The 144,179-nt window shown below is 44.3% G+C and overlaps 4 protein-coding genes and 1 pseudogene across 6 annotated transcripts in view; 4 read left to right on the forward strand and 1 right to left on the reverse strand.

The window, feature by feature from the left end:
- The first annotated feature begins 29,735 nt into the window (after positions 1-29,735).
- Positions 29,736-64,485, forward strand: LOC109900668 (laminin subunit alpha-4). Its single transcript, XM_020496397.2, has 40 exons — positions 29,736-30,057; positions 36,481-36,582; positions 36,988-37,115; positions 37,235-37,315; positions 37,563-37,777; positions 41,259-41,359; positions 41,565-41,745; positions 42,215-42,298; positions 42,429-42,580; positions 45,678-45,788; positions 46,244-46,355; positions 46,622-46,786; positions 46,920-47,113; positions 48,836-48,952; positions 49,546-49,694; positions 50,047-50,188; positions 50,288-50,381; positions 50,482-50,598; positions 50,736-50,921; positions 51,130-51,269; positions 51,441-51,605; positions 52,388-52,533; positions 53,843-54,005; positions 54,223-54,356; positions 54,508-54,679; positions 54,851-54,982; positions 55,095-55,237; positions 55,412-55,541; positions 55,646-55,783; positions 55,894-56,027; positions 56,198-56,353; positions 56,908-57,061; positions 57,260-57,453; positions 57,597-57,786; positions 60,197-60,352; positions 60,849-61,008; positions 61,611-61,741; positions 61,840-61,933; positions 62,343-62,462; positions 62,742-64,485. Exons 1-40 carry the CDS (start codon positions 29,941-29,943, stop codon positions 62,885-62,887), a joined length of 5,646 nt encoding a protein of 1,881 aa, XP_020351986.1. The 5' UTR covers positions 29,736-29,940; the 3' UTR covers positions 62,888-64,485.
- An 8,556-nt stretch (positions 64,486-73,041) lies between these two features.
- On the forward strand, positions 73,042-82,888 carry LOC109901352 (tubulin epsilon chain-like; annotated as a pseudogene).
- LOC109901353 (cellular communication network factor 6-like) lies at positions 82,836-86,598 on the reverse strand. The gene is made up of 3 exons (XM_031837063.1): positions 85,798-86,598; positions 85,131-85,376; positions 82,836-83,967 (listed from the first exon to the last, which is right to left on the reverse strand). The coding sequence occupies exons 1-3, from the start codon at positions 86,018-86,020 to the stop codon at positions 83,945-83,947; spliced, it is 492 nt and encodes a 163-aa protein (XP_031692923.1). The 5' UTR covers positions 86,021-86,598; the 3' UTR covers positions 82,836-83,944.
- A 20,825-nt stretch (positions 86,599-107,423) lies between these two features.
- On the forward strand, positions 107,424-119,410 carry LOC109900239 (solute carrier family 22 member 6-A). Its single transcript, XM_020495929.2, has 10 exons — positions 107,424-108,093; positions 109,698-109,801; positions 110,511-110,665; positions 110,835-111,003; positions 111,437-111,560; positions 112,062-112,168; positions 112,901-113,112; positions 114,108-114,216; positions 115,540-115,752; positions 115,972-119,410. Exons 1-10 carry the CDS (start codon positions 107,692-107,694, stop codon positions 116,048-116,050), a joined length of 1,674 nt encoding a protein of 557 aa, XP_020351518.1. The 5' UTR covers positions 107,424-107,691; the 3' UTR covers positions 116,051-119,410.
- Positions 119,411-119,830: 420 nt separating this feature from the next.
- Positions 119,831-144,179, forward strand: part of LOC109900669 (tyrosine-protein kinase Fyn) — a 68,594-nt gene continuing 44,245 nt past the window's right edge. For 2 of the 3 annotated variants that reach the window (XM_031837064.1, XM_020496399.2), the window contains exons 1-2: positions 119,831-120,022; positions 134,454-134,521. The gene's annotated coding sequence lies outside the window, so the exon portion shown is untranslated. The remainder of the gene's footprint in view (positions 120,023-134,453; positions 134,522-144,179) is intronic. The other variant, XM_020496398.2, reaches the window with a different exon arrangement.

Consider the following 144,179-nt stretch of genomic DNA (forward strand, 5'->3'; position numbering starts at 1 on the left):
ACTACTGCTGCACGCTTCTCCCTCTCTGTCCTGTACATTAGCAGTGACGACCCTGAAGCTATTCTGTGACTACCGCTGCACACTTCTCCCTCTCTGTCCAGTACATTAGCAGTGACGACCCTGAAGCTATTCTGTGACTACTGCTGCACACTTCTCCCTCTCTGTCCTGTACATTAGTAGTGACGACCCTGAAGCTAGTCTGTGATTACCGCTGCACACTTCTCCCTCTCTGTCCTGTACATTAGCAGTGACGACCCTGAAGCTATTCTGTGACTACTGCTGCACACTTCTCCCTCTCTGTCCTGTACATTAGCAGTGACGACCCTGAAGCTATTCTGTGACTACTGCTGCACACTTCTCCCTCTCTGTCCTGTACATTAGCAGTGACGACCCTGAAGCTAGTCTGTGATTACTGCTGCACACTTCTCCCTCTCTGTCCTGTACATTAGCAGTGACGACCCTGAAGCTATCCTGTGACTACTGCTGCACGCTTCTCCCTCTCTGTCCTGTACATTAGCAGTGACGACCCTGAAGCTATCCTGTGACTACTGCTGCACGCTTCTCCCTCTCTGTCCTGTACATTAGCAGTGACGACCCTGAAGCTATCCTGTGACTACTGCTGCACGCTTCTCCCTCTCTGTCCTGTACATTAGCAGTGACGACCCTGAAGCTATCCTGTGACTACTGCTGCACGCTTCTCCCTCTCTGTCCTGTACATTAGCAGTGACGACCCTGAAGCTATCCTGTGACTACTGCTGCACGCTTCTCCCTCTCTGTCCTGTACATTAGCAATGACGACCCTGAAGCTATCCTGTGACTACTGCTGCACGCTTCTCCCTCTCTGTCCTGTACATTAGCAGTGACGACCCTGAAGCTATTCTGTGACTACTGCTGCACGCTTCTCCCTCTCTGTCCTGTACATTAGCAGTGACGACCCTGAAGCTAGTCTGTGATTACTGCTGCACACTTCTCCCTCTCTGTCCTGTACATTAGCAGTGACGACCCTGAAGCTATCCTGTGACTACTGCTGCACGCTTCTCCCTCTCTGTCCTGTACATTAGCAGTGACGACCCTGAAGCTATTCTGTGACTACCGCTGCACGCTTCTCCCTCTCTGTCCTGTACATTAGCAGTGACGACCCTGAAGCTATTCTGTGACTACCGCTGCACGCTTCTCCCTCTCTGTCCTGTACATTAGCAGTGACGGCCCTGAAGCTATCCTGTGATTACTGCTGCACACTTCTCCCTCTCTGTCCTGTACATTAGCAGTGACGACCCTGAAGCTATCCTGTGACTACTGCTGCACGCTTCTCCCTCTCTGTCCTGTACATTAGCAGTGACGACCCTGAAGCTATCCTGTGACTACTGCTGCACACTTCTCCCTCTCTGTCCTGTACATTAGCAGTGACGACCCTGAAGCTATTCTGTGACTACCGCTGCACGCTTCTCCCTCTCTGTCCTGTACATTAGCAGTGACGACCCTGAAGCTATCCTGTGATTACTGCTGCACACTTCTCCCTCTCTGTCCTGTACATTAGCAGTGACGACCCTGAAGCTATTCTGTGACTACCGCTGCACACTTCTCCCTCTCTGTCCTGTACATTAGCAGTGACGACCCTGAAGCTATTCTGTGACTACCGCTGCACACTTCTCCCTCTCTGTCCTGTACATTAGCAGTGACGACCCTGAAGCTATTCTGTGATTACCGCTGCACACTTCTCCCTCTCTGGCCTGTACATTAGCAGTGACGACCCTGAAGCTATTCTGTGACTACCGCTGCACACTTCTCCCTCTCTGTCCTGTACATTAGCAGTGACGACCCTGAAGCTATTCTGTGACTACCGCTGCACACTTCTCCCTCTCTGTCCTGTACATTAGCAGTGACGACCCTGAAGCTAGTCTGTGATTACCGCTGCACACTTCTCCCTCTCTGTCCTGTACATTAGCAGTGACGACCCTGAAGCTATTCTGTGACTACCGCTGCACACTTCTCCCTCTCTGTCCTGTACATTAGCAGTGACGACCCTGAAGCTATCCTGTGACTACTGCTGCACACTTCTCCCTCTCTGTCCTGTACATTAGCAGTGACGACCCTGAAGCTATTCTGTGACTACTGCTGCACACTTCTCCCTCTCTGTCCTGTACATTAGCAGTGACGACCCTGAAGCTATTCTGTGATTACTGCTGCACACTTCTCCCTCTCGATATCCTGTTGGAGCCCCTGAACACTCTTTTGTAGAAAGCAAGCTTCTAGGAAAGGAAATCTGTCTCACTCCTCAAAAATAAGCTTGGAAGAGAGATTAACGTGGAAATGTTACAGGTGGTTCAAATAAAAAACTAAGTGGCTTTGCACTCGTCTACTTATTTGAGGAACTCTGACCATTATTAGAGGGGGTTTCTGAGGATAACAAAGTGCCACCCTGGCAATTATTAGAGCAAATATTGACAAGTATGGCAGGCAGCAGATGTCTGCCCATCCATTCACTCTCTATTCTACAGCCCTCCCTCCAACTCCTAACTCTGAGGTTGACTGCTACACACACTGCTACACACTTTGTGGTCATACTCTTCAGATTTCAATGTTTGTTTGTTTTTACAGATAAGAACGTGGTTACTCTGACTGTTATCAAGCAAGCAGGTTGGAGGTTCTTGTATGTACTGTATCTCATACATACTGTACATTTTTTATTTATTTTTTATTTTACCTTTATTTAACCAGGTAGGCAAGTTGAGAACAAGTTCTCATTTACAATTGCGACCTGGCCAAGATAAAGCAAAGCAGTTCGACAGATAAAACGACACAGAGTTACACATGGAGTAAAAACAAACATACAGTCAATAATGCAGTATAAACAAGTCTATATACAATGTGAGCAAATGAGGTGAGAAGGGAGGTAAAGGCAAAAAATGCCATGATGGCAAAGTAAATACAATATAGCAAGTAAAATACTGGAATGGTAGTTTTGCAATGGAAGAATGTGCAAAGTAGAAATAAAAATAATGGGGTGCAAAGGAGCAAAATAAATAAATAAATAAAAATTAAATACAGTTGGGAAAGAGGTAGTTGTTTGTTTGGGCTAAATTATAGGTGGGCTATGTACAGGTGCAGTAATCTGTGAGCTGCTCTGACAGTTGGTGCTTAAAGCTAGTGAGGGAGATAAGTGTTTCCAGTTTCAGAGATTTTTGTAGTTCGTTCCAGTCATTGGCAGCAGAGAACTGGAAGGAGAGGCGGCCAAAGAAAGAATTGGTTTTGGGGGTGACTAGAGAGATATACCTGCTGGAGCGTGTGCTACAGGTGGGAGATGCTATGGTGACCAGCGAGCTGAGATAAGGGGGGACTTTACCTAGCAGGGTCTTGTAGATGACATGGAGCCAGTGGGTTTGGCGACGAGTATGAAGCGAGGGCCAGCCAACGAGAGCGTACAGGTCGCAATGGTGGGTAGTATATGGGGCTTTGGTGATAAAACGGATTGCACTGTGATAGACTGCATCCAATTTGTTGAGTAGGGTATTGGAGGCTATTTTGTAAATGACATCGCCAAAGTCGAGGATTGGTAGGATGGTCAGTTTTACAAGGGTATGTTTGGCAGCATGAGTGAAGGATGCTTTGTTGCGAAATAGGAAGCCAATTCTAGATTTAACTTTGGATTGGAGATGTTTGATATGGGTCTGGAAGGAGAGTTTACAGTCTAACCAGACACCTAAGTATTTGTAGTTGTCCACATATTCTAAGTCAGAGCCGTCCAGAGTAGTGATGTTGGACAGGAGGGTAGGTGCAGGTAGCGATCGGTTACCGAGCCGACAACGTCAAATGTATGTTGATGTGCCCTTGAGCAAGGCACTTAACCCTAATTTGATCCAGCGGCATCGGGCTACTATGGCTGACCCTGTAAAACAAAACATTTCACTGCACCTGTCCGGTGTATGTGACAATTAAAACATAACATCTTAAACTATTATGTTTGTGTGTATATTCACACATGCAGTATATGTGAGTGTATCGTCATAGAGCATGTCTATAATCATCATATCAGTGCATATAACCAGTATGGTCACAGAAATCACCTGGAAAATCCCCAATCCAGGGAAAGGACTCATCTGATTTAATCCGCTCCTGCATGTTTAATGCCGAAAATAGAAACGTATACAACAATGCTATGGGTGTGAGTGCCCGGCCGTTTCATTTACAATTCCCCGTTTCATTTACAATTCCCCACATTTTGTTTGTTATTTTTTGCACCCTCGAAAGATCTTTTATATTCAAACAGGACATATCTGACCAAACATGATTGATGATTCAGAATGAGAAATTCTGATCATTATTTCAAAGACGTCTCTGTGCCTGGTTGCTTTCACCTCAACCTTGACCTTTCTCCTCGTCTCCCCTGAGATATTCGAATAAGGATTAGACAGGAGTGACTTTGAAATATGTTTTTGTCATTATGTGTCAGAAATGGGTCTGGGAGCTGCAGGATGTGTTTGATTTACAGCTAAGCGCCTGTGGAGACTGACAGGACTGACGTTCTGTGTGGGTTAGAGAGGAAATGTCACCCCAATCACAGGAGGATAACACAGCTCTCCCACAACCACCCCTCCTGCCTGCGTCTCCACTGACATTGACTACACCCCCACAATGCTTTGGAGACCAGAGAGAAGAATGTTGTCTGTATTTACATTTCCTTTGGTAACCTTTGATAGCTGCCTGACGTCCTGCTTGACGTCTTTGACAAAAGCATTCCAGTTGTAAAGAGACATCTCATGTTATGGTCTTTCCTTCATCTTGGAATATTTTGTTCTTTCAAAAGATTACAATATGAATGCTCTTGGTGGATTTATTGAAAGCAGTGCTTTATGGCTTTCTATAGCTTGGCTCTCATCTGAATTACATCAGTATTTTTTTAATAAACCAGACAAATTGGCTGCAACTCTTTGCAATTCTGTCAAATTATAGTGGCTATGTTATCTACTGAAGTAGAAAAAACATCCCTCAAAATCCACTCCCCAAGACCATAACATTAAATGGCCCATGCCAAGTCTGAATGTTTATGGCCTGTATTTTCTGCTCCATAGAGTTTTCACTTATTCTTCTCCGGGTGTGTAATATTTAGGAGGAGGCTGGCAGGGGTCCCATCCTGCAGCAACTGGGAAACAATGGAGGACGTTTTTCTCTTTTCTCTGGGAGACCTTGGGGAGATGTTGCGGTAGTTCCAGGCCTGAATCTGTGAGCAGTATTGCCCTCTAGAGTGTCTGGCAGGGTACTGCAGGCTGGGGAAAAATGTGGTCCAGACATCCAGTCATCTAACCAACCTAACTCTTAGAGATGGGAAAGGAAAAGGAAAGTGGGATACCTAGTTAGTTGTAAAACTGAATGTATTCAACTGAAATGTGTCTTTGGCATTTAACCCAACGCCTCTGAACCAGGGCTAACAGTGCTGTACTGTGTTGTGTTTGCTGATGGTGACGTATCCGATTGTTTATCCTAGGGACTGATTTAGTGTGTTGTTTATCCATGCAGATTTTGATATAGTAGTGCCTGTTTCTATGTGTGGGGATTTGATGCAAGGCTTAATTGATAGTGAATATAAATAGTGTGCTTTAGTATGGACACCAGCCATCTCTTTTCATACAATTATAAGCAAATGTTTCACATATTTATCATTTGTGCATTTCAGATTGAAACAGGGTTCCATTATTAGCATATGAAGAAGTATCATTCTACAGAAATCAATTTTGAATTAACAGGCATACAGAGATAACCTCTGAGGAAAATGTTGCTATGGTACTCAGGTTTATTTTCTAATATACTGAGTGAGAAAATACAGTTTACTTTGTGCTCATCTAAAGAACAAGAGGACAGCTCAATACCATAAGCCTGTAATAGCCAGTCATCGCATTGAAACTCCTCGGAGAGAACAAAGGTTTTCATTTAATGAATTAAAGAAACATAATGAAGTTATTAAAAAGACAATGACTCCCCTCCGGGTATTTTCCATTAGTCTGACAGCATCACAACACGCTTATTGTCTGCCTGGCCTCATGAAGAAAAAGTAATTTACTTTCTCCCTCCTCCAGAATGCAGGCTGAGCTGAGCTGCCTACGGTAGGCTGGGCACTGACAGTTCCAGAGAGTGGGCTGCTTTGATCAAGCCAGCTCACCAATTAGACACAATTAGACACACACACCGCTGCACTGGTCCACCCAAAACCACAATAATCACTTTGAAGAGAGGCGCAATGAACCTCAGCGCGGCGGTAGCTCTGTTCCAAAAGTAAATCAATGTAATTTGTCGTCTTTCTGTGGTGTGTGTAGGTGAAGGTCGTGGGGGTGATGGATAGGGTTGGGTCTGTGGGAACGAGCTCTGTCAGGTATAGTGGGTTTACACCTCCTCCACAGACCTGCTCAGCAGCACCAGTACCTCACTAGAGGAAGGGAAGGGATCCATATCAACTGGAGACTTTGACCGTCCCTCTGAAGATCGCTCCATCATTTTTCATGATAATTGGGGCCTACAGATGCAGCAGGATTTTCAGTAGATTTTGAAACGACCACGTGTGGGAGTGTTTCATTTTTCTGCTTTGGAAAATATGGTTGGGAGTATATTCAATATTTATACATTCGATTTTAGAAACCCTCAACCATGGATCACACAGTATTCAGCATTTGAAGCATTTTATATCCAGTGTGAAGATCCTCGATGCCTTTTGTCAAAAACATGCTTCTCTCTGAGCAAGAATGAGGGTGGTGATTCCCAAGAGGGGACTGCTGCTTCTACTGGGGAGAAATGAACTGTAGTTTAGTTTGTGAACACTGGGGGGCACTCATGTAGCTAAAATACTAGTCCAGCTCAGTTGAGTACAGTACAAAAAGGTGATGTCTATTTTCAATTAACTTCATGACATTTAACATTACGAGTGAAACACTTTTGAATACACTCAAGCATGTGTCATTAAAAGTTTATCAAGCTTGACACAAGATACAGTAGAAATTAGACAGCCTTCTACCCAGAAGTTGTACTGAATTTACATCATGCAACAGCTTACTCCTGCTAAGGATTTTGGGATGGACTAACAGAACTCCGTGGACCTTGCTGTGGAACTGGGAGTGTGAGTGCATGGTAAGGTGACAGGACGGGATATGAAACATGTCCTTGTCAGCCATTGTCTCTGATAACAGTACGATACAGCAGTGTGAACACAGAGTAGGACAGGAGGGAGTCCTAAGTCCTGTGTCACTGCTAGTATCCAGACGGGTTGCTATCTGCCATGTCCCTCTTCACACTGAGATAGTGGAGGAATGCACATCCAGACTAACACTTCCTGTTGATGTGCTTCTCCTGCTTATTGTTGGGGAAGCATTGTACCCTGATCCGGGCCATGACAGTAACAACAATTAGTGTGCTTGTCAACCATTAGGAATATGATACATAGCATATATACTGTACCATGTAACTAAGTGACATTTTGCCTACCTAGTAACTGACTAACGTTGGAGTGGAGTAATGTTTCTGAGGTCTGTAGGCCCAAAGGCTGTACCCACGGCAAGCAAGCAGGCAGGCACTATGAAAGGATACATTCACCACTGCTCCACCAGCTGAGGCATACAGTACATAGCTCTCAGTGGAGGCTGCTGAGGGGAGGAGGGCTCATAATAATGGCTGGAACGGAGTAAATGGAATGATATTAACACATGGCAACCATGTGTTTTGATACCTATCCACATATTCCGCACCAGCCATTAACATGAGCCTTTCCTCCCCAATTAAAGGTGCTACCAACCTCCTGTGAAAGTGATGTCCAGTTAAAGACAGGGCCTAGGATATGGGGTTTCATCTGACCACATACAAGATGCCTTCTGTTTTCCCTTGGTATGAGTGGAATTGTGACAGCTGCAGTTCTTAATTTTGTGTATTTCATAATTAAATATAAGTTTCACATTCCAAAGTCACAGGCTGGATAGGAGACATGCCAGAATGAATGCACTGCAGAACACATTCACTCACTTTGTCGGATTGTATCTCTTCGCCGTAGACAGGAGCAATTTATGTGAAACCAGTCTTTAATGTGTGACTAATTTCCCCACCAACTCAGAACTCTCCTCTCTATCCCTCCTCTCACACACTCCCATCTGCTTCTAATCGATGCTGACCACCAGCGGCCCAGGGATACATAAGACTATAAACTGAAGATGCACACTTTAAAACAAGGTGCACTAGTGGGAATAAAACACTGAGAAAAGTGGTGAGTGGTAGGTTATATTAATGTGTGTGGTGTTTAAAGTATCAAAATATCTGCCATTATTTCTAATCTAATTCAGGTATGGAGGTTCTTGTATCAATCTGACCCAATTCTGATGTGTGTTTTATGTAATTAGGTGTGAGATGAGGAAACAAATGTTCAGTAAAAATATTTTAAACAGACAGCTCAGTAAATTCAGCTTGTCAACACCTCTTACAAAAACAAGTAATGATGAAGTCAATCTCTCTTCCAACCATTCAGTAGGAATTTAGTCAAGCAATACAATAGGGAGAATTTACTGTGAAGTTATTGAAAGTATCACAGGATTTTGCAACCTTAGTCACAGCCATTTCCTGCTAATCAAGTCCCTAGTCCAAGAAAGGTCAGCGCTCATATATGAATGTGTCGCCTCATTGCTTTGAACTCTCCCGAAGCTGTGTTATCAACTTCAAACAATGTGTGTGTGTGAGTGAGATTGTTCCAAACTAATCTGCTTGGACTGGCTTACAATATGAGTCAAGACATACCAGTCAAAAGTGTGTACACACTTTTTAATTCAATGGTTTTTCTTAATTTGTTTCTACATTGTAGAATAATAGTGAAGACATCAACTATGAACTAACACATATGGAATCATGTAGTAACCAAAAGTGTTAAAATATATTTTGATTTGTTTATGTTTGAGATTCTTCAAAATAGCCAACCTTTGCCTCGACAGCTTTGCACACTCTTGGCATTCTCTCAACTAGCTTCATGGAGGTAGTCACCTGGAATGCATTTCAATTAACAGGCGTGCCTTATGTTAATTTGTGGAATTGATATCCTAATTATTGCATTTGATCCAATTAGTTGTGTTGTGACAAGGTAGGGTTGGTATACAGAAGATAGCCATATTTGGTAAAAGACCAAGTCCATATTATGGCAAGAACAGCTCAAATAAGCAAAGAGAAACGACAGTTCATCATTACTTTAAGACATGGAGGTCAGTCAATCCGGAACATTCAGAACTTCGAAAGTTTCTTCAAGTGCAGTTGCAATAACCATCAAGTGCTATGATGAAACTGGCTCTCATGAGGACCACAGGAAAGGAATACACAGAGTTACTTCTGCTGCAGAGGATAAGTTCATTAGAGTTTCCAGCCTCAGAAATTGAAACACAAATAAATGCTTCAGAGTTCAAGTAACAGACACATCTCAACATCAACTGTTCAGAGGAGACTCTGTGAATCAGGCCTTCGTGGTTGGATTTCTGCAAAGAAACCACTACTAAAGGACACCAATAAGAAGAAGATACTTGCTTGGGCCAAGAAACACAAGAATTAGACCGGTGGAAATCTGTCATTGGGTCAGATGACTCCAAATTTCTGATTTCTGGTTCCAACCACCATGTCTTTGTGAGACGCAGTGTGGGTGAACGGATTATCTCTGCATGTGTATTTCCCACCGTAAGGAATGGAGTAGGAGGTGTGATATGCAACTGTTCAGGGAAGTCTGCAACTGTTCAGGGAAGTCTGCAACTGTTCAGGGAAGTCAGGAACCAATACACGCAGTCAGTCAGGAAAGCTAAGGCCAGCTTCTTCAGGCAGAAGTTTGCATCCTGTAGCTCCAACTCCAAAAAGTTCTGGGACACTGTGAAGTCCATGGAGAACAAGAGCACCTCCTCCCAGCTGCCCACTGCACTGAGGCTAGGTAACACGGTCACCACCGATAAACCCATGATTATCGGAAACTTCAACAAGCATTTCTCAACGGCTGGCCATGCCTTCCGCCTGGCTACTCCAACCATGGCCAACAGCTCCGCCCCCCCCCCCCCCGCAGCTACTCGCCCAAGCCTCTCCAGGTTCTCCTTTACCCAAATTCAGATAGCAGATGTTCTGAAAGAGCTGCAAAACCTGGACCTGTACAAATCAGCTGGGCTTGACAATCTGGACCCTCTATTTCTGAAACTATCCGCCGCCATTGTCGCAACCCCTATTACCAGCCTATTCAACCTCTCTTTCATATCGTCTGAGATCCCCAAGGATTGGAAAGCTGCCGCAGTCATCCCCCTCTTCAAAGGGGGAGACACCCTGGACCCAAACTGTTACAAACCTACTGTATATCCATCCTGCCCTGCCTATCTAAGGTCTTCGAAAGCCAAGTCAACAAACAGGTCACTGACCATCTCGAATCCCACCGTACCTTCTCCGCTGTGCAATCTGGTTTCCGAACCGGTCACGGGTGCACCTCAGCCACGCTCAAGGTACTAAACGATATAACCGCCATCGATAAAAGACAGTACTGTGCAGCCGTCTTCATCGACCTTGCCAAGGCTTTCGACTCTGTCAATCACCATATGCTTATCGGCAGACTCAGTAGCCTCGGTTTTTCGGATGACTGCCTTGCCTGGTTCACCAATTACTTTGCAGACAGAGTTCAGTGTGTCAAATCGGAGGGCATGCTGTCCGGTCCTCTGGCAGTCTCTATGGGGGTGCCACAGGGTTCAATCCTCGGGCCGACTCTTTTCTCTGTATATATCAATGATGTTGCTCTTGCTGCGGGCGATTCCCTGATCCACCTCTACGCAGACGACACCATTCTATATACTTCCGGCCCGTCCTTGGACACTGTGATATCTAACCTCCAAACAAGCTTCAATGCCATACAACACTCCTTCCGTGGCCTCCAACTGCTCTTAAACGCTAGTAAAACCAAATGCATGCTTTTCAACCGGTCGCTGCCTGCACCCGCATGCCCGACTAGCATCACCACCCTGGATGGTTCCGACCTAGAATATGTGGACGTCTATAAGTACCTAGGTGTCTGGCTAGACTGCAAACTCTCCTTCCAGACTCATATCAAACATCTCCAATCGAAAATCAAATCAAGAGTCGGCTTTCTATTCCGCAACAAAGCCTCCTTCAGTCACGCCGCCAAACTCACCCTAGTAAAACTGACTATCCTACCGATCCTCGACTTTGGCGATGTCATCTACAAAATTGCTTCCAACACTCTACTCAGCAAACTGGCTGCAGTTTATCACAGTGCCATCCGTTTTGTCACTAAAGCACCTTAAACCACCCACCACTGCGACTTGTATGCTCTAGTCGGCTGGCCCTCGCTACATATTCGTCGCCAGACCCACTGGCTCCAGGTCATCTACAAGTCCATGCTAGGTAAAGCTCCGCCTTATCTCAGTTCACTGGTCACGATGGCAACACCCATCCGTAGCACGCGCTCCAGCAGGTGTATCTCACTGATCATCCCTAAAGCCAACACCTCATTTGGCCGCCTTTCATTACAGTTCTCTGCTGCCTGTGACTGGAACGAATTGCAAAAATCGCTGAAGTTGGAGACTTTTATCTCCCTCACCAACTTCAAACATCTGCTATCTGAGCAGCTAACCGATCGCTGCAGCTGTACATAGTCTATCGGTAAATAGCCCACCCATTTTTACCTACCTCATCCCCATACTGTTTTTATTTATTTACTTTTCTGCTCTTTTGCACACCAATATCTCTACCTGTACATGACCATCTGATCATTTATCACTCCAGTGTTAATCTGCAAAATTGTATTTATTCGCCTACACCTCCTGCCTTTTGCACACAATGTATATAGACTCCCCTTTTTTTCTACTGTGTTATTGACTTGTTAATTGTTTACTCCATGTGTAACTCTGTGTTGTCTGTTCACACTGCTATGCTTTATCTTGGCCAGGTCGCAGTTGCAAATGAGAACTTGTTCTCAACTAGCCTACCTGGTTAAATAAAGGTGAAATATATATATATATATTTTAAATGGTGCTTTGCTGGTCACACGGTCTGTGATTTATGTAGAATTCAAGGCACACTTAACCAGCATGGCTACCACTGCATTCTGCAGCGATACGCCTTCCCATCTGGTTTGCGCATAGTCTCACTATCTTTTGTTTTTCAACAGGGCAATGACCTATCACACCTCCAGGCTGTGTAAGGGCTATTTGACCAAGTAGGAGTGATGGAGTGCTGCATCAGATGACCTGGCTTCCACAATCCCCCGACCTCAACCAAATTGAGATGGTTTGGGATGAGTCAGACCACAAAGTGAAGGAAAAGCAGCCAACAAGTGCTCAGCATGTGGCAACTCCTTCAAGACTGTTGGAAAATAATTCCAGGTGGAACTGGTTGAGAGAATGCCAAGTGTGTGCAAAGCTGTCATCAAGGCAAAGGGTGGCTATTTGAATTTATTTATTTATTTATTGAACAATTTTTTTTTGGTTACTTCCATATGTGTTTTTCATAGTTTTGATGCCTTCACAATTATTCTACAAAGTCTAAAATAGTTAAAAAAATTAAGAAAAACCCTTGAATGAGTAGGTGTTCTAAACCTTTTGACCGGTAGTGTACATACCTACTTTAATCTTAACTTTCAGGCCAACGGGGAAGGGGTGGTATGGAGAGGTTGTTGTTTTTTTGATCGCCTGAAGAGGAACGATGGCGGTAACTGATGAGCAACCCTAGTTGCAAGGTGAAACATGGTTTCCAGGAGTTGGGGGTGGATGGAGACATGTTGCCTTGGTGGGGTTGAGGGAATGGGAGGTTGAGGGAGGAGGCCCAATTTGTGTTTTTTCTTTTCCTATTTATCACTTAAATTCTGTATTTCTTACCATTTTCTTTGTTTTTAGTAACAGCCTACGAGTACATATTCAATAAACGTATTATTTGAAACGGATAATGTACCTGTAACCACACCAACAAGAAACAAAATAAACATTGTCAAAAATAATTGTAAAAAATCAGAGCAGTTTCTTCATAAAATGTGGTGAATTAATCAAACACTGTCCATTGTGCTGATCTCTTATTGCTCATGAGTCGCATAACATCGGATACTGACAGTCACCGAAAAGAGTGTTATTATCATGAAGTAAAATCAGACATTCTAAATTCCTTTGATAGCCAGCTGCAAGGGGAGAGGAACGTTCAGTGCATTCAGAAAGTATTCAGATCCCTGACCTGTTCCACATTTTGTCACATTACAGCCTGATCTACATGCAATAACCCAAAATGACAAAACAAAAACAGGACCCGAACCCACTCCTGTGTTGTCTTGTCTGTGTGCTTCAGGTCCTTGTCCCTGTTGGAAGGTGAAACTTTGCCCCAGTCTGAGGTCCTGAGAGCTTCTCTCTGTACATTGCACTTTTCATCCTTCCCTCAATCCTGACTTCTCTCCCAGTCCCTGCCACTGAAAAAAGTCCCCACAGCATGCTGCCACCACCATGCTTTACTGTAGGGATGGTGCCAGGTTTCCTCCAGACGTGACCCTTGACATTCAGGCCAAAGAGTTCAATCTTGATTTCATCAAACCAGAGAATCTTGTTTCTCATAGTCTTAGAATCCTTTAGGTGCCTTTTGACAACCTCCAAGCAGACTGTCACGTGTATTTTACTGAGGAGCAGCTTCCGTCTGGCCACTCTACCATAAAGGCCTGATTGGTAGAGTGCTGCAGAGATGGTTGTCCTTCTGGAAGGTTCGCCAACCTCCACAGAGGAACTCTGGAGCTCTGTCAGTGACTATCATGTTCTTGGTCACCTCCCTGAGGAAGGCCCTTCTCCCCCGCTTGCTCAATTTGGCCAGGCAGCCAGCTCTAGGAAGAGTCTTGGTGGTTCCAAACTTCTTCCATTTAACCAAACTTCTTCCATTTAAGAATGGAGGCCACTGTGTTCTTGGAGATCTTCTATGCTGCAGAAATGTTTTGGTGTCCTTCCCCAGATCTGTGCTGCGACACAATCCTGCCTCTTAGCTCTACGGACAATTCTTTCGACCTCATGGCTTGGTTGTTGCTCTGACATGCACTGTCAACTGTGGGACCTTAAATTGACAGGTGTGTACCTTTCCAAATCATGTCCAATCAATTGACTTTATCACAGGTGGACTCCAATCAAGTTGTAGAAACAGCTCAAGGATTGTCATTTGAAACAAGATGCACCTGAGTTCAATTTTGTGTCTCATAGCAAAGGGTCTGAATACTTATGTAAATAGGATATCACTTTGTTTACATTTTTTATACATTTGCCAAAATGTAACCAGTTTTTGCTTTGTCATTATGGAGTAATGCGTGTATATAAAAAAAAGAATTTTCCCGAATGCATACCTGGTATACCTGGTCTAAGGATATGTTTAGTGTAGACAATTAAAATCATATACTAAATTAAATATTAAACAAATTGGTTTATTGGGGTTAAAATACAGCAGTTATGCCATTTGGACCGCCATGCTGTTGTCATGCAAGTTTGATGTTGGACAACAGAATGTTCATGTCACTGCGACAACTGTCTACAAACCAACTATTTACCAGTTGGCCAACAGTGCTTCATTGGCCTGGGCTACAATAAAACTAGGCTACAGCAACTTTAGTTTGGTGACTTCACATTAGTGTTTCAATAGAATCAATGCAGAGTAACTGCATGGAAGCAGTAATTTAAAAACTAGTGAATTAGTGATAGAACTGCCAATATCAGACCCTCCAGTAGAGGGCAGTATACAGTGCAAAACTAATTGGGGATAAGAAACATTTGTAGAATAAAATTGGACTACTGATTGCAGCTGAAACCGGGGCCTTCCCAGATTAGGAGTGCTGGTCTACACAGAGCAGGTCATATGTAAAACTAGAGGCGAAAATACCTGTATTCGCATAAAATAATCTGTAGACCTGCTATTTCTTCTTCGCAGTAGCAGTACGGGGCTTCATGGCCGGCCAGTGACAGCCGCAGGGGCTATAGGATTGTGTGGACGACCAGCGGTAGTTGGTGAGGTGGCTTTGTACCGTTCTCCTGGTAGGATCGGTGGAGGAATATTAGAGGCTCTCTGCTGATGCTGAGGGAAATAAGAGAGCACCTGATTCTAATAATTAGGCTGGTTGATAAAATAAATCAGATTAATTAAACTGGGGTTGGAGAGAACCTACAGGAGGGTAGCTCTCCAGGAATCCAATGTGATCCAATTTGTAAGCATTAGTAAACAGAGTGAATGTGAAAATGGTCACCCTCCGCTGGTGATTTGCAGGGTGTGCAATGATACATGTAAAAGGAGAAGTGATTGGTTACATTGCCAATTTCGCTGTATTAAAATAGCCAAACATATATATATTTAATAAAAAATACCACACAATTAGGGTCCGGAGTTAACTTGGTCTCCAGATCAGGGGGGGGGGTCCTGATCGGGGGGGGGGGGGGGGGGGGGGGGCATCACTCTTGGACCTGTGGTGCCACCTCTGCCCTTATGGGACTGGCATCAGTATAGAAATGCAATTCAAAAGTCCAACCACGAACATCAAGTTCTCATAGAGAAATAAAATCCCAATCCAATAGGCCTACAACTTTGTGTCACCTCAAGACAATTACTACTAGGTTAGTATTAAGCTCACTAGGTTGTGTTTCTAGTACTAAATGTATATGGAATACTACGTAAAGCACGTACCCATATATGAATAGAAATGATTCCTAACAGACTGGAACACCTCCAACCAGGTATGGAAGTGTTTGGGGGTTCCGTTGAGTCTGCTCACCTGTCTTGGAACACTGGGGTTTCGCAGTATAGGTGGGATGGTATTTAATACTCCGAGAATGGCAATGTCTCTCAACCTCTGTGTTAAGGATGCCATATTACGCCTGTATTTGTAGATACGGTCTGGGTACAACTTTTTTGTGCACAATCCTTCGTTGGAGTCTTCCTTTCGCCCCTCTCCACATTTGCACTCAAATTGACGGATTTTGTCCATCTCCTTGTCATAACCCGGTTCCATCGCGTTGCGCACTCTAATCATAATCATCTCAACTTCATCTATGATAACTGGGTGATCCATGTCATAATCGTCATCACCATCTTCAGATTCAGAGAGGACATATGTGTGATCTCCAGCCACTAAATAATCTTTCACAAGTTCTATCCACTGATTTACATCGGTGATGCCAAGCAGATTCAATGAAGTGATGTCACTGAGATCTGCAGCCATAGCCTCGGCCTGTGCCTTGCTCCGTTTGCGGTCCATCCTCGGTATAATACAAAGTAGGTTGAGTCAAACATCTACGAAACCTAAAACAGGACGAGTAGTGCTGTTCGTGCTCCTTCAGTGTGCATTCATCTGTCCCGCAAGTTCCGAGTGGGCAGAGTTTGTGAAAGTAAAACCTTTCCATTGGTCCTTATGAGCAAATCAAATCAAATCAAATTTGATTTGTCACATACACATGGTTAGCAGATGTTAATGCGAGTGTAGCGAAATGCTTGTGCTTCTAGTTCCGACAATGCAGTAATAACCAACAAGTAATCTAACTAACAATTCCAAAACTATTGTCTTATACACACAAGTGTAAGGGGAAAAAGAATATGTACATAAAGATATATGAATGAGTGATGGTACAGAGCGGCATAGGCAAGATGCAGTAGATGGTATCGAGTACAGTATATACATATGAGATGAGTATGTAAACAAAGTGGCATAGTTAAAGTGGCTAGTGATACATGTATTACATAAAGATGCAGTAGATGATATAGAGTACAGTATATACGTATACATATGAGATGGATAATGTAGGGTATGTAAACATTATATTAGGTAGCATTGTTTAAAGTGGCTAGTGATATATTTTACATCATTTCCCATCAATTCCCATTATTAAAGTGGCTGGAGTTGAGTCAGTGTGTTGGCAGCAGCCACTCAATGTTAGTGGTGGCTGTTTAACAGTCTGATGGCCTTGAGATAGAAGCTGTTTTTAAGTCTCTCGGCCCCAGCTTTGATGCACCTGTACTGACCTCGCCTTCTGGATGATAGCGGGGTGAACAGGCAGTGGCTCGGGTGGTTGTTGTCCTTGATGATCTTTATGGCCTTCCTGTAACATCGGGTGGTGTAGGTGTCCTGGAGGGCAGGTAGTTTGCCCCCGGTGATGCGTTGTGCAGACCTCACTACCCTCTGGAGAGCCTTACTGTTGTGGGCGGAGCAGTTGCCGTACCAGGCGGTGATACAGCCCGCCAGGATGCTCTCGATTGTGCATCTGTAGAAGTTTGTGAGTGCTTTTGGTGACAAGCCAAATTTCTTCAGCCTCCTGAGGTTGAAGAGGCGCTGCTGCGCCTTCTTCACGATGCTGTCTGTGTGGGTGGACCAATTCAGTTTGTCTGTGATGTGTATGCCGAGGAACTTAAAACTTGCTACCCTCTCCACTACTGTTCCATCGATGTGGATAGGGGGGTGTTCCCTCTGCTGTTTCCTGAAGTCCACAATCATCTCCTTAGTTTTGTTGACGTTGAGTGTGAGGTTATTTTCCTGACACCACACTCCGAGGGCCCTCACCTCCTCCCTGTAGGCCGTCTCGTCGTTGTTGGTAATCAAGCCTACCACTGTTGTGTCGTCCGCAAACTTGATGATTGAATTGGAGGCGTGCGTGGCCACGCAGTCGTGGGTGAACAGGGAGTACAGGAGAGGGCTCAGAACACACCCTTGTGGGGCCCCAGTGTTGAAGATCAGCGGGGTGGAGATGTTGTTGCCTACCCTCACCACCTGGGGGCGGCCCGTCAGGAAGTCCATTACCCAGTTGCACAGGGCGGGGTCGAGACCCAGGGTCTCGAGCTTGATGACGAGCTTGGAGGGCACTATGGTGTTAAATGCCGAGCTGTAGTCGATGAACAGCATTCTCACATAGGTATTCCTCTTATCCAGATGGGTTAGGGCAGTGTGCAGTGTGGTTGAGATTGCATCGTCTGTGGACCTATTTGGGCGGTAAGCAAATTGGAGTGGGTCTAGGGTGTCAGGTAGGGTGGAGGTGATATGGTCCTTGACTAGTCTCTCAAAGCACTTCATGATGACGGAAGTGAGTGCTACGGGGCGGTAGTCGTTTAGCTCAGTTACCTTAGCTTTCTTGGGAACAGGAACAATGGTGGCCCTCTTGAAGCATGTGGGAACAGCAGACTGGGATAGGGATTGATTGAATATGTCCGTAAACACACCAGCCAGCTGGTCTGCGCATGCTCTGAGGGCGCGGCTGGGGATGCCGTCTGGGCCTGCAGCCTTGCGAGGGTTAACACGTTTAAATGTTTTACTCACCTCCGCTGCAGTGAAGGAGAGGCCGCATGTTTTCGTTGCAGGCCGTGTCAGTGGCACTGTATTGTCCTCAAAGCGGGCAAAAAAGTTATTTAGTCTGCCTGGGAGCAAGACATCCTGGTCCGTGACGGGGCTGGTTTTAATTTTGTAATCCGTGATTGACTGTAGACCCTGCCATATACCTCTTGTGTCTGAGCCGTTGAATTGAGATTCTACTTTGTCTCTATACTGATGCTTAGCTTGTTTGATTGCCTTGCGGAGGGAATAGCTACACTGTTTGTATTCCGTCATATTTCCGGTCGCCTTGCCCTGATTAAAAGCAGTGGTTCATGCTTTCAGTTTCACGCGAATCCACAGTTTCTGGTTTGGGAATGTTTTAATCGTTGCTATGGGAACGACATCTTCAAAGCACGTTCAAATGAACTCGCACACCGAATCAGCGTATTCGTCAATGTTGTTGTCTGACGCAATACGAAACATATCCCAGTCCACGTGATGGAAGCAGTCTTGGAGTGTGGAATCAGATTGGTCGGACCAGCGTTGAACAGACCTCAGCGTGGCAGCTTCTTGTTTTAGTTTCTGTCTGTAGGCAGGGATCAACAAAATGGAGTCGTGGTCAGCTTTTCCGAAAGGAGGGCAGGGCAGGGCCTTATATGCGTCGTGGAAGTTAGAATAGCAGTGATCCAAGGTTTTGCCAGCCCTGGTTGCGCAATCGATATGCTGATACAATTTAGGGAGTCTTGTTTTCAGATTAGCCTTGTTAAAATTCCCAGCTACAATGAATGCAGCCTCAGGATGTATGGATTCCAGTTTGCAAAGAGTCAAATAAAGTTCGTTCAGAGCCATCGATGAGTCTGCTTGGGGGGGAATATATACGGCTGTGATTATAATCGAAGAGAATTCCCTTGGTAGATAATGCGGTCGACATTTGATTGTGAGGAATTTGTTCTATCACGTGACTCGGGCGCGCTAGAGAAACACACCTAATTGGTCTGCTTAGAGACGGGGTGGTGTTGACCAGGAAAATAGCCCTCGACTAGGGGGGGTTCGGTTAAGGGAAAACTTTTGGGGGAAAAAATATCTTGTATCACCAGAAATGATATATATAATTATATATCAATGTAGAAATAAAAAAGTGGATAAAATAAGATCCTGTGTTGCAATATAACATATTAAAAGTAAGTTACAGCTATAGGCATATATTCAGTGCTTGACTTGGACTGAAATAAGTACAGGTACTAATTTTGAGTGCTGGTACTGTTAATATTTAGGTGCAGGACCTCCGACACTTGAGTTAATATTCTTTAACAGGTGCAGGAACTCAAGCAGTAGACAAATGTTGGTGCTGGTACTTAGCTCCGGTGAGCTCCTGCCCAAGTCAAGGACTGTAAATACTAGGCTTCTATCTCTTTTGTCCTTTTCATTTAACCACACTCTCTTAGGAGGGATGGACACACACACACACACACACCCCTTACAAAAGGTAGCCGATATTAGCATATCATTCCACTCTAGCTGCAGCAGCTTGACAAGGGACCTGTTGAAATGTAAATGAACACCACTAGCTATCATACCTCCCTGTTTTCAGCACTGATGGCTGTGAAAACGTATAATTAGTCCCAACAATGACATTTTAAAGGTGCTAAGTGTGTTAAAACAACTGATCCAGAGACTGGGAGAGGTGGTGTTGTAAACGTGCTAAACAATGGAAGATAATCAGAACTAATGGACCAAACTCCTGCCCCAGGACACTCAGGCAGTGTTATGATAATCCACCAACTGTCCTTATTATTGTAATGGTTTTACACAATTAATATTTTATTAATGTTTTTTAACCCTTATTTTAATGGGGAAGATGACTGAGAACACATTCTCATTTACAGCAAGAACCTGGGGAATAGTTACAGGGGAGAGGGGATGAATGAGCTAATTGGAACCTAGGGATGATTAGGTGGCCATAATAGCATGAGAGTCAGATTGGGAATTTAGCCAGGACGACAGGGTTAACACCCCTACTCTTACTATAAGTGCCATGGGAAGTTTAACTTCCCATCTGAAAGACAGCACCCTACACAGGGCAATGTCCCCTGGGGCAATGGCCTTCTAGGCAGAGATGCAAAGAAAAAGCCATATCTAAGACTGGCCAATAAAAGGAAAAGATTAAGATGGGCAAAAGAACACAGAATCCGCACAGAGGAACTCTGCCAAGAAGGCCAGCATCCCGGAGTCACATCTTCACTGTTGACATTGAGAATGGTGTTTTGCAGGTACTATTTAATGAAGCTCCCACTTGAGGACTTGTAAGGAATCTGTTTCTCAAACTAGACACTAATGTACTTGTCCTCTTGCTCAGTTTTGCCCCGGGGCCTCCCACTCCTCTTTCTATTCTGGTTAGAGCCAGTTTGCGCTGATCTGTGAAGGGAGTAGTACACAGCGCTGTACGAGATCTTCAAGTTTCTTGGCAATTTATAGTATAGAATAGCCTTCATTTCTCAGAACAAGAATAGACTGACGAGTTTCACATGAAAGTTCTTTGTTTCTGGCCATTATGTAATCGAACCCACAAATTCTGATGTTCCAGACTCAACCAGTCTAAAGAAGGCCAGTTTAATCAGGACAACAGTTTTCAGCTGTGATAACATAATTGCAAAAGGCTAGTGATCAGTTAGCCTTTTAAAATGACAAAGTTGGATTAGCTAACACAAAGTGCCATTGGAACACAGGAGTGATGGTTGCTGATAATGGGCCTCTGTATGCATATGTAGATTCCATTTAAAAAATCCAGCTACAGTAGTCATTTAGAACATTAACAGTGTCTACACTGTATTTCTGATCAATTTGATGTCATTTTAATGGACAAAACATGTGCTTTTCTTTAAAAAACAAGGACATTTCTAAGTGACTCCAAACTTTTGAACGCTAGTGTACATGCAGGTAGAGTCAAAGTGACTATGCATAGATTATAAACAGAGAGTATCAGCAGCGTAAAAGATGGGTCTGGGTAGCCCTTTGATTAGCTGTTCAGGAGTTTTATGTCTTAGGAGTAGAAGGTGTTTAGAAGCCTTTTGAACTTGGAGCTCCGGTACCACTTGCAATGCGGTAGCAGAGAGAACAGTCTATGACTAGGGTGGTCACTTTTAGGGCCTTCCTCTGACACCGCCTGAAATAGAGGTTCTGGATGGCAGGAAGCTTGGCCCCCAGTGATGCACTGGGCCGTACGCACTACCTTCTGTAGTGCCTTGAGGTCAGAGGCCGAGCAGTTATCATACCAGGCAGTGATGCAACCACTCAGGATGCTCTCGATGGTGCAGCCGCAGAACCTTTTGAGGATCTGAGGACCCATGCCAAATCTTTTCAGTCTCCTAAGGGGGAATAGGCTTTGTCGTGCCCGCTTCACGACTGTCTTAGTGTGTTTGGACCATGATAGTTTGTTGGGGACGAGGACACCAAGGACCTTGAAGCTCTCAACCTGTTCCACTACAGCCAGGTCGATGAGAATTGGGGCGTGCTCGGTCCTCCTTTTCTTGTAGTCCACAATCATCTCCTTTGTCTTGATCACGTTGAGGGAGAGTTTGTTTGTCCTGGTACCATACGACCAGGTCTCTGACCTCCTCCCTATAGGCTGTCCTACTTTGTCGGTGATCGGGCCTACCACTGTTTTGTCATCGGCAAACTTGATGATGGTGTTAGAGTCATGCCTGGCCATGCAGTCATGCGTGAACAAGGAGTACAGGAGGGGACTGAGCACGCACCCCTGAGGGGCCCCCGTGTTCAGAATCAGCATGGTGGATGTGTTGTTCCCTGCACTTATCACCTAGGGGCAGCCCTTAAGGAAGTCCAGGATCCAGTTTCAGAGGGAGGTGTTTAGCCCCATGGTTCTTAGCTAATGGATGAGCTTTGAGGGCACTATGGTGTTGAACGCTGAGCTGTAGTCAAGGAATAGCATTCTCACATAGGTGTTCCTTTTGTCCAGGTGGGAAAGGGGAGTGTTGAGTGCAATAGAGATTGCATCATCTGTGTATCTGTTGGGGCGGTATGCAAATTGGAGTGGGTCTAAGGTTTCTGCGATAATTGTGTTGATGTGAGCCATGAGCAGCCTTTCAAAACACTTAATGACTACAGACGTGAGTGCTATGGGTCGATAGTCCTTAAAGGCAGGTTACCTTAGTGTTCTTGGGCACAGGGATTATGGTGTTCTGCTTGAAACATGTTTGTATTACAGACTCAGTCAGGGAGAGGTTGAAAATGTCAGTGAAGACACTTGCCAGTTAGTCAGCGCATGCTCAGAGTACATGTCCTGGTAATCCATCTGGCCCTGCGGCCTTGTGAATGTGGACCTGTTTAAAGGTCTTACTCACATAGGCTATGGAGAGCGTGATCGCACAGTCGTCCGGAACAGCTGGTGCTCTTATACATGTTTCAGTGTTTTTTGCCTCGAAGTGAGCATAGAAGTAATTTAGATCGTCTTGTAGGTTCGGGTCACTGGACAGCTCTCGGCTGTGCTTCCCGTTGTAGTCTGTAATAGTTTGCAAGCCCTGCCACATCCGACGAACGTCAGAGCCGGTGACTTACGATTCAATCTTAGTCCTGTTTGGACGCTTTGCCTGTTTGATGGTTCATCAGAGGGCAGAGCGGGATTGAAAGCAGCAGCTCTACCCTTTAGCTCAGTGCGGATGTTGCCTGTAATCCATGTCTTCTGTTTGGGGTATGGTTGGGGTATGTATGGTCACTGTGGGGATGAAGTCATCGATGCACATATTGATGAAGCCAGTGACTGATTTGTTGTACTCCTCAATGCCATTGGAAGAATCTCTGAACATATTCCAGTCTGTGCTAGCAAAACAGTCCTGCAGCTTACTGTAGCATCAGCTTCATCTAACCTCTTTCTTATTGACCGAGTCACTGGTGCTTTCTAAATGGCATATCTCGAGTTCAAGTTTGAGGACCAAATAACTAAATACATTCTGGAACAAGAATTGTCAACTTCACTAAAATTCATAACATTGAGAAATGACAAACGTTTGGGGAAAGGGTGAAATGTCTTTTCTTTTTGAGATAACTAGTAACTAACTTTTGCTACTCTCATCTAAAATGAGCAAGCCAGCTAGCATAAGGGATTCCATTCCAAGCCCAGAAGATGTATTCTATTTGATAGAGCAACATTGTTAGATTCCCTACAAGCTTTCATTCTAATAGTAATTTATCATATTTTTGACCTTCAACAGATGCACAGCCTTTGGCAGGATAAAATGTAGTTTGGGGAATAAAGGTCTCCCATTCAATGGTGTTCTGGGCACAAAGATATGAGGTTATGGGCACAAAGATGTATGAACGCCTCTAGGTGAATGACAGGGACGAAGCCCAAAACAAACACGTTTACAAAAACACAGTGAGGTAACCCAAACAAAAGTGCACAACAATACACAGGACCAGACCCGTAATAACGAGTACACAATACACACAGCGCAAAAGCCGAAACAACAAAGTACAGGTACTCACAAAACCAACAGACATGGAAACAATAACCGACGAAACAAAGGTGGACAGAGGGCACATATATATGTACAATTATTAATCAGGGGAAATTGGAACCAGGTGTACGTAATGAAACACTTCGGTGATGTCTAGAGGCCGGTGACGTAGCTATTGCAGTGAAAGAATACCATGCTATTGTTTGAGGAGAGTGCACCGTTTTGAACATGAAAAGTTATTAATAAACAAATTAGGCACATTTGGGCAGTCTTGAGACAACATTTTGAACAGAAATACAACGGTTCATTGGATCAGTCTAAAACTTTGCACACACACTGCTGCCATCTAGTGGCTAAAATCTAAATCGCACCTGGGCTGGTATAATACATGATGGCCTTTCTCTTGCATTTCAAAGATGATGGTACAAAAAAGAATGGTTGTTTTTTTCTTTATATTATCTTTTACCAGATCTAATGTGTTATATTCTCCTATATTCCTTTCACATTTCCACAAACTTCAAAGTGTTTCCTTTCAAATGGTACCAAGAATATGCATATCCTTGCTTCAGGTCCTGAGCTACAGACGGTTAGATTTGGGTATGTCATTTTAGGCTACAATTGAAAAAAAGGGTCCGAACCTTAAGAGGTTTTTAAAGAAGTGCGGTTTGGCATGTCATGTCATGACTCGACCTTCACCTCTCCCGAGTCCAGTGGGGAGTTACATTGATGAGACCGTAATTGGATATCATGAAATTGGGGAGAATAAGGAGCAAAAAAATAAAAAATACCATGTACGTAAAGTGTATAAATAATTTACAGTGCCTTCAGAAAGTATTCACACCCCATGACCTATTCAAATGTTTGTTGTGTTACAGCCTGAATTCAAAATTGATTACATTTATTTCTGAAAAACACTAACCCATAATGATGAAGTGAAAAATGTTTGCTGTAACGACATTCTTCCTCCTCTTTTGAGGAGGAGTAGCGAGAAGGATCGGAGGACCAATGTGCAGCGTGGTAAGTGTCCATAACGTTTATTTTAAGATATTCCCCTGGCTGTGCCCAGGGTCCTTTGCCGTCCAGAATCTCCTCCCATGTCCAGGAGTCCTGTGTTCCTTGCCGCTGCTGCTGCTGCCTATTACCACGCTGCTTGGTCCTTTGTTGGTCGGTGTATCTGTATTGGCAGATACGTCAATAACGTTTATTTTAAGACATAAACTGAACACTATGAAATACAAAACAATAAACGTGAACATGAACGAAACCGAAACTGTACCGTGTGGCAACAAACACACACACGGAAAACAAACACCCACAACTCTAAAGTGAAACCCAGGCTACCTAAGAATGATTCTCAATCAGAGACAACTAACGACACCAACATAGAAAAACACACAGGTCAGAACGTGACAGTACCCCTCCCCCAAAGTACCCCCCCAAAGGTGCGGACCCCGGAAGAATAACCCAAACCTATAGGGGAGGGTCTGGGTGGGCGTCTGTCCGCGGTGGCGGCTCTGGCGCGGGACGTGGACCCCACTTCACCACATTTCTTCTCCTCCTCATTCGCCGCCGACCTCTGGCGGCGGTCTGGCAGCTCCTGACTGGCTGGCGGCTCTGGCGGCTCCTGACTGGCTGGCGGCTCTGGCGGCTCCTGGCTGGCTGGCGGCTCTGGCGGCTCCTGGCGGCTCTGGCGGCTCTGGCGGCTCCTGGCTGACTGGCGGCTCAGGTGGCTCAGGACAGACGGGAGACTCTGGCGGCTCAGGACCGACGAGAGACTCTGGCGGCTCCTGGCTGGCTGGCGGCTCTGGCGGCTCCTGGCTGACTGGCGGCTCTGGCGGCTCCGGACAGACTGGCGGCTCAGGCGGCTCCGGACAGACTGGCGGCTCAGGCGGCTCCGGACAGACTGGCGGCTCTGGCGGCTCCTGGCTGACTGGCGGCTCTGGTGGCTCAGGACAGACGGGAGACTCTGGCGGCTCAGGACAGACGGGAGACTCTGGCGGCTCAGGACCGACGGGAGACTCTGGCGGCTCAGGACAGACATGAGACTCTGGCGGCTCAGGACAGACGGGAGACTCTGGCAGTGCTGGAGAGGAAGAAGGCTCTAGCAGCGCTGGACAGGCGGGAACACCTGTAGGCAGAAGATGGAGAGACAGCCTGGTGTGGGGGGCTGCCACCGGAGGGCTGGTGCGTGGAGGTGGCACTGGGTAGACCGGACCATGCAGGCGCACTGGAGCTCTTGAGCACTGAGTCTGCCCAACCTTACCTGGTTGAATGCTCCCTGTAGCCAGGCCAGTGCGGCGAACCGGGGACACCATGCGTAAGGCTGGTGCCATGTACACCGGCCCGAAGGAGACGCACTGGAGACCAGATGTGTAGAGCCGGCTTCATGGCACCTGGCTCGATGCCCACTCTAGTCCGGCCGATGCGAGGAGCTGGAATGTACCGCACCGGGCTATGCACACGCACTGTGGAAACTGTGTGCTCCACCGCATAACACGGTGAATGCCCGGTCCCTCTCTCTCTCCGGTAAGCACGGGAAGTTGGCGCAGGTCTCCTACCTGGCTTCGCCACAATCCCCGTGTGCCCTCCCAAGATATTTTTGGGGCTGCCTCTTGGGCTCCCAGCCGCGCTGCCGTGCTGCCTCCTCATACCAGCGCCTCTCTGCCTTCGCTGCCTCCAGCTCCAGCTCTCCAGCTCTCAGAGACAACTAACGACACCTGCCTCTGATTGAGAACCATACTAGGCTGAACTCAAAACCCCAACATAGAAAAACACACATAGACTGCCCACCCCAACTCACGCCCTGACCATACAAATAAAGACAAAACAAAGGAAATAAAGGTCAGAACGTGACATTTGCAAATGTATTGAAAATGAGATACAGAAATATCTAATTTACATAAGTATTCACACCCCTGAGTCAATACCTTGTAGAGCACTTTCGAAGCTATCACAGTTCAGTCTTTCTGGGTAAGTCTCTGTAAGCTTTCCACACCTGGATTGTGCAACATTTGCCCATTGTTCTTTTAAAAATTCTTCAAGATCTGTCAAATTGGTTTTTGTAATTTCTAGACATCTATTGACTTAAATAAAGGTAAAAAATTAAATAAATAAACAGCAGGCTGATCCCGACCTACATATGGTGATGAAGGACGTTGGCCCCTGGGATGAGGTGGTGGAGCAGTCACCCACTGTGAGGGGACTGTGGTCACAGTGGCCTGGGGTAGAAATAAGAGATGGAGCACTGAAAATACGCTGGTTGGAATCAGCCTCAGGAGAGGCTCATTGGCAGTTTGTCGTCCCTTACGTCCTGAGAGAAGAAGTGCTGGAGCTACACCATGGACGCCCTGGTGTAGGACATTTCGGCATTACCAAGACTATGAAGAAAATCTGCCTCCTGATCAGAGAGAGATCAGGAGACCTGGTGTGGATGTACGGCCCCAAGAGAGTGAAAAGCAAGAGCCCCAAACTGGACAGCAACTGGGTGGGTCCCTGCTACGTAGTTGGCCAGGTTGGAGTGGTGATATACCGGGAGAGGCTAGCACCCCGTGGCCGCACAGTTGTCCCAGTCCAGTGGGAGGTATGGCTAGCTAGTTCAGGCTAGGTTTGTTGGTTTTGTGCAGCTCCCCGTTACCCCGTGCAGTGTAACAGTAAAACACCTGTGGGCATTAACCGTATTTCCCTCTCCGTCCGTTTGTTATTTAACCTAGTAAAGTTATAAGATTGGGAAACCGTAAACACCACAGGATGTTTCTTATGGTTCTGAGGCCAGGCTTTACATAAGCAATGTGTGTGCTGTTTGTTAGTGTGTGAGAGAGATAATTCCTATCATATTATAAAGGCTGACGTTTGATCTCCTCTGATGCGTGGTAACGGACATGTTGTTGTCTTGTTTTGCTCTTGCATGGAAGAAAGGCAGGATTAAAAGAAACATCCCTAACATGCATCAGTGGAATGTGACAGCCTGTTTATTGATCATTCGAGACATACACTATCTATACAAAAGTATGTGGATACCCAGTCAAATTAGTGGATTTAGCTATTTCAGCCACACCGGTTGCTGACAGGTGTATAAAATTGAGCACACAGCCATGTGTACTCCATAGACTAACATTGGCAGTAGAATGGCCTTACTGAAGAGCTCAGTGACTTGCCACCTTTCCAGCAAGTCAGTTCATCACATTTCTGCCCTGCTAGAGCTGCCCCGGTCAACTGTAAATGCTGTTTTTGTGAAGTGGAAACGTCTAGAAGCAACCATGGCTCAGCTGTGAAATTGTAGGCCACACAAGCTCGCAGAACGTGACTGCCGAGTGCTGTAGCGCGTAGCGTGTAAAAATCATCTGTCCTCAATTGCAACAATCACTACCGAGTTCCAAACGGCCTCTGGAAGCAACATCAGCACAAGAACTGTTTGTCGGGAGCTTCATGAAATGGGTTTCCATGGCCGAGCAGCCGCACACAAGCATAAGATCACTGTGCGCAATGCCAAGCGTCGGCTGGAGTAGTGTAAAGCTCTGGAGCAGAGGAAACGCGTTCTCTGGAGTGATCAATCACAGTTCACCATCTGGCAGTCCGACGGACAAATCTGGGTTGGCGGATGCCAGGAAAATGCTACCTGCCCCAATGCATAGTGCCAACTGTAAAGTTTGGTGGAGGAGGAAATATGGTCTGGGGCTGTTTTTCATGGTTCAGGCTAGGCCCCTTAGTTCCGGTGAAGGGAAATCTTAATTCTACAGTCATACAATGACATTCTAGATTATTCTGTGCTTCCAACTTTGTGGCAACAGTTTGGGGAAGGCCCTTTCCTCTTTCAGCATGACAATGCCCCTGTGCACAAAGCAAAATATTTTTTTGAGATCGGTGTGGAAGAATTTGACTGGCCTGCACAGAGCTATGACCTCAACCCCATTGAACACCTTATGGGATGAATTGGAACGCCGGCTGTGATCCAGGCCTAATCGCCCAACATCAGTGCCCTACCTCACTAATGCTCTTGTGGCTGAATGCAAGCACGTCCCCGAAGCCATGTTTTTTAACATCTAGTGGAAAGCTTACCCAGAAGAGTAGAGACTGATTTTGGAATGGGATGTTCGACGAGCAGTGTAGAACTTCCGCATGGTCCAGTCAGGACCAATGGCACATAACTCAGACGCCACATTTGAAACGACTTACAACACACTCTTTATAGGCAGAGAGATGGAGAGAGAACAACATCACCCTGTCACAATCTAATGGCTGGCATGAGACGTCTCTTTATTGTCATGTGTTTCTGCATTGAACATTTCCGACACGAATAAAGCACATGCACCGACACGGACACCATACTTTGATCCTAGAGTACACAGCGTTGAACTTTGACAATACTTCCTTTGACTGACTGAGTGCTACTTTCAGCCATAGTCACTGGCCTCCTTCCTGGTGGGGGAAGCATCCTGACTAACATAGTTTTCATAAATGTATCACCTTCTTTGACAGTCTGACCTGTGTTTAGAAAAACAGAGGGGCAGCGCCAGCCAGGAAGGGGGATGGGGGAGAAGAGTGTTGAGGTGGGGTGGGGGGGCAGCTTTTTTATTTTTTCAGAACTGCAGACGTAGTGCTGAGGTTTATCCCGGCCCCTCTCTCTACCTGGACGACCAGAGGGGGGAGAGAGGGGTTGGAGGTTGTGTCTGCTGCTCAGTCCCCCCCAAGGGTACCCCAAGGGTACCATGGAGGGACCCTGCAGACGGAGACAGCTGCTGACCAACAACACTCAATGTGACTCTGCCAGTCAGAGGGAGATATGCCACCTGGATGACTGCACTGTCTGCCTGTCTGAAATACACACTAGTCTAGTGCACCCCGTTGCTCTCTAATTTTCTCTCCCTTTTTTATTGCTCCCCCCTCTCTCTCCTTTTCTCTCTCCCTCTCCAGACTTCTCATCTGAATGTGATTTATGATCAGGCTCTGGGGAGGCAGGTCCACTGGGGGAGGCATAGGCGGGAGTTGAAAGGAAAGGAGAGGAGGACTTGCGGCTGGACTGAGCTGGCGCTTGCACCGCAAGGTCGGACCAGTGGAAAAGTTAACCAACGGGTGCTGCAGAAAGAGGGAGAGAGAGAGCTGCCTGTGTCGCAGAAAGACTTCACTACAGGCAGGACAGTGAGACAGAGAGCGAGAGGGAGCAGCGCTCCACTGGACATACACATAGACATGTCTGCTACTAAAGCTCTGCCCTGCCTCTGCCTTCTACTCTCCATCGTCCTCTCAGGGATCGTCTGCCCAGCGACTTCCATTGGTTTACATTGGGAACAGCAGTCTGTGATGAAAGTAAGACCAGACATTTAGTTTTTTCTCTGCTTGGCTGGTACAGGATGCACAGCAGGCGTCCAGTTCCTTATCACAGCTAAATACAGAGGACCTGTTGTTATTGCAAACTTTTCGACATCACTTTTTCCACATGACTGAATCAGACTGTTACATTGGATATTATGCCCATGAACTGTGCTGAATGCTTCTATAGCTAAACTCTAATGGGGTTTGATAGTCACTGCAAGAGAGGCAGGTTTGTAAGTCAGTCAGTATTTTTTTGTGAAATGCTGGGGTGGTTTGGGTGTGAGAGGATCTTGCTGTGTGGATCCATATCTCTGTGGCAGCACTCTGGCCACTCAGTGCTGCGTCTCAACCCTCTCTGTGTTCTGCCTGGCGTCGGGATGTTTGTGGAGGAGCTCCAGCCGAGACCCTGATGAGGGACATATCACTCTCCATTGGCCCGCGCTAGCCACCGGTGGAGCCCTAATGGAAACCAGCTGCCAAGTGTTGAGCAACACACATAGAGGGAACATAGCATGCAGAAATGGCATGAGAAACAATACAGGACGTGCTGCTCATACATTTATCGTGGGTAGACTGGGTGCAGGCAGATATTTCCTGTTTGGGGGCCAACGGGGGCCCAAAGAATGGGCATCTATCTTAGAGAGAGACCTTATATCTCAGGGACACACAGGCAAAACAATGTGCCCAGAGCAAGACTAATGTAAATGTTAGTAATGTAACTAATGTAAATGTTACACAAACCTACTTTGCATTGTGTAAGAGATCACAGAGAGTCACAGAACAATGAATTTAATAACTATATTTATTTTTTGTTTGCTAAATTTAAGGCAGTAGAGATAATTTTGATGGGGTGGGGGGAAGGGGAGGGGGCAGGGAGCAGATCCCCCAGTGTCTAAATTTAGAATTGACGATCTTCCGCCTCTTGTGAAATTGTTTACTTCTTCTGTGTACATGAGCATTCTAATAGCAGAGACCCATATATAGAGGCCTCTCCACTGCAGACATATCGTCTCTGCTCTGTTATTGGATTATGATGAGATTCACATTACCAAGCCATACCCCTTTCCCATCCTCAGTATCTTCCGAGGAGTTTACCACTAAGTCAGAGAGTGAAGCCTTCACTAGGCCCAAAGTCAATAAACTATCTGCCTCTTATTGTGAGGAGTGGGTGCAGGCAGGGAGGGAGAGGGGGGCACCGGGTTTGTTTTTCCTATTTCAGAGAGAGAGAGAGTCTGCCACAGCCTCAGACCTGAGAAGATGTTGACTTTGGACTGAACTCTTGTTTGGAGCCAATTCTTGTTTTTCTGCCTGGGCTGAGACTCACCGTATTTATTTATCCCTGTATCAGAGGCAGAGATAGAGCCAGACTCATGCTTAGTCTCATGTAGGCTAAATAACTTATAGCACTTCCGAACACATGATATGAACAGCTGATGATAAATGCATACTGGCAATTCCCCGATAACAGAGTGATGTTGAGATTCAGATTTTTCATTTTAAATTGTATGCCAACAAAAAATAACAATGATTGCAAAGTTAAACAAACGATTAAACTCTGTGCACAAGGAGTGTGAAAAATCGGAGTCTCTGCATCACTCTGTTAATGTGGAATTGCCCTTAACATTTATTTGAGGTTCCACCTTTTAGAAGTGGAGCACAGTGACATAGTCTTTGGGACATGCTGCTGCACATGAAACAGAGAAAGGCTACACTACATGGTGAATGTCATCTTTGTTCTCTACGGCAGTGGGAGCACAGAGAAATAGTTCAGAAATAGCTCACTTTACAGAGGACATTCAGAGTGGACCAGAAGGCTACAGATGTGAATTGTTTCAATGTTCATGCCATTTAGGAGCGGATTAGAGCATTTACCATGCTGTAAAATATTCTTGAGGGGTTTGTTTTCTGTATCACAGGATTACTCCCTATACCCAGGGGAAACAATACCAGGAAGTTGGGATTTGGTGTTTTAATTAAATGGTATTCTGAACTAAAGGATATTTGAATGAGACTCATTCTGGTCCAAACGAACAGGAACTAATGTAGTTAGATATTACATGGTGAAACGTCTGCTGTGTTATATACTTTACACTTCTAAAGTCTACATCCCAAATGGCACCCTATTCCCTGTTATACAGTATATAGTGCACTACTTTTGACCAGAGCCCTACTGTATTGACCCTGGTGGTCAAAAGTAGTTCACCATAGGGTAATTAAATCAAATCACATTTTATTGGTCAAGTACACATATTTTGCAGATGTTATCGCAGGTGCAGCGAAATGCTAATGTTTTTCCTAGCTCCAACAGTGCAATAATTCAAAACAATACACACAAATCCAACAAATAAAATAAAATAATTAAGAAATATCAGAAAGAGCAATATACATATGTATATGATGTTGTGTATAGACATTATGGACAGTATATGAATAGAAAAGGTGTGTACAGCAGTAGTTTAATAGGATGAGGCTTGACTAGAATACAGTATATACATATGAAGAGGGTAAAACAGTATGTAAACATTATTAAAGTGAGCAGTGTTCAATGACTATGTGCAGGGTAGAGTACCGGGTGGTAGCCGGCCAGTAACAGTGACTAAGTTGTCTCCGCCTTCTAGGTGGTAGCGGGGTGAACAGGCCATGGCTCGGATGGCTGAGGTCATTGATGATCTTCTTGGGCTGTCTGTGACAACAGGTGCTGTAGATATCCTGGAGCGCAGGCAGTGTGGCCCCGATGATGCTTGGGCTGACCGCACCACCCTCTGGAGAGCAATGCGGTTGCGGATAGTGCAAATGCCATACCAGGCAGTGATACAGCCTGACAGGATGCTCTCAATGGTGCATCTGTAGAGGTTTGTGAGGGTCAGAGGGGCCAAGCTTAATTTCTTCAGCCTCTTGAGGTTAATGAGACGCTGTTCCGCCTTCTTCACTACACCGTTTGCATGGACCATTTCAGGTTGTCAGTGATGTGCACACCGAGGCTTTTCACCCTCTCCACTGCAGCCCTGTCGAGGTGGATGGGGGCGTGCTCGCTTTGCTGTCTCCTAGAGTCCATGATCAGTTCCTTTGTTTTGTTGACGTTGAGGTTATTTTCCTGGCACCACTCCGCCAGGGCCCTCACCTCCTCCCTGTAGGCGGTCTTGTCGTTGTTGGTAATCAGGCCTACAACTGTTGTGTTGTCTGCAAACTTGATGATTTAGTTGGTCTCTGAGAGGACTAGCATTCTGTAGTGCAATAGCCTCAATTGTGATATGGATCTCTAGACTGCTTACTGTTCAGGACCCATTCAGATAATTGTACCTATACACTGGCATAGATAACACCTACTCTATAGTATGTGATCAGTTGTAATGCAAACATATGTGTGGGAGCAGAAGGTGAGTAGAATCGATTGAAATGACCTGTAGTCAATAACCAGGACATCATATAACATCATAACCATATGATGTATAGGCCTGGCCTCATTTATGGTGTGTACTACAGGTCAGAAAAGCCACAGGAAGGACGGAAAAATCTGCTCCGTGACAAGCCCCTAACCAACAATGCAGTTAAAAAAATACGATTAAGAATGAGAGATAAAAGTAACAAGTAGTTAAAGAGCATCAATAACATAATAATAAGAGCAAGACTATATACAGAGAGTAACCAGTACAGAGTCAATCTGCGGGGGCACCGGTTAGTCGAGGTAATTGAGGTACATGTAGGTAGAGTTATTGAAGTGACTATGCATAGATAATAATAATAATAATAAGAGTAGCAGCGGCGTAAAGGGGGGAGGGGTTGTAGCCATTTGATTAGATGTTCAGGAGTCTTATGGCTTGGGCGTAGAAGCTGTTCAGAGCCTCTTGGACTTAGACATGGCACTCCAGTACCGCTTGCCGTGCGGTAGCAGAGAGAACAGTCTATGCCTAGAGTGGCTGGAGTCTTTGACAATTTTTAGGGCCTTCCTCTGACACCACCTGGTATAGAGGTCCTGGATGTCAGTGAACCCCTCAAGAATATTTTACAGCATGGTAAATGCTCTAATCCGCTCCTAAATGGATGTCAGTGGCCCCAGTGATGTACTGGGCCGTACGCACCACCCTCTGTAGTGCATTGCGGTCGGAGGCAGAGCAGTTGCCATACCAGGCAGTGATGCAACCAGACTCTTGATGGTGCAGTTGTAGAACCTTTTGAGGATCTGAGTCAAATCTTTTCAGTCTCCTGAGGGAGAATAGGATTTGTTGTGCCTTCTCAACGACTGTCTTGGTGTGCTTGGACCATGTTAGTTTGTTGGTGATGTGGACACCAAGGAACTTTAAGCTCTCAACCTGCTCCACTACAGCCCCGTCGATGAGAATGGGGTCATGTTCGGTCCTCCTTTTCCTGTAGTCCACAATCATCTCCTCTGTCTTGTGTCTTGATCACTTTGAGGGAGAGGTTGTTATCCAGGCACCACATGGCCAGGTCTCTGACCTCCTACCTATAGGCTGTCTCGTTGTTGTCGGTGATCAGGCCTAACACTGTTGTGTCATCGGCAAACTTAATGATGGTGTTGGAGTCGTGCCTGGCCATGCAGTCATGAGTGAACAGCGAGTACAGGAGGGGACTGAGCACACACCCCTGAGGGGCCACCGTGTTGCGGATCAGCGTGGTGGATGTGTTGTTCCCTGCCCTTACCAACTGGGGGGCGGCCCGTCAGGAAGTCCAGGATCCAGTTGCAGAGGGAGGTGTTTAGTCCCATGGTCCCAAGCTTATGGATGAGCTTTGAGGGCACTATGGTGTAGAACATTGAGCTGTAGTCAATGAATAGCATTCTCGCCAGTTGGTGAACGCATGCTCACAGTACACGTCCTGGTAATCCATCCGGCCCTGCGGCCTTGTGAATGTTGACCTGTTTAAACGTCTTACTCGTGTAAGAGAGCGTGATCACACAGTCGTCCGGAACAGTTGGTGCTCTCATACATGTTTCAGTGTTATTTGCCTCGAATCGAGGATAGATGTAGTTTAGCTCGTCTGGTAGGCTCGTGTCACTGGGCAGCTCTTGGCTGTGCTTCCCTTTGTAGTCTGTAATGGATGAGACCAAGGTGCAGCGTTCCTTGAGTTCCACATAATATTTATTGTTGATGTGAAACCTTTAGACAAAAAACAATAAAGAAAACAACAACCGACCAGCTTCGTAGTGCAAACTACCTGGTCACAAACGAAGAACAAGATCCCACACAGAAGGAGGGAAAAAGCTACCTAAGTATGATTCCCAATCAGAGACAATGATAGACAGCTGTGCCTGATTGAGAACCATACCTGGCCAAACATAAAGAAATAGAAAACATAGAAACATGAACATAGAATGCCCACCCAAATCACACCCTGACCAAACCAAAAATAGAGATATAAAAAGCTCTCTACGGTCAGGGCGTGACAGTCCTTTTGGTAGTTTAATCTTCCTCGTAGGTCGTTTATTTTATTTTCCAATGATTGCCAGAAGAACGGAAGCTACTCATTTTCAGAAGGCAGCCTGACCTCCGGCCTGCTAGCCGGACCTCACGGCCTGCTAGCTGGACCTCACGGCCTGCTAGCCGGACCTCACGGCCTGCTACCGAATAAATCAAGGGGAATTATGCATCACAACTGGGAGTTGTGTGAGATGTATTGGTGCCTGCCACTCTGGACACAACATACGTGTTCCATTGACTGGATGAAACAAGGGGGGGAAACACGGCACTCTTGCAACAGGCCAATATGAACAATAGTGTTGTAGGATCATAACCATCTTTGAATGGGGTGACTGAAGATCAAAGGGATCTGTGGAGGGGGAGTGAGGAGAGGTGTTGCTAAACTCTGATTTCACACTACATTAGGAAACTGCCAGAGTGAATTGGCCATGAGAGTTTTGTAAGTAACATTCTGTGAATGAGAGAACCATTATTAGCAGTATGCAAGTATCCAATAATGTCTGAATTTTTTCTTAGTCACGTACTATGCTTTATTGTCACATATTAGAGTAGCTAAATAAGAGAGCACCTTTTTTTCATGACGGAACGTGAGTGTGTTTGATAAGAGATATTGTGAAAAGTAGGGGAACGTTGTATCCCATTGATGACGCACAACTTAATCCAGCCTTGCCAAAACGATTCCAGGTGCTCTACGTACTTTCTGAAATTGCTGTTTCAAGTTTTAATGTCACGTGCACAAGTACAGAGAAATGCCTTTCTTGCAAGCTCTAAACCTAACAGTGCAGTAATCAATAACAATTTAATACTCAAAATAACATAAGGTAGAATGATCAAGTGCCCCGTAAGCAACTTGGCATTAATGTCAGGAACCATATCATTGGTCAAATGTATTTCTAATCCTAGATCAGATTCAGGGGAAAACTTGTGTGAAACTGAGGTTGTACTCTGTTTTAAAGAGCTTGTTCATGTTCCCTCTCCCTAGGTGTGTGCAAAACTATATTTTCTCAGTAACCAGAAAAAATGCCTACCATGTAACTGCAAAGGCCATTCAGAAACATGTGAAGATATCACAGGTGTTTGTACAGTAAGTATGACATCTATCCCCTCTATTAATACTTATTATAAACTGGGTGGCCCTGAATGCTGATTGGCTGAACGCTGTGGTAAATCAGTCCATTTACCCAAGGTATGACAAAACATTTCTTGTTACTGCTCTAATTACGTTGGTAACCAGTTTATAATAGCAATAAGGTACCTCGGGGGTTTGTGGTATATTTTGCCAATATACCACGGCTAAGGGCTGTATCCAGGCACTCCTCATTGCGTCACGCGTAAGAACAGCCCTAAGCCGTGGTATATTGGCTATATACCACACCCCCTTGTGCCTTATTGTTTAATTACACCATGGGGAATACTTCTAGTCTCTAGATTACTATCTACTATCATATCAGTAATAGATTTCAACTATATTCCACTCTTTACCATGCAGTCATGTAAGGACCACACCACTGGGGATTTCTGTGAAATATGTGAGGATGGATACATGCCTGACGTCGCCAACCACGGACGTCACTCCTGCCAGCCATGCGCCTGTCCCCTGTCCAGCCCCTCCAACAAGTAAGCTATAGCGTCCGTCCATCCAGACCCTACTGTTGTGCAGGCCGTGCAGAGAGAGGCTCGTGTGTTGGCGGGCAGAGCTCACTGACTGACATTCTTTCCGCTGTGTGTCTGGCCAGCTTTGCAGAGCACTGTGACAGAAGCAGTAACATCCTACGATGCAACTGCCAAGAGGGCTATGCTGGACATTACTGTGAGAGGTCAGTGCTGACAGAACTTTGGCCAACACCATGAGTTAACACCACCGTGGGAGCAATTACACGTATTATCCTAAATCGGGTCATATAGACACAAGTAAAGCTCTTACAATTTCACTATTTATTTTTTCAGGGCCTGAACAATAAATATTTGGAAATGCTTTCATATAACAATGATGTTACACTGTAAGTGATAAGTCATACTAAATCAAACAATTATTGGTAACCACCTTGCATCTTCCTCACCCAGATGTGCTCCAGGTTTCTATGGTAACCCCATGGTGATCGGTGACTCCTGTAAGAGTTGTGACTGTAACGGTAACTCGGACCCCAACCACATCTTCAATGAGTGCCACAACGTGACCGGCTTCTGTCAGAATTGCTGGGGGGACACGGCCGGAGCCAACTGTGAACGGTGTGCCCCAGGTTTCTATGGCGACGCCATCAGTGCCAAGAACTGCAGAGGTGCTTGCCAAGAGTACTGTTAGACATTACTTACCCTACTGAGGCCCTTTGCTCCAATAGGAGCTAAAGGGAATAAGTCAGGTTATAAGGGCACAAGGTGAGACCCAGATGCAGAAACGGGAGGCTTTGATATTTATTATAATCTAAAACGGTAGGCAAGAGAATGGTCATGGACAGGCAAAAGGTCAAAACCAGTTCAGAGTCCAGGAGGTACAGAGTGGCAGGCAGGCTCGAGGTCAGGGCAGGCAGAATGGTCAGAGAGGCAGGTACAGAGTCCAGAAACAGGCAAGGGTCAAAACTAGGAGGACTAGCAAAAGAGACTATAAAAAATAGGCGCACAGGAAAAACACGCTGGTTGACGAACTGGCACAGAGAGATAGGAAACACAGGGATAAATACACCTGGGGAAATAAGCAACACCTGGAGGGGGTGGAGACAATCACAAGGACAGGTGAAACAGATCAGGGCGTGACACAGGTCAACTTTACTGTCAATGTAGACTACCCATGGAAAAATATCCAAGGGAAAAATAGATATTAATTTGATGTCTGACAATAGTGAAGCTATATCCAGTCATTTGCACAATTCTGGATTTGAAGGCTGCTTTGACGTTGCTCTTGGGGTTAAAGACTTACTATGGATTTGTCTTCAATAGAGCTTTAACAATTTCCCCTTGTTTTGCTCATATAGTCATAAGTCAATCACAAGGCTCTATCTGAAACAAAATACGGGGAGGTCTATTTTGTGTGTTTACACAGTTGGGCAGGCTGAGTAGTGAGAATTCCTGCCATGCTCTAAGGACACAATGCCTCAGAGACAGTACAGTACAATTCAGACAACCCTGGCCTGTGTATTGTCTAATGCCATGTGCACATCCGTGTAAGAATAGTATCATGGAAAAGTGCTGCATGTTCACCAAATATTAACTTGTAGTTCAAATCAAATCAAATGTATTTATATAGCCCTTCTTACATCAGCTGATATATCAAAGTGCTGTACAGAAACCCAGCCTAAAACCCCAAACAGCAAGCAATGCAGGTGTAGAAGTACGGTGGCTAGGAAAAACTCCCTAGAAAAGCCAAAACCTAGGAAGAAACCTAGAGAGGAACCAGGCTATGAGGGGTGGCCAGTCCTCTTCTGGCTGTGCCGGGTGGAGATTATAACAGAACATTGCCAAGATGTTCAAATGTTCATAAATTACCAGCATGGTCAATTAATAATAATCACAGTAGTTGTCGAGGTTGCACCTCAGGAGTAAATGTCAGTTGGCTTTTCATAGCCGATCATAAAGAGTATCTCTACCGCTCCTGCTGTCTCTAGAGAGTTGAAAACAGCAGATCTGGGACAGGTAACACGTCCGGTGAACAAGTCAGGGTTCCATAGCCGCAGGCAGAACAGTTGAAACTGGAGCAGCAGCAGCACGGCCAGGTGGACTGGGGACAGCAAGGAGTCATCATGCCAGGTAGTCCTGAGGCATGGTCCTAGGGCACAGGTCCTCCGGGAGAGAGAAAGAAAGAAAGAGAGAAAGCATAAATACTGGAGGCTGAGACAGGAGGGGTCAGGATACACTGTGGCCCCATCCGATGATACTCCCGGACAGGGCCAAACAGGCAGGATATAACCCCACCCACTTTCCCAAAGCACAGCCCCCACACCACTAGAGGGATATCTTCAACCACCAACTTACCATCCTGAGACAAGGCCGAGTGTAGCCCACAAAGATCTCCGCCATGGCACAACCCAAGGGGGGGCGCCAACCCAGACAGGAAGATCACGTCAGTGACTAAACCCACTCAAGTGACCCACCCCTCCTAGGGACGGCATGGAAGAGCACCAGTAAGCCAGTGACTCAGCCCCTGTAATACGGTTAGAGGCAGAGAATCCCAGTGGAGAGAGGGGAACTGGCCAGGCAGAGACAGCAAGGGTGGTTCGCTGCGCCAGTGCCTTTCTGTTCACCTTCACACTCCTGGGCCAGACTACACTCAATCATCAGGGGCGGCAGGGTAGCCTAGTGGTTAGAGCGTTGGACTAGTAACCGAAAGGTTGCAAGTTCAAATCCCTGAGCTGACAAGGTACAAATCTGTCGTTCTGCCCCTGAACAGGCAGTTAACCCACTGTTCCTTAGCCATCATTGAAAATAAGAATTTGTTCTTAACTGACTTGCCTAGTAAAATTTAAATAAATAAAAAAATATGACCTACTGAAGAGATGAGTCTTCAGTAAAGACTTAAAGGTTGAGACCGAGTCTGCGTCTCTCACATGGGTAGGCAGACCATTCCATAAAAATGGAGCTCTATAGGAGAAAGCCCTGCCTCCAGCTGTTTGCTTAGAAATTCTAGGGACAATTAGGAGACCTGGATCTTGTGACCGTAGCGTACGTGTAGGTATGTACAGCAGGACCAAATCGGAAAGATATTTAGGAGCAAGCCCATGTAATGCTTTGTAGATTAGCAGTAAAACCTTGAAATCAGCCCTTGACTTAACAGGAAGCCAGTGTAGGGAGGCTAGCACTGGAGCAATATGATCAAATTTGTTGGTTCTAGTCAGGATTCTAGCAGCCGTATTTATCACTAACTGAAGTTTATTTAGTGCTTTATCCAGGTAGCAGGAGTCTAACAGGTAGCAGGAGTCTCCAGGTAACAGGAGTCTAGTAGAGCATTGCAGTAGTCTAACCTAGAAGTAACAAAAGCATGGATTAATTTTTCTGCATAATTTTTTAACAGAAAGTTTCTGATTTTTGCAATGTTACGTAGATGGAAAAAAGCTGTCCTTGAAACAGTCTTGATATGTTCGTCAAAAGAGAGATCAGTATCCAGAGTAACGCAGAGGTCCTTCACAGTTTTATTTGAGACGACTGTACAACCATCAAGATTAATTGTCAGATTCAACAGAAGATCTCTTTGTTTCTTGGGACCTAGAACAAACATCTCGGTTTTGTCCGAGTTTAAAAGTAGAAAGTTTGCAGCCATCCACTTCCTTATGTCGGAAACACAGGCTTCTAGCGGGTGCAATTTTGGGGCTTCACCATGTTTCTTTGAAATGTACAGCTGTGTGTCATAGCAGTGAAAGTTAACATTATGTTTTCGAATGACATCCCCAAGAGGTAAAATATATAGTGAAAACAATAGTGGTCCTAAACGGAACTTTGAGGAACACCAACACTTACAGTTGATTTGTCAGAGGACAAACCATTCACAGAGACAAACTGATATCATTCCGAGAAATAAGATCTAAACCAGGCCAGAACTTGTCCGTGTAGACCAATTTGGGTCTACAAGGACTGTTGCTGTTTGGATGAGATAAGTCCAGCTCTAACTCACTTGTAGAAAACTATGAAGAATACAACTGAAGAAATGGGAAAAATCACAATCTATTGCAGGATTTTCATTTGTATTTTAGGGCAGAAATAACCATTTTCATTGTGGCCATGTCATGCATTTTTGACCCACTGTATTAACTATGAGTGTGTCCTGTGTTACAGTGTGTGAGTGTAGTAAGTGTGGGACAGCTTCGTGTGATGACAGGACAGGGACATGTCACTGTAAGCCTGGTGTCACCGGCCAACTCTGTGACCAATGTGAGGTGAGACGCTCAAGGGCCTTGTCAAGGAGACAGCCTTACAACCATGTGGTCACACAATAACACTGTTGGACAGATTTTCCTGACAACAGATATGCTCAGTAATGCAGACAATAAAATGAAAGCAGACAAAACCATTAAGGCTACTGTGAATAACAAAAATAACAACCAGATGTCTAACATACTGTATATCCATTGTGTACTTTAGAAGGGCCACACAGGTTTCAATAACTGCCAGGGCTGCCATAGTTGTGACTGCGGACCTGCCGGTCTCCGGCCCACCTGTCATCCTCTGACCCACAGCTGCCAGTGCAAACCAGGGGCCGGAGGCCGATACTGCGAGCGTTGCCTCCCAGACTACTGGAACTACGGCCCCTCAGGGTGTCAGAGTAAGTACTGTGTCTGTCTAATCTGGCGAACCACCCAGACCAGTTGGTCAAACATTAAGAACAGATTACATTATCTGTAGCTAGCAAGCCAGTCCACCATTCTCACACCCACTCATACATGATGTCAGGGAGGCATCTGCTGCGATCTGAAACACCAGGACCATCCGTACGCATCTGCACATGACCACAGACACTAACTGCAGCTGGCCCGCCCAGTCCTAATTTATCTGCCCAGCTGCCGGAACCATCATCCATTCCACCGCTTCACTATAGAGAACCAGAACCACACTACAGATGTGCATCAGCACTCCTTCCCAGCCAAAAGACCCACCATGGGTTCCATTATATATTTGGTATTTGTACACCGACTGACTCTCCTATGTCCGGATGATAAAGCCTTCAACTCGATAAATGGAACTCGACATGTAATCAACTATATGAAATGTGTATGTCTGTTTCTTCCATCCAGAATGTGACTGTGCTAGCAGCCACTGTGATGTGCACACTGGGGAGTGCCTCCCTGAATCCACCACGGTCAATCTCTGCAACATCAGTAAGAGTGTCTAGTTAAACTGAAACATTCATTTTTATTACTTTCTTAAATAACCCTTTGTGCTGGATTTTAGCATGATGTGATGTTGGGGAAATTACACACAAATAATTTGTCTTCTCCCTACCACCAGGTTGTGATGAGTGTATCTGGCACCTGATTGGTGACCTGAGGCTGTCCAATAAGACCCTGGACCAGGTGAAGGTCAGTGTGTTGAACATCTCCACTGGGGCTGCAGCCAACGACAGGCTCAAGTACTACAACTACACCGCCCAACGTCTGCAGGTATAGTACATTTTCAAATCAAATCAAATTTTATTTGTCACATACACATGGTTAGCAGATGTTAATGCGAGTGTAGCGAAATGCTTGTGCTTCTAGTTCTGACCATGCAGTAATATCTAACAAGTAATCTAACCTAACAATTTCACAACAACTACCTTATACACAAAAGTGTAAAGGAATGAATAAGAATACGTACATAAAAATATATGAATGAGCGATGGCCAGACGGCATAGGCAAGATGCAGTAGATGGTATAGAGTACTGTATATACATATTAGATGAGTAATGTAGGGTATGTAAACATTATACAGTATAAAGTGTCATTGTTTAAAGTGGCTAGTGATAAATTGATGTAATGAATGTTTCTTTATTAAAGTGGCTAGAGATGAGTCAGTATGTTGGCAGCAGCCACTCAATGTTAGAGATTGCTGTTTAACAGTCTGATGGCCTTGAGATAGAAGCTGTTTTTCAGTCTCTCGGTCCCCGCTTTGATGCACCTGTACTGACCTTGCCTTCTGGATGATAGTGGGGAGAACAGGCAGTGGCTCGGGTGGTTGTTGTCCTTGATGATCTTTTTGGCATTCCTGTGACATCTGGTGGTGTAGGTGTCCTGGAGGGCAGGTAGTTTGCCCCCAGTGATGCAGACCTCACAACCCTTTGGAGAGCCTTACAGTTGTGGGCGGAGCAGTTGCCGTACCAGGCGGTGATACAGCCTGACAGGATGCTCTCCATTGTGCATCTGTAAATGTTTGTGAGTGTTTTTGGTGACAAGACAAATTTCTTCAGCCTCCTGAGGTTGAAGAGGTGCTGCTGAGCCTTCTTCACCACGCTGTCTGTGTGGGTGGACCATTTCAGTTTGTCCGTGATGTGTATGCCGAGGAACTTAAAACTTTCCACCTTCTCCACTACTGTCCCGTCAATGTGGATAGGGGGCTGCTCCTTTTGCTGTTTTCTGAAATCCCCGATCATCTCCTTTGTTTTGTTGACATTGAGTGTGAGGTTATTTTCCTGACACCACACTCCGAGGGCCCTCACCTCCTCCCTGTAGGCTGTCCTGTCGTTGTTGGTAATCAAGCCTACCACTATAGTGTCGTCTGCGAACTTGATGATTGAGTTGGAGGCATGCATGGCCATGCAGTCATGGGTGAACAGGGAGTACAAGGTGAGGGCTGAGAATGCACCCTTGTGGAGCCCCAGTGTTGAGGATCAGCGGGGTGGAGATGTTGTTTCCTACCCTCACCACCTGGGGGCGGCCCGTCAGGAAGTCCAGGACACAGTTGCACAGAGCGGGGTTGAGACCCAGGGTCTCAAGCTTAATGACAAGTTTGGAGGGTACTATGGTGTTAAATGTTGAGCTGTAGTCGATGCACAGCATTCTTACATAGGTATTCCTCTTGTCCAGATGGGTTAGGGCAGTGTGCAGTGTGATTGCGATTGCGTCGTCTGTGGACCTATTGGGGCGGTAAGAAAATTGGAGAGGGTCTAGGATGTCAGGTAGGGTGGAGATGACATGGTCCTTGACTAGTATCTCAAATCACTTCAAGATGACGGAAGTGAGTGTGTCACGTTCTGACCATAGTTCTTTTGTGTTTTCCTTGTTTTAGTGTTGGTCAGGACGTGAGCTGGGTGGGCATTCTATGTTGTGTGTCTGGTTTGTCTATTTCTATGTTTGGACTGAGATGGTTCTCAATCAGAGGCAGGTGTTAGTCATTGTCTCTGATTGGGAACCATATTTAGGTAGCCTGTTTTGTGTTGGGTTTTGTGGGTGGTTGTTTCCTGTCTTTGTGTTTTCTGCACCAGATAGGGCTGTTTCGGTTTTCACATTTATTGTTTTGTATTCCTGTTCATGTTTGAGTTACCTTATTAAATTACCATAAACTATAACCACGCTGCGTTTTGGTCCGCCTCTCCTACCCAGGAAGAAAGCCGTTATAGAGTGCTACGGGGCGGTAGTCGTTTAGCTCAGTTACCTTTACTTTCTTGGGAACAGGAACAATGGTGGCCCTCTTGAAGCACGTGGGACCAGCAGACTGGATTAAAGATTGATTGAATATGTCTGTAAACACACCAGCCAGCTGGTCTGCACATGCTCTGAGGACGCAGCTGGGGATGCCGTCTGGGCCGGCAGCCTTGCGAGGGTTAACACGTTTAAATGTTTTACTCATGTTGACTGCAGTGAAGGAGAGCCCGCAGGTTTTGGTAGCGGGCCGTGTCAGTGGCCCTGTGTTGTCCTCCAAAGCTAGCAAAGAAGTTGTTTAGTTTGCCTGGGAGCAAGACATCGTGGTCCGCGATGTGGCTGGTTTTCCTTTTGTAGTCCATGATTGACTGTAGACCCTGCCACATACCTCTCGTGTCTGAGCCGTTGAATTGCGACTCTACTTTGTCTCTATACTGACACTTAGCTTGTTTGATTGCCTTGCGGAGGGAATAGCTACACTGTTTGTATTCGGTCATGTTTCCAGTCACCTTGCCCTGATTAAAAGCAGTGGTTTGCGCTTTCAGTTTTGCGCGGATGCTGCCATCAATCCACGGTTTCTGGTTTGGGAATGTTTTAATAGATGCTGTGGGTACAACATCACCGATGCACTTGCTAATTAACTCGCTCACCAAATCAGCATATTCATCAATGTTATTGTCCGACGCTATGCAGAACATATCCCAGTTCACGTGACCGATGCAATCTTGAAGGGTGGAATCTGATTGTTCGGACCAGTGTTGAACAGACCTGAGCACGGGCGCTTCCTGTTTTAGTTTCTGTCTGTAGGCTGGGAGCAACAAAAAGGAGTTGTGGTCAGATTTTCCGAAAGGAGGGCGGGGAAGGGCTTTATATGCGTTGCTGAAGTTAGAATAACAACGATCCAGGGTTTTGCCAGCTCGGGTCACGCATTAGATATGCTGATAAAATTTAGGGAGCCTTGTTTTCAGATTAGCCTTGTTTAAATCCCCAGCTACAATAAATGCAGCCTCAGGATATGTGGTTTCCAGTTTACATAAAGTCAATACTGCATCATTTTCTTCTCACAATCCTAACATAAATTTACTGTATTGTAATAGTATTGTGTAAGTCTATCCCATTACCCCTATGTTTTGTTTCCAGACACAGTTTGTGAACTGGAGGAATAAGTCAGCTCTGATGAGAACCCAGACTGGGCAGCTGGAGGAGGCCAGCGCTGTTCTACTCTTAGACATGAACCATCTTGCAGAGACTGTAAGGGGACACCTTCATCACTCATCTAACTCACTCACACTCCTCCTCCTTCCTCCTTTCATAGTTGACATTTCTCTGGACGTGAAATAAAGTCCAAATACAAAAACCAACAGAGTTAATTCATACTAATTCAAATGTTTTTGTTGCATGCTTCGTAAACAACTAGTGTAGACTAAAAATTGAAACTATTTAGCAGTCTTCTGGCTTGGGGGTAGAAGCTGTTCAGGGTCCTGTTGGTTCCAGAACCAAATCTCCCACTACTCGATTTAACATTTTAATGTTAACATCTGTCACGAGAGACTAAGGTTATACAGTTCAGTTATCTCTGAGCCATCAAATGTTTTAGTTGAGCTTGTAGTGGTGGTGTCCAGAATGTGTCATTGATTTTTGTTTTCTGTGGTGTTTTTCATGTCTTGACTATGTAATTAATCTGTGTGGTGTTTGCTGTGGGCCAGGAGAGTGTAGTGAAGTCCTTGGGGGACAGAGTGAATGACGACACACTACAGAGCTTCACTCTGGCTGATGAGCTGACAACTAACCTTACCGCCCTCAAAGTGCTAATTGAAGGTATTGTTAAGCCTGCTAAAGATACACTGCTATGCCTCTCTGAGCCCCGTACACCTCCTAGGTATGTTATAAATGTTGATATATGATATCCAATTACTTTTTAAGCCCGCCTTGCCTTAAGATTTAAATCCAAATCACCTTTGCTGTATTTCCTACTGCCATCCATTGATCAGCACTTGTTTATGAGGGTGCTTTTGGTAATGGAGCCTTTGCCATATCCCAGCCTTCCTTCCCCCTGTGCTCTGTGTCGTTTCTGTGTCTCACAGAGATGATCAGTGACTGGAAGCTGTACAGTGTCCATCAGGATCTGGACCCAGAGATCATCATTCAAAAGACAGCTGTTGCAGAGTGCATGGTGGCCTGGATGAAGAAACTGGACCTTTCCCCACAAGAGCCCATCGCCACCGATGAGTCAACCGAGGCCCACGACCGTGAGAAAAAACGCACACACTCACACATAGACACATCTACACAAAGAAAGACACACGCTACAGATGTGTTATAATGGGGAGGTAGAGACAAGCTTTGTGGTCTTGTGTATTTACAAATGTCTGTGTTGTCCAGTCCTTAGACGCATGCGTCAGCTGGAGAAGAAGCTGATCAGTACAGACAGCCGTGTGGCCCCGGTACGGGAGGTGCTCTCCCGCTTCACCAACAAGCTCTCTGAGGCCCAGGAGATCCTCCAGAAGGCTGCCAACACTGTCCAGGAGACGGAAGACATGAACAAAGCCAACACAGTCAAATTCCAGAAGAGTGAGGTAACTTCCCACGACCCCGGGGTCAGCTTGGACTAGAGCGTGCCGTCTGGAGCCTCTCTCCTCCTGCCTCCCCAAATGCCTCTAGCTGACTAACTGGCTGCCTGACTCCTTGGCTCTCTGCTTGCCTGACTCCCTGTATCTCTGCTTGCCTGACTCCCTGGCTCCCTGTGTTTGTCAGCATGGTTTCGTTACCACAGCTCACTCTGATCGCTAGTCACTTAAACAATGCCACTTTAAATAATGCCACTTTAATAATGTTTACATGTCTTACATTACTCATATCATATGTATATACTGTATTTTATACCATCTATTGCACCTTCCCGATGCCGCTCGGCCATCGCTCATCCATATTTTTATATGTACATATTCTCATTCACCCCTTTTTGATTTGTGTGCATTAGGTAGTTGTTGGGGAATTGAAAGGTTACTTGTTAGATATTACTGCGCTGTCGGAACCAGAAGCACAAGCATTTCAATTCACCCGCATTAACATCTGCTAACCATGTGTATGTGACCAATAACAATTGATTTGATTTGATAGCGCCCAGCTAAAGAGATCAGTGCAGCTCCAGCCTGCTCTGAGGTGCATCAGTACCGTTTGCCTTTATCTTCCCTCTGACTGTTGCAGGAATTCAGCTTGACTTTATCACTGGAAAGCAACAGTTCATCTCCTTCCAAGGAATAGACCAGATATTCCCTCTCTGCCATACAGTATAGGGATTGTAGTTGTTCCCAACATCTGCCAGAGAACTCAGTTACCCATGGTATTTAGTAGTAGAGAACAATAAGACAGAAACAGCTATTAAGGATTGTTAGGAGGCACAAAGTGGGGGGTAGATACATTATTGTATAACACAAGCGTAACCCCATAGCCCATATAAAGAGGATATTCCCCTTAGAGTTGAATACCCACAGCTACTTGAATGTGTACAGTAATTTTGTACAGATCCTGAACGTTTCCTCCGTCTGAGGCATGAGGCTAGTTAGACAACTGAAAGATTTTAAATAATAGATCCAAAATACAATACAACAGGCATGTTGTTCCTATTCATTATGGTGTGAAATCCTGAGGATTTATACCAGAGACTGGCCCTGTTGTCATGTACAAATTGACATTATGGGCCTATTGTGGTTGTGCTGTAGTGAAGGCTGGTGCGAGGAGCAACCAGCTGCTGCAGTGAAGGCTGGTGCGAGGAGCAACCAGCTGCTGCAGTGAAGGCTGGAGATAGGACAACCAGCTGGTGCAGGGCTGTATGTGTGTGTTATCTCCTTGATCTGGGCCTCGGCTTCAAATCTATTCCGTGAATGGTGTACTGTCCAAACAGGAGGCAGACCATAATCTGGGGCTCTTCCTTCCCATAGCAGATTAGTCAACACAAGTCGTGGCAGGAGAAACACAGCCAGGGTTACTATGGGGGAAAGAGAATGTTACTGTACCATACTCATAACTGCTGCCAACACATATCTCTCTCTTGCCTCTTTAGGGCAAAATACAAGTTGTTAAAGGGAGCTCTATAAATGAAATGTTGATGTTCTGCATCGATTAGGCTTGCAGCTTTCATTTGACATTTGAAATGATTCTACCTATGATTTATGTACTTTTATGATACAAGTGTTCATATGGGAGAGATACATAACCTGTACTCTCTACACAATGTATATTCTCGGGTCTCTACAGTAGTCAGAGTATTCACTAATCCTGTCCACTCTCGCTCCCAGGCCAAGCAGCAGGAACTGATAGAGAACCACAAAGCTGTGAATGACACCTTGCAGATGGCTAAAGACCTTATCATGGACACTGAAAAAACTGTGGCCAAGATGCATCTCCTGGTGCAGGTAAGGCCTGTTCTCGGCCTGTATACTCTTAGGAAAAAGGCTTCCAAAAGGGTTCTTCAGCTGTCCCCATAGGATAACCTTTTTTGGTTCTAGGTAGAACCCTTTTGGGTTCCATTTAGAATCCTCTGTGGAAATGGTTCTACATGGAACACAAAACTATTCTACCTGGAACCAAAAAGGGTTCTTCAAAGGGTTCTCCTATGAGGACAGTCGAAGAACACTTTTAGGTTCTAGATAGAAAAAAAAGGCTAAGAGTGTACACACCATAGTCACTATTAACCTGCTATGCCTGAAAGCTTTGTGTTTTGGACCCCCTCAATGAGGTCGTCATGTAATGTTTCAGTTCATGTGTTGAATATGGACTGACAGGGAGAGTCCCATGTACTGGTCTATGCATTCCATAACAAATTTAACAGACAGACAAAATGAGAGACTCATTTTTGGAATTGATTGGGATCGAAAAAGCCACTGCTTCTTTGAACAATTCCCCTTTAAGTCAATTGCCTCTCTATTGGGTTACTCAGTAGGGAAATATAATCATTCAGAGGTAATATTGTCAGTTAAGTCCTGGAATGGGGTCTTTGTCTGTGTAGAACGTGACTGAATACCACGCTGCGATCGACGGTGCCAGCAAGGGGCTGCAGGAGAAGACTGAGGTGCTGCCCCTGACAGACAGAGACCTGGTCCTGAGAGCCCAGGACCACGCAGAGGACCTCCAGAGTCAAGCGGACGAGCTGGAGTAGTGAGCAATAGTGATGTTACATAGTAGTGATCTAATCATTGCATCACTCTAAACACTCCTCCTTAGTCCATTATAAATGCACATCACATTGTAGAACCAACCAACTACTAAGTACCACTACACTTGAATATCCTCTACTCCATGATAATGGACACCACATTCAAGATACAAAACACCCACTGAACATGTTTATCCAACACGGGATAAAAGCACCATTGAAAGGCCACCCTTTAATGTACAGTAGTAGCACCAGTTAAAAGTAGGCCAGCACTTCAGCTATGTTCCTTATCCTCAATGCTTTACAAACATTCTAACCAGACATTGATTTTGTGGTATGTTTCTTTTCACCTAGTAATCTGAAACGCAGTGATGCCAACGGCTTCGTGCAGAAGGCTCTGGTTACAGCCAATGTGTACAACAACATAGTCCAGTACATCGAAGAGGCCAACATCACTGGACTGACAACAATGGATTTAGCAACAAGAGCTGAGGATGTAGGTTGTCTGAAATGCACAATTAGCTACATATCATATATTTAGGCTACTGTACAGTGATTTTCGCTTGGTAACCTAAAACTGTGCTGTCTATGGCAGGCCAGCGATGGGATCAACACCCAGCTGGGGTTTCTGAAGACCCAGAGTGAGAATGTCTTCAAGGAATCTGTTTCATTGCGCAATGAGCAATTCGGTATAAAACATTTTCTGGTTCAGCAATGTTTGATTATTGTTAGAGACTAGTTTGTACAGGTTATCCTCAGTGAGGATGCATGTGTGAATTATCTCCACAGAGGTTGAAGCTGAGGTTCTGGACAAGATGAAATACATTGAGGAGACCAAGGAGACCATGGGGGATTACACCAAAAAACTAGCGGTAGTACTGAAAGATATCAAGGGAATTGAGCCAGGTAAAACACATTATTTTTCTGGCCCGTAGCCTATCTAGGGTCTCTGACATACACATCATTGTATTCATTTCCTTTCCAAGGTTGCTCTCATCTCTTTAGTCAAATTTTTTGTTCTGAATTCCACTCTGACCTTCCAGGCAGAACCACCAAGCGTCTGGAGCTCACAGAGGAGGTGGCTGAAGGCACCCTGAACCGGTCAGTGGAGGTCCTGCAGACCATCACCCCCATCCACGAGAAGGTGGAGGAGTGGGCCACCAACATGAAGCACCAAGATTACTCTGCTGCAGCCTTTGACCGCGCTGTAGTCTCTGCTGGGGAAGCAGGTACAGTACACCCATACAGACAACAGCATTTCAATCCTCAACAGAGAAGACTTCATGACTAAGCATTACACTGAAACTAGTAAGTGTAAAACTGAACAGAGATTCTCAGAAAAAAATGCTCTGTGGTTGTGGTGGCTTAATAGAAAAAAGTAGTTTAATTATTGTTGTAAATTGTCATCTTCCTCTCCATCTATGGTGGTGTTTTTAGTGGAGAACCTGTCTGAGCTGGTCCCTGAACTGCTGCATAAGCTGCGTGTGGTGGAGGAGAAGAACCAAGTGAACAATGTGACCACTAACATCATGAGGATCAGAGAGCTCATTGCCCAGGCCAGGAGTGTGGCCAAGAAGGTCAATATTATCATCTTAACAATCACTATATCACAACCGAAATGTACGAAATGTACTTTCAACCACCTATGATGAGTAAAATTCTATTTAGTCTCACGTTACTATAATCTCAAGTCTTGTTCGTAATCAAGGTCGTATGACATGGATATATCATGTTTTGTCACACCATAGGTCCAAGTGTCCATGAAGTTCAATGGTCAGTCATCGGTTCAGGTGCAGCCCCACACCAACCTGGAGGACCTGAAGACAGTGACCACCATCAGCCTGTTCATCAGGGTGGACCCAGATAAGGACCCTATCGAGGACCGCTTCATCTTCTATCTGGGAGACAGAAATGTGAGGATGCTTGGGGGAGAGGAGGGACAGGGAACAGGGAGCAGGGCTGGTGCTGGGTTCAGCAGCTTGGCTCTTCTATAAAGCAGATATGTTTGTCCTGTATAGCCAACTCGTGATGTCACTACCATGGGAGTTTGCCATACAGCATAAACACATCTGGGATCAGGATAGCAGCATAGAACACAATGGCTCCTGTGATCTGACTGAGGCATTGTTCTGTTGTGTGCAAGAAGTGGGTGGGTGGGAGGAGAGGGGTGCAGAATGGCCCAGATCTGCTATTGAAACTTCCCAGACTTGGACCCTGAGGACAGCCTGAGATGAAAGGGAGAGCAGCTTGTGTGCAGATGAATGGTTTGTTGTCATTATGTGAGCAGGAGAGGCCTTTGAAAGCAGACGGTTGCCGTTTTTGAAAGGTGTCCAGGAAACCCCTGTTAACAATAGTGTGTGCCACTGCCTTCAAAGTCGGGGATCCTTTACATAAATGGCGTTAACCCCCACCCATAGGGGCTTATTGACAGCAGGGCAGATCTCTCCTCTCTGGGCCTCTCTGTTCTCATTAACGATGCTGCTTACCCTGGTGATTCTGCCACTGCTGTAAATTAGGCAGTGGTGTTTCCTTAGAAATGGCACTCTCAGTGACCATTCGTTGGTTTTATGAAACCAAAGATTTGGATGCTTTGCTTTTCCTGAAAAGAGCACAGGCAGGGATTCCATATTACAGTACATGCATTGTATGTTTTATAAAACCTGTAACCTTGGTTTTTGTCCTATATATCATGTAGGGTAGGAAGGACTACATGGGTCTGGCAATCAAGAATGACAACCTGGTGTACGTCTACAACCTGGGAGAGGAAGATGTCGAGATCCCACTTGGTTCAAAGCCTGTCAGCCAATGGCCTCCAGTCTTCAACCTCATCAAAGTGGAGAGGTACAAAGGAGTATTTCCTAAGAAACAGATCCACACAGATTGACTCTCATATTCTGGAAGCAGATCAGTTAATGCTTGATAGACAAGACTTCTGTCGTGTCTGCTGTCATGCCATACGTGTTTGGCATCATGACTGACAACCAATGACAAAGGACTTGGCTAAAGCACATACAGTACAGACAGAGGTGGAAAAAGTACTGAATTGTCATACCTGAATAAAAATAAAGATACCTTAATATAAAATGACTCAAGTAAAAGTGAAAGTCACCCAGTAAAATACTACTTGAGTAAAAGTCTAAAAGTATCTGGTATTAAATGTATTTAAGTACAGTGGTGGAAAAAGAACTCAACTATCATACTTGAGTAAAAGTAAATGCTATACATCAAATTCCTTATATCAAGCAAACCAAACAACACAATTTCCTTTATTATTATAATATTTTTCTGACAGCCAGGGGCACACTCCACCACTCAGACATAATACAAATTCTTAGTTTGTAAATTAAGTGAGTCCGCCAGATCAGAGGCAGTAGGGATGACCAGGGACGTTCTCTTGATAAGTCTGTGAATTGGACCATTTTCCTGTACTGCTAATGTAACGTTTGTCGTCCTCGTCTGAGGAGTATGAAGGATCGGAGGACCAATGTACAGCGTGGTACGTGTTCATGATGAATTTTTTAAACACAGAACACTAAAACAAAAATAACAAAGAGAATGACACGAAATTAAAAAGTCCTGTCTGGTGACATACACAAAGACAGAAAACAATCACCCACGAAACACAGGTGGGAAAAGGCAATGTCTCTTAATCAGAGACAACTAATGACACCTGCCTTTGATTGAGAACCATACCAGGCCAAACGCAAAACACAACATAGAAAAACGAACATAGACAACCCACCCCAACACACGCCCTGACCAACCTAAAACAAAGACAACAAAAGAACTAAGGTCAGAACGTGACAGCTAAGCATTGAAATTGTAATGAGTACTTTTGGGTGTATGTATGGAGTTAGAAAGTACATTATTTTCTTTAGGAATGTAGTGAAGTAAAAGTAAAGTTGTCAATTGTAAATAGTAAAGTACAGATACCCCAAAAAGCTACTTAAGTAGTATTTTTACTTATGTACTTTACACCACTGAGTACAGATCTGCGACCAGGCTAAAGGTCGTCCATCCATTCACACAGTCAATACATCTGTCTAGTCTAACCACTCACAGGGAGCTAGGAGGCTGATCTGCCCATGCAGGAGGTAAGGGTGTTGATGTGACTGATTATTCACGCTGCTTTGTGTCTCTGTTTTGACAGGTTGGGCAGACATGGCAAAGTGTTCCTGACCGTACCCAGTCAGACATCCACAGACGAGCAGAAATTCATCCAGAAGGGAGAGGCCTTTGGCACTGACTCCCTGTTCGACCTGGATCCTGAAGACACTGTCTTCTTTGTGGGTGGCGTCCCCGCTGATGTCAGGGTACAGTATTACTTTCTAACAGGATATGACACCAGCCTCTGATCAGAGTTCTGTGGCATTGGCGAATGCATAGCAGACTGTTTTCATCATACAGTGTTGATGTAACCTGTACTTCACACAAGACCCATTGACACAGCAGGATTGAATCAGTATTGCAATGATTCTGTATTTATGCTTCCAAGATAAGATTCTGAATGTTTATTTGTTTTTCTTGTAGCTTCCACCTGCACTAAGCCTAGCTCCTTTTGTGGGCTGCATCGAATTGGCCTCTTTGAATAACGATGTCATCAGTATGTACAATTTCAAACAGACCCACAAGATGGATGTAGTTTCTTCAACACCTTGTCCCAGGTATGATATACTGCATCTTGTCCAAACATTTTTGTTGGGAACTTTAGATATTACCCCTGCCTTTAAAGAGTCCACGTCTACATCTGAGGCTTGTTCAGAAAAGTAACTTAATGTTGACTTAAATCGAACATTGTTTTCTTTGCCCTATCAGGTATAAGCTGGCATTCTCACAAAGTCGTATCGCCAGCTACCTGTTTGACGGAACTGGATATGCCCTCATCAACAACATGGAGAGGAGGGGTAAATTTGGCATCGTCACCCGGTTTGACATTGCTGTTCGGACAGTGGCAAACAACGGCATCCTGTTACTCATGGTCAATGGGGTAAATATAGCAACAAAAATGTCACCTTTATATTTGAACAAGCAACACAGTCAGTCCGTGATGCAATGCTATGCCTTGTAATACTTCAGAGAACATAGAGATTTACCAATAATTGTTCTTCATCATGTAACTGTGAACAATTTTTGAGTAATTCTTCTATCTTCTTTCCAGGACAACTTCTTCATGTTGGAGTTGAAGAATGGCTTCCTACGTCTCATGTATGACTTTGGCTTCAGTGGAGGCCCGATCGTCATGGAGAGTAACTTACCCAAACTACAAATCAACGACGCAAGATACCATGAGGTAAATCTAAATCAGCCCACTCCCTTTGTGTCTGCAGGGGTGTGCATTCTACAACTGTGAGAATAAAATAAATGTCCTCAACAGTAATCTAATCTACGCTGTTTTTTTATAGGTGTCAGTGATCTACCATTACTCCAAGAAGTTCATTCTATTGGTGGACAAGAGTCACGTGAAGTCCATGGAGAACGAGAAAAAGACTCTGCCCTTCTCTGATATCTACATAGGAGGAGCCCCCTCGCAAATTCTCCTCTCCAGGTGAGTTGTCCAACCAACACCACAATCATGTACTTTCTCACACCAATCCAAGGACTTTGACAGAGGTATAACCTTAAAAGCAATTGACAATTGTAACACAATATCAACAGATTATAACATTGGCATTAGACAGCTATGCCCTATGAAACCATGAGCCTGTTCCCTCTCCCCCAGGCCTTATATGTCCTCCCTGGTTGGGCTGAAGGGCTGTGTGAAGGGCTTCCAGTTCCAGAAGAAAGACTTCAACCTCCTGGAAGAACCTGGCACTATTGGCATCAGCAGCGGTTGTCCTGAGGAGTACTTTGTATGTACTGTAGTCCACATTAAACTCTACTAGACAAAGCATATACAGAATCAACAGAACTACAATAGTTGACAATATCCCTGTTGTGTCATGGATTGTCACAGATGTCCCGTAAAGCCTACTTCACTGGAGAGAGCTACCTAGGGTCTGCGGCAAAGACATCTCCTTTCGACTCCTTCGAGGGAGGCCTTAACTTCAGGACACTGCAGCCTACTGGTCTCCTGTTCTACCACAGCGAAGGGGTATACTGATTTATTCTTAAATCAAGAATGCTCTCTTTTTAATATGAGTTCCAAAAGGAACTACAAAGGAAATACAACTGTTATAAACTCTCCTCTGTTTTCTCCTCCAGTCTGATGAGTTTACCATCACCCTTGAGAATGGAGCAGTGGTATTGAACTCCAGAGGCACCAGAGTCAAATCACAGAAGAAGCAGTACAATGATGGAATTACCCATTTCCTGGTAGCTTCAGTGAATAATGACAAGTAAGAATCCAATGCATGGCTCCCATGTACAATGTGGTTTTACAGATTGCCCTGCTGTTAATTAAGGCACTTTGAGATTTCTTCATTTTTGAATGGTTTCTTTGAATATAGAACAGGTTATCATTATTCATTGCACTAATTGGCTTATGAACCCTCTAATGCTATCCTAGGTATGAGTTGGTGGTGGATGACAAAGACATGCATGAGAAGAAACGTCCGACTGCTGCCCCGTCAGCATCCACAGTGAGGAACTTCTACTTCGGAGGCTCTCCCAGCAGCAGCATCAAGAACTTCACTGGCTGCATCAGCTATGCCTACATCAGCAGGTCACACTCTCTCCCTGCCACAGCACTCAGATCACATTAGAAATACATAGACAGGATTGCAACTCAAGTGTCCCCGTAGCCTAATGCATTTGATGGAATGGATTGTCATGGATTGCATCTATATAGAGAAGTCACTTAACTGAAATAAAGCAATTTTATGGGTGAGCTGACCTCGTCCACCACCAGTCAATGCTGAATGTGTTTCTGTAAAGAGCAATTTATTAGCGAGTGAACAAGTCCAAGTTTGCACACTGTTAGTGAGCCTGTTTCCTTTCTCCAGGGACTGCTGTTATGAGAGCATGCTAATTGATCATTTGGCTTAGGTTGGTTGGTGAAAACCTAGCTGCCTAGCTTTATCTATGAGAGGAGGAAAGCCAGGCTCACAAATAGAGCTGCTGTTGAGAGCCGAGTGGGAGGACAAGGAGTGTGTTTCCATGGAGACAGTTGTGTGTGTTTGTGTGTGTGAGTGTGTGTGTGTGTGTGTGTGAGTATCTCTATGGCTCTTATGTCTTTGGCACTTAGATTTTATTCCCCCCCTCTCTCTTTCTCTTCAGACAAGACAGAGACATTGAGCCAGAGGACTTTCAGAAGTACACTGAGAATGTCCAGACCTCTCTACAGGACTGCCCTGTGAAGCGACCACTCGCTGCCCTGTTCTCGAAGCAAAGTAAAAACTCAGCCAAACCCAAGCAGGGCCATACAAGGAAGGTATAAAGACATTAATTAATTTCCATACATGTCAGTGAACACAGTTTGCTACGAAATTTCAATTTTCATTTTTATTCATGCCCATCTTGGTATAATCAATGCGGAAGGGGTACAGAATGAATCAGTGAATATTGAACTAGAGGCATGCATGCATTGAACCACTACTAACAGTCAAGTGACTTCCTTTGTCTCTCAAAGGTGGGCAGAGATAAGTCCAACCTCCCAAAAGGCCTGTTGGGACTGAATAGTGATGACCAGGAGCCAGGAGAGACAGAGGAGACGCCCTGCTACCTGACCCCCAGGCCCCGTGCCACCCGCCATGCCCATCACTATGGGGGCACTGCCAACAGCAGGCAGGAGTTCACAGACATCCCAGGGTCCCTCTCTAAGAGGTACATTGTGGGTACATAGGTTGACCAGAAGTCAACCAGAGGTCAATCCTGAACACATGAACTCCACTTTGGTTTCTTGGTCTAAGTACTAGTCACGTGCTCTCTGGTCTAAGTACTAGTTCTTATGCACCATCCTCCCCCAGGTCTCACTTCTCCCTGTCCCTGAAGACCCAGTCCTCCTTTGGCCTAATCTTTTATGCATCAGATGAGGCGGAGGACAACTTCATGGCTCTCTTCCTGGCCCATGGCAAGCTGGTGTACACATTCAACCTGGGTCAGCAGAGGGTCAAGATCAAGAGCCTGGAGAAGTACAATGATGGAGCATGGCACAATGTAAGTGGATGTACTTATTCCCCACTATCCATACAAAAATACTTTACTTTGACCTCTGACAGTCACATACAGTATACCAGACCTGGGATAACTATAGTTTTAACTATGCTTTATAAAAATATAAAAAACAGGGGAACAAATAGTTGACTACAACTATTTGAATACAGATCCTAAAAACTGAACACAGATTTCAGAAGGTAAGTACTTTTGTAAACTCTTAAATACAGATCTGTGCTCCTGTACTTTTTTTAACTGAAAATTATCTTAATCCATTTGATAATTTGTCAATTTTCACTTATTTTTTAGCTAGTCTTTATAAAAACAAATATATACTGTATATGACCATTTCATAAATTGTATAATTGCGTGATATTAAAGCATTTTGCATACCCACTCCCCCCATCGGTCCACTGCTTTGATTGGTGTAACGGTAGTTAAAAACCACGAGTGTCTATCCAGATAATGAAAAGGCACGTCGTGCATGATCATGAGAAATCATTGTAGCCGATCATTTCACTTCCCTTGTGAGAACCATGAGCTCGGGCTAACTTGGCTTTGCTGTACCCCAGCCGAAGCCTGCCAGGAGCCTACCAAAGGTTGCACCGTGTCCATTACAATGTAGAAAAACACATATCAGCTATCTTTAAATACTTATCCATATTACCGGAGCTTCATCTTATTCTTTCTTACTATTTATAGGGCGTATTCGCAGACACAATTTATGGAAGATGACAATAGATGCCAAAGTCAAAGATAGGCCAGTGGTTTCCTTCTGTGGTGAAGTTTTCCCTAAATCAATGCTATGACAAATCCAGTGCGAGAACAAGCCACAGAGCCAGCTGGCTAATCTTTTGAATATGGTGGAGTTTAAAAAAAACCTGGCAACAACAGATAAAATATTAGCTATGTAGATAAGGTTAGAAAGATAGCTAGCTCGATAAGGTTAGAAAGATAGCTAGCTCGATAAGGTTAGAAAGATAGCTAGCTCGATAAGGTTAGAAAGATAGCTAGCTCAATAAGGTTAGAAAGATAGCTAGCTAGATAAGGTTAGCAAGATAGCTAGCCAGATAAGGTTAGCATGCTAGCTAGCTACGCCCTATCTATTCCCCACACCCAGTTTGTGAATATGTATCAATTGCCTTCATCATTCATTTATTTTTTATTGAACCTTTATTTAACAAGGCAAGTCAGTTAAGAACAAATTCTTATTTACAATGACCGCCTACACCGGCCAAACCCTGACGATGATGGGCCAATTGTGCGCCACCCTATGGGACTCCCAATCACGGCCGGTTGTGATACAACCTGGAATGGAATCAGGGTGTCTGTAGTGACGCCTCTAGCACTGAGATGCAGTGTCTTAGACCGCTGTGATACAGCCTGGAATGGAACCAGGGTGTCTGTAGTGACTCCTCTAGCACTGAGATGCAGTGTCTTAGACCGCTGTGATGCAGCCTGGAATGGAACCAGGGTGTCTGTAGTGACACCTCTAGCACTGAGATGCAGTGTCTTAGACCGCTGTGATACAGCCTGGAATGGAACCAGGGTGTCTGTAGAGACACCTCTATCACTGAGATGCAGTGTCTTAGACCGCTGTGATACAGCCTGGAATGGAACCAGAGTGTCTGTAGTGACGCCTCTAGCACTGAGATGCAGTGCCTTAGACTGCTGTGATACAGCCTGGAATGGAACCAGGGTCTCTGTAGTGATGCCTCTAAGCACTGAGATGCACTGTCTTAGACTGCTGTGATACAGCCTGGAATGAAACCAGGGTGTCTGTAGTGACACCTCTAGTACTGAGATGCAGTGCCTTAGACCGCTTTTTAAGAAAACTTTTAACATAGGCCAGGCCCTGTTGTTACCTCATGTCCCAGCAATAATGCCTTGCATTATGCCTGTGAACACAACACTTCAATTTGTTCAACTTGCCATTGGCTCAACCATCTGCTCAACTTACCCCATGGCAAAACATTTGACTGTATTAACCCACACAGCTACAAGGATGCACTTTCATGCTAGGTTTAAGACCTCATATTGAAGCTTATACAGACCTCATTTGAACAATCTTAAAAGTATCTACTTTTGTTTAGATACGAGCATCATGAAACCTCTAACACAATACATTTATTTGACTTGGTGAAACATCTGTTTCTTGGACCTAACCACTTTTTCTGTGTGGTTTCTTTCTTCATATACTCCATAAAATAATGACTTCCAAAATATTATGTCAAATTATTCATTTGTGTATGCTTTCCTAGAAACAAGGGTGGCTCAATTTACCGCTTTGGCTAAACTTACTCCACTCTCCCCTACAGAAATATATAATTCTATATTAAGATAAACCACTAGTTTTTAGCAGTAAAATACTCCAACACTTCAGTGTGGCAGCTCTGTTCTGTCTCTCCTGCAGGTTATTTTTATCCGTGATGGGAATCTAGGCCGATTAGTCATTGATGGGCTGACAGTGCTGGAGGACAGAGCTCAGGGCTCCAACGTTTCCTGGCACGTCAGCAGCCAACTCTACTTGGGGGGGGTGCCCCCAGGGAGGGCCCAGAGGAACATACAGGTAAGATACACCTCTTAGCACCCAGGGGTAGTACCAGTCAAAAGTAGTGCACTTACTATATAGGGAATAGGGTGCCATTTGTAGCCTAGTAGCCTACTGAAGGCAAATGGAGCAGAATGTTCCAAAGTTTTTACAGTGGAATTCTGGAAACACAAAGCCTGGCCAATAATGTTGAAGTAGGATAAAATAGTTAAGATCCTGACCTCTCCAAACAGAGCATTGCAAGAGATGTTTGGGTGATTTATGGTCCTCTAGTCTTTTCTGGCATTATATGTTCACACTGGGTGCCATCCAAGTATTTTCACTTCAGACTGCTGTCTTCAGATGGTACGGTTCCCACAGAGAACAGGAAACCACCAACGGGACCCCTCTCTGCAAGACCGTATTTGTTAGTGGAACATATTTTCCAGACATTAACACTCTACTCTACTACCATGATAGGTCCAGTCTAGTACTACTCATTTACGCTTCCATGTGCTGTATTTGTCTCCTATAGAGAAACTCTGCATACAGCTTCACTGGCTGCGTGAAGAACCTCCAGCTGAATGGCCAATGGCTGTCCTCCGTGTCCCAGACCTTTGGGGTGACGCCGTGTTTCGAGGGACTCTCCGAGCCGGGGACATACTTCTCCGAAGAGGGCGGATATGTTGTTTTGGGTAATACACAAACACATATTATTCCTCTCAAAGCTCTTCTGGCTTCATACTGTGGTTGAACCATTCCAGATTAATTTGAAGTATGAAACCAAAGGAAAAGCTTTTGAAACATTGATTTGCTGCAATCTTCAGGACATCGTATCGTTGTACACTAATCGTTTTGGCAGGGTCTGGAACTGTTTGGAAACAATGAGTCAATTATATCACACGCCATTTCATATTTCCTCTGGAAAGCAGACAAAACCCTTGGGCCGCTCACCAATCCCCACAAAGACAGTGAAGCAGAGAAACTGTAGTCAGGATAGAGGAATACAATATCCCCAGCACAGCTGTGGTGAAAATTGGGCCTGGTGGAAAATTCGAGGGCACGGAGGACAGTTGCAGACTCAAAACTCTTGGGAGCCGAGCTGCAGCTGTTTGAATGAGGACAGAGCAATTTCACACCCTACTGTGGCCGGCTAAGTTTCACACGTGGACATACCTCATTGGGCCAAAGGGCAGTGAAATATTCCAGGTTACAGACGTTAAAGGGGAGGTTCAGAATACGAGGGGGTTGTAAAGCAGACTTTGCTGAAACTTCTCTTTCCATCCGTCTCATTCAGATGACACATTCAACCTGGGGCTGAAGTTTGAGCTGGTGGTAGAGGTGCGCCCCCGTGTGGCATCAGGGGTGCTACTGCATGTGTACACAGCAGCCGAGGAGTACCTCACCATGTACATCCATCAAGGAGCAGTAAGCCACTAATACAAAGTCATCTGTATTCATTTGCTGATTTTCTATTTTTAGATCTTGGACTTGTCATCAATGCAAGTGTTGTTCTATGCTCACAGGTGATGGTGCTGGTGAACAACGGAGTTCGTGAGTTCTTCACTCAGGTCACTCCTAGACTAGGCCTGTGTGATGGGAGCTGGCACAGGATCACAGGTAAGAGGCTTCCCTTCACTGACTGCCCTGATTTAAACAGGATGGGACCATGATTTATTTACACTGATTGGTCCATGTTATGTAGGTCCATGACGATACCAGTATTGCAATGTTTTTTCCATGTCAAAAAAGAAAAGATGAAGCAGACTTTACTATTTGGTTCCTTTAAAAATCTGCTGTAAATAAAATATTGTGTGATATAGCTTGGAAAATAAACGAATGTGACTGATGACAACATAATGATGTTTGTTTCCAACATTAGGGCTGTTTTCCTAAAGATGTTAAATCCGCTTCACGTTTTGTTTTCTTGCCATGATACTAATGAGTATCGCGATACTGGAATCATCCGGCCCTAATGTTATGTGCAGTGACTGATGTGTGCAGTTCCTTCCTGCCTCCTCGTTCACAGTGATTCGAGATGCCAATGTTGTCCAGCTGGATGTGGACTCAGAGGTCAATCACGTGGTGGGACCACTCAACCCCAGCACCAAGAGTGCCAGGACCCCTGTGTTCATTGGTGGAGCTCCAGGTCAGTAGCAAGGACATGCATCTCTAGACTACTCAACTCTCATACTAGTGGTTAAACACTACTTATAACACCTAATTCCTGAGAACCCATCCACAAATCACATCCAAACTGTAACAACTTTGTATAGGTTGCTGGGGGGTGAAATTAAGAAAAAAAGATCCCATGAACTACATTACAGCTATAGTAGTTTCATCCAATTACTTTTTATGCTGTGTCTAAGTAGTAGCTGTAAGTAGTAATGAATGTGTTTATAATGTTATTTATTATCTATCGTCCTAGAATCTCTTCTTCCAGAGGGCATTGCGACTAGGAGGGCCTACACAGGCTGTATGAGGAAGCTGACTGTGAATGAGAGCCAAGTGAGCTTCAGTAAAGCTGCCCTGGTCAGCGGGGCCGTCAGTGTGGGCTCCTGTCCAGCTGCCTAAAGGGCCTGTCATAACCAATACAGGCCAGCTCTCCAGCAACAAGACTGACCAAATTCTGCTTCATAACTATCTATCCTTGTTGTTATTTGGTCAGAGAATGACCCAGAAATGTAAACCACCCTCCCTATGAATTAGTCTAGTTTCACATGAGAAAAAACTGTTTATCAAAGAGTCTCAGTGCTTCTTTGAAGGACTGCAACATGTGATTAAGGACCACTGCATTTCCAGTGCTCATGTTATAGCCAACTGAAGAAGGCTTGTAAATGCATTTTCATTCAGTACTCATAAATCACACTCCCACTCCGAAGGGACGGGTTTGTTCAGTCTACGAGAGCTGTGATGTACTGTAGAAGTGCAACCAACTCCAGTTCCAGACAATGCTTCCACTACCCTATTTTGTAATCTCAATGTAGCCACATCTTTGTCTTTTCTATGTTTCTATGTTTTTATAATTTTATTTCAAATAATATATATACACTACCATTCAAAAGTTTGGGGTCACTTAGAAATGTCCTAAGTTTTCGAAAGAAAAACACGTTGTTTGTCCATTAAAATAACATAAAATGTATCAGAAATACAGTGTAGACATTGTTAATGTTGTAAATGACTATTGTAGCTGGAAACGGCAGATTTTTTAATGGAATATCTACATAGGCATACAGAGGCCCATTATCAGCAACCATCACCATTCTGAAACTCGTCAGTCTATTCTTCTGAGAAATTAAGGCTTTTGCCCATTTTGAATCTTTTCTTTTTATTGGCCAGTCTGAGATACGGCTTTATTTTTGCAGCTCTGCCTAGAAGGCCAGCATCCTGGAGTCGCCTCTTCACTGTTGACGTTGAGAATGGCCAATGAATAGAATAGCTGTCAGGGGTGTGTACGGGAGGAGAAAGTCAGGTGCAGGAGAGCAGAGTGTAGGCTTTAATTCCGGTCCAAAAATTATAGCACATAAGAACAATAACGTGCCAAAAACACGGAACATAGCAAAAGTATAGCGCCTGACAAAATCCACATAACAATAAACAATTACACACACAGATATGGTGGGGAACAGAGGACTAAATACATGCAGTAATTATGGAATGAAAACCAGGTGTGTAATGGAGAGGAGCCGACTTCAGTGGAAGTCGTGACAGTATCCTTCATTTCTCAGAACAAGAATTGACCGACGAGTTTCAGAAGAAAGTTCTTTGTTTCTGGCCATTATGAGCCTGTAATCGAACCCACAAATGCTGATGCTCCAGATACTCAACTAGTCTAAAGAAGGCCAGTTTTATTGCTTCTTTAGTCAGGACAACAGTTTTCAGCTGTGATAACATAATTGCAAAAGGATATTTCTAAGTGACACCAAACATTTGAACGGTAGTGTATATATTTTTCAAATTTGGGAGAACAAAACAAAACAGGCAGACAATACATAACATGATACAACACAGACAGTAGACTAAAAACGAAGCAAAATAAATAAATAGGTGGTAAGGAAATGGCAGTCACTAGAAGGGGCTATATCAGCATGTAACAAAATAGTCTTCATTGCTTTGTCACCTTGTTGTTTTTCTACATTTGTTCTGCTGAATAAAATGGATCTTCTAAAATCCTTGCTGTTATTAATTTATTCCCCTCCCACATGAAAGACACTGGTCTGATTTACAGATGTGGTCATAAAATATACATGCAGCTAATACAATAATATTATAGCCTTTTCATTCAACATTTTCCATAAACTGACACAGCGAGAGAAAGAGAGAGAGAGGTAACATCTTACTGTCACGCCCTGACCATAGAGAGCCTTTATATTCTCTATGTTGGTTAGGTCGGGGTGTGACTAGGGTGGGTAATCTAGGTAGTTTTTTTTCTATGTTGGCCTGGTATGGTTCCCAATCAAAGGCAGCTGTTTATCGTTGTCTCTGATTTAGGCATCCATTTCCCCACTGTGTTTTGTGGGATCTTGTTTCTGTGTAGTTGCCTGTGAGTACTGCATGAGCTTCACGTGTCGTGTATTCTTTATTGTTTTTTTGTTCGGTTCTCTTCTAATAAATAGATGTCGAACCGATTCCACGCTGCGCTTTGGTCTGAGTATGATTACAGCTACGATCCTGACAGAAGATCCCACCACACCAGGACCAAGCAGCGTGGCTGGGAGATGAAGGTATCCTGGGCTTGGGAGGAGATAAAGGAGGTGAAGACATCCTGGACTTGGGAGGAGATTATGGCAGAAGACGAAAGCCTTCCGTGGCAACAAGGACTCAAGGAGAGAAGGGAGTACAGCGAAGACGCCGGGGTTCGCGGCCACAAAGAAAGCCCAAAAGACAACCAATTTTTTGGGGGGGGCACATGGGGTGGTCGGCAGAGCCGGGGTGTGAACCAGAGCCAGTCAGGGAGTCGAAGGAGGAATTCGATGAGAGATTCCGGAGAGAGGTGGTAGCGATGAGAATGCTGCAGCACAGGCGTGCTGAGGAGCGTGACACCAGTCTGCACCGGTTTCACGCATCTGGCCCCCTGAAGAGCGTGTCACCAGTCGGGTGCAACCTGTGCACGTCCTGTGTCTGCTCCTCGCACGCGCCCTGAAGTGCGTGTCACCAGTCCAGAGCTTCCGGCGATGGACCCCAGTCCGGAGATTCAGGTGACAGTCCCCGGTCCGGAGCCTCCGGCGACGGTTCACGGTCCGAAGCCTCCGGCGACGGTTCACGGTCTGGAGCCTCTGGCGACGGTCCACAGTCCGGAACCTCCTGCGACGCTCCACAGTCCGGAACCTCCAGCAATGGCACGGCGTCCAGTCCAGGGACGGCGTCCAGTCCCACTCCATGGCAGGAGCCTTCCTCTGCGCCAATGTCCAGTCCAGGCACGGCGTCCAGTACTTAAAAATCATACAGTGTGATTTTCTGGATTTTTGTTTTAGATTCCGTCTCTCACAGTTGAAGTGTACCTATGATAAAAAATTACAGACCTCTACATGCTTTATAAGTTGGAAATTCCTGCAAAATCGGCAGTGTATCAAATACTTGTTCTCCCCACTGTAGATAAAATTAATCACCAACCTTTGATGATCTTTATCAGATTACACTCATAGGACATCATGTTACACAATACATGTATGTTTTGTTCGATAATGTGCATATTTATATCCAAAAATCTCAGTTTTTGCGCGTTACGTGCAGTAATGTTTTGATTCCAAAACATCCGATGATTTTCCAGAAATACTCATAATAAACATTGATAAAAGATACAAGTGTTATTCACAGAATTAAAGATAGACTTATCCTCTATGCAATTGCTGTGTCAGATTTAAAAAATAAATTTTAAAAAGCATAATCTGAGAACGCCTCTCAGTACCCAATTCAGCCAAAGAAATAGCCGCCATTTTGGCGTCAATATTAGTTAGGAGAAACACTATAAATATTCACTTACCTTTGATGATCTTCATCAGAAGGCACTCCCAGGAATCCCAGATCGAGAATGAATGACTAATTTGTTCCATAAAGTTCCATAAATCCCATCATTTAGCCACTTGTTGTTAGCGTGTTCAGCCCAGTAATCCATCTTCATGAGGAGCGAGCACTTCCTCCAGACAAAAACTCAAAAGGTTCCGTTACAGGTCGTAGGAACAAGTCAAATTATGTTTGCAATCAATCTTTAGGATGTTTTTAACTTAAATCATCAATAAGGTTCCAACCGGAGAATTTGATTGTCTGAAGAAAAGCATTGGAACAGGGCATACTCTCTCGTGACCACGCATCATGAGACGGAGGCTCTCTGCTAGACCACTCACTAAAAGAGCTTCTATGAGCTCCTAAAACTAGGATCTAAAGACGGTGACATCTAGTGGAATCCCTGGGAAGTGCAAGCACATTCATAACTATCAGGGATTTGAATAAGCACTATTTTGAAAATCGATTTCTCACTTCCTGTTTGTCTGCCATATGAGTTCTGTTATACTCACAGACATCATTCAAACAGTTTTAGAAACTTGAGAGTGTTTTCCATCCAATACTAATAATAATATGCATATATTAACATCTGGGACAGAGTAGGAGGCAGATCAGTTTGGGCACGCTATTCATCCAAAAGTGAAAATGCTGCCCCCTGTCGCAAAAAAGATAACGCCCAGAGTACTCGCTCCTTCTTGATGAGCCTGGTTTTTTGATGGGCAGGTAGCTACGAAATGTCCCCTCGCTCCATAATATAGAAAGCTTTGGGTGTGGAGTCGGCGTAAGCACTCAGCCGGCGTCAATCTAGCCCTGCCCAGGTGCCTGGAATCTGAAAGAGGCGAGTCGACAGCCCTCTGTGATTCCTCAGAGAACCCGGGTGACGTCGGGTTCACTCGAACATGTAGACTTCGGGGGTCGCTCGCATTTTTTGGAGGCGAGGTGGGAATCGAGGACGAACGAGGGTGACAGGGCATAGATTCTCTCTCCTATGTTCTCGAATCCGCTCATCGATCCGGATGGTCAAGGCTATGAGTGAGTCAAGATCCATCGACAGCTCCCGGGCTGCATGCTCATCTTTGACCACCTCCGATAATCTGTGAAGGAACATGTCGAACAATGCTTCCGGATTCCAGGCACTCTCAGCCGCCAACGTACGAAAATCCACTGCGTAGTCTGCCACACTACGGGAGTCTTGACGTAGCTGAAGCAGTGGGAGCCTCTCTCCCGGACAACGGAGAATCAAACACCTTCCAAACTTCCGCCACAAACTCCTCTAGACGGAGGCAGACGGCGGACTATTGCTCCCACACCGCTGTAGCCCAGGCAAGTGCCCTCCCGGACATCAGCGTTATGATGTACGCTATCCTCGGGGGGTCCGAGGGGAACGAAGAAGGCTACAGCTTGAAAATGAGGAAGCACTGGGAGATAAATGCCTGGCAGGTTCCAGAATCTCCAACATTGTGCTCCGTAGGAGGTAAGCGGACTTCTCGAGACACTGGGATAGGTGACCCGCTGCCCAGTGGGGAATCCACGGAATTGCTCCAGAAAAGTCTCGGCCTCCTGGTCATGGCATTCTGCCTGGGTATGGTCCCTCCATAAGACATTGCAGTAACTCCTTGTGTCGTCCAATGGTGGCTCCTTGCAGGGAGATGGCATTGTGGAGCTGGTCTGTGTTTGCTGGGTCGGTCATGGCCAATTCGTACTATCACGGTTTAGGGAAGACCCAGATGCAGACAGTGTCGAAGTAACAAAAGTTATTACTAGAACAGGGGCAGGCAAAACAAGAGGTCAATGGCAGACAGGTCAGTAATCCAGATCAGAGTCTAAAGGTACAGAACAGCAGGCAGTCTCAGGGTCAGGGCAGGCAGAGGTCAATAATCCAGGGCGGTATGACAAGGTACAGAACGGCAAGCTGGCTCAGGGTCAGGGCAGGCAGAATGGTCAAAACCGGGAAAACTAGAAAACAGGAATTATAGAAAAAGACAGGAGCCAGGGGAAAACCACTGGTAGGCTTGATGGATAAAACGAACTGGCAACAGACAAACAGAGAACGCAGGTATAAATACACAGGGGATAATAAGGGGAGATGGGAGACACCTGGTGGGGGGTGGAGACAAGCACAAAGACAGGTGCAACAGATCAGGGTGTGACACATGATCACTTTCTCCATATTGGAAGGCATTGTTTTCACTTCAAAAGGTTACTCTATATTTGTATTACCAATCTCTGTTGGATATTCACTTTCTGCTTCAATATTAATTAAATGCCTATTTTAAGATTCATATGTAATGCTTTGGAGGGATCAATATGTATTACAGTTTTTCTCAGTTGCTTTGGTGCATTTCTTAGATCAAACGTGCAATTCTTGATACTACTTGTACAAATTCCAAATCATCTAGTCACAAAAGTGTCAGCTTTTTTCCACATTAGCAATTTCTCATGTCATGTTGATCAAAATATAGTAGATGGTTCTCTGTTGAATAGTCTTACCCCTCAAAACATCTAGGCATTAGTTCCTTGCATAAGCCATTACATGCAAAATTGTTTAACTATTTGTCATAAACTGTCAAGCATAGTTTTACACATTTCTATTAAACCTTTTGTACAAAAACGTGAATTAATGAATCGTGCAGGTGAAATTGACCCTCACTCATGAAGGAATATAAAGTGTTAGTTCAACCAACAATCAACCAGTTGTCTAAATTGCTCAAAGGTGCATCTCATGAAGAATCAATTGGCAAGCATATATAGACAGACCACAAAACAGAGTTGCAATTTTCCAATAATGGATGGACCAGGAAACGAACAGGGTCAACAGCCAAGAGGAGGAAGAAGAGGAGCAAGGTCGAAGGCAAAACAGAGGAAGAGGCAAAAGAGGACATAGGCGCTAATCTGATGACATAAGGGCCACTATTGTAGATCATGTTGTCAATCATGGCCTTACAATGGCTGAGGCGGGTCGAAGGGTGCAGCCGAATATTGGGAGATCAACCGTGTCCACAATAGTTCAAACGTTTCGAAGAGAGAACAGATATGTCCACCAATGTAACACTGGTACACTGTTACAGTGTACGGTTACTGTATATAAGCAGTATACTGTTTACTGTATACATATTACAGTAGTCCACTTGTATTTCACAGCATACAGAAATATACTCTATACAGATACATACTGCACCTTACATGCACCCACCTGTATGTTTTCCAGTAAAATGTGTGTTCGCATAGTTTTTGTCTATGTGAAAGTGTGCGATGCATCACTGCATTTTTCCCCACATAGGACTGCAAGATTACCTCAAACCGGTGGCAGAGGACGCCTTTTCACACCTCAACAGGAGGAGGCTATTTGCACCATGGTCCTAGCAAACAATGCCATGAGACTCAGGGAAATACAAAGGACCATTATAGAAGACAACGATGTCTTTGAAAACATCCATACGGTTAACATCTCAACCATCGACAGGGTGCTGCATAGAAACCAGATGAGTATGAAACAGATGTACCGTGTACCATTCCAAAGGAATGAGGACAGAGTTAAGGAGCTACGGTACCAGTATGTACAGGTAAAACATATATCCATGTAACTACTTTACAGCAACATTTTATAGTGATACATAGTACAGTAAGCATAAACTGCACACATTTCCATTGCTGTGGAAGGAACATGCAATATATGTACATTTTATGTCACTCTTCCTTACCAAAACAAATTCAACTGTGTGTTCTGGGATATAGCGTATAATGGAGTTGGAATCAAGTGAACCCTCTCACAACTTTGTATACGTGGATGAGGCTGGCTTCAACCTGACCAAATGCAGAAGGTGGGGTCGGAATATCATCGGTCACAGAGCTACTGTGGATTTGCCAGGCCAACGGGGAGGAAATATCACCATGTGTGCTGCTATTTCGGAGCATGGTGTCCTAACCCATATCCCCCTTATAGGGCCATACAACACCCAGCATCTACTCAACTTTTTAGAGACTCTCTACAGGGCTCTCATCCCTGATGATGAGAGGGTTCTGTTTAGAGAGGATTTGCCAAAGTATGTGGTCATTTGTGATAATGTTAGTTTCCATCGATCAAACATGGCAATGGTTTGTGACCCACCCGAGGATGCTCATAGAATTCCTCCCACCTTATTCACCATTCCTTAACCCAATTGAGGAGTTCTTTTCAGCATGGAGGTGGAAGGTTTACGATCATCAGCCACACACACAGATGACCCTGCTGGCTGCAATGGATGCAGCATGTGAGGACATCACAGTAGACGCCTGCAGAGGATGGATAAGGCATTCCAAAAGATTCTTTCCACGTTGCATTGGAAGTGAAAATATCCGGTGTGATGTGGATGAGAATATGTGGGCCGACAGACAGGAACGTCTGGATGTGTAGAGACAGCACAACAGTGCTGCGGGCAAAGTTGTGCCTTAGGGGTGGTTTCCTGTGTTTCTTTCTAATTTAGTTTTTTTTCCTTTGTGCCCCTTGGGTTGTCCAGTCACTTTCCATCAATAACCCACATACAGTAATATGTAAATAGTACTGTTGAAATTGATATATGCCATAGAAGTGCAGCCTTGTGCATTTTCAATACAGTAACTGTCATCCAAACTGTAGCCTAAGTTTACATCAGGTAATACTGTCAAAGTACACAGTTACATTGACAACATGCCTAAACATTTTGACGACCTTGTTGGTGAACAATGACTCAATGACTTATCATTCTGATGACACTGACATGATCATTGGCATGAATATTTACTTTTGAGAGATGTACTCACGATTTTTAGTGACTGACTAGCTTTAGAAACATATCTATTGTATATTGCAGTTTGTAAAAATTGTTCTGAGAAATGCACTTATTATTTTGCACATGTTAGGGACGATGTGAAAAATGCACCAAAGCGACTGAGAAAAACTGTAACTGGGTTGCACTGTCTTAGCGCGCAGCAGATGTCACTCTCTGTCCATAATAAGCCTGGCACCTGAGACAACAGTGAAACAGACGCAGTCTCCATTTTGCCTACTTACAAATTGCTTTATAATGTCATCATTTGAGATATCAACTACAACTACAATACAGAGACTTGATTACACACAGGTGGATTGTATTTATCATCATTAGTCATTTAGGTCAACATTGGATCATTCAGAGATCCTCACTGAACTTCTGGAGAGAGTTTGCTGCACTGAAAGTAAAGGGGCTGAATAATTTTGCACGCCCAATTTTTCAGTTTTTGATTTGTTAAAAAAGTTTGAAATATCCAATAAATGCCGTTCCACTTCATGATTGTGTCCCACTTGTTGTTGATTCTTCACAAAAAAATACAGTTTTATATCTTTATGTTTGAAGCCTGAAATGTGGCAAAAGGTCGCAAAGTTCAAGGGGGCCGAATACTTTCGAAAGGCACTGTAACTATATTCTATCTTGGGTAGATAAATGAAACTAGCTCAAGTAGCCTAATCTTTTTTAGTGTGAACTGTATTACTGTCCTGTATTGTAATATAGTGTATTATATGGAACGGAATTATGCACATCTTTCAACCCATGATAAAGCAGAAGAGAACATGCGATTCTAGTGCAGCACATGCGGCCCACAAAGTTTCAAGTATGCTGTAGGCTAGCGAATTTGATTTGAACTTTTAAATATAATTGGGAAAATACTGCTTTCTGTACTGAGCTGGGCTGTCTGTCCCCACCCTGAGCGCTGATTTATCATGCAGAGGCCATAGAGAAGATTTAGACATAGCATATAATTACATTTTCCATTTCACGCTATGCTGTTCATATAAATCATTTATTATGAACCCTAATCGACACTGATTGAAGTGGATTTAACAGGTGACATCAATAAGGGATCATAGCTTTCACCAGGTCAGTCTATGTCAAGGAAAGAGCAGATGTTCCTAATGTTTTGTCCACTCAGGCATGCTGACGTCTGATGTTGAGTAAGGTAGCAATATAGCATTGCTTTAAAATGAAACAGCTAGCTAATATTTATGTAACATGGGTTAGCTGTGTTCTGCAGTTGGACAGTGTGGTGACCAGGTGGGCTGCAGGTTATGGGATCTTGCTTTGCGGAAGCATTCATATGTCAACAAGGTAAGTAAACTTTTCCTTTAAAATATTTGTAGTTATTAAAAGGTACATCTATTTGATTTGATTTGATGGGAAAAGGTCAAGGCTACCAGTAGTGGAGAAAATATTTCATAATGTTTAACAATGTATTCTAGATGAATGCCAGTCACCTGTGGTTTTTATCCCCTGTTGTGTAAAATGGGACAGGAAGTAAGGCTAGTGGTATGTTCTCATTTGACATATTCATAACTGGGCTACAGTATCTCTCACATTTATTTCCTATTTTCTTTGTTATTTAGAAAGTAATCTACAATGAGGCTCTGAGCAGCTTTTCCCAGAATGTTGACCCAAGGTAATTCCATCCCGCCCATCTTTTGCTGTGACCCATTGCCTGTGAAATGTGCATGCTCAGTCAGTCAGTCAACCTTTACTCACCTTCTCAAATGACCATTGTTGTTCCCTGCTATGTATGTATTTCCAGCAGAAGCAATGGAGGAGCTTGTGACATCACCGGTGGGAGGATACGATCCCAGGGTAAATTCCAGTGATGATTTATTGTCTCTGCTTGATTAATGTGTGTGTGTGTGTGTCAGCTTCACACACCCTCTGACAGGTGGAATGCCCTCTCTACAGGCGGTGTTGGTAGACATGGAGGAGTGGAGGAGGGCATGGTAAATTAGATCCTACAGGGCCCGCATGCGAGAGATGTTTGGCAGCACTCAGCTCATCATTGACGTGTCCTGCTCATTGACGTGTCCTGGTGAGGGACTGAGTGACTAACTGAGTGACTGACTGTCTCTCTGTCTGCATGCCTGCCTCTGCCATCTCACATGCCCATATGCAGATTATGAAACTCATTTTTTTGTAAAAGTTCTGTATAGGCTAGGCACCACAAACTCAACTCTAGACCTAAACGTTAGTTTCAATGTGCTTTTCCATTGTTCTCACCTAATCAGGGACTGACTTAGACCTACAGTAGGACTCGAAGTGGGTGCAATTAATTATCAGGTATCACAGAAAAACAGCACGCTTATTACCTTGTAGGGGTAAAGAGTTTAGTACCCCTGAGCTTTCCATGGTAATCGCTTCATTATATGGCACATAAATAGTCTATTTCAGTGGAGACAGCATTGTCAGTAGTAGGTTTTCTGTTACGATTATTTATTTTTTAGAAATTAAATGCACTATGCATTATGTGGGTTTAATGCTGTAACAACACAGAATAAAACAATTCACAAAAGTCCCTTGATGGTGGGCACTGCCCATTATTGCTTATCACTCATTAACCATAATTTATTCACATTACTTTACATTAATAAAATATTTGTTTTAGTTGATGACTATATTATTTCATTCCAAGTCATCATCTCTATAGAGCTGCTTCCTATGCTGTCTGACAAAAATCACTATTTAGTAGTTCTTCAAAGTAAATAAGGCTTACTTTTATGACTGCTGAATACCAACTATTAATCACTTAGATAATGAATCTTCGGCTCACTAAGCACCTGCTTTCTAACCCTCTCGGTCATGTGTTCCGCACAGACCGGACAAGTTTAAGCTGACTCGCAATTTATTATGGTTATTGTAGTTAATTACAACGTTCTCTGCGCTAAACTATGTAGAATATTGTCCTTCTGGAAATTACAACTCCCTACTACATCGCACAGTTCAGGCTTGACCTAATTTATCTCTAAAGAAACTGCACATCTAGCTCACGGAAAGAAAAAAAACCTAAATGGAATTCAGATATTTAAACCGACATCGTTGGTTAATCGCTCAGCACTAACTGTCAAGCACCACTGACACTGACGATAGGTTTCTGGCTAAAACCTGAACATTAGGACTAGTCAATAAACTTCTAATTATCGAGGTAATTCTGTGGTCAAACAATGCCAACCTTGTTTTGTACAGCAAGTGTGCAAACCTCATTCATTTATCTGCAGGGCAGTGGGCCGCTGGATGTTTGGCTCAGCCTACAGGGAACAGATTGTGGACCAGTTGAAGAGGGCAGCAGAGCATTGTGACTGGCTGCAATGCTTTCTCATTCACTCAATGGTTGGAGGTGAGGACTCGGAGTGTACAAATGCATTCATAGTCTCATAACTACTGAACCACATTAATAAACACATTATAACTGCATGAACAGCATTGGTGCTTTCAATTTTTTTTCCAATGTAAAGTTTTGGATGAGCATAATGTGTTGTGTCCTATGCTGTGATGGCCAGGTACTGGGCTACTGTGTGTTAAAACTTGACGTCATCACCTCCTCCTACAACAGTGTCTTGGCCATGCAGTAGCTCACCGGGCATGCCGACTTGTGTTCTCCTTGTGGAGAATCAGGTGTGTATCTGTGTGCGTGTGTTACTGCCTGTGTGTCAGGGTTAAAGTGTAATCTTAGACTTTGGTTCAGTGCTCAGGTCTTTCCTCATTATGCATGTCCTCCATTCTGTTTCTGACAGTTAAAGTTAAACCGCAGTGATTTACTTCCTTTGTCCATTTTTGTTATTCTTCTTCCAGTCATTGGTAGGCATAGTGAACAAGATAAAGCACATGCCCCACAGTGGAAAGGTAGGTTCTGTGATCAAGAAGGACACTGCCATCGTCTCAGGCCAGGGAGGGGTCAGTGGAGCGGAGAATGCCATGAACAATGTCGTAGCCAACCTGCTGCTCAATATCACCAGGTAGACTATTGGAGACAGACAGGCTGCTGTCTGTGGCACTAGGCCTCTTCATTGAGCCTCCCAGGTGTTTGCAGTCTGGTCTCCTCCAGTGCATTTTACTGCCATTGTAAAAACCAACATCTGTTTTTGGATTAAAAAAAACATAAAAAAGCAATTTTTAAGAAAATTGAGAGGAAATTCTGAGTTATAAAAGTGCTATAATAGAATTACAAAAGAACCACCCCACTACCAACAACGTAATTGCACAGTGCAGTCATTGCACTGTTAATTGGGGGTTATTTGTGTCAATAAAGAATCATGTTTGTTTGTCTGAGGTATTAGCATCTGTCTGCTTGGTTCTTACTTGTCTGATGTGCTACCAATTCACTGTTTATGTTTCTCTGCTGCTGTAGTTCGGCTCGTTTTGAAGGATCGCTCAACATGGACCTGAATGACATGGACCTAGTTCCCTTCCCTCGACTGTACTACCTGGTGCCCAGTGTTACCCCTCTCTACACCCTGGCTGATGTTAACTTCCCCACTAGGAGATCTGCTCTCCTGTCCCAACAGCTATTTTTACCCGTAGACTTCTCTGGAACTCAGGATATTACATTGCCCACTGCTCTCTGTACAAGTGCCCTTTGTTGACACTCAGTGAATAGCAAAGCTCCGTCTCACTGATGCTGTCTACTCTGTTCTATGCTATATAAAATTGCAGTATCTTGAATAGACCAACATATAATTGGAGGACACTGGATGTAATCTTTACTTGTCATTTATTAGGAACTGATTTACACCACCATCTATCACGGAGACCAATACTCAACTAACTATCTCTATTGCTCACAGAACCGGACCGGTGATAGCGCCGCCTATTGGTTAGATGAGCCAGCATCATTTATCACTTTATAACAAAAACAGTGAGTGATAATGACGTGATAGTGATAGCATGATATCAAGCACTCATTATATATTCTGGTGTCCAAAGTGGAATCTCACAGTAAACCAGGAATACTAGAGAGACCTATGAATAGCCCATTATGCCAGTGGTGTGTCCTGGCATGTATAGTGTAGTGTGATGCTATACAGTAGGGTATTATCTTTGTTACTTGAATGCATTTTTTTCACCTTTATTTAACCAGGTAAATAAAGTTGAGAACAAGTTCTCATTTACAATTGCGACCTGGCCAAGATAAAGCAAAGCAGTTCGACACATAAAACAACACAGAGTTACACATGGAATAAACAAACATACAAATAATACAGTAGGAAAATAAGTCTATATACAATGTGAGCAAGTGAGGTGAGATAAGGGAGGTAAAGGCAAAAAAGGCCATGGTGGCGAAGTAAATACAATATAGCAAGTAAAACACTGGAATGGTAGATTTGCAGTGGAAGAAAGTGCAAAGTAGAGATAGAAATAATGGGGTGCAAAGGAGCAACAAAAAAAAATACAGTAGGGAAAGAGGTAGTTGTTTGGGCTAAATTATAGATGGGCTAAGTACAGGTGCAGTAATCTGTGAGCTGCTCTGACAGCTGGTGCTTAAAGCTAGTGAGGGAAATAAGTGTTTCCAGTTTCAGAGATTTTTGTAGTTCGTTCCAGTCATTGGCAGCAGAGAACTGGAAGGAGAGGCGGCCAAAGGAAGAATGGGTTTTGGGGGTGACCAGAGAGATATACCTGCTGGAGCGTGTACGGTGGGTGCTGCTATGGTGACCAGTGAGCTGAGATAAGGGGGGGACTTTACCTAGCAGGGTCTTGTAGATGACCTGGAGCCAGTGGGTTTGGCGACGAGTATGAAGCGAGGGCCAGCCAACAAGAGTGTACAGGTCGCAGTGGTGGGTAGTATATGGGGCTTTGGTGACAAAATGGATGGCACTGTGATAGACTGCATCCAATTTATTGAGTAGGGTATTGGAGGCTATTTTGTAAATGACATCGTCGAAGTCGAGGATTGGTAGGATGGTCAGTTTTACAATGGTATGTTTGGCAGCATGAGTGAAGGATGCTTTGTTGAGAAATAGGAAGCCAATTCTAGAATTAACTTTGGATTGGAGATGTTTGATGTGAGTCTGGAAGGAGAGTTTACAGTCTAACCAGACACCTACGCATTTGTAGTTGTCCACATATTCTAAGTCAGAGCCGTCCAGAGTTGTGATGTTAAACAGGCGGGCAGGTGCAGGCAGTGATCGGTTGAAGAGCATGCATTTCGTTTTACTTGTATTTAATAGCAATTGGAGGCCATGGAAGGAGAGTTGTATGGCATTGAAGCTCGCCTGGAGGGTTGTTAACACAGTGTCCAAAGAAGGGCCAGAAGTATACAGAATGGTGTCGTCTGCGTAGAGGTGGATCAGAGACTCACCAGCAGCAAGATCGACATCATTGATGTATACAGAGAAGAGAGTTTGTCCAAGAATTGAACCCTGTGGCACCCCCATAGAGACTGCCAGAGGCCCGGACAACAGACCCTCCGATTTGACACACTGAACTCTATCAGAGAAGTAGTTGGTGAACCAGACGAGGCAATCATTTGAGAAACCAAGGCTGTCGAGTCTGCCGATGGGGATGTGGTGATTAACAGAGTCGAAAGACTTTGCCAGGTCAATAAATACGGCTGCACAGTATTGTTTCTTATCGATGGTGGTTAAGATATCGTTTAGGACCTTGAGCGTGGCTGAGGTACAGCCATGACCAGCTCTGAAACCAGATTGCATAGCGGAGAAGGTATGGTGGGATTCGAAATGGTCAGAAATCAGTTTGTTGACTTAGGATAGATATAGGTCTGTAGCAGTTTGGGTCAAGAATGTCACCCTCTTTGAAGAGGGGGATGACCGCAGCTGCTTTCCAATCTTTGGGAATCTCAGACGACACGAAAGAGAGGTTGAACAGGCTAGTAAATAGGGGTGGCAACAATTTCGGCAGATCATTTTAGAAAGGGTCCAGATTGTCTAGTCCTGCTGATTTGTAGGGGTCCAGATTTTGCAGCTCTTTCAGAACATCAGCTGACTTGTCACGTTCTGACCTTAGTTCTCCTCAGAAGAGGAGGAAGAAAGATGTTACAGAATCACCCACCACCAAAGAACCGAGCAGAGTGGTATCGGGCAGCAGCAGAAATCCCGGGACTCGGGAGGAGATTCTGGACGGAGAAGGACCCTGGGCACAGGCTGGGGAATATCACTGAGAGGCGGCGATATGAGGAGGCAGCGCGGCTGGATTGGGGGGGGAGAGTGGCTAGGAGACCTGAGCCAACTCCCCGTGCTTACCATGGAGAGAGGTGGACGGGGCAGGCACCGTGTTATGCCGTGAGGCGCACGGTGTCCCCGGTGCGCAGGCATAGCCCGGTGCATTACATCGCAGCTCCTCGTATCGGCCGGGCTAGAGTGTGCATTGAGCCAGGTGCCTTGAAGCCGGCTCAGAGCATCTGGTCTCCAATGCGTCTCCTCGGGCTGGGGTACATGGCACCAGCCCTACGCACGGTGTCCCCGGTTTGCCAGCACAGCCCAGTGCGTTCCACCTCGCCGCACTGGCCTGGCTACGGGGAGTATCCAGCCAGGTAGGGTTGTGCAGGCTCGGTGCTCGAGACCCCCAGTGCGCCAATCCGGTGCCTCCTCCACACACCAGGCCTCCGGTGGCAGCCCCACGCACCAGGCTGTCTCTCCATCTCCTTCCTCCAGGTGCTCCCGCCTATCCAGCGCTGCCAGAGTCTCCCGCCTGTCCAGCGCTGCCAGAGTCTCCCGTCTGTCCTGAGCTGCCAGTGCTGCCCTTCAGTCAGGAGCTGCCAGAGCCGTCTGTCAGCCAGGAGCTTCCAGAGTTGTCCGTCTGTCCTGAGCTGCCAGAGCCGCCCGTCTGTCCTGAACTGCGAGAGCCGCCCGTCTGTCCTGAGCTGCCAGAGCCACCCGTCTGTCAGGAGCTGCCAAAGCCGTCCGTCAGTCAGGAGCTGCCAGAGCCGTCCGTCAGCCAGGAGCTGCCTGAATCGCCCATGAATCCAGCGCTGTCGGAGTCGCCCTTCACGTCGGAGCTGCCAGAGTTTCCCGCCGGTCCGATGCTGCCGGAGTCGCCCTTCACTCCGACGCTGCCGGAGTCTCCCGCCTGTCCGGTGCTGCCGGAATCTCCCATCCATTCGGGACCTGTTGCTAGGGTCCCCAGTCCGGGGTCGGCAGCGAGGGTCGCCGCTCGAAAGGCGCCACGGAGGCGGGTTAAGAAGCGGGTAAAGACTATGATGGAGTGAGGTCCACGTCCCGCGCCAGAGCCGCCACCGCGGACAGACACCCACCCAGACCCTCCCCTATAGGTTCAGGTTTTGTGGCTGGAGTCCGCACCTTTGGGGGGGGTACTGTCACGTTCTGACCTTGGTTATTTTGTTATGTCTTTGTTTTAGTATGGTCAGGGTGTGAGTTGGGTGGGTTGTCTATGTTCGTTTTTCTATGTTGTGTTTTGTGTTTGGCCTGGTATGGTATGGTTCTCAATCAGAGGCAGGTGTCGTTAGTTGTCTCTGATTGAGAATCATACTTAGGTAGCCTTTTCCCACCTGTGTTTCGTGGGTGATTGTTTCCTGTTTTGTTGTTTGTGTCACCATTCAAGACTGTTTCGGTTTTCGTTTCCATTCACTTTGTTATTTTTGTATTGAGTCGTGTTCAGTTATTATTAAAGTATCATGGACACTTACCACGCTGCGCATTGGTCTGATCCTTGCTACTCCTCAGAAGAAGAGGAGGAGGAAAGCAGTTACATGACTGGATTTGGGAGAAGGAGAAGTGGGGAAGGCATGGGCGAGTTGCTGTGGGGGGTGCAGTGCTGTTGACCGGGGTAGGGGTAACCAGGTGGAAAGCATGGCCAGCCGTAGAAAAATGCTTCTTGAAATTCTCAATTTTAGTGGATTTATCGGTGTTGACAGTGTTTCCTATCTTCAGTGCAGTGGGCAGCTGGGAGGATGTGTTCTTATTCTCCATGGACTTTATAGTGTCCCAGAAATGTTTTGAGTTTGTGTTGCAGGAAGCAAATTTCTGCTTGAAAAAGCTAGCCTTGGCTTTTCTAACTTTCTAGCTTCCCTGAAAAGTTGCATATCACGGGGGCTGTTCGATGCTAATGCAGAACGCCATAGGATGTTTTTGTGTTGGTTAAGGGCAGTCAGGTCTGGAGAGAACCAAGGGCTATATCTCTTCCTGGTTCTACATTTCTTGAATGTGGCATGCTTATTTAAGATGGTGAGGAAGGCATAAAAAAAAAACAGGCGTCCTCTACTGACGGGATGAGATCAATATCCTTCCAGGATACCCCAGCCAGGTCGATTAGAAAGGCCTGCTCGCTGAAGTGTTTCAGGGAGTGTTTGACAGTGATGAGTGGAGGTTGTTTGACCGCTGACCCATTGCGGATGCAGGCAATGAGGCAGTGATCGCTGAGATCTTGGTTGAAAACAGCAGAGGTGTATTTAGGCAAGTTGGTTAGGATGATATCTATGAGGGTGCCCGTGTTTACGGCTTTGGGGTGGTACCTGGTAGGTTCATTGATCATTTGTGTGAGATTGAGGGCATCAAGCTTTGATTGTAGGATGGCTGGGGTGTTAAGCATATTCCAGTTTAGGTCGCCTAGCAGCACGAGCTCTGAAGATAGATGGGGGGCAATCAGTTCACATATGGTGTCCAGAGCACAGCTGGGGGCAGAGGGTGGTCTATAGCAGGCGGCAACAGTGAGAGACTTGTTTTTAGAGAGGTGGATTTTTTAAAGTAGATGTTCAAATTGTTTGGGTACAGACCTTGATAGTAGGACAGAACTCTGCAGGCTATCTTTGCAGTAGATTGCACCACAATGCCCCCTTTGGCTGTTCTATCTTGTCTGAAAATGTTGTAGTCAGGGATGAAAATTTCAGAATTTTTGGTGGTCGTCCTAAGCCAGGATTCAGACACGGCTAGAACATCCGGGTTAGCAGAGTGTGCTAAAGCAGTGAATAAAACAAACTTAGGGAGGAGGCTTCTAATGCTAACGTGCATGAAACCAAGGCAATTACGGTTACAGAAGTCATCAAAAGAGAGCGCCTGGGGAATAAGACTGGAGCTAGGCACTGCAGGGCCTGGATTCCCCTCTACATCACCAGAGGAACAGAATAGGAGTAGGATAAGGGTACGGCTAAAAGCTATGAGAATTGGTCGTCTAGAACATCCGGAACAGAGAGTAAAAGGAGGTTTCTGGGGGCGATAAAATAGCTTCAAGGTATAATGTACAGAGGATGTGGTATGGTAGGATGTGAATACAGTGGAGGTAAACCTAGGTATTGAGTGATGATGAGAGAGATATTGTCTCTAGAAACATCATTGAAACCAGGTGATGTCATCACATATGTGGGTGGTGGAATTGAAAGTTTGGATAAGGTATAGTGAGCAGTGCTAGAGGCTCTACAGTGAAATAAGCCAATAAACACTAACCAGAACAGCAATGGACAAGGCATATTGACATTAAGGAGAGGCATGCTTAGTCGAGTGATCATAAGGGTCCAGTGAGTAGTGAGGTTGGTTGGGGTGACGGCGATTCAGACAGCTAGCCGGGCCATCGGTAGCAAACTAGCATAGGATGGAGGTCTGTTTTTAGCCAGTTTGTGCGTTTCCGTCGGTAGATTAGTGGGGTTCCGTGTGGTAGAGGGGATCAATCCAATTGGCAAAATATATACAGTTTTTCATGTGGCATGTTGTCAAGAGCAGAAACAGGAGGTTTTATGAGAGCACATACCTGTGGATGACCACCATGTAAATCTGGAGGAGAAATCTCCTGGAGCACAGACACCTTGTGGCACATTTAGGTGACTTTGGATAGCGACAGTATTATATACTTTGGTTGTTCAATTAGACTGTACATCTAGAAGTGATTTAAAGTAAACCCTTGAAATGTGGGCTGATTCCGTGTCTGGTAACCTATGGGCTTATTTCCAGGCGCCTAAACTTCTCATTTGAGAAGGAGAAATCCACCCTATATGTTTTCATCGAAAAGCAGGTTGACCAATGGTAGCCCCATATTTATTCTCTCTTCTTCTTCATCTCAGACTGAGGCCCACACTGCCCTTTGTGTCGTGGAACCAGGAGGGATGGAAGACAGGGCTGTGTTCTATGCCCCCTGTGGATCACTCCTTACTGGCCCTGACCAGCAACACCTGCGTCAAGCCCACCTTCATAGAGCTCTGAGACCGCATCACCAAGGCTCTACAGGAAGAAGGTGCATCCTAACCTAATCTTCAATCACAACAACCTTAAACTCTGTTGCAAAAGAAGTGTTAGGGTCCAGAAGATTGAGAGGTAAAGACAGCAACAAGACCATTTCCATTTCACAGAGGACAATATAGCAGAGTTATGTTAAATAAGGAGAAGCAGTTCTCTAAGCAAGGCTGTAGGCATCAGGATTTTCCCTGTGATCAGTGTAGAGTACATCCCTATCTGACATAATGTATTGTTTTGTCAGGCTCACTTGCATCACTACCTGTTTGTGGACAGGATGCAGCAGGGCTGCTTCAATAAGGCCATCTCCTCCCTGATGGACAGGATGGAGCAGGGCTGCTTCACGGGGCCCAACTCCTCCCTCTCCTCCGTGATAGAGGACTACAGTCAGCTGGATGCCACCAAGGACAGACTAATGCCTGACGCTGCCAGACTCAACATTGCCACTTGAAGGTCCTCTCTGTGTGAGTGTGTTAGCACTAGCAGACTGTACACACAGTGGACCGTGTGTGGTAATGTGTTGGTGTATATGTGCAAAGCATTTTAGTATTTTACTAGAAGAAAATAGAACTGTCATTTTATAAATAACTGGTTTATTTCTTGTTTACAAGTTTCAAACGATTTCGTACACTTTTGTGCATAAATTATATTCCTCATCCGTCAAAATAAATGACAATGGATTGCTGAGTAGTGAGTATGTATACCTTGACACAAAAGGTTATTATGTCAACAGTACAAATAAACATTTATACCAAACTAACAATTCAAACTAACAATCCAAATCTGTAGTGAATCAAAGTGGATGTGAGATTGTAAGATATTTTGGAGCTAACTTGGTTGAGAATTAACTGGTAGAAAGATTCATTTTTTATCCAGCTGGTATAACACTGTGTTTGGTATTGATAAGGGGTTACGATCAGTTGTTCTCTAGATCATAAAAAAGGTTTAAGAAGATAACTGACCCAGAACATGTTTGCTCTATCTATCCCTGTTACCACTATTGGCCTCAGGGACAGCCCTACTGTTAATGAGGTACTGTAAAAACCATAGCATTTGAGGTTCAACTCCAAATTGTCCTTACTTACATTACGTTTCCCTTCATGTTAATTGTTAAGTAATCAGCCAAACCCTAGTTGTCTCTATCCAGTCACACTTCATGAGTTGAGGTTCCACGTGTTTCAACTTTCATATCAGCCCACGTGCATCTAGCCAGAGAACACAGGCACTGTTCAGGAGCAATTGATGTCCAGACTGAAGGTTAAGTCCTGTCCGCTTAACCACCATGACTCGGTCAGAGGCAGTAAGGCCAGGCCTGTGTTGGAATCTGTAGGCAGGGATATGGATGACTCAGTCAGAGGCAGTAAGGCCTGTGTTGGAGTCTGTAGGCATCAATATGGATGAGGCTCAAAGGTTGATATAGATGCTAGAGAAGGTGCTAGAAGAAGCATAGCTCTGCGAACATGTCCCCAGGGTCGTCGCACATACTCTGGCACACGCAGGACGTTATCCACTGCATCTTCCAGCGCACGTTGGAGCCGCCGTTGCACTTGAAGTTGACGGCCACCATTTTGGATTTGTTGTGGACGCAGCAGCGCTTGTCGGTGCAGATGCCGCAGTAAGTGGGTTCGACACTCCTGGTGATGCTACACCCAGACAAGGTCAGCTTCTCAGCTTTCTTGGCCTGGAACTTGGACTTACATCTCTTTCCTCTCTGCATCTAGAGGGGGAAAGGACATAGTTAGATTGAACCTGGCCGTGATCCCACACTCCAAGGGTGTCTTAAGGGGAGTTGGGATATGCAAAAAAAAACACATATCCAATTCACACATGCATATTAATACACACCTGAAATAAGACAAATGTAAGCACCCACCAAATGATTACTTAAGATTCACATAGGAACCTGTGAATGTATACAGTCGATCCAAGACCACTGTCATATTTAGGGTGTTGTGGGCATAGGGGGAATTCTTTTTACATTTCACCCATCATCACCATCTCAACAATGCATCATCAACCCCTAGAGAGTCTGGCCGGTGGTCGGTCAACTTGACGTTCTTCATGATGCTCTTCTCACACGGCCGCAGCATGCTGAGGCAGCGGTCCTTCCTCATCTCACACTTGCCGTTGTCGTTGTTGACCCGGACTGAGATACCCAGGCCGCAGGTCTTGGAGCAGGGACTCCATGGAGTGGTCTGGATCAGGCAGTTCTTCTTCCAGACTAAAGGAGGATCCCTGTAAGCTTTCAGTATTAAAGGGCACCGGGTGAACACCCAGACGGCTAGAGGAAGAAACCCGCCTGCACCTGCCATTCTGCCACAGAGCACATGCTGTTCAGAGAGAATCAAGAGCCCTCAGTCCTCAATCATTCTGCCTGCTAAAGACTATTGGATAACCCAGTTGGAGATAAATCTTTAGGCAGGCCATGATGCCAAGATAGTTTCAATTGCCTATTTGTATGGTTTGAATTCAGCGATTGAAGACATACTGTATTTGAGTTGTGTAATGGCAATATCAAAAACATCAAGACCAAGTGGCTGCTAACCTTTCAGATTCACTAGAAAGCAGGATGTTTCTTGTTTTTCAAGCCAAGCAAAGCAGACATTTATTCAAATATATCAAAGCATACTTAAAAAAGGGTTTGTTGCTTTTGATGGAAAGTGAGCTCCAGCTCTCTATGGACATTCGTTCATGACTGGAACCATCCACCCTACTCCCTAACAGCCAGTCAGGCACACTCCATCCTCTCTGTACTTCCCAGCCAAAGTCATTAAAACCCCTCTGCCTCCCTCTTTCCATCCAGCTTACTTTCACAGCAATTAGCATTCCAGGGCAGACAAGCTGGCAATTCTGGCCCTGGTTTTCTCTACTAACACACACCTGGCATGGTGGCCATGTAGGTCATATCCTGCTGGTGCTTCCTAGAAGCACCGGGGGCGCTCTGGAGGACGGCTGGCAGGGGTGTGTTGCTCCTCAGAGGGGCAGGACCCAGGAGAACAGCAGGCCAGGGTATGAAGGCCAGGGTGCAGACGATAGTGCATGTGCACTTATACAGTGATCTGGGCTGAAAGGCCTCGCCGTTCTCATAGTGGACCCCGTTCAAGTCACAGCCCACTGCCATCAAGTCTAGAAGCAGGAGATAAGGGAAACAACACTCAACTCAGTTGACTGGCCTGTGCAGTGCTTGCCACATTCTTGTGGTGTTAGCGTGTCTCTAAGTGTGGTCAGCCTTGGGGTATTTGCCTGATTGAAATGTGTGTTTGACCTAATGGGGTCCTTTGATGATCAAAGAGACCATGGGTAAATGAGTAAACCAGTCCTGTGGAACTACAGGTTTATGCAAATCTCCAATCCTGAGTGAATCGCATGGGATTGAACTATTTTCATGTACTAACGTTTCTAGCCAGTTCTTTGAAGTAGCAGAGTCGTATTACACAGTACAGCTCTTTCCCCCTTTGAAAATAAGTAATTGACCTTGAGACATTCAATTGTACATTGACTTAACTCTGTTGATAGCCCATGGGCTAGATTTGACACGTTCACTCACAAGCGCAGACTCCGGCCTCATATCGCAGCTGGTCTTTAGAGAAATCGCAGTACATGCCCTTGTGGGGGTCGCAGATGTCCCTCTCATTGCAGGCCTCTCTGATCTGCTGGGCACAGCTCTTAAAGCAGCCGCAGCCGTCCAGCACAGAGCTGACCCCAGGGGCACACTGGGGCTTAACCCTGCACTTACAGGGCCACTGGCAGAACTGTTTCCTCTCCAACATGGCCTTGCTGCCTCGTGGAGCAGACAGCTGCCCACCATGGTTCTGAGCCCTGCATAGAGACTGGAGGGAAGGAGAGGACAGGGTTCTTGTATGGTTACAGGTAAACAAGCACTGCTTGGGAGGTGGGGTGAACAAAGACCAGAGGGTCCCCGTAAACTAAAGCAAATAATATTATACAAAGCCTGTGATTTACTGTTCTGAAAGTGTTGCTTTATGTGACATAATATAGAAGTTCTTGATAAAGTTTAAAGTTCACCAAGAAGTCACCTATGTTTAAAACATTCAGAACATTCACATTTCACAACAGTTAAGAGGCTAAAGGATAAAACAAGGATACAAAGATCAGAACACCAAAACAAAGTATGATTAGTAAAAGTATCAACAAATTCCATAAATCAATTTGAAAAATCTGTTAATCAAAGGCGCTATAATTTTGATTAAAGTTTTGGTACACACTTTACAATATATCATACATTCCTGATGTGTAAATTACAGAATTTTTGTATTTTTCATTCACTGTCAAACATACAATTGAAATTGGAGGTTTACATACACTTAGGTTGGAGTCATTATAACTAGTTTTTCAACCACTCCACAAATTTTTTGTTAACAAACTATAGTTTTGGCAAGTCGGTTAGGACATCTACTTTGTGCATGACACAAGTAATTTTTCCAACAATTGTTTACAGACAGATTATTTCACTAATAATTCACTGTATCACAATTCCAGTGGGTCAGAAGTTTACATACACTAAGTTAAGTGTGCCTTTAAACATCTTGGAGAATTCCAGAAAATGATGTCATGGCTTTAGAAACTTCTGATAGGCTAATTGACATCATTTGAGTCAATTGTAGGTGTACCTGTGGATGTATTTCAAGGCCTACCTTCATCATGGGAAAATCAAAAGAAATCAGCCAAGAGTTTGGACGCTACCAAACATCAGTTGGCACATCGACGGTACCAACTTCAGACGAGTCTCCTGACACTTGTGGGGGAGAACGCCATCGTCTTCGTCTTTCCATAGAGTGGTCATAGTCTATAGTTTTGCAGGTCAAACCGTTATTTTTCGCGAGAAGACCAATTTTCAAGATGTCTCATGGTCTGAAGTCAGGATGTCTCATGGTCTGACAAACACAGCTCTAGCTCTGCCACCTTTCACTGCAGATGTGGAAATGTGAGACTGGCGGATGCAGTGGATTCAGAAGCATCCAATGCAAACAACCTGATGTCTCTAGCTTAAACTGACATATTTAGATTGACAGAGCGGTGTGTCAATCGACTCTAGGAGATTAAAAAGGGATGCAAAGGGAACCCTTTTTACTGCAACTTTACTACAACATTACCTCTCACTCAACAAGGCTCAATAGTAATTTCCTGCAACTGAAGAATTGGCTAAGGACAAGAAAATACTTTCACTCAAATAAAATAACTTAGAATGTAACCATTGCAAGTTCAACATATTGTAAGGTATGAATAACATATACAACCAAGGCCTTACTCTAATACCAACCCTACCATCTGTCTCTGTGACTTGCTGTCATCACCCTTTTCCTGGTTCTCCCTAGAAAGCAGGTGTTGAGTATCACATCAAGCCCCGTCCTATCAGAGACACAACTCATCATTATTGTGAGGCAAAAGAAACGGAAAGTCGCAGCTCTCACCTGTTGAGCTAGAATGACCAAGAGCGAAGAGCAGAGCATAGATAGCATCTTTTAAGTACTCAGGTTGATGTGAGCTCTGGGAGCTTGTGAAAGAAAAAGTGGGAAGGAAGGATAACAAGTGAGAGAGAGGGAGGGGGAATGGGGAAGAGTGATCGAGGAAGCTGACCTGGCAGAGAGGGGCACAAAGCGCCCCTCTGTCTCCTCTCCAAACACACCTTTCTGTAGCTTACTTGATCCGAAGGAAAATATTTCTCTACATAACCGCTGGCTTGCTCTTAGACCTCCAAGCCCAGATCACTTGTTTATCCCCCAGTCTGTAGATCTATTGCCTAACACAAGCACATTCACATTAGATTCATCGGTGCTTTATTCTTAAACTTTGTACGGTTAAAACTTATTTGAAACCACTGACACATTTTAGATGAACATGTTTGTTTACATTACACACATGCTCTATATTGGGACAGTATATATGAAAACATTTTTTTACAGAAGTGATATTCTCTGCTCAAGCATGAGTGTACAGCAGGGGTATTCAGCTCTTACCCTATGACATGGTTTCCCAAACTCGGTCCTGGGGACCCCAAGAGGTGCACATTTTGTTTCTTGCCCTAGCACTACATAGCTGATTCAAATAATCAACTTATCATCTGGCAAAAACTACAAAGTGCACCATTTGGGATCCCCTAGACAGAGTTTTGGAAACACTGCCCTACGAGGTCCAGAGCCTGATGGTTTTCGGTTCTTACTAATGTATGAGAAAGTTACAAACACACAAATATCATACCCCGAAGACATGCTAACCTCTCACATTACAATAACGGTAGGATAGAGATACTGGGGTGCAAAGGAGCAAGAAAAATAAATGAATACATTATGGGCATGAGGTAGATTGGATGGGCTATTTACAGATGAGCTATGTACAGGTGCAGTGATCTGTGAGCTGCTTTGAAAGCTAGTGCTTAAAAGCTAGTGATGGAGGTAAGAGTCTCCAGCTTCAGAGATTTTTGCAGTTCGTTCCAGTCATTGGCAGCAGAGAACTGGAAGGAGAGGCGGCCAAAGTAAGAATTGGCGTTGGGGATGACCAGTGATATATACCTGCTGGAGCGCATGCTACGGGTGGGTGCTGCTATGGTGATCAGTGAGCTGAGATAAGGCGGGGCTTTACAGTTTTGGAAACGCTGCCCTACGAGGTCCAGAGCCTGATGGTTTTCGGTTCTTACTAATGTATGAGAAAGTTACAAACACACAAATATCATACCCCGAAGACATGCTAACCTCTCACATTACAATAACGGTAGGATAGAGATACTGGGGTGCAAAGGAGCAAGAAAAATAAATAAATACAGTATGAGCATGAGGTAGATTGGATGGGCTATTTACAGATGAGCTATGTACAGGTGCAGTGATCTGTGAGCTGCTTTGAAAGCTAGTGCTTAAAAGCTAGTGATGGAGGTAAGAGTCTCCAGCTTCAGAGATTTTTGCAGTTCGTTCCAGTCATTGGCAGCAGAGAACTGGAAGGAGAGGCGGCCAAAGTAAGAATTGGCGTTGGGGATGACCAGTGATATATACCTGCTGGAGCGCATGCTACGGGTGGGTGCTGCTATGGTGATCAGTAAGCTGAGATAAGGCGGGGCTTTACCTAGCAGGTTCTTGGAGATGACCTGGAGCCAGTGGGATTGGCGATGAGTATGAAGCGAAGGCCAGCCAACGAGAGCATACAGGTCGCAGTGGTGGGTAGCATATGGGGCTTTTAGACTGCATCCAATTTGTTGAGTAGAGCGTTAGAGGCTATTTTGTAAATTACATCGCCGAAGTCGAGGATTGGTAGGATGGTCAGTTTTACGAGGGTATGTTTGGCAGCATGAGTGAAGGATGCTTTGGTGTGAAATAGGGAGCCGATTCTAGATTTAATTTTGGATTGGAGATGTTTAATGTGAGTATGGAAGGAGAGTTTACAGTCTAAACAGAACCCTAGGTATTTGTAGTTGTGCACATATTCTAAGTCAGAACCGTCCAGAGTAGTGATGCTGGACGGGCGGGCAGGTGCGGGCAGCGATCGGCTGAAGAGCATGCATTTAGTTTTACTTGCATTTAAGAGCAGTTGGAGGCCACAGAAGGAGAGTTGTATGGCATTGAAGCTCATCTGGAGATTAGTTAACACAGTGTCCAAAGAAGGGCCAGAGGTATACAGAATGGTGTTGTCTGTGTAGAGGTGGATCAAAGAATCACCAGCACAGAGAGCAACATCATTGATGTATACAGAGAAGAGAGTCGGCGCGAGAATTGAACCCTGTGGCACCCCCATAGAGACTGCAAGAGGTCCGGACAACAGGCCCTCCGAGTTGACACACTGAACTCTATCAGAGAAGTAGTTAGTGAACCAGGTGAGGAAATCATTTGAGAAACCAAGGCTGTTGAGTCTGCCAATAAGAATGTTGTGATTGACAGAGTCGAAAGCCTAAGCTAGGTCGATGAATACGGCTGCACAGTAATGTCTCTTATCGATGGCGGTTATGATATGGTTTAGGACCTTGAGAGTGGCTGAGGTGCACCCATGACCAGCTCTGAAACCAGATTGCATAGCGGAGAAGGTGCAGTGGGATTCAATATGGTCGGTAATCTGTTTGTTGACTTGGCTTTCAAAGACCTTAGAAAGGCAGGGTAGAATATATATAGGTCTGTAGCAGTTTGGGTCTAGACTGTCTCCCCATTTGAAGAGGTGGATGACCGTGGCAGTTTTCCAATCATTGGGAGTCTCACACGATATGAAAGAGAGGTTGAACAGGCTAGTAATAGGGGTTGCAACATTTTTGGTAGATAGTTTTAGAAAGAGAGGGTCCAGAATGTCTAGTAGGGTCCAGATTTTGCAGCTCTTTCAGAACATCAGCTATCATGATTTGGGTGAAGGAGAAGTGGGGGGGTTTGGGCGAGTTGCTGTGGGGAGCGCAGGGCTGTTGACCGGGGTAGGGGTAACCAGGTGGAAAGCATGGCCAGCCATAGAATAATGCTTATTTAAATTCTCAATTATTGTGGAAATATCGGTGGTAACAGTGTTTCCTAGCCTCGGTGCAGTGGGCAGCTGGGAGGAGGTGCTCTTATTCTCCATGGACTTTACAGTGTCCCAGAACTTTTTTGAGTTTGTGTTACAGGATGCACATTTTTGCTTGAAAATGTAATCTTAGCATTCCTAACTGCCTGTGTATATTTGTTCCTAACTTAACCTAACTTGCCTGAAAAGTTGCATATCATAGGGGCTGTTCGATGCTAATGCAGAACGCAACAGGATGTTTTTGTGCTGGTCAGGGGCAGTCAGGTCTGGAGAGAACCAAGGGCTCTATCTGTTCCTGGTTTTACATTCTTTGAATGGGCCATGCTTATTTAAGATGGTGAGAGAATAGATTCAAGGCATAATGTAAAGACAGAGGTATGGTAGGATGTGAGTACATTGGAGGTAAACCTAGGCATTGAGTATTGATGAGAAAGATATTGTCTCTAGAGACATTTAAGCCAGGCGATGACACCGCATATGTGGGAGGTGGAACTAAATGGTAGATTAAGGCATATTGAGCAGGGCTAGAGGCTCTACAGTGAAATAAGACAATAATCAATAACCAGGACAGTAATGGACAAGGCATGTTGATATTAGTGGAGGCATGCGTAGCCGGGTGATCAATAGGGGTCCAGTGAGTGGTTGGGCTGGCTGGAGACATGGCGATTCAGACAGCTAGCAGGCCGGGGCTACATGCTAGCAGACCGGGGCTAGCAAGCTAGCAGAAGGGCCTTAGAGGGACGTCTCGACGGAGTAACGTCTGTTTTGGCCTCCACGTTTGTGACGTCGATATAGACCAGTCATGATGGATTAGTAGGGTTCCGAGTAGCAGAGGGGTCCAAGTCCAATTGGCAAAATAGGTATAGTGGCCCAAGAAATTGGCCGATGGATCTATACAGCTAACAGTCCAGTATGCTCTAGACAGCTAGCAGCTAGCGGGCTGCGGCTTGCGGATGGGCATTCAGGGGTGGTTGCTATGTAGAGGCCAGTTGAGTACCCCCTCGAGCAGATTGTCATAGTCCAGTCGTGAAGGATAGGCGGGGTACCGTGCCATGTACCGGCTATAGAAGGGGTCCGGGTATTGTAGCCCAGGAGTGGCTGATGAGCCTCTTTAGCAAGCCAGGAGAAAGGGCCTAGCATGGGCTAGCTCCAGGCTAATAGATGCTTGCTCCGGGACCGACGTTAGCCAATACTCGGATAGCAGCTAGCTAGCTGCGAAGATCCAGATGAAAACGTCCAGAGCTTGCGGTAGGAATCCGGGGATATGGAGAGAAAATAGGTCCGGTATGCTCTGGTTTGAGACCCGTTGTACAAACTGGCGAGAGCTTGCTGAGCTAAAGGTTAGCTGATTACCGCTAGCAGTGATTAGCTGACTGCTAGCTAGTAGCTAGTGAGGCGTTTAGCTTCTGTTGGGGATTCCGGATTCGAGGTGAATAATACTACAGATCCACACCACATTGGTGACGCGGGTTGCAGGAGAGTGTTTTGAAGTTGAGTTTTAGAAAAAATATTTAAAAAGATATGCGAAGAAAAAGATATAAAACGATATATACAATGGACACGACAAGACGAGGACAAAGGACGTCTGACTGCTACGCAATCTTGGATTATAATGATATAATAATAATGGTTATAATGGTATGATATCTATGCCTCTGTAACTTTCCCACTCATCATTATTTGAAGCTCATTGGAAAAAATGAAGGGAAAATGGCGCCGCACAGCTTCCAGAAAAGAGTCGCTTTCAAATTAGAGATTTTTGGCTAATTGAGGTAAGACAGTAATTCTGCTAATAGATTATGCATGTATGAACTACACATTGACACATCCAGCACAAAGCAAGATGTTTTTTTGGGGCATCCGGAAAAAAGCTTGTCCTGAGAAGACAAGTTGAGCGCTATCATCAGTCCTGTGTCATGCCAACAGTAAAGCATCCTGAGACCATTCATGTGTGGGGTTGCTTCTCAGCCAAGAGAGTGGGCTCACTCACAATTTTGCATAAGAACACAGCAATGAATAAAGAATGGTACCAACACATCCTCTGAGAGCAACTTCTCCCAACCATCCAGGAACAGTTTGGTGACGAACAATGCCTTTTCCAGCATGATGGAGCACCTTGCCATAAGACAAAAGTGATAACTAAGTGGCTCGGGGAACAAAACATTGATATTTTGGGTCCGTGGCTAGGAAACTCCCCAGACCTTAAAATCCCATTGAGAACTTGTGGTAAATCCTCAAGAGGTGGGTGGACAAACAAAAACCCACAAATTCTGACAAACTCCAAGCATTGATTATGCAAGAATGGGCTGCCATCAGTTAGGATGTGGCCCAGAAGTTAATTGACAGCATGCCAGGGCAGATTGCAGAGGTCTTGAAAAAGAAGGGTCAACACTGCAAATATTGACTCTTTGCATCAACTTCATGTAATTGTCAATAGAAGCCTTTGACACTTATGAAATGCTTGTCATTATATTTCAGTAATTCATAGTAACATCTGACAAAAATATCTAAAGACACTGAAGCAGCAAACTTTGTGGAGATTAATATTTGTGTCATTCTCAAAACTTTTGGCCACGACTGTACAAGGCATTCTAAGCATTAGACCTCGTCAGACTTGATGCCCCTTAAAACCTGATAATATAATGCCTGGGGTGAGAATATTATTAAACTCAGTCCTACTGCATTGTTGCTGTTAGTGTATTGAGAAGTGATGTTGTGTTTCTTTAGTTAACCATAAGCCTCAACAAAATAAAAACACAAAAGATAATTTGGATGTTTACATTTTACTATTCACATATACCTGTATTTGTTTCTTAATGAAGTGGAAGGGCCTGTGGCCTGATGCCTTCCTGTACACACTAACACACACATAATCTCTCCCTCTCTCCCTCTTTCTTTCTCTCTATATTTCTCACACACTGATCTGGAACGCAGCCAAGACTCCTCTTTATGAATGATCACTCTCTCCAGGAGTATCATGTAATTTTGTCCATACATAATGGTTATTTTTACTCTATGAATCAAATATATTTATAGCGTATGGCTTGGAGTTATGAAATATTTTCTATTATGGCCAGTGTATGGCAGCAAAACATTCTGAAGGTCTTTAGTAACCCTGCTGAGAGTTTTGTTACTGCCTGTTGCATAAAATATACTTCTCCTACCACAAGGGGGCACGCAGAGCAATCTGAGGGAATCTTCTATTACAAACAACATTTGGGGATTTGTGATTGGTGCATAAAGAGTTCTTATGGAACCTAAGGCAACATGACCTCATATGCTTTTTACATAAAGACACAAAATGGACCAATAAAATTGTCCCACGTTCAAGCCAGAGCTTCTTTCATGATCTCCATTGTGCAGTAAATGTCTCTGAGGTTCAAACAGTGTAGTTATTTTTTACTGTCACTCTCGTGTTAATTAAATATATGACCCGGTGTCTTGAACTTGACAGTTACAGAGCAATTACTCACACTTCTCTTTACGCCGTAGGTGATCACTCAAACAACTTCACAAAAATGTAAGCAAAACCTTTCTGACTGCTTTCATGAATGTTGAAACAGAGCGCCACCTCCTCCTTTCATCCTCCTAGGAGCCAGCTCACTGACAGGTCCCCTAGACAGGAGGGCCTTAGGGGACATTCCTGTCGCAAGCTGTGGCGCTCCACTCCGCTCTCAGCCACTCGTAAATTACACACACCTTTCACATCATCTCCCACTAAAACACAGTAAAGAAAATGTCATCGCCAGTTGCTAGAAGTGGGTTTAGTTATTGAAACAGTCTGTGGTTCGAAATACTGTATACTGGACTGAAAAATGAGCAACATGATGCTTTGGCAGTAGTGTGACGCATCCTCAAATAACATGACTACAGAAAGATTTATGGGTTATGAAAGGTGGTAAGATAGTGTGACGCATCCTCGTATAGCGTGACTTATGAAAGATTTATGGGTTATGAAAGGTGGTAAGATAGTGTGACGCATCCTCGTATAGCGTGACTTATGAAAGATTTATGGGTTACGAAAGGTGGTAAGATAGTGTGACGCATCCTCACATAATGCGACTTATGAAAGATTTATGGGTTACGAAAGGTTCGAAGGTTTGTAAGGAATGTGTCGATCCTCAGGGCCCTCAGGCTAACCAAAGATTCCCCACATTTCCCCCCACAATTTGACTAGTAGATTAATTAAATTAAAATAACAAATGTATTGTTTTATGGATATAACATACATTAACATTATTATTTATATATGACAAATGCATTATTATTATTGAAACACATCATTCAAAGAATCTTAAAAGATAAAGATGAGAAGAAACGGTGGAAATTGTCATTCAAAGATTTAGGCAGAGGATTCCCACCACCATACGACTGCCCTAGGCTCATTTACATCCATCATCTTAACTCTAGCTTTATATCCACATCCCAGCTCAACCCTGACCTCAGCCTCAACCATAACCCTAACCCTAGCTTCATGTCCACACCCCAGCTCAACCCTGACCCCAGCCTCAACCATAACCCTAACCCTAGTTTCATGTCCACATCCCAGCTCAACCCTGACCCCAGCCTCAACCATAACCATAACCTTAACCCTAGCTTCATTTCCACATTCCAGTTCAACCCTGACCCCAGCCTCAAACCTAACCCTAACTTCATGTCCACATTCCAGTTCAACCCTGACCTCAGCCTCAACCATAACCCTAACCCTAGCTTCATGTCCACATTCCAGTTCAACCCTGACCCCAGCCTCAACCATAACCCTAACCCTAGCTTCATGTCCACATTCCAGTTCAACCTTGACCCCAGCCTCAACCATAACCATAACCCTAACCCTAGCTTCATGTCCACATTCCAGTTCAACCCTGACCCCAGTCTCAACCATAACCATAACCCTAACCCTAGCTTCATGTCCACATTCCAGTTCAACCCTGACCCCAGCCTCAACCATAACCATAACCCTAAGCCTAGCTTCATGTCCACATTCCAGTTCAACCCTGACCCCAGCCTTAGCCATAACCATAACCCTAACCCTAGCTTCATGTCCACATTCCAGTTCAATCCTGACCCCAGCCTCAACCATAACCATAACCCTAACCCTAGCTTCATGTCCACATTCCAGTTCAACCCTGACCCCAGCCTCAACCATAACCATAACCCTAAGCCTAGCTTCATGTCCACATTCCAGTTCAACCCTGACCCCAGCCTCAACCATAACCCTAACCCTAGCTTCATGTCCACATTCCAGTTCAACCCTGACCTCAGCCTCAACGCTAAATGTAACCCTAGCTTCAAGTCCAGATTCTAGTTTAATCATAACCCTCCACCACAAACCTAGCCCTTGAACTGGGTTGTCCACATCCCAGTTCAACCCTAACCCTAGCCTCAACCACAACCACCACCTTAAACCTAACCCTAGCTTCATGTCCACATCCTGGTTCAACCCTAGCCACCAACCCTAACCCTAACCTTAGAGTCATAGCCACTGCCCGGTTCAGCCCTAGCCTAATCCAGATCCTTAACCCTAGCTTCATGTCCAGATCCCGGACTCCCTCACCTCCGGGCTCCATCCAGGGGTCTCCAATTGACGGAATTCAGGGAATAAATCATCTTCTCTTCTCCTTTCCTCATCTCTTCCCCTCCCTTCCTCCCCTACTCCCCTCTTCATCTGAAGCGGCTAAACAGGGGCAGGGAGCCATGCATACAATGGGTGGCAGTCCTGACCAGTAAACATTGGGAGAGAAAAGGGGTATGTATGAGGATAACCACTGTATTACCTCCCCTGTGGAATGACGGGAATGCCATGTCATTTTATTGAGTGTCCAGACCAGTGGAGACTGCTGAGGGGAGGACGGCTCATAATACTGGATGGAATGGAGCCAATGGAATGGCATCAAACACATGAAAACCAATGTGCACAGGTCCTGAGTTACCTGAGGGGTGTCTACAAGTCAACAAGGGACTCATCTGCAAACGCAGACATTCCACTAACCCTCTTGGTCATCACAAAAATTAAGCTTGGTTAGTAGAAAAGGCACTTATCTTTTCCTACTAGCACTGGCTTTGCTGATAAATACTTTGTTGAGGGGAAATGTACATGATACGATTGTGATATGTTGTTGTCTCACCTAACTGTCTGAAGATTAATGCACAAATTGTAACGTTTTTGTATATATCAGGGCTGTTCAGTTTCAGTCCTGGAGGGCCAAAACACTTTTGGTTGGTGATTCTACCTGGTAGTTAATTGCACTTACCTGGGGTCCCAGGTCTGAATTAGTCCCTTAAGATGAAAACCAGAAGTGTTTCGGCCCTCCAGGAGCGACATTGAACAGCCCTGGTATACATGGATGTGTATGAGCCTGTCACTTACATTTTGAGGTCAAACATTCCCTTTCTACTCCCCATTCTCCACAAGTGACCACAGCTATCATCCATTGTGTGGCAGATGCTCTGTTGTGTCATCTGGTGAGATAAAAGGATTACAGAAGGATACAATGTAATTGCATTCCGTCTACAGTATGTTTACCTGTGTGGAAGGCAGTGGACAAGTATGGACAATGTTGGAGAAGGTAACTCTTATCTATGAGTCAATGTAGTTTATGACAACCAATACACAGCTCCTTTCCCCATCCAGCCCTCCATGGATGGGGCTGCTGCAGCTCACTAGACTGTAAACCATTCTAAATAGACTTGATTTTATTTTGGGGGGTTTAAATACCACGTTGGTGGAATTTCCTTCTTCGTTCCCTCTTCTTACCACAAACCTCTTTATTTACTGCAACAACTAAGAGTGTGGCTTTTTTTCCACCATCTTTTTCCACTATTAAACCTTAAATTACGGGTGTGCTGCAGCAAGTCCCTTTCTCTGGGAACCTAAAGGTAGGGTTTATTTCTGACTCTAAGACCTTTGTAGAGTTCTAGCTCACCTGGAGAACATAATATTCAGGTTCTCTGGCCTGCTTGGCTGAGACTTTGGTGCCGTGTCTGACATTCTAGGAGTATGTGGAGTGTTGTGTTCGGAAGCGGATGGCATTGACTCCATCTGTATTAAACCTACTCCGGACCACTGCCCAATGCCCACTGCCGTCCACCCAACCACTCCAGGTCTGTGACAGATCTGCCAACAGTTATTTACTGGAAAAAGCCATTTGCCATTCACTGGCCCAGCTGTTTGCCACTTTACTAAGGTTTTATTCCTGTCCTACTGATGTCATACCGTTGCCTGCAGTATCCAGCTCACTCAAAGATGAAGTTTCCGTTAAGAAATCCCCACTTTCCCCTTGAACAACTGTCAGAGTGTTCTCTGTACTACAGGTAACTATTTTTTCCAGTGATCAGAGGTGTTGATGAATGGTGTTCACTTGCCCTCTGAGCACAAAGGTCCAAACAGATGCCAGCTAAATGTAATGACTCTACCTTGCTCTCTGTAACATGAACTAATAGTATTTATGTTAGCATTTCCACTCAAGGTGATAGTATTTTTGTTTTTGTAACTCTCATCATTGATTGAAAGCTTTCCATTTCACATCCATCGCTGTTTCTTCTAGACCATTTATACTGAACAAAAATATAAACACAACATGTAAACATGCAAAGATCGCAAAAATGTTGCATATGCACAAAAAGCTTATTGCTCTCATATTTTGTGCACAAATTTGTTTACATCCCTGTTAGTGAGCATTTCTCCTTTGCCAAGATCATCCACCTGACAGGTGTGGAATATCAATAAGCTGATTAAACAGCATGATCAATAAAATTATTGGGTGGCAGGGTAGCCTAGTGGTTAGAGCATTGGACTAGTAACCGAAAGGTTGCAAGTTCGAATCCCCGAGCTGACAAGGTACAAATCTGTTGTTCTGCTCCAGAACAGGCAGATAACCCACTGTTCTAAGGCCGTCATTGAAAATAAGAATTTGTTCTTAACTGACTTGCCTGGTTAAATAAAGGTAAAAAAACACAGGCCACTCTAAAATGTGCAGTTTGTGACACAATGCCACAGCTATCTCAAGTTTTGAGGGAGCGTGCAATTGTCATGCTTGACTGCAGGAATATACACCAGTTGCCAGAGAATGTAATGTTAATTTCTCTACCATAAGCTGCCTCAAATGTCGTTTTAGAGAATTTGACAATACGTCAAACCGGCCTCACAACCACAGACCACGTGTAACCACGCCAGCCCAGGACCTCCACATCCGGCTTCGTCACCTGCAGAATCGTCTGAGACCAGCCACCCTGACAGCTGATGAAACTCTGGGTTTGCACAACCGAAGAATTTCTGCACAAACTGTCAGAAACAGTCTCAGGAAAGCTCATCTGGTGCTTGTCGTCCTCCCCAGGGTCTGCAGTTCAGTGTCATAGGGTGGGAAAATGCTCACCTTCAATGGTCGCTGGCACGCTGGAGAAATGAGCTCGGGCAGATGCAGATGGCAGACAGCGTGTATGGAGTCGTGTGGGCAAGTGGTTTGCTGATGTCAACGTTGTGAACAGATTGCCACATGGTGGCGGTGGGGTTATGGTATGGGCACGCATAAGCTAAGAACAATGAACACAATTGCATTTTATCAAATCAAACATTATTAGTCACATGCGCCGAATACAAAAGGTGTAGACCTTACAGTGAAATGATTACTTTCAAGCCCTTAACCAACAATGCAGTATAAAAATATGAATAAGAATAAGAAATAAAAGTAACAAGTATTTAAAGAGCAGCAGTAAAATAACAATAGTGAGACTATATAGCGATACAGAGTCAATGTGCGGGGGCACAGGTTAGTCAAGGTAATTGAGGTAATATGTACATGTAGATGCTTAGATAATAACAGGAGTAACAGCAGCGTAAAAGAGGGGGGGGGCAATGCGAAAAGTCTGGGTAGCTATTTGATTAGATGTTCAGGAGTCTTATAGCTTGGGGGTAGAAGCTGTTTTAAGAAGCCTCTTGGACCTACAGTGCCTTGCGAAAGTATTCGGCCCCCTTGAACTTTGCGACCTTTTGCCACATTTCAGGCTTCAAACATAAAGATATAAAACTGTATTTTTTTGTGCAGAATCAACAACAAGTGGGACACAATCATGAAGTGGAACGACATTTATTGGATATTTCAAACTTTTTTAACAAATCAAAAACTGAACAATTGGGTGTGCAAAATTATTCAGCCCCTTTACTTTCAGTGCAGCAAACTCTCTCCAGAAGTTCAGTGAGGATCTCTGAATGATCCAATGTTGACCTAAATGACTAATGATGATAAATACAATCCACCTGTGTGTAATCAAGTCTCCTTATAAATGCACCTGCACTGTGATAGTCTCAGAGGTCCGTTAAAAGCGCAGAGAGCATCATGAAGAACACGGAAGACACCAGGCAGGTCCGAGATACTGTTGTGAAGAAGTTTAAAGCCGGATTTGGATACAAAAAGATTTCCCAAGCTTTAAACATCCCAAGGAGCACTGTGCAAGCGATAATATTGAAATGGAAGGAGTATCAGACCACTGCAAATCTACCAAGACCTGGCCGTCCCTCTAAACCTTCAGCTCATACAAGGAGAAGACTGATCAGAGATGCAGCGTGATCGAGGCCCATGATCACTCTGGATGAACTGCAGAGATCTACAGCTGAGGTGGGAGACTCTGTCCATAGGACAACAATCAGTCGTATATTGCACAAATCTGGCCTTTATGGAAGAGTGGCAAGAAGAAAGCCATTTCTTAAAGATATCCATAAAAAGTGTTGTTTAAAGTTTGCCACAAGCCACCTGGGAGACACACCAAACATGTGGAAGAAGGTGCTCTGGTCAGATGAAACCAAAATTGAACATTTTGGCAACAATGCAAAACGTTATGTTTGGCATAAAAGCAACACAGCTCATCACCCTGAACATACCATCCCCACTGTCAAACATGGTGGTGGCAGCATCATAGTTTGGGCCTGCTTTTCTTCAGCAGGGACAGGGAAGATGGTTAAAATTGATGGGAAGATGGATGGAGCCAAATACAGGACCATTCTGGAAGAAAACCTGATGGAGTCTGCAAAAGACCTGAGACTGGGACGGAGATTTGTCTTCCAACAAGACAATGATCCAAAACATAAAGCAAAATCTACAATGGAATGGTTCAAAAATAAACATATCCAGGTGTTAGAATGGCCAAGTCAAAGTCCAGACCTGAATCCAATCGAGAATCTGTGGAAAGAACTGAAAACTGCTGTTCACAAATGCTCTCCATCCAACCTCACTGAGCTCGAGCTGTTTTGCAAGGAGGAATGGGAAAACATTTCAGTCTCTCGATGTGCAAAACTGATAGAGACATACCCCAAGCGACTTACAGCTGTAATCGCAGCAAAAGGTGGTGCTACAAAGTATTAACTTAAGGGGGCTGAATAATTTTGCACGCCCAATTTTTCAGTTTTTGATTTGTTAAAAAAGTTTGAAATATATATATAAATGTTGTTCCACTTCATGATTGTGTCCCACTTGTTGTTGATTCTTCACAAAAAAATACAGTTTTATATCTTTATGTTTGAAGCCTGAAATGTGGCAAAAGGTCGCAAAGTTCAAGGGGGCCGAATACTTTCGCAAGGCACTGTAGGTTTGGAGCTCCAGTACCGCTTGCCGTGCGGTAGCAGAGAGAACAGTTTGTGACTAGGGTGGCTGGAGTCTTTGACAATTTCTAGGGCCTTCCTCTGACACTGCCTGGTATAGAGGTCCTCGATGACAGGAAGCTTGGCTCCGGTGATCAATCAATCAAATGTTTTTTTTATATCAGTCCATGTCACAAAGTGCTGTACAGAAACCCAGCCTAAAACCCAAACAGCAAGCAACGCAGATGTAGAAGCACGGTGGCTAGGAACAACTCCCGAGAAAGGCCAAAACCTAGGAAGAAACCTAGAGAGGAATCAGTCTCTGAGGGGTGGCCAGTCCTCTTCTGGCTGTGCCGGGTGGAGATTATAACAGACCGTGGCCAAGATGTTCAAACGTTCATAGATGACCAGCAGGGTCAGATAATAATAATCACAGTGGTTGTAGAGGGTGCAACAGGTCAGCATCTCATAAGTAAATGTCAGTTGGCTTTTCATAGCAGATCATTCAGAGTTAGAGACAGCAGGTGCGGTAGAGAGGGAGTCCAAAATAGCAGGTCCGGGACAAGGTAGCACGTCCAGTGAATAGGTCAGGGTTCCATAGCTGCAGGCAGAACAGTTGAAACTGGAGTAGCAGCATGACCAGGTGGACTGGGGACAGCAAGGAGTCATCAGGCCAGGTAGTCCTGAGGCATGGTCCTGAGGCTCAGGTCCTCAGAGAAAAGAGATAGAGCGAGAAAGAGGGAGCGAAGGAGCAAGAGAAAGAGAGAAAGGAGAGAGAGAAAATTAGAGGGAGCATACTCAAATTCACACAGGACACTGGATAAGACAGGAGAAATACTCCAGATATAACAGACTGACCCTAACCCCCAACACAAAAACTATTGCAGCATAAATACTGGATGCTGAGACCGGAGGGGTCGGGAGACACTGTGGCCCTGTCCGACGATACCCCTGGACAGGGCCAAACAAGCAGGATTTAACCCCACCCACTTTGCCAAAGCACAGCCCCCACACCACTAGAGGGATATCTTCAACCACCAACTCACTGCCATGAGACAAGGCTGAGTATAGCCCACGAAGATCTCCCCCACGGCACAAACCCGAGGAGGGTGCCAACACGGACAGGAAGATCACGTCAGTGACTCAACCCACGTACCCTTCCTAGGGACGGCATGGAAGAACACCAGTAAGCCAGTGACTCAGCCCCCGTAATAGGGTTAGAGGCAGAGAGGGGAACCGGCCAGGCAGAGACAGTGATGTACTGGGCCGTACGCACTATCCTCTGTAGTGCCTTGCAGTCGGAGGCCAAGCAGTTGCCATAGCAGGCAATGATGCAACCAGTCAGGATGCTCTCAATGGTGCATCTGTAGAACATTTTGAGGATCTGAGGACCCATGCCAAATCGTTTCAGTCTCCTGAGGGGGAATGGGTTTTGTTGTGCCCTCTTCACGACTATCTTAGTGTGCTTGGACCATGTTTGTTTGTTGGTGATGTGGACACCAAGGAACTTGAAGCTCTCAACCTGATCCACTACAGCTCCATCAATGAGAATGTAGGCATGCTTGGTCCTCCTCTACATGTAGTCCACAATCATCTCCTTTATCTTGATCACATTGAGGGAGAGGTTGTTGTTGTGGCACCACACAGCCAGGTCGCTGACCTCCTGCCTACAGACTGTCTCGTTGTTGTCCAGGCCTACCACTGTTGTGTAATCAGCAAACTTATTTTACGAGGTAAGTAGACTGAGAACACGTTCTCATTTACAGCAACAACCTGGGGAATAGTTACAGGGGAAAGTAAACTGGGGATTATTAGGTGACCGTGATGGTTTGAGGGCCAGATTGGGAATTTAGCCAGGACACCGGAGTTAACAACCCTACTCTTACAATAAGTGCCTTGGGATCTTTAATGACCTCAGAGAGTCAGGACACCCATTTAACGTCCCATCCGAAAGACAGCACCCTACACAGTGTCCCCAATCACTGCACTGGGGTATTGGGACATGTTGTTTTAGACCAGAGGAAAGAGTGCCTCCTACTGGCCTTACCTACCCTTACCACCTGGGGGCGGCCTGTTAGGAAGTCCAGGATCCAGTTCCACAGTGAGGTGTTTAGTCCCAGGGTCCTTAGCTTATTGATGAGCTTTGAGGACACTATGCTGTTGAACACTGAGCTGTAGTCAATGAATAGCATTCTCACATAGGTGTTCCTTTTGTCCAGGTGGGAAAGGGCATTGTGGAGTGCAATAGAGATTGCATCATCTGTGGATCTGTTTGGCCGGTATGCAAATTTGAGTGGGTCTAGGGTTTCTGTGATGATGGTGTTGATGTGGTGTTGATGTGAACCATGACCAGCCTTTCAAATCACTTAATGGCTACAGACGTGAGTGCTATGGGTCATTAGTCATTTAGGCAGGTGTCACGAGAATGTTCAATCCCAATGATGATAACTAACAATTACTTAAGCTTTGACCAATCCCCGAGACCCTGGGTTTAATAATAATTAGGCAAAGAGCTCATTCAAAAGGTCCGTAAAGTTTATTCAGAAAACGTTCTGAAGTCCATAATACAAAGACATGCCATTTTATAACTCACTCCCTCCCTACCTACTACTCGCACATACATACACACAAACAGTAGGTGGGATGAATCTTTCCCCATAGTTCTCACCACTCGTTTATCACTTCCAAGCTGGCAGTTCCCTCTTCTCGAGATTAGAGGAACCTTGACAGGACTCCCTGTCCTGTCGTAAGTTTCTCAGAGTTCTAACCATGTCAGGTCATACATAGTTTATTTTCCTAGACACACACACACACACATACACACACACACACACTTTTCTCTCCCTTACTTGTCTCTACCAAACCTTATTGAACTTAAGTTTATCACTTTAATTATTCATTATACATGTTACAAAATCGAATAATTACATTATAATTACGTTTCAGGGTGGAAGTCTTTAGTCATTACCTTAAACATATAAATTCTCTTATCAGCAGGTTACCTTAGTGTTCCTGGGCACATGGACTATGGTGGTCTGCTTAACACATGTTTTTACAGACTCAGACAGGGAGAGGTTGAAAATGTCAGTGAAGACACTTTCCAGTTGGTCAGCGCATGCTCAGGGGAGTACACGTCCTGGTAATCCATCTGGTCCTGCTGTCTTGTGAATGTTTACCTGTTTAAAGGACATACTCACATTGACTATGGAGAGCGTGATCACACAGTCATCCAAAACAGCTGGTGCTCTAATGCATGTTTCAGGGTTATGTGCCTCGAAGCAAGCGTAGAAATAGTATAGCTCATCTGGTAGGCTCGAGTCACTAGGCAGCCCTCGGCTGTGCTTCCCTTTGTAGTCTGTAATGGTTTGCAAGCCCTGCCACATCCGACGAGCGTCGGAGCCGGTGTAGTACAATTCGATCTTAGTCCTGTATTGACGCTTGGCCTGTTTGATGGTTCGTCGGAGGGCATAGCGGGATTTCTTATGATCTTCCGGGTTACAGTCCCGCTCCTTGAAAGCAGCAGCTCTAGCCTTTAGCTCAGTGCGGATGTTGCCTGTAATCCATGGCGTCTGGTTGCCAATGACAGATGTGGTGTACTCCTCAATGCCACCCCGGGAACATATTCCAGTCTGTGCTAGCAAAACAGTCCTTTAGCTTAGCATCTGCTTCATCTGACCACTTTTTTATTGATCGTGTCACTGGTGCTTCCTGCTTTAAGTTTTGCTTGTAAGCAGGAATCAGGAGGGTAGATTTGCCAAATGGAGGTTGAGGGAGATGCGTCTCTGTGTGTGGAGTAAAGGTGGTCACGCCGCTAGTAGTTTTTATCCCTCTGGTTGCACATTTAACATGCTGGTAGAAGTTTCGTAAAACAGATTTAAGTTTCCCTGCAATAAAGTCCCCGGTCACTAGGAGCGCCGCCTCTGGATGAGCGTTTTCCTGGTTGCTTATGGCAGAATACAGCTCATTGAGTGCGGTCTTAATGCCAGCATCGGTCTGTGGTGGTATGTAGACAGCTATGAAAAATACAGATGCAAACTCTCTAGGTAGATAGTGTGGTCAACAGCTTATCATGAGATACTCTACCTCAGGCGAGCAAAACCTTGAGACTTCCTTAGATATCGTGCAACAGCTGTTGTTTACATATATGCATAGTCCGCCACCGCTTGTCTTACCACGACGCCAGTTCGCTATCCAGAAGTTATATTCGGTCATAAGAGACAGTATCAGCAGCGTTATGTACAAAATAAGTAATTTTTTTTGTTACAAACAACGTAAAAAAAACGAACATAAAAACACAATCTGTTAGGAGCAAGTAAAACATCCACCATCTCTCTGGCGCCATCTGATGAATTCAATGGCAATTTGAAAGCACAGAGACACCACAACGAGATCCTGAGGCCCATTGTCGTGCCATTCATCCGACACCATCACCTCATGTTTCAGCATGATAATGAAGGTCCCATGTCGCAAGAATCTGTACACAGTTCCTGAAAGCTGAAAATGTCCCAGTTCTTCCATGGCATGTATACTCACCAGACATGCCACCCATTGAGCACTGGATTGACGTGTACAACAGCGTGTTCTTGTTCCCGCCAACATCCAGCAACTTCGAGCAGCCATTGAAGAGGAGTCGGACAACATTCCACAGGCTACAATCAACAGCCTGATCAACTCTATGCGAAGGCGGCGTTGCGCTGCATGTGGCAAATGCAGAGATATCTGTGACCAACAGATGCATATTTGTATTCCCAGTCATGTGAAATCGATAGTCAAATCTTAGAAATTGCTGCATGTTTGGGTAAATGCTATTGTTCAGTATTTTGCTATCCTTGTCATTGATTGACTTCTTATTTGGTTGTGGTCATCTTTATGAAGAAGGCATTTGGCTTTTATGACACTCCACCCCCGTATCACGGAGAAACAATTGGATTCCTGTTCTCCTCTCCAGATAAAGAAGCAATGCACCATATGTTGCCTATTCACTACAACACAGCCATTTACAGGAACTAATGCATATCCACTAGGCACACACTGGTTGAATCAATGTTGTTTTAACGTCATTTAAATGAAATTGAAAAGATCTGATGTGATTTTTCAAAAGACCAATTAGTGGAAAAAATGTCATGATTAGTCTCTCGGTCTAAATGCAGCTTATGTCACTTTAGACACAGGAAAACTTCACATGCTGAGTTTCACATGTGAGTCTGAGGATTATGATAATGATAGTCAGTTGCAGCCATTCGAACATCCGACTTTAATGTCCTTTCCTAGGGGCAATGTTGACAACATTAAACGAATGAATGACATTTAGGAGAGGTCATATACTGTAGATGTTTTGCATTTGTGTTTTGTGTATTGTCCTTGCATAGTACGCGAACCCGGAACTGGAGTCCCACACCTCTCAAAAGAATGCAGAATGTCAGCCCCTCTCTGGTTACCCCTGGGTGTTCTGTTCCATTTTGATGAATGGTTGTGATTTGGGATGTCCGCTGAGAGCAATGGGCTGCAGCTCACAAAGAGAAAAGAGCGCTCGCCGTATTCAAACATGGGAATCCACAACAGGGGAAAGGATAAAATGATAAGACCGAGGAACGGGAGCCAGGGTGATGGATAATTATGGAGTTGTCAGAATGCAGCTCTTTCATTGGTGTCAGGGGGACAAACCTTAATCCCTTCTTTAGCATTAATCTGTTGCTTTTGTCTGACCAGTTTAGCCAGCTCTCCACTGTTGGCATCTCTATGTAACATGAATCATTGGATACCAGATGGAATCTGCATTTCTTTAGAACTGTATTTGTTTTCCACTGATATTGTTTTGCAACTGTAGTGTCCCAGGGGGCTTTCATCGTTGTTGCAACAACACACATACACACCTGTACACACACACAAATATGACTTATTCCACCATTTCTGACTCTCACCATGCAAAAAAACAGAAAGATGGGGAGTAAAGGATATACAGTATAGAGAGATTTTAACAAATGCAGTCACTCAGCCAGCACGAAGAGCAGTTCCTCCCTCTGAGCTGAGACTCCACCCCCAGGATCTAGGGCCCTCCCTCCCCGTACAGAATGGTTATATTACCCTACAAATGCAGTGCTTCAAGTTCACAACACTGCAGACAGCGGCAGCAGCCTGCCTGCGCTCAGGGTTCACTACACCATAGACAGGTGTGACTTCATCTGAATGAGAATAACACAAACCAGCCTGTGTAGTTTATCCTGAGCTCTGTGAGGTGTCAGCTGCCTCTCAGCCGTCTGTCCACTCCACTTTCAATCCATTCAGAAGTTTAAAATATTTGTTGGCAACTTGAGAGAGCACTGTTCTGTTAGACCTCTTGTATCTTTGATGATACATTAGTGTAGCGTCTGCATTGAAATAGCAGCTATGGAAAGAAGCATGAATTTTGACGAGATTCTTTCTCATATCGGTGGCTTTGGCAAGTTCCAGAAGATCTTGTATGTGTGGATTTGCCTCCCCCAGGTCCTGCTGGCGTTCCACATGCTGATATCGGTCTTCACGGGGGCCGTCCCCCCTCATCTCTGTCGCTCCAACAACACCACCTGGGCCTTGCCCGCCAGCTCAGACGCATTCAACTTCAGCCTGGTTACGGGCCCAGACGATGACCCTGACCTGTCCTGCTCTGCCCCTGGGGGGGTCCCTAGCACCCCGCTAGCCCAGTTGAATCACAGCACCGCCCTGGCCCTTAGCGATGACCACGTCACCGGGGTTTGTCAAGGGGGGTGGGAATTCAGCAAAGAGACCTTCCACAGCACTGTGGCAACCGAGGTGAGTAGGTGGTGGTGCAGTAAAACAGGGCAACCTCTCTGTCTGTCTCTCTGTCCGTCTCTCTGTCAGTCTGTCTGTCAGTCTCTCTGTCAGTCTCTCTGTCAGTCTGTCTGTCTGTCAGTCTGTCTGTCTGTCTCTGTCTCTCTGTCAGTCTGTCTGTCTCTGTCTGTCTGTCTCTGTCTCTCTGTCAATCTCTCTGTCAGTCTATCTGTCTCTGTCTGTCTCTCTGTCAGCCAGTCAATCAGTCAGTCTGTCTCTCTGTCTCTCTGTCTGTCTCTCTGTCTGTCGGGTTCAAACATTACACTCTGTCCCACATTCTCAGATGAATTCACATGAAGCCTCTGCCGTTTGTTATGTCGAACTCTGTGTGACCACAAACAAGACAACTCAGCAGCACTGAAACTTCAGGACATGGGTGTGTCACCGTGTGTTGTATTCTTTCTGGAACTACAGGGGTGTGTCCCCGTGTGTTGTATTCTTTCTGGAACTACGTTTAACTACGTGATTTTACTGTCTGTCTGTCTGTCTGTCTCTGTCAGTCAGTCTGTCTGTCTGTCTGTCTGTCTGTCTGTCTGTCTGTCTGTCTGTCTGTCTGTCTGTCTGTCTGTCTGTCTGTCTGTCTGTCTGTCGGGTTCAAACATGATCATTACCCTCTGTCCCACATTCTCAGATGAATTCACATAAAGCCTCTGCAGTTTGTTATGTCGAACAAATTTTTCCCTAGGAGCATGTTTCACTACTATGTAACAGTGTAGTGGTGCCACGTGAAAGACCCTCACACAGCGACAGTAGCCGTAGTGGAATGGTCCCAGCCAGCAGAACCTGTTATGATTTATAAACACTGGGATCAGACCTTCACTGTGAGGCCCACTGTTGGAGGCTGTCTGTATGATCTATAATAACTCATATTTTCTGTCACATTCCACCCTGATTGATGTCAGTGCCCTGAAGGATGTTTAGATGGAATCTGTTGAATGGCACGGTGCTCACAGGCTTTATTGGAATCTGTTGAATGGCACGGTGCTCACAGGCTTCTATTGGAATCTGTTGAATGGCACGGTGCTCACAGGCTTCTATTGGAATCTGTTGAATGGCAAGGTGCTCACAGGCTACTATTGGAATCTGTTGAGAAGCAAGGTGCTCACAGGCTTCTATTAGAATATGTTGAATGGCACGGTGCTCACAGGCTTCTATTGGAATCTGTTGAATGGCAAGGTGCTCACAGGCTACTATTGGAATCTGTTGAGAAGCAAGGTGCTCACAGGCTTCTATTGGAATCTGTTGAATGGCAAGGTGCTCACAGGCTTCTATTAGAATATGTTGAGAAGCAAGGTGCTCAAAGGCTTCTATTGCTCAGGGGCAAAGGAGTAGGACACCACAGTCAAAATACAGTTACCGTGTTGTGCGAGTGTGAACCTTCACAGTGTAATAGGCTATGTATAGTCAATCAAGGACAAAAGCCTGGTAAAAAGGGATATAGTATCATTTGAAATCTGAAATGTTATACCTAGTACATGGTTTGTAAAGAATGTAGGTGAAAATACAGATAGGCTTGTTAATATGATGTAGCATTTCATCTCATTTGAACCCTCTGTCCTTGACAGTGGGATCTGGTGTGTGATAATGCCAATCTGAACAACATTGGTTCCTCAATCTACATGTTTGGTCTTCTGGTCGGCGCCGTGCTGTTTGGTTCCTTAGCTGATAAGTAAGTGTAAAACAACCATGCGTCTTCCACCAGTGATACTTATGTATTTTTAATGTAATTTATAATTAGCTTGGCTCAGATAAATTGAAGAGCCTGAGGATCCATGGAACATCTATTGTAGGAAGGTCACAAACTTAATGCTTCTACACCTGCATTGCTTGCTGTTTGGGGTTTTAGGCTGGGTTTCTGTACAGCACTTTGAGATATCAGCTGATGTACGAAGGGCTATATAAATACATTTGATTTGATTTGATTTGATTTGAATAAAAGGTCATGCTAAACAAATATAAAGAGAGAGGTCAGTCACAGTTTAGGTGAAGTAAAACTAAAATTGATCTCAATGAACACTTTGCAGCTTTTATTTCTATGTACATTTGCTAGTATATTTTATTTGTGTATCTAGGATTATTCATAGAAAGTACACAGACAAAATGTCTGTACAGATATTTATAGGTGGCAGTGATTTCATTTGAAATGCACTCTTGTTGGCCAACGTCAAAGGTCAAAAGCATTTGAAGCCTTTAACACGGGGTATTTTAAAGAGTGCATCTAATTTGCAGCACCCCCCACTCCCTAAAAGTCTAATTCATTCTCAACACACATAGTGTGAATTCTGTAATGAATGTATTGTAATGTTCTTAAAATTGTATAACTGCCTTAATTTTGCCGGACCCCAGGAAGAGTAGCTGCTACCTCTTTCTTGTTTCAGGTTTGGACGCAGGAACATCATCCTGGTTGGTTTGACTATCCAGTCAACCTTTGGGGTTGGTGCTGCTTTTGCCCCAAATTTCTACATTTACGTCTTTCTGCGCTTTGTGGTTGGAACAACTATTTCAGCTGTCATCATGAACGCATTTGTTTTAGGTTAGTCTCTCTCTCGCTCGCTCCCTCTCACTCTCTCTCTCTCATACACACCACACACATACACACACACATTAAATATTAATAACATTTTGACTTGTGATCTAAGAAAGAATTCAGATGATAAGGTGTTAGTTTTCTACTCTCTATACGGTTCTGTTGTTGCCCCCAGGCACAGAGTGGACAGGATCAAAGCACCGGATGCTAGCTGGGATCATCACAGACTACTTCTTTGGGTTCGGCTACATCACCCTGGCAGGCCTGGCCTACCTCATCAGAGACTGGCGTAAGCTCCAACTGGCCATCTCAGCACCAGGCTTCCTCTTCATCTTCTACATCTGGTGAGTCACTGGCCAGCTGCAGCACGCCTGTAGCCTTAAATACAAACGGAATATCACTCACTTTCAATATCTTCCATGAAGGGAAAATATCATTCAGTTTAGATTCCAGGCTAGCAAGACAACTCACTGAAGGGGAAATTCAAGAGAATGTAGAGGAACTCTCTTTTTTCATCAATAATCAAAACCAGATGGGTCATTGAATGCCATTTGGGAATACCTAAAGTATATCTAAGTTGCAAAATTGTGTGCATAGTACCAAATTATTTCATTTTCTTTTTCTAATATTTTAGCAGTAGTATTGGCCTATATCCTGCCTCATGACTAAATGTATCTTCATGTTATTATCTCTTGTTCCCATGGTGCCAAATTTATGCGGAGAGTCATATGTAGTTGTTTATGCGTGTGGGTCAACACCTCTCCTCTACATTCTTAGGGTCCTACCCAAGTCGGCTCGGTGGCTAATGGCCAACCAGAGGAACGAGGAGGCCATGGATCTGATCAGGAAAGCTGCTCTGATGAACGGCAAACCCCTGCAGGAGGACATAGAGATACATCAGGTGTGGTTACGCATGTGCACACACACACACACACACACACACACACACACACACACACACACACACACACACACACACACACCACACACACACACACACACACATATATATAACTGGACTCAGGAGGACATTGATGATCAGGTGTGTTTTTTGTTGTTGTGAAGCTAGTACAGTATCATTAACCTTGTCCCAAGGCTAATTGCTATAGAGAGAAATAGGTGGACGAGATTAAGCTATCATTGATCATTATGAAATTCCAACAGCCTTGATTAAAGCACTTGCCAAACAACGTTTCTATGTACAGGCAATGTTGAGCGCAATAGCGCCAAAACCTGAGCATATTAAAGTGCTTTGCATGCTATCCTCTATGCTGTGTAGGTATGCGGGACATGGAAATTATATGAGTTGCATTGGTGTGCTTTTTGCATTGATGAGGTCATTCCTTTTCTGAGAAGCATCAGGTGAAATGCTCAGGGCTCATCTGCTCTTGTTATTTTTCAGGGGTACAACGATATGGTGAAGATGGAGGAGAGGAAAAAGGACACAGTCATTGACCTGGTCCGTACGCCAAAAATGAGGAGGAATTCATGTATCATGTTTTACCTGTGGTGAGTGTCATTTTACCTGTGGTGAGTGTCATTCCCAGTATTCCGTGTGATGTTTGCAGTAGAACTTTGTCAGGACACATCCTGTTGTGGGGCAAACAAGAATTAATCAAATCTACTGTATCAGCTACTGTTTCATTGAGATTTCTGTTTCTGCCAAAAATTCATAACATTCATGTATCATTCACAGTAATGATTCATTATTAACTATTTTCATTATGGGTTGATTCCCTTGATGTGGTACGCCAATGTAGTTCTCAGAACTGTTCACTGCACAGGCTTCTTAAGGCCTCCTCAGGTCACTATGCTTGCTGTGTAAGCCATTTGAATTGCAGTGTATCACTCACTGAGGCAACACTGAAAGATTATTATTTGAATGGGAATACTTTACGTAGCTTCCCAGGCACTGAGAAGTGAGTGTTAATGTAGAAAACATTGTCAATAGATGTCACTACTGTAAAGTGTTGCACTATATTCCGTGTCAAATACAGTTTACAAGAGGTATATACTGTAATATTAGTCTGTTAGAAAGTACCTTGATTTTGGTTCACTTATCCAGTCTGTGGCTAGAGAGACATTTCTGCTTCCCAGACATCTTTCCACTTTGCATGATAGGCTTAAGTCAAACCAGCAGAAGAAAGGAGTCCTTGTTTCACTGCAGTGACAGCGATGTTATTAATCTTTCCCTTTCCTCACCAGTGTTTCCTCCACCATTCCATCTCTGTGTCTGTCCAGGTTTGTCAACGTGCTGGTCTACTATGGCCTGTCCCTGAACATCTCTGACTTTGGGATGAACATCTACCTGACCCAGCTGATCTTTGGCCTGGTGGAGATGCCTGCCAGGACCATCACCCTCTTTACCCTGAACCGCTCCAGGAGGATATCCCAGCTAGCCTTCCTCGCTGTGGGAGGCCTGGCCTGCCTGCTAACCATCTTCATTCCTGATGGTATGGACCATTCCATAGAAAACTCTGCTGGGTGTCAATACGGCTTTAAGACGTTTAAACACATCCTGAGCTACATGACGAGTTACAGTATCCTCCTGGCCCTGAAAAGACTTCAGTTGACTTGAATTAAGTTGTTTACCAGTGTAATTAAACCATGGCAGTCCTTGAATGATGTCATAGTTGTGTAGTTTTATAGCCTTGTTTATGAGTACTTAGCTAGTAGTCAATGGAAAGTCTTTGTGGCTTGGAACTTGGCTTATGTTCGAAACTGAAAAACTTATGCAAGCCACATTTAAATGTTATATAACTAGCTCCTTTTGTAATAACCAGAGTTTGTTACTGACTTAACCTCCTGGGTGTAAAGTTGTTATTAACTCCCACCGGGGCCCTCATGGAAGTCATGTCAGCCGTACACTTGAAGACACTACCTTAGGTGGTTACGGTCTCCAGTAGGATCTACACTACCTTGGAGGTTACGGTCTCCAGTAGGATCTACACTACTTTAGGAGGTTACGGTCTCCAGTAGGATCTACACTACCTTGGAGATTACGGTCTCCAGTAGGATCTACACTACTTTAGGAGGTTACGGTCTCCAGTAGGATCTAAACTACTTTAGGAGGTTACGGTCTCCAGTAGGATCTACACTACCTTAGGTGGTTACGGTCTCCATTAGGATCTACACTACCTTAGGTGGTTACGTTCTCCAGTAGGAGCTACACTACCTTAGGTGGTTACAGTCTCCATTAGGATCTACACTACCTTAGGTGGTTACGGTCTCCAGTAGGAATGCTGGAGAGTGATTCACAGTAATGTAACCTAGAGCTTCAGATGCTATACAGATGCTATACACAAATAGCCTAGCTATTTACCCGTTTAATCTCTCCACCATCACTTCTCCCCCCCCCCCCCCGTTTAATCTCTAACCCCATCATATTTCTCCCCCCATTCACCCCATCACCTATCCCCCCCCCCAACACACACACACATACACACAGATCTCTCCATTATTAGAACTGTCCTGGCTATGGTGGGGAAGTTTGGGATCACCGCCTCCTTATCCATCGTCTACGTCTACTCAGCAGAGGTCTTCCCTACTGTCATAAGGTGAGCGTCTGACTCAAATGGCACCCTATTCCCTATATAGTGCACTAGTTTTAACAAGAGCCCTATGGGCCCTAAAAAAAAGTATTCCTTTACATAGGTAATGGGGTGCCATTTGGGACACACCTTTGGTGTGTTCTGCTGACTAATGTGGACTGCTGATGTCTGGGCAGGTTTCCATCAGGATCATTCAGGAATAGAGCATTAGATCACAACATGAGTCTAACCATCCTTGGAGTTAATCCTCCAACTGACTCTGTCAATATCTCTGTGACCTTAATTTTGTTGTTGAGGGCTGAGAAGGTATGTCATAAGAACGATAACGCGCCATTGTTTCATACAGTGAGCGTGTAGAAGGGGCTCCTGGGTAGTCTAGAAGACTCCAAGAGGCAAGTCACATTCAGATTCTCCTCCTCACAGGCCATGTTCAGAGGGCCATGGTTTTACTCTGTGCGTCTGGGTCAAAAGATCACTGCGTAGTTGCCAGGGCTCATCGGGAAGTATCTGTGTTAGTCCTTTGTTAAGCATGGTTGGCTAGACTTGCAGCTAGTTAGCCAAGTTAGCTAAAGCCTTGCAGCGATAGCTAACCAAATCTCGAGAGCTAGAGACTGACGGGTAGAAAATTAATTTGGTCGGTACTCAACACTATCGACAGGAGCTGAAATACTATGTTCTGCAGTATTAACTTCATGGTTCGCCTGAAAACAGTTCAGTAGCAAAAACAGAAATCCAGTCGCGCTGAGGAGAGCTTTAGTGAACACAGTAATTGCAAAAGAGTTTTCTAATGATCAATTAGTCTTTTAAAATGATAAACTTGAATTAGCTAACACAACGTGCCATTGGAACACAGGAGTGATGGTTGCTGATAATGGGCCTCTGTACGCCTACTGTATTCCATAAAAAATCTGCCATTTCCAGCTACAATAGTAATTTACAACATTAACTATGTCTACATTGCATTTCTGATCAATTTTATGTTATTTTAATGGACAAGAAATGTGCTTTTCTTTCAAAAACAAGGACATTTCTATCCAAACTTTTGAACGGTAGTGTATATCTCACTTTCAGGAAGTGTCCTGCCCGGTGTCTAACCATTCAAACTATTCATAACATTTAAATCAGATTCTGATGTTTCCCATGATTTGCCTAGTGTACATTTCTCTGACCCAAACAACCACAATAAGAAGAGAGGCAGCAGACTAGCTGAGCAGCTGTTGTTAATTGTTTGGAGATGTGGCGGAACGGGTCTTAATGCACATTCTTAATTACAGTGCTGCGACAATGTGGAGTTATTTTGGCTGAACACGTCTCCTCTGTGCTCCACAGGCAGAGTGGAATTGGTATGAGCTCCATGTGTGCCAGGGCAGGGGGAGTCCTGGCTCCCATCATCTACCTGCTAAGGGGTGTCAGTAAGAATGCTCCCATGGTGCTGTTTGGCCTGTGTACTCTGCTAGGTGCAGCCCTCACCCTGCTGCTGCCTGAGACAGCCCACCAGCCCCTGGCTGACACCATTGAGGATGTGGAGGGATCCAGCATCAGGTCTGAATCACATCTCTATCTATTGAAGGGGAAAACAGTGAGAAGATTATATTACATAGTATTTCATTTGAAACCAGGAGTGAACATCTTAGCTTGGGTTAACAGCCATTTCAACCTGTCTGATTGTACTATAACTGTTATTACAGTGCTGAACTGGGGTTACCTGTAGGTTCATGTAATGTTAATAGTAATCCAAGGATATCCGCTTGTCTCGTCTAGTGAGGAATCAGAGGAAGGGAACATGAAGCCAGCCCTCTATGAGGAATGTCCAACAAGGAACCCAGACATCATCATCTGAAGAACCAGGAGTGGGACAAGGCACCAGTCCACTGATACTTTGAGACCTGTGGTCGTGTCATCTGGAGAACTTCTAATACCATTCCTCCAAGGAACTCAACTGTGCGTTGTAAGATATCTGCTAAGAGTGTTTGAACAAATGTGTAGCTTGTAAAGCTATTTCCTATTTTGTACATAAGACATTGATGTCACTGAACTGACATTTTATACCGTTTTATTTTATATTTAAACTATTTTCTTTTGTTTTGAAAAGATGTACTATATATTGATGTTTTATAGTGACTATCAGTTCACATTTAGATTGATGATGAAGTACATTAGTAACAGTTTATTTATGCATCAAATATCCATTTATCAGATTCTGTAAATACTGTCAAGGACACACCATTGTTTGGTGCCAATAGCCTTGTGCTCTTTTTGTCCACATTTCTTTGATGGTGCATCCCTCTTCCTGGACTGGAACTCACTCCCATCCTGTCCCTGTCTGTTATCTAGTAAGTCTTCCTGAATGTCTGTCTTGTCTGACTAGGCACCCCTACAGTACTGTTCATACCTAACAGGTTCACCTTAAGATGTTAGCTCAGTTTCAGCCAACGAATGCCGTCATCATGCATTGTGATTTTGTATAAAGTGACCACACTGTGAACGAGCATAGATGACAACTTATGCAAACTATCACACGTATGCAAGATGAATAGCTAAATATTTTTTTCTATTTGAAGATAGAATTTTGTTTACTTGATGGATTCTGTATTAGACATTCCTAACTCTAAATTTAGAAGTGAATGTGTTTGAAGTTGATGTTGGTCTGTGATCATGATGAGTTTTTTAAAAGTGTGCACTCTCTAGAACAGCAGGCTATAGGACAACTGCTCCACATAATGCTTGTTAGAAAATCATGCTGAAATACTAGCCATCTGCTGGTCCCCATGTAACGGAGCCCATGTAACGGAGCCCATGTAACGGAGCCCATGTAACGGAGCCCATGTAACGGAGTTAAGAACATACTGTTCACTCCACAGCAAACTTGAAATGTCAAGGATGGGAGCTATAGAAGAAGATCATTTTGGGTGGAACGTTGTCAAGGAGGATGGTGACGTGTGTTGCGAAGCAGAGGATCACTGGTTCAAGCCCAGTATGGGGCAGTCAGACACTGGAGGAAGCTAAGCTGTTAGAAGCACACTGACCCCCGGGAACAGCCAGTGTCGGCTCAAAGATGACCCAGTTAAAGGTCTCTATAGGGTCAGCAGATGAGCTGTGGTATCTGTAATCAGCCCTTACACAAGACAGAGATGCCCTTATTCAAGACAAGGATGCCCTTATACAAGACAAAGATGGATGGACTGAATCAAAAACAGTTATGACAGTGTTACTCCAAGTTAGGAAGCCCTCTCTTCAAACATGAAGTTTACATTCTACATTACATTATTAACATTTCAGCTGAAGGTTTTCATTCTGAGTGCTTACAGTCAGTATATAAAGTACATTATAAACTGGGTGGTTCGAGCCCTGAATGCTGATTGTCTGACAGCCGTGGTATATTAGACCTTATACCACGGGTATGACAAAACATTTTTACTGCTCTAATTACGTTGGTAAACAGTTTATACTAGCAATAAGGTACCTTGGGGGTTTGTGATATATGGCCAATATATCACGACTAAGGGCTGTATCCAGGCACTCCTCGTTGCATCGTGCGTATGAACAGCCCTTAGCCGTGAAATATTGGCCATATGCCACACCCCCTCGTGCCTTATTGCTGAATTGAACCACAGCAGTAACACCAGAGAGACTGATCCGAGTTTGAGATCTTTCACATCGGGTGGAGAAGAATAGAATACTGTTGTGATGACATGCTCTCTCTGTGGTACTTTGGGTGGATCTTATTATTTTTATGGCAGTGGATGATTTGACAGGCATCAATTGTTCCCCTGTCATTGTAAGGCTTAGGAGACAGGGTTTGCCTTACAGTCATGTAACCAAACGACTGTAATAGGCCTATATGTTTAGTAACAGTAGTCAACAGGAGTCCGATGTGTTGTGTTAGTGATCACTGCCACTCTCTGGATGAAAGTGGTACTTGCTTCTTGTCTGACATCAGCTGCTGTATATACGGTACTGTAATGGGGCACAAGCATGATGACCACAGAGATTGTGTTACAACATATGCATTTCCTGATTCTGTAGAATCAATACTTTTATACAAATGTATTACAAATTTACAAAATCAAAGTAAAATTGGGAAGTTATCCATGATGTGATAAAAAAAATATATATATACTAACACATTTCATTTGTACAATATAGTTCTGCTTAAACAATGTTTGCTATGCTGTGTGTCATTTCAAAAAGGCCTATAGTCAATGTTGAGGGGCAGCACAGGGGCTGATAAGATGCCAGTGTTAATAGACTTGTTTTGGGGGATCAACTGCAGGTTGGTGCTGTCTGACTGACTGAGTATCTGACACATATGGCTGTCAATGAGTCGCTGCCCAGGGGACATTAGCAACAACTGGTATTTCAATTAGACTACAACAGAGGATCCCAAGAACAGCTGCAAATACCCACTGACCATCCCCCCACCACACTACAGCCAGAGAGAGCTGTTGTACTGTATTTTGTCTGTGAAAGCTTTGACTAAATATTTAACAGTTGTGGTGGCATTGTCTATGATGTGGAATGTACATTAGGCTTACTGTCATTGTACAGCCCAGATGTGAAAAGATGCATTGTAAAAAAATGACAGAGACGCTAGTGTGAAACAAGTGTACAGCTGTAGGCACACATCTCCTTAGAATATCATGCCTGCACTGACATTTGTTCTGGTACTATGCTGAGAATGTATCAACAGTGTCCTGGGCTCATTTGACATTTTTTAAAGGTACATTTACAGTGTGGAATTACAGTGAAGTGAAATTATTAGGAGTATGCACAGCCCTTTTTTCATTCCACTTGGACTATGCAATTACTTGCCAGAGCTCTGTTTCTAGAGTAGAGACCATAGTGCCTATTTCATTGACATTGGCATCAAATTGAAAAACAGACGTTTCATAAGTGTGACTATATTTCCGTATCTGATCTCACTGGTATTTCAATAATCCAGATCTAATTTCCTGAATTCTATGAAGGTATAATGAGAGATAACTTGGGAGCAGTTTGAGTAATACGAACTGGTAGTTGTTGGCAGCAGAGGGCGCCCCAACGCAATGATTATTAGACCGCAGTGTCAACGCGAGAAATCATTGATTGAATTCCAAAATCTTTGATTCAATCGCACTGATGATGATGATGATGATGATGATGATGATGATGATCTTCACAAAACTTTGCCCCACAATACAATGTACACATTTTCCGTGTATTGAGCAGTTATTTTTCTATTAGTCTATCGTCTCAACTATAGAAGTATCTAACATTTGGTATTCGTGTAGGCATGTATGTTAATTGGGCACACACTTTTCTAAAGAACTGATGCAGTTGTCAATTAAAACATCACATTTTTCCATCCCTATCATGTGAAGTAGGCCTACTTCATCCCTCCATCTATTGATGAACATTCATTATGGGCAGCCATGTCTTGACCTAGTCTAGACCCAAAATGAATCTCGTGTCATGGAAATACCTCTAACGCAATAGTCTCGCAACCTCAATAATCTTCTAAATGCCTAGCCTACTGACTTTATGGCTACGGAACCTGTTTACGATCCCCTGTTCCTCACTACTAGTAGCATCCTCCCATTCTATTGGCTGGTGGTGTTGTCAATCACTCCACTGGTCCCGTTAGTTTCATTGTGGCCCTGCAAAGACAACGCCATCATACCCCGAACTCAGCAGCTACAGCGAGTGGGGCAGCTCGAATATCACACAGGATTTATGTAGGCTATAAGGTTATTATTGTCACAAAAACATCAAGCGTCTCATCTTCAACTGCAATGGAGTACATTCGTCCGGTTAATTAGACGCCTTCGAATCGGTAAGGAACCGTTTGTCCTTCCTATCCTGTTTCTGTGTTATCGCACCTATACCAATGCGAAATGAATTACTTTGATTTGATCTTTATTGCATGGCATAATGGATCTAATTAGTGTGTTCTTATGGATAACGCATTTGCTCTCATGTCTGTAAGCTAGCTGAGATGTTACAAAGCTTATTTTTCATAATATCTTTATAGACTGCCTTTGCCATGAGAACATACAAATTGCATTGGCCAATTACAAGTATCCTGGCCTCGATCCTCGAACGCCGTTATGTCATGTGTAGGCCTATTCATTAGAAATAAAATCTATGTGCTGTGTCTGCAAAAACATTCAACCTTCTTGAGTGCCTTGTCGCATTCAGGGGCTTGGTGAATTTGTTTACCGTGATATAGTAGTGATAACCCTCTCCGTCAACATGCTATCTCATTCATTCTTAAAATATGGCATCATGGTATCATGATGAAGGATTCAATGTAGCAAATGCTCGTACACTTAGAAAAAAAAGGTGCTATCTAGAACCTAAAAGGGTGTTTCGTCTGTCCCCATGGGAGAATTTATCCACAGAAGGTTTTACATGGAACTCAAAAGAACCCTTTTGGAACACATTTTTCTAAGAGTATCATGTAGGGTAGGCTATATAGATTTTTGTTGATTGGTTTCTATTGATTTCTATTTTAAATGGTGGAGGTTTATATTCAACCAGTCAAGAAGCTTGCAATAACTTGGTTGTGAAGACCATGATCATATGCTCCCAATGGATGTTGCCAACTTGTATTCCTTCCTTTGCTATGTGTTCATCACGGCATTTGTTGATGACCCACTTTGTCCATTGCATTAAGTCAGAAATATGAAATCAAATAAATGGTATTTGTCACATGCACCGAATACAACAGGTGTAGTAGACCTTACAGTGAAATGCTTATTTCAGAGCCCTTAACCCACAATGCAGTTTTAAGAAAAATACCTTTAAAAAATAAATAAAGTAACAAATAATTAAAGAGCAGCAGTAAAATAACAATAGCGAGGCTATATACAGGGAGTACAAGTACAGAGTCAATGTGCAGGGGCACTGGTTAGTAGAGGTAATTGAGGTAATATATACATGTAGGTAGAGTTATTAAAGTGACGTATGTATAGATAATAACAGAGAGTAGCAGCAGCATAAAAGAGGGGGGAAATGCAAGTAGTCTGGGTAGCCATTTCATTAGATGTTCAGGAGTCTTATGGCTTGGGGGTAGAAGCTATTTAGAAGCCTCTTGGACCTAGACATGGCGCTCCGGTACCGCTTGCTGTGCGGTAGCAGAGAGAACAGTCTATGACTAGGGTGGCTGGAGTCTTTGACAATTTTTAGGGCCTTCTTCTGACACCGCCTGGTATAGAGGTCCTGGATGGCAGGAAGCTTGGCCCCAGTGATGTACAGGGCCGTACGCACTACCCTCTGTAGTGCCTTGTGGTCGGAGGCCAAGCAGTTGCCATACCAGGCAGTGAAGCAACCAGTCCGGATGCTCTCGATGGTGCAGCTATAGAACCTTTTGAGGAACAGTCATTCAGAATAACACTGCTATTTGTGTTTATTTTAAATCATCTTAATTACATCAGGTGAGTTGGGATAACCTACTCAAATAGATACTCCTGAGAATATGCAGTATTTGAGAATAAACCAACCCATGGTTACCACGTTCCTTTGATAATTAGAGTAAATTGCGCTGGTTGACCTTCACATCCTTCAATACAATACTAGTTATCCTTCCCAAAATCTACTCATGCTGAATGCTCTTATTCCTCTGTGCAGGTCATAAAAATACTAACTGGTTGTTATTACATTGTCTATTACTTTGTCTATACATTATCATTGTTGCATTATGCTTACTGTCCCAAATAGGAGTACAGAGAGCATGTCTAAGGATTTGTCTTAGGAAACACATGTTTACCGAGTTCCAAACTACCTCTGGAAGCAACATCAGCACAAGAGCTGTTCGTCGAGAGCTTCATGAAATGGGTTTCCAGCCGCACACAAGCCTAAGATCAACATGTGCAATGCCAAGTGTCAGTTGGAGTGGTGTAAAGCTTGCCTATTTTTATTTAACTAGGCAAGTCAGTTAAGAACAAATACTTATTTACAATGACAGCCTACAATGGTTAACTGCCTCGTTCAGGGGCAGAACGACAGATTTGTACCTTGTCAGCTCGGGGATTCGATCTTGCAACCTTTCAGTTACTAGTCCCACGCTCTAACCACTAGGCTACCCTGCCGCCCCTTTATTGGACTCTGGAGCAGTGGAAACACATTCTCTGGAGTGAAAAGAATCACGCTCCATCATCTGGCAGTCCGACGGACGAATCTGGGTTAAGCAGATGCCAGGAGAACGATACCTGCCCCAATGCATAGTGCCAACTGTAAATTTTGGTGGCGGAGGAATAATGGTCTGGGGCTGTTTTTCATGGTTTGGGCTAGGACCCTTAGTTCCAGTGAAACATACAATGACATTCTAGACAATTCTGTGCTTCCAACTTTGGGGAAAGTTTGGGGAAGGCCCTTTCCTGTTTCAGCATGACAATTCCCCCGTGTAAAAAGCAAGATCCTTACAGAAATGGTTTGTTGAGATCGGTGTGGAGCCCTGACCTCAACCCCATCGAACAACTTTGGTATGAATCTTCCCTGCAGCAATGTTCCAACATCTAGTGGAAAGCATTCCCAGAAGAGTGGAGGCTGTTATAGCAGGAAAGGGTGGAGCAACTCCATATTAATGCCCATGATTTTGGAATGAGATGTTCGACAAGCAGCTGTCCACATACTTTTGGCCATGTAGTGTATATTTGGTACATTTCCTTTATACCCTGTAGGAAAATTTGGTTAAAAACAGGTCAGAAATGTTTTCTGTTTTTCTTTTTGTGTATTTTATTGCACAATGCAAGTTTTCTTGATGTAGGTTACTGGTTTGAATAGAGAGTTTTCCGGTACATAGCTGATGCCGGTACTATCTTGTCTCTCTATCATCTTGGTTTCTTCTTCAAGTTGCTTACTGCTTAACCAACATCCTGCACTTGGGCTTCATGTCATATTTGCTTGCTCTTTATTATTGATGTGAATAACTCTCACAAATAGAAAAGGTGTCATTTGTGATCGTTTTCTTCTCCTATTGCTAAGAATATTAAGACATCGGCCTAGGCTTGTACTGTTATTCCTATTTTCTTTCACAGAAAAGTTACTTGTATTACAATTGCAAAATATGGGCAGTAATGTTGATTTCATGTATCAGGTATGGATGCATAGTATGATTGTTTGAGGTGAGAAGATGTTTGCAAAAAGCTCCTGCAGTTTTTGTAGGATCCACAAAGGTAACCTTGAAAACCACAGAAAGCCCTGGTCATCCTGAAGTATAATCTTCCATAGAAGCCATACAAATACACCAACTCAACATGGTTCACAACGTTACAGGTTACGGTCCATGTACGGTCTTGTTCTAATTGTTTAGTCCTTGAGGAAGTGCATGAATAGTTGCAAGCTTCAAGTTTTAATGGCACGTGCACAAGTACAGTGAAATGCCTTCTTTGCAAGCTCTAAACCCAGCAGTGCAGTAATCAACATCAATGTAGCACTAACATAAGGTAGAACAAAAAGACACAAGAAATTAAAATAAGAAATAAGAATAACAGGTGAAGTAAGTAAGCTATATACAGGGTCAGTTCCAACACCATATTTACAATGTGCAAGGATACTGGAGTGACAGAGGTAGATATGTATAGGGGTAAGGTGACTAGGCATCAGGATATATGATAAACTGAGGGTGATTCTCAATATGCATACTACCGTGCTCCACACTGTCATGCTCCGAGTGCATTCTCCAACCACGTTCTCTTGAGTACGTTCTTGTGAGGACAAGAGTGTGGAGAATGCATAAAACAATACATTTGAGAAGCACTGGCACACCTATTTTATTACCTCACGCTTCACCTTCCCATTCACTGAACCTTCTTCCAGCCAGGATAATGGCAACAATAGACGAAACAAGATATGCTCAAAGCAAACATTTCACTTCATAATTATCAGCGAGATATGTGAATCGTAATAATCTAGGTAACCAGTTAGTTCAGTTAGTTAAACAGGCAAAACTGACCTAAAACCAATGTTATGCAATGTACATTTCCCATGGGTAGCTACTAATTCTTTGTGGCTATCTAGCTAGCCCTATTGACTTACAGCACCCATTCACTGTACCATTTTCCAGTCACTATTTTTTATTTACAAGGCAAGTCAGTTAAGAACACATTCTTATTTTCAATGACAGCCTGGGAACAGTGGGTTAACTGCCTTGTTCAGGGGCAGAACAACAGATTTTTACCTTGTCAGCTCGGGGATTTGTTGTTGCAAACTTTCAGTTACTAGTCCAACACTCTAACCACTAGGCTACCTGCCGCCCTACCTACTGTTACTAGTAGCTAGCCAGTTAGCCCTATTGACTTATTACGGGCTTGCTATCTACAGTACGTAGGCATCATGCCAAAATTAACACAACATGTATTTATTAATGTGTCAAGATAAAATAGCCAACATATGAGATGTAAATAGGCAACATTTCATTCCGAAGTCTGAGTTTATTTTCTCTCGCTTCAGCTCAAATAATGTCCACCATTGATTTCAAGAAATGTTGCGTACTTTAGGTAATTTAACCTGGTATTGAAGAGCCATGGAAAGTATTTTTTCTGTGCAATTCAACACAATTCACCACAGCCCAGTCAGAAAGACAGTACTGTGCTCTTCCTCCCAATCAGTCCCATTCCTCTGCTGAAGAGAGAGCTGCCAAACACCCATGTTGCTGCTCACTGTTGATCCTGTGACAGCATGGCATGCTGCTACTCTCTGCTGTCACACTACAGAGAGACAAAACTGCTCTGAAATGCAGTATATCATACTATACAGTAGGAACGTTGGACTGGCTTTTGTCCATCAGGTGCTTTCATTTGAACTGGTATGCTTTGGGTCATATCTCTCCCCAAACATCACCACATTTGTGGGCTGAATCAATCCAGGACTTTGTATAGGCATTTTGAGGGTTGGTTGGATGTAGACTTGTGGGATGTGTATAGTACACTCCAGCTACTTTGTGCTGCAGTTTGACAATCTGGTTAAGTGGGACCACTGTAGTTACACTCTTCTGTGTGACATCCCCTGTCCCCTCACCCTCTTCTCTGACATCAGAAGCCATTTTGAACTGGCCATGACCAGGAGTGTGTTGTGTTTGGTGCTGATGTAATCACATAGCTCCTGTTCTGAGCCCACTATCAGTTAGATGTGGGGCTCACGCGTGAGTCGTCGTCCTCCTAGCCTCAGAGCTCAGCAGCCGCTCTGTGCTCAGCATCAGCCCAATGCTCCATAGTCACACACAACAACGATGCCCTTTGTCACAAATATATTGTGGGGAAATGAAATGTATCTCTGTGTGTATTTGACAGTTTTTGTTCAGTTTGTGTGGTTAACACTGACAGACTCAAATGAACTGCTTTTTACAGATGAGTAAATGTTTACCCATGGATGAATGCAAAGTATGACAGCGCCACGAGGGATGTAAACTCAGCAAAAAAAGAATTGTCCTCTCACTGTCAACTGAGTTTATTTTCAGCAAACTTAACATTAACATGTGTAAATACTTGTATGAACATAACAAGATTCAACAACTGAGACATAAACAGAACAAGTTCCACACACATGTGACTAACAGAAATTGAATAATGTGTCCCTGGGGGGTCAAAATCAAAAGTTACAGTCAGTATCTGGTGAGGCCACCAGCTGCATTAAGTACTGCAGTGCATCTCCTCCTCATGGACTGCACCAGATGTACCAGTTATTGCTATGAGATGTTACCCCACTCTTCCACCAAGGCACCTGCAAGTTCTGATCCAAGAGATCCCAGATGTGCTCAATGGGATTGAGATCCGGGCTCTTCGCTGGCCATGGCAGAACACTGACATTCCTGTCTTGCAGGAAATCACGCACAGAACGAGCAGTATGGCTGGTGGCATTGTCATGCTGGAGGGTCATGTAAGGATGAGCCTGTAGGAAGGGTACCACATGAGGGAGGAGGATGTCTTCCCTGTAACGCACAGTATTGAGATTGCCTGCAAGGACAACAAGCTCAGTCCAATGATGCTGTGACACACCGCCCCAGACCATGGCGGACCCTCCATCTCCAAGTCGATCCCACTCCAGAGTACAGGCCTCGGTGCAACGCTCATTCCTTCGACGATAAACGCGAATCCGACCATCACCCCTGGTGAGACAAAACCGCCACTCGTCAGTGAAGATCACTTTTTTCCAGTCCTGTCTGGTCCAGCGACGGTGGGTTTGTGCCTATAGGCAATGTTGTTGCCGGTGATGTCTGGTGAGGACCTGCCTTACAACAGGCCTACAAGCCCTCAATCCAGCCTCTCTCAGCCTATTGCGGACAGTCTGAGCACTGATGGAGGGATTGTGCGTTCCTGGTGTAACTCGGGCAGTTGTTGTTGCCATCCTGTACCTGTCCCACAGGTGTGATGTTCAGATGTACCCTTCCTGTGCAGGTGTTGTTACATGTGGTCTGCCACTGCGAGGACGATCAGCTGTCCATCCTGTCTCCCTGTAGCGCTGTCTTAGGCGTCTCACAGTCCGGACATTGCAATTTATTGCCCTGGCCACATCTGCAGTCCTCATGCCTCCTTGCAGCATGCCTAAGGCACATTCACGCAGTTATGAAAACTTAGGACACTAAAAAGGCCTTTCTACTGACTCTGAAAAACACCAAAAGTATGATGCCCAGGGTCCCTGCTCATCATTTTTTTGGTGTTTTTCAGAGTCAGTAGAAAGGCCTTTTTAGTGTCCTAAGTTTTCATAACTGTGACCTTAATTGCCTACCATCTGTAAGCTGTTAGTGTCTTAACGACAATTCCACAGGTGCATGTTCATTAATTGTTTATGGTTCATTGAACAAGCATGGGAAACAGTGTTGAAACCCTTTACAATGAAGATCTGTGAAGTTATTTGGATTTTGATGAATTATCTTTGAAAGACAGGTCCTGAAAATGGGACATTTCTTTTTTTGCTGAGTTTATGTTGACATGTGAAGCTAAGCAATCATATTTTCCCTCCAGGTGAATCCCCCAAGCATCTTTGTGTTTGTGCTGTAGCATTTTCACTTTAGTGCTATGAAAGTGAAAGGCCTGTGTGTTCACTTTTATAAATCTCGTAGACTCCACCCCAAAATCACTGCCGCTTGGCCATTGTTGCAGCAATATCATGGGATTAAATGATGTGTGAAACTAATATGCTTGCATGAAAGCCTGTCAAAACAAGGTTGCCTCAGGCCTATAGAGATGGCCATCTTGGGAATATTCCTTCAAAGGAATTCAATTAGCTGCAACTGTTTGTCTAACGTCAAGTCCCCAGATCCAGAGGCAGATTGTATCACACACTCTCCTTATCAACACACACATCACTTCTACCTGTGTGTGCGTGGTTGAGAGCATCAGCACAGAAGCAGGGCTTCTCCTACATTTAATCTCGGAACTCCAATGTACCGTTGATCTTCAATAAAGGCCAGTATTCAGGAGCTTTGCAGTGTAATGGCACTCTTCTGTGCAAACAGACAAGACTATATTTAAAACTACATTGCTAAATAAGTACATGGATTCTACCAACCACCAACCCACATATTCTTACCAATGCACACGTACTGAGGCAGCAATAGTAGAGTTCTCTTACAGATGTCCGCGATATGCTGCTGTCTGCAGAACATGCTAAATCTCCATACTATGATCTAGGTTACGTGTCAAACTCATTCCACGGAGGGCAGTGTCTGCATGTTTTCGCTCATCCCTTGTACTTGATTGATGAATGAAGGTCACTAATTAGGAAAGAGCTCCCCTCGACTGGTTGTATAGGTCTTAATTGAAAGGAAAAAACAAAAACCTGCAGACACTAGGTGTCACAGGTGTAAAGAGGAGTAGGCAGTCGCAGGTTTAGAACTACTGGATTTATTTAAGCACAATAGAACAAAGCGGTACGAAACCCAAACGCTGTTTTGCTAAATATATCTACATAAACATAAAGGCACAGGGCGAACCCAAAGTGCGAAATATAAAGTACTCATGAAATAGTAGGAGAAAACAATAACATGTACAATGACCGACAAAAAAACAAATGGCAGAGAGAGTATATATACAGTGATAGAGTGGGGATTGGAACCAGGTGAGTGTAATGATGACGAGACAAGTCCGGGGTTGATGAGTGAAGGGCATTTGCCAGCAGTAGGTTCAGCAGCAGCTAGAAGGTCGGCGATGCCGAACGTGGATTTTCAAGGATACTGTACTATATTGTTGCGCTTCATTCTTTGTTGAATGGCCACTCCCTCCCTCCCTCCATCGATCCCCAAAGATTTTGCATATGAAATAATATCAGTATAACGTGGTGAGATTGGGTGATTGCGTACGTTGTGATATGTATGACTCGAGGAGGACTCAATGTTTTTTCATAACTTTAAAGGTAGTCTCAGCGATATGGCATAGATACAGGAAGTAAACAGTACAGTGGTTCAATTTGCGTAAGAACTAAGAGTGTTGAAGCGCGAGGCTCAACATCTCGGCTGTTTTGGTCACGTGGCTACCACGCTGTTAAAGCCTGAAGCGAATCCGTGCACATGCGCAGATTACTGTGTGCGAACGTGTGAGAGCGAAGCGTTGCGTCTCGCTCATCTCAATGTCTTCAGTGCTGCTCGTAGCAACATCATTTCGCGAGTCTGCCTTTAAACACTGATAAGTGGTGAACATTTGAGTAGTTTAATGCATTTCCCTCGCCAGAATAAAGTATGTATAAATCATGTGCTGGTGCTCTCCCCAATAGGAGAATGAAAAGATTTTACAGAACAGTATGTTTGCTAATTTATGAATGATATGTTACCCTAATGTCAAGTGTCTGCATTTTCCAAGGAAAACAAAAGTGGTCTGTCTGTTTGTTTGCTGTATGATTGTGTCCCGGGAGATTTTATGCATCTTTATCTGTGTTTGATGTCATACATTATACATTTGTGTCACAACGCCTCTGTTCTTTTCTGTCCAAATATTTCCCTGTGCTCTAAGCAACTACTACTGCTGTAATAAAAAGCAATGGTACATTGCATTACAAAGAAGACATTATGCATTTATGAATTTCAGTGAGAATGTTGTTCATGCCACATTTGAGCAGATTTTCAACCAAGATATAGGCTAGTTAACCGGGTACGATTGTGATATAAGCAGATAGCCTTTTATGCCTACCCATTGGACTGCAGTAATATGAAGCAATACTCACCCATTTCAACATAAGTTGTGATATACAGATATACAGTGACTGCTGCATTGCAGTCAGTTATACAGTGTCTTAGCAGTGCCTGTCTGCCCTCCATACTGTATCACTCCAATAATACTGTACTGTATACTGGTTTACAGTAGAAGAGTAAAATGGTATAACAGGTAGCAGTTATACTGTGTCTCTGAGTGTAAACTCTGAGTCTACATATGTTGTCTGTATATCCTGTTTATTGTGGCAGCACCACTTCACAGAGTCAAATTCCTGTGCATGCAAATGTATTTGGCTAATAAAGTTTATTCTGAGTGGTGTCTGTCTGCCAGCCATGCTCCCTGCTCCTCTCTGTTGCCTCTCTACAGTGTCATTTTTCTGCTATGCTGATGCAGCTGCTGCTGGCTGGGGGGCTGACAAAGGAGACGTTTGCTCATCCTGGAATCACAAAGGCCTCCTGGCTGGCACACCAGGCCTAGTTCCTCAGTATGCCCCATTCAAATTCCCCCTCATTGCCAGGGGATAAAGCAATATTGACCAAATTATAGAGATTTACCTTTTAGGAAGCCCTGATAAACATCAAAGGGGCCATTGTTAATGTTAATGTATTTATCTTTAATTAGTGTAGTGGGAGAGCAGCAACAGAGCTCTATGTAATAGGGGTTTATTTCACACATGCTAGGGGTTTATTTCACACATGCTTCCTCTGCAAGTTATTTTGAAGGAATCTAATTTTCTCATAATTGTGTTGTGTATTCAGTGTTGACATTTGCAAAGGTCCCCTGGTCTAGGTTAATGTGAGGTCTCATTGTAGTAGGATACAGTGAGTCTTCATCCAAAATACCATTAAACTCTAACCTTTCATTTATTGTTATCCATTGCCTCCACTATGTTGGTGAACTCCTACAGTAAGCACTGTACATTTGAGGCATCCTGCCCATACACATCATCCATGGAGCCAGAGCAGATATTTACAGTGAGGATGTTTGTCCATGTTAATCCACCCTGGCTCTGTCAGTCAGATACTGAGTCCCAAATGGCACCACATTCCCTATATAGTGCACTACTGCCCCAATGGCTCTGGTCAAAAGTAGTGCACTATTTAAGAAATAGGGAGCCATTTGGGACACCCACAGAGAGCCTCTGTGTGAAGGCTGTCTGCTCATATACAATCCTGACCTGTCAACCAAAGCCCTGTCTGTGTAGTGGGGACTGGCTGAGGAGTGGTGGTCTTTTCTCGTGTTTAGTGCCAATACCATATCTGAGATACTGCTGTGTGATTATTATGTCTATGCAAGACATGCAATTATTGCACAGGGTTTACGTTAGATACTGCTGCTATTGAAATGGCATTGTGACTAGTCCCTTGGCCTTTAGAGGTAAGCCCTGAAATTAACTTGGTGTGGGTTAGAGATGGTAGATGTAGGAGTATGAGATCGGCCAGGGCTGTGGCTACTGTCCCTCAGGCGGCATATGGCGTGCCTCCGCTTAGTGCCTACCCAGCAGGCTGTGCATGGAGAGCTACTCCCCCTCTGGGGAGCCAGTCTATCAGCCCTAGCTTTGTGCTCTGCTCTCCACTCATCTGGCCCAGTAAAGAGCGACAGTAAGAATGACTGAGCTCGTTGTGCCATGGCAGTCATGTGATCTGTGTGTGGCTGAATGACTCCCCCCGCAGGCCTCAACCCCAGTGCCATTATGTTTTATTGGAGGGGCTGGGGATGAAAAGAGAGCCAGCTCTGCTCTGCCCCTGGTCCCTGGACTGCAGCTTCACTCACTCAGAGAGCACGGCCTGCTGGGAGCTCGTCTCCATGGCTGCCCAGTGCCCAGACAGACAGAGACGAAGCAAAAGACAGAGGGAGGGAGGGAGGGAGGGTAGAATGGAGAGAGAGAGACCACAGAGTGGACACAGACATGAGGAATGGCTAAATGACAACCTTCTGCTGGTGTCGGGTGCTGAAAATCACGTTTTACTTCCACACATAGAGCAGTGTATTTTTGGGACTCGCTCTCAGTTTCATCCAGATATACGCCCAAAATAGGATAGCTCAGCATACCTCTCAATTTGAAAAAAAATGTCATTTTTAGAGTGGTGTCTGGCAGAGGAGAATACTTCTGAATGAGGGTACTTGCTTTTTTTTGTCCCTTTGTCTCAAAATGAGACTTTTAATTGTTTGCAGGTTTTGCCAAAGTTATATCCTTTTACATTTGCATGCCATTTTATCCTTTATATTGTATACCAGCCTATTAATAGCTATCTCAGCCATCTGCCTGCAATTTCTACACTATAACAGGATGGCTCCAATATGTGATGTCATGCATCATCCAGAACAACAGTAGAGAACAATGGGTCAAGGAAAGTCTGAAGGAGGGAGAATGTCAAACTTGATTATTGCTTGTCTCTACTGGCCCATTCTCTGTTTTCTGTCTATCTGTCTGACCAGCCTCAGTCAGAGAGAGGTAATCAACTACTGAAACTGCCTCTCATATATCTTACCCACCAATTTCCTCTGGCCTCAGTATCTAAATCAAGATATATTCCATTTAGTCTGATTGTGAGTTTTCATTAGAAAAACCCTGTGTCTACAGTATTTGTAGTCAATTTGTACGATTCAAGTCAATTTGTATGTGCAAGCTACATAATGACTGCCTCAGTTGCCTCGTACCCCTGCATATAGGCTCGGTACTGGGACCCCGTGTATATATCCAAGTGAATCTTACTCATTGTGTTTTTATTCCTTGTGATATTATTTTTCTATTATTTCTATTGTTTCTCTCTGCATTGTTGGGAAGGGCCTGTGAGCATTTCACTGTTAGTCTACACCGGTTGTTTACCAAGCATGTGACAAGTACGATTTGATTTGACTGACAGAATATTTAGACTATACAAACTGGAGAATTACACACAAGACCAAACTAGAAGACTAAATATTATCTCATGCTTATTCTTATACGGGTTACAACAAAGTCAAAAACAGTTAACAGATTCAGATAGAAATACATGCATTTGATGAACAGCTCTGCTCAGAAGTCGACTTTGTGTGCAATGAGTTATAACAGATTTGTCTGTGGAAAATCGGATTCTGTCGTAGATAAAGTACATTTAGTCAATTTACCATGTAGCTAACCCCTGTCGCTATGGGCACGATGACTCCACTGTGAAACATTAGTGTCTCCTCGTTTCAAAGTGCTAGCAGGGCATGGAGCATTTGTTGTGTGCTGATTTAGGTGGAGATTGATTTGTGTGCAAGTTCAGCTGTTTTATTTGCCGGTAGTAGATGTTTGATTAGGATCTTATGCACAACAAATTCATACAAACATATTGTATGAATTGGATTCATAACATATCATTACACTTTTCTTTTTTGGGGGGTGGGGGGGTGACATAGTACACAATTGGATGACGTAAGGACAGAGAGAACGGGGACCTAATTTGGCTCGTGAGCACCACTTTCAAAACTACTGGCTGAAATTATACAAACGTTTTGGAGCATCACTTTAATGTTGTGCAATGGTTCTTCAAACCTTGCCATCTCAGTTTGAATGAATTGTTGCAGCTTTATGTTTTTGGAGTGCTTTTATCAATTATTGCTGTGATTTCTACTGAACGGCTGTAGTGGACTCTGTTATGAAACCAATATTTCAAATCAAATCAAATCAAATTTTATTTGTCACATACACATGGTTAACAGATGTTAATGCGAGTGTAGCGAAATGCTTGTGCTTCTAGTTCCGACAATGCAGTAATAACCAACAAGTAATCTAACTAACAATTCCAAAACTACTATCTTATACACACAAGTGTAAGGGGATAAAGAATATGTACATAAAGATAAATGAATGAGTGATGGTACAGAGCGGCATAGGCAAGATGCAGTAGATGGTATCGAGTACAGTATATACATATGAGATGAGTATGTAAACAAAGTGGCATAGTTAAAGTGGCTAGTGATACATGTATTACATAAAGATGCAGTAGATGATATAGAGTACAGTATATACGTATACATATGAGATGGATAATGTAGGGTATGTAAACATTATATTAGGTAGCATTGTTTAAAGTGGCTAGTGATATATTTTACATCATTTCCCATCAATTCCCATTATTAAAGTGGCTGGAGTAGAGTCAGTGTGTTGGCAGCAGCCACTCAATGTTAGTGGTGGCTGTTTAACAGTCTGATGGCCTTGAGATAGAAGCTGTTTTTAAGTCTCTCGGCCCCAGCTTTGATGCACCTGTACTGACCTCGCCTTCTGTATGATAGCGGGGTGAACAGGCAGTGGCTCGGGTGGTTGTTGTCCTTGATGATCTTTATGGCCTTCCTGTAACATCGGGTGGTGTAGGTGTCCTGGAGGGCAGGTAGTTTGCCCCCGGTGATGCGTTGTGCAGACCTCACTACCCTCTGGAGAGCCTTACGGTTGTGGGCGGAGCAGTTGCCGTACCAGGCGGTGATACAGCCCGCCAGGATGCTCTCGATTGTGCATCTGTAGAAGTTTGTGAGTGCTTTTGGTGACAAGCCGAATATTTACACTTGCTGGATGAAGGATTACTAGATACTTAAGTTGTTGTAAGTCACTCAGTAAATAGGTTAATAATTGCTTAAAGCACACTTTGCCTCATGCATATCGTCTGTAGTTATTCCAAGTATCAGGAAGCAAATCTCTGTAACACCTGTATGAGGCTCTTGATTGAAGGATACTTGATGAAAAACACTCTCATTCAAGCTATTTTAGGTAATACTATTTCAGCTCAGAACATTGAATGAATTAAGCCCCCCAAATCCACTTACCTGGTACAGGAAATATACAGAGAGAAATGAGGCCATCATACAGACAGATTTTTTTTTATTAAGCCTGGCACCTAGATTGTGTCCCACGCTGCAACCTGTTGTTTACCAATGGACAGATATTGAGGTCACGGTTCAACAGAGCACAGCCTGTCACAACTTCCCAAGGCATTAGCTCTGAGGGCCAGGTCTGGGGCCGGGGCGGAAAAAGAAATTGCAAGACCCATTTTTGGAGTGACGCTTACAGTAAATGAAAATTGACTGGCACACACAGTTGATAGTCATGTTTTATTGAACACTATAAATTAATAATTAAATGTTTTTTTCTCCCCACAGGGCCTCTGTTTTCGCAGTACACAAAGCAATGTGGAGCAAATAAAGATCCTGATACACCGAAACCAGAGGTACGTACCTCAGTGCTGCCTGCCCCACACACACACACACACACACACACACACACACACACACACACACACACACACACACACACACACACACACACACACACACACACACACACACACACACACACACACACACACCAGCTGGCCACTGCTGGTTTGGAGTTTGTGCTACAGGCACTCCTGCTGTCCACAGCTACACTGTCTTTCTTTTCTACCTCTACAAGTAGGATGTTACAAAGAGCACTCATAGCAAATGTGTGTTTGTTGTTTCTCCTGTACAATAAGTGTCTCCCAGCTAGGCAGCAGGGCCCTAGTGCCCCTACAATAGCTCAAATCTCAGGTGACCAAGTCAGGAAGAGAATATTCAGTAGTGTCCCAATTGTGTCACTCTCTCACTGTCTGGGCTGTGTGGGGTGAAAAAGGCATAGGATGTTTTGGCTTGACTTAATGGGATCTCTCTGTCGCTCTCTCTCTCTTCTCTCGCTCTCCCTCCCACAGTCCTCTCTCACTTTCTCTCTCTGTCCCTCTCTCTCTCCCTTTCACCATACTGCAAGCTAAAGCTCTGTGCAGGTCAGCCCAGAAAATCACTCTACCAGTAGGTTCATCTGGTGTCACAGAGTGCACATATATGTGTTCTTACTGTCTTTATACAGTTGAAGTTGGAAGTTTACATACACTTAGGTTGGAGTCATTAAAACTCATTTTTCAACCACTCCACAAATTTCTTGTTAACAAACTATAGTTTTGGCAAGTTGGTTAGGACATCTACTTTGTGCATGACATTATGAGATTGTGATTATTTCACTTATAATTTACTGTATCACAATTCCAGTGGGTCAGAAGTTTTCATACACTAAGTTGACTGTGCCTTGGAAAGCTTGGAAAATTCCAGAAAATGATGTCATGGCTTTAGAAGTTTCTGATAGGCTAATTCTGTCTCCTATTGATGAACGCACTTTGGTGCGAAAAGTGCAAATCAATCCCAGAACAACAGCAAAGGACCTTGTGAAGATGCTGGAGGAAACAGGTACAAAAGTATCAATATCCACAGTAAAACGAGTCCTATATCGACATAACAGCAAGGAAGAAGCCATTGCTCCAAAACCGCCATAAAAAAGCCAGACTTGGTTTGCAACTGCACATGGGGACAAAGATCATACTTTTTGGAGAAATGTCCTCTGTTCTGATGACATCATGAGGAAGGAAAATGATGTGGATATATTAAAGTAATATCTCAAGACATCAGTCAGGAAGTTAAAGCTTGGTCGCAAATGGGTCTCCAAATGGACAATGACCCCAAGCATACTTCAAAAGTTGTGGCAAAATGGCTTAAGGAGAACACAGTCAAGGTATTGGAGTAGCCATCACAAAGCCCAGGCCTCAATTCTATAGAACATTTGTGGGCAGAACTGAAAAAGCGTGTGCTAACAAGGAGGCCTAGAAACCTGACTCAGTTACACCAGCTCTGTCAGGAGGAAAGGGATAAAATTCACCCAACTTATTGTGGGAAGCTTGTGGAAGGCTACATGAAACATTTGACCCAAGTTAAACAATTTAAAGGCAATGCTACCAAATACTAATTGAGTGTATGTAATCTTCTGACCCACTGGGAATGTGATGAAAGAAATAAAAGCTGAAATAAATCATTCTCTCTACTATTATTCTGACATTTCACATTCTTAAAATAAAGTGGTGATCCTAACTGACCTAAAACAGGGAATATTTACTAGGATTAAATGTCAGGAATTGTGAAAAACTGAGTTTTTGGCTAAGGTGTATGTAAACTTCCGACTTCAACTGTACATGGAACTGTTCTGAGCAGTTATCCATCCAGCTTTCTCACTGTCTTTCTGTTTCTTCTTCACTAGTGACATGTTTTCTATTTGATTATAATCCTTGTCTTTGCATGCTGGGCGGTTCCTGTCACGGAGGACCAGACAGTGACTTCGATGCTAAATTACTTATCAACATCTAACAGCACTCTGTTCTTTCCTCCTGAGGCAAGTCTATGGTTGCATCCCAATTGGCATCCTATAGTGTTCACTACTTTTGATAGTGCACTAAATAGTGACCACAACGAAGTGGCTGGCATCCTATAGTTTTCACTACTTTTGATAGTGCACTAAATAGTGACCACAACGAAGTGGCTTTCTTCTGCTTTGCAGTGAGCTCACTTGTTTTGTGAAAGTCAGCATAGAGCAATCAGCATAGCGCTCGAGCCATGCTTTGGCCCTGTCAAAAAACCTGCACTCTGCAGTTTCTTCTTCCTGTGTGAAGACTGAAGAGCGCAGCATAGGCAAGCAGGCAGACAAAGGGGATGGATTGTGGTAGGAACCCCGCCGGCCAGTCCGAAGCAACAATACAACAGGCTATAAATAGAAAGGAAGCTTTTTTGGGGGCAACCAGTTTCCACTTGGCAGAGTGGAAACCGGTTGATGCACAAGGGTTTCTTCTTCCAAGAACCAGCTTGAAGCTTCCATGGAGCCAGCTGAGTATTCAACAGGCATAGCAGTTGCATACATCATGCAGGCAGATGCACAGCTGTATGCCTCTGTTCTGTTACATACTGTATGTATGCTCTCTCTCATACATCTACAGTAACCATGATCTGGTTGAGCCATGGCAGATGGTTTGTAATGGAGTCGATGAAGCAGAGAGAGTTCTGTGTGGATGTGACTGTAACACTTGTGGTCTGTGTTGAATTTGTGGAGAGAAACAAGGCAACATGGCGGGCCAACCCTGTGACTCAGGCTTTGGAGAGTGTCTACGTCCCAAATAGCACCTTATTCCCTACATAGTGGTCAAAAGGTGTGCACTATGTAGGGAATAGGGTGTCATTTGGGAAACAGATGGTGTGTATGAAGTAGTGGTGCCTGTCTGCCTGGTGAGTCATGACATGCTGGAGTCATCAGCAGCTCTGCAGTGGTGACATCATGGCTGCTGTGGCTGAACGTAGAGAGCTACAAAGTCACTCTCACTGGCACACTGTCAGTGGAACGATAGACAGTGGGAGTTTATGGTGGGTGTCGTGTGTGTATGTGATGGTTAGTGAGAGCTGAAAATGAGTCAGTCATTCCAGTGAGGTTGTTCCATGGGAAGACCTCCCATATTTCCCCCCCGTTTTCTTTCCTTGTGTCTTTTTCATGGTCTCATTTTTTATTTTTTATTTTACCTTTATTTAACTAGGCAAGTCGGTTAAGACCAAATTCTTATTTTCAATGTCGGCCTAGGAACAGTAGGTTAACTGCCTTGTTCAGGGGCAGAACGACAGATTTGTACCTTGTCAGCTAATGACGAACCTAACTGAACACTGTTCTTCAGTATGCTTGGTTTTTCATAATTGCATCACTATGTCTTTAGGCCCTTAATGATGAGTATCAATTATCTGTTTTAATTAGTTACTTTCTCACACCCCTTTATTTCACCCTCAATGAATAGCTGTGGTGTGAGCTTGGAACAATGTTTCTCAATTGTCAGAGTAACCCTCAAATGGTTGTTGTTTCACTGTGGTTGACTGTAAATCAGATTAGCCTGAGACACAGCAGGCTGGGCTGTGGTGGTAACTGCTAACCTATTTTAGCTGCGCTCCATTATGTTGGCTCATCTGTTGACATTATACATCCACATTTTAAATTTTGAACCTTTATTTAACTAGACAAGTCAGTTAAGAACAAATTCTTATTTACAATGACGTCGGTGTGCTGACGTTTAAAGCTTATCTCCTTCTAGTTGCATCGCTCTGTCGAGGTGCAGCGGTGTTAAAGAAACATGAGACGTCACTCTGTCTCTCTCTCTCTTTCTCTCTCTTTGCGGATGAAAGAGAAGAAAGAGGGAGAAGGAGAGGAGTTTAGCAGAGGCAGCTTAATGATCTCTGACTCATTCAACCTCTTTACTTTTCCTCAGTCTATCCATCTTATTTGGTGGAGGCAGGTCTGCTGGAGGAGCACACACACACGCACACACACACGCATATACACACACACATGCACATGCATACACACAAACACGCACACATGTGCAGGGCATGTGTGTTAGGCTCCAAGGGAACTTGGTTATTTATGCTGTGTGTGTCTGTTTTCTCTGGATTTGTCTGTTTGTTTGTTTGAAGTTAACATGGTTTAGAGTTTAGGAACAGTCTCTGTTGCTGCACTTAGATGCTGACTGTGATGAGGAGCAGCCCCCTCATCTTTGTGTGTGTGTGTGCGTGTGCATGTGCGTGTGTGTGTGTGTGTGTGTGTGTGTGTGTGTGTGTGTGTGTGTGTGTGTGTGTGTGTGTGTGTGTGTGTGTGTGTGTGTGTGTGTGTGTGTGTGTGTGTGTGTGTGTGTGTGTGTGTCAGGGATTTCTGGATTTTGATAAAACTGTTGCCGGGCAAAATGACCCAAAAAATAAAATCCTATTGCCAAATAATGCTTTTGATTAATTAATGGAAATACCAGTCGAAGGAAATAAACTCAGCAAAAAAAGAAACATACCTTTTTCAGGACCCTGTCTTTCGAAGATAATTTGTAAAAATCCAAATAACTTCTCAGATCTTCATTGTAGAGGGTTTAAACACTGTTTCCCATGCTTGTTCAATGAACCATAAGCAATGAATGAACACGCACCTGTGGAATGGTTGTTAAGACACTAACAGCTTACAGATGGTAGGCAATTAAGGTCACAGTTATGAAAACGTAAGACACTAAAGAGGCCTTTCTACTGACTCTGAAAAACACCAAAAGAATGATGCCCAGGGTCCCTGCTCATCTGCGTGAACGTGCCTTAGGCATGCTGCAAGGAGGCATGAGGACTGCAGATGTGGCCAGGGCAATAAATTGCAATGTCCGTACTGTGAGACGCCTAAGTCAGCGCTACAGGGAGACAGGATGGACAGCTGATCGTCCTCGCAGTGGCAGACCACGTGTAACAACATCTGCACAGGATTGGTACATCCGAACATCACGCCTGCGGGACAGGTACAGGATGGCAACAACAACTGCCCAAGTTACACCAGGAACGCACAATCCCTGGACTGAGGGCTTGTAGGCCTGTTTTTAGGCAGGTCCTCACCAGACATGACCGGCAACAACGTTGTCTATGGGCACAAACCCTCCGTCGCTGGACCAGACAGGACTGGCACTGCCGTGTCGTAGTTTTGTCTCACCAGGTGTGATGGTCGGATTCACGTTTATCGTCGAAGGAATGAGCGTTGCACTGAGGCCTGTACTCTGTAGTGGGATCGATTTGGAGGTGGTGGGTCCGCCATGGTCTGGGGCGGTGTGTCACAGTATCATCGGACTGAGCTTGTTGTCCTTGCAGACAATCTCAATGCTGTGCGTTACAGGGAAGACAACCTCCTCTCTCATGTGGTACCCTTCCTGCTGGCTCATCCTGACATGACCCTCCAGCATGACAATACCACCAGCCATACTGCTCGTTCTGTGTGTGATTTCCTGCAAGACAGGAATGTCAGTGTTCTGCCATGGCCAGTGAAGAGCCCGGATCTCAATCCCATTGAGCACGTCTGGGACCTGTTGGATCAGAGGGTGAGGGCTAGGGCCATTCCACCCAGAAATGTCCGAGAACTTGCAGGTGCCTTGGTGGAAGAGTGGGGTAACATCTCACAGCAAGAACGGGCAATCTGGTGCAGTCCATGAAGAGGAGATGCACTGCAATACTTAATGCAGCTTGTTCAGGTACACATTATTACATTTCTGTTAGTCACATGTGTGTGGAACTTGTTCAGTTTATGTCTCAGTTGTTGAATCTTGTTATGTTCATACAAATATTTACACATGTTAAGTTTGCTGAAAATAAACACAGTTGCCAGTGAGAGGGCGTTTCTGTTTTTGATGAGTTTACATTTGACCGTCATGCTATAGGTTAATTTGCATAATTTAGTGGAATTAAATAGGCCTGTGTATGTTTTTTGTTCGTCATCATGTATCTGATTTATCCAACACAACTGTCACTCGTGCACAGCATACAGAGACTATTTTGAGCAGGATTTCTCCTGCAGCTCCTCAGCTGGTTGTTTTGGTGCACGTTTAAAAATAGCTACTATTTTTATTTTCTCAGCTGGTAATTGAAGCGCGCTTCCCATTCACCATTCAAGTACAGGCAATAGGCTATCAGCGCATCACACACCACTTTGTGAGCTGGAGGCAGTAAGCATTGTTGTTGGAAACCTGCATGCTTTATTTCATATTATAAGGCATGTCTTACCTTGCTTCAAAGCAGCCAAATCATATGTGCATTTTCGTGGGACAGTTACATTTCAATAATAAAGTTGTTGTTTCTCAAAATCATTGTCATGTGGTTAATCATAAAATCTAAAAGTTAAAAGTCAACTAATGCGAGAACACCAGCCTCTGCGATATGGACACATTGATACACAGTGATCCATTGGCGGCTAAAGAAATGAGCAGATGGAACTCACAGCCGATAAACCAATGCAGCAGTACACTCTAAGAAAAAAAGTGCTATCCAGAACCTAAAAGGGTTCTTCAGCTGTCCCCACAGGAGAACCCTTTGAAGAACCATTTTTGGTTCCAGGTAGAACCCTTTTGAGTTCCATATGAAACCCTTTACAAAGAGGGTTCTACATGGAACCCAAAATATATTGTTGGAAAGATTTTTCAAATAGCATACTGTGAGGAACTTTAGTTTTTATATACAATAATTCGCAAAGGATGTAAAAAAAAAAAACACTTTCGTACATTTCCGCAAAGCAGGCCAGGTACTCTATATGTGCTCAGGTGAGCATGCTCCCTCAACATTATCAGGACAGAGAAACCAGACACATGCCCATTGCCCACATGGAGCACTCCACACAAAAGACAATGAAAAAAATGACAAATCTCGTAAATGATGGTTAAACCAAAACTTGTTTCTCACAAGTGTAGCAGGTTTGTAACGGCAGATCTCTGAAGAGGAGTAACGATCGGACCAAGATGCAGCGTGGTAAGTGTTGATTACTATGTCTTTACATGATGATTACTTTAATAAATAAACTGAACACTATACAATACAAAACAATAAATGTGAACATGAACTGAAACCGAAACAGTACCGTGTGGCGACAAACACACACACACATGGAAACAAACACCCACAAACCAACAGTGAAACCCAGGCTACCTAAGTATGATTCTCAATCAGAGACAACTAACGACACCTGCCTCTGATTGAGAACCATACTAGGCCGAAACAGAAACCAAACATAGAAAAACAAACATAGACTGCCCACCCCAACTCACGCCCTGACCATACTAAATAAAGACAAAACAAAGGAAATAAAGGTCAGAACGTGACAAGGTTGGGAACTCTGCAAACAACGTTTCCACTCTGAGAATGGTAAATGACTGTAATTAATACATGCATTAACATAAATTAATGTAACCAAATGACGTGGATTAACGCTACATTTACTACAGGTGGCATATGTAATGGGGATTTTTTTTATATAGATCAAAGGGCATACAATTCACATAATGAAACAATGAATGCGCAAGAATTGGCGGGAGACAGCTGAGCCATTCTGGAGAGAGACTTGCCTATATCTTCGCCACACACCCCTCCGGTCAATACTCAGGAGAAGACCCAGATGCAGACAGTTCCGAAGTAACAAAAACAGAAGGGCAGGCTAACGACAAGTCAAGGGCAGGCAGAGGTCAGTAGTCCAGAGCAGAGTCTGAAAGGTACAGTACGGCAGGCACGCTCTGAGTCAGGGCGGGCAGAGGTCAGTGATCCAGGGTGGTGTGACAAGGTACAGAACGGCAGGCAGAGTCAGGGTCAGAATGGTCAAAAACCAGGAAAGCTAGAAAACAGGAACTAGAGACAGACAGGAGCACGGGGAAAAACACTGGTAGGCTTGACGAAACAAATGAACTGGCAACAGACAAACAGAGAACACAGGTATAAATACACTGGGGATAATGAGGAAGATGGGCGACACCTGGGGGGGGGGGGGGGACAAGCACAAAGACAGGTGAAACCTCCCCTTATTCTTGTCTCAACAGTTTCAATTATACTCGAGACACGTTATCTTCATACATATTTTAGATGTTTTTCACTGACATCCGCAACTCAATAATCAGCTAGGCCTATTGCCACATGCGCTGCCTAAATTGCAGGTTTCCCAAATAGTCACAGGCCTATGACCTTGCGTTTTGATACAATCCACAGCTATCTTTTAAAGTAGCTTATGGTTCTCGATTCCTCTGTGGCCAAGTCAAGTATTAAAAATTATTTTATTGATTTATGTAAAGACAGGAGTAAAAGTGTATTTTTAGTTACTTCCCTATAGGAACCACCACTACGCGTTTTCTCTCCTGTTCTATTGGTATTCATATACATTTTATTTCGTTGTCCAGAAGCAAAAGGCACAGTCCTAGTCATATTAGCAACCTATGCTAGTTGTTGCATCTTTAGATTCCCCCTCTTTATAAGTTTCTAACAGGGAACCGCTATCAGGTGGACTGTTTACAACGGTGTTGTCCCAGGTGCACTGTTTACAAATCAAATCAAATCAAATTTATTTATATAGCCCTTCATACATCAGCTGATATCTCAAAGTGCTGTACAGATATGTGCTGTACAGTTATCCCAGGTGCGCTGTTTACAACGGTGTTATCCCAGGTGCACTGTTTACAACGGTGTTATCCCAGGTGCGCTGTTTACAATGGTGTTATCCCAGGTGCACTGTTTACAACGGTGTTATCCCAGGTGCACTGTTTACAACGGTGTTATCCCAGGTGCACTGTTTACAACGGTGTTATCCCAGGTGTGCTGTTCAGAATGGTGTTTTCCCGCGAATTGCACTTTGGCAAATGTTAACCCTCAATAATTGTGTGACCTCTCTGACTGATGGGGACACGTCACACTCTGGGTTGTTAGTTTATATGTATGAGAGGGAGGGCTGTAGGCTTCAGGTGGCCATATTGCCTTACTGAACACAATGTGCTCATTACAAGTGGAGTTGAGCTGACCTGAGCGTCACTCTGCGCAGATTTTATTGGCCAATATGAAAAGGCATTGACGCAGGAATCAGAGACCCCAGAGTCAATTAATGCTTCCTTTTCTTCATTGTTAAGGTTAGACTTACTGCTCCCCCTGTTGAGCGGTGTGACAGGTATGTTGTGAGAGGAGCTGAAAAAGCCTTGAAGTGGCACTCCAGTCTCCTTTTCACCCAATTTAACACCTTTCAACCTTACTTAAAGCTGTAATCCTTAATGGTGAAAGGGACACTTCCGTTTGCAATATTACAACAGCAAAGAAATTACTGCAAACAGCGACCACAGTTTTTTCCCCTCGGACATCATTGCACGTGTGATAGAAGAGCAATGTTTGTTCTCTATTGATCCTCTATAGTTCTTCAGCAAGGGGGAGGCCGATGACATCACCGATTCTCATCAGACCAACTCCTTGAACTCCCTACTCCTTGAAGTTGCAGTTGTGTCAAAAAAAATACTATTTTGCTCAAAAATATTTTTGGACTCTTTAGTGTGTGTACTTTACTGTATTTATACTTGGGATATCGCTTTTCAACAGTGAAAGTAAAAAGAATCACTGGAGGACATCTGGACCAGGCCAACTAAAGGCTTCACACATAGATGGGCATATTATGGACTTGGGTGGAAGGTGACAATGGTCTGTTTCACTTGACTGTGCTGCGTT

The sequence above is a fragment of the Oncorhynchus kisutch genome, linkage group LG12 (assembly GCF_002021735.2).
Source record: "Oncorhynchus kisutch isolate 150728-3 linkage group LG12, Okis_V2, whole genome shotgun sequence".
Taxonomy (NCBI): Eukaryota; Metazoa; Chordata; class Actinopteri; order Salmoniformes; family Salmonidae; genus Oncorhynchus; species Oncorhynchus kisutch.

Excerpts from the sequence above, each read along its gene's own strand:
- LOC109900668 (XM_020496397.2), top strand. The coding sequence starts at position 29,941 with ATGTCTGCTACTAAAGCTCTGCCCTGCCTCTGCCTTCTACTCTCCATC. Across the intron at positions 55,238-55,411 it reads TCGCAAATTCTCCTCTCCAG|GCCTTATATGTCCTCCCTGG; the intron begins GTGAGTTGTCCA and ends CCTCTCCCCCAG. Across the intron at positions 56,354-56,907 it reads AGCTATGCCTACATCAGCAG|ACAAGACAGAGACATTGAGC; the intron begins GTCACACTCTCT and ends CTTTCTCTTCAG.
- LOC109901353 (XM_031837063.1), bottom strand. The coding sequence starts at position 86,020 with ATGTTGGAGAGGAAACAGTTCTGCCAGTGGCCCTGTAAGTGCAGGGTT. Across the intron at positions 85,377-85,797 it reads TGAGGCCGGAGTCTGCGCTT|ACTTGATGGCAGTGGGCTGT; the intron begins GTGAGTGAACGT and ends TCCTGCTTCTAG. Across the intron at positions 83,968-85,130 it reads CTACATGGCCACCATGCCAG|ATGCAGAGAGGAAAGAGATG; the intron begins GTGTGTGTTAGT and ends TTCCCCCTCTAG.
- LOC109900239 (XM_020495929.2), top strand. The coding sequence starts at position 107,692 with ATGGAAAGAAGCATGAATTTTGACGAGATTCTTTCTCATATCGGTGGC. Across the intron at positions 110,666-110,834 it reads CATGAACGCATTTGTTTTAG|GCACAGAGTGGACAGGATCA; the intron begins GTTAGTCTCTCT and ends TGTTGCCCCCAG. Across the intron at positions 115,753-115,971 it reads GTGGAGGGATCCAGCATCAG|TGAGGAATCAGAGGAAGGGA; the intron begins GTCTGAATCACA and ends TGTCTCGTCTAG.